At 43.1% G+C, this 144,179-nt stretch overlaps 4 protein-coding genes across 4 annotated transcripts in view; 1 reads left to right on the top strand and 3 right to left on the bottom strand.

The window, feature by feature from the left end:
* Positions 1 to 10,633, top strand: part of CLBA1 (clathrin binding box of aftiphilin containing 1) — an 11,202-nt gene extending 569 nt beyond the window's left edge. The window contains exons 2-6 of the mRNA XM_074820991.1: positions 686 to 1,347; positions 5,245 to 5,393; positions 6,907 to 7,036; positions 8,306 to 8,419; positions 9,853 to 10,633. Coding sequence (XP_074677092.1) covers positions 889 to 1,347; positions 5,245 to 5,393; positions 6,907 to 7,036; positions 8,306 to 8,419; positions 9,853 to 10,020 — 1,020 coding nt within the window. The 5' untranslated portion in view covers positions 686 to 888 and the 3' untranslated portion in view covers positions 10,021 to 10,633. The remainder of the gene's footprint in view (positions 1 to 685; positions 1,348 to 5,244; positions 5,394 to 6,906; positions 7,037 to 8,305; positions 8,420 to 9,852) is intronic.
* Positions 10,634 to 15,460: 4,827 nt separating this feature from the next.
* LOC141922029 (SERTA domain-containing protein 2-like) lies at positions 15,461 to 30,394 on the bottom strand. Its single transcript, XM_074820990.1, has 3 exons — positions 30,262 to 30,394; positions 27,131 to 27,249; positions 15,461 to 19,148 (listed from the first exon to the last, which is right to left on the bottom strand). Exon 3 carries the CDS (start codon positions 19,142 to 19,144, stop codon positions 18,293 to 18,295), a length of 852 nt encoding a protein of 283 aa, XP_074677091.1. The 5' UTR covers positions 19,145 to 19,148; positions 27,131 to 27,249; positions 30,262 to 30,394; the 3' UTR covers positions 15,461 to 18,292.
* Positions 30,395 to 38,139: 7,745 nt separating this feature from the next.
* CDCA4 (cell division cycle associated 4) lies at positions 38,140 to 46,474 on the bottom strand. Its single transcript, XM_074820989.1, is given in 5 exon segments — positions 38,140 to 40,124; positions 40,281 to 40,396; positions 40,399 to 40,558; positions 42,388 to 42,468; positions 46,307 to 46,474. Coding segments are annotated over 4 exon segments (1,071 nt in total). The 5' UTR covers positions 42,427 to 42,468; positions 46,307 to 46,474; the 3' UTR covers positions 38,140 to 39,368.
* Positions 46,475 to 58,588: 12,114 nt separating this feature from the next.
* Positions 58,589 to 143,533, bottom strand: GPR132 (G protein-coupled receptor 132). Its single transcript, XM_074820988.1, has 2 exons — positions 143,330 to 143,533; positions 58,589 to 62,704 (listed from the first exon to the last, which is right to left on the bottom strand). The coding sequence occupies exon 2, from the start codon at positions 62,678 to 62,680 to the stop codon at positions 61,586 to 61,588; it is 1,095 nt and encodes a 364-aa protein (XP_074677089.1). The 5' UTR covers positions 62,681 to 62,704; positions 143,330 to 143,533; the 3' UTR covers positions 58,589 to 61,585.
* Positions 143,534 to 144,179: the final 646 nt, after the last annotated feature.

The following is a 144,179-nucleotide window of genomic DNA, read 5'->3' as shown; positions in this document are numbered from 1 at the left end:
GGGAAGAACCCCCCAGGTTTGTTCTGCCCGTTAAGCACAGAAAATAGCCAGGAGCGGCCAGTCCTACAGGAGCGGGCTTGGTGTAGCTCCTAACCTGCCCCCCAGTCGGAAAAATGCTTGAGGAGATGGGATTAATCTGAAATGATAAATGCAGTGTTTCCTCTATAATTTACAGATGCCAAGCTGAACTTGCTAGATCTGTCTTAATTGCTTAAATAGTTGGAAGCGCTGTATTTGGCACAGGATTAAGCGGCCAGTTCCCATGTTGCTGCAAGTCACGTTTGCCTCTTCAGTCCCTGCTGGGACAGGGAAAGCCCGTGAAAACAAAAAGGGCATGTGTGAGGTGGATGAAATAGTTATAGAAAATAGTTAATAAGTGTTGGATATTGTCTATAACTATTTCGGTTTGTCTCCTGTATACTCAGTCAGTACTTGGTTAACATCCAACAGTGTCTGTTAAGTGTTTTCTGAACATTGTTCACTAATTTAATGGCTGGCTTGTGGTGTGGGCAGATAGTTAAGTGTGAATTTTTAGAATTTTGCCTACAGTGATTTTTCAGTTGTATAATACTGCAATGTGTTTATTTTAACCTGAGCATTCTTTCTCCTACTTTACCAGCTATCTGTCTTTATTCCTACACAGCCCTTATCACAGAGGTATTTATTTATAATTCTTTCTTTGCAGGCTAATATCCTACGCAGAAAGTGAGACTGAATAACATGCACGTGCTGATTACTGGAGGAGAGGCTGAAGGACATCCTGTTTTGATTTAGCAGTGTTGTTTATTCTTTGGGGTGAAATGAAGAATTTAATTCTGTTTTGGACATATTCAGGTTTCTAACACAACTGAACTTCAGTAGCCTTTTTTGCAGTACAGATTTCAGCAAATGAAAAAGATGCAGAACCTGTCACTAGTAGAAAGTCTTACTAATACAGACACACCACACCAGATGTCTCTAAAAGACCTAGCAGTTGAAGTAGGTGGTATGTCTCTAGATGAAAGTGACTGTAATTTGAATGAAAGGACAAATAACAAAATTATTAATCTTGAAGTAATGCAGGAAAGCCTCTCTGTGGTGAATAGCAAAGAGAAAAGTTTTGAGGGGTTTTCTGAGAGCAGTTACAGTACCTCAGAGCCCAGCAGTTCCTGGGGTGATTTTGAAGGCTTTGAGGAGTCCTTAGACAAATCAGAGAGATTCAGTCATAATCTTGAAGTGAAGTCAACAAAAATTTACAGAGTTGGTAAGGACTTAAGCAGCGGACATTGTAGCACTTCTGCTGGTCACTTTTGTTCTGAGCCATCTCTACACAGTGGAATACAGGAGGCTTCCAGCTCTCTAAATGAGGTATGTGGTAATAGTAAACCAAAGACCAGAAATGTTTGTGTTACTGCTTCCTACATCTCAAGATTTGTATCTGAATGTCTTCTCTATAGAGGGTAATGTTGTACAGGGAGAGAAACTGTCAAACTACTTTGCAGCTAGCTCAAGTGGAACAAAAGCAACTTCTTTACAGTGTTTGACAAATACTTAAGTTATCCTGCTGGAGAGCTTTAAAGAACCTAATGCTCTACTTTGCTTCTAGAGACTAGGAATAAGTAAGCAAGTGAAACCATGAACCTTGCCCTGAAGCACACGCAATTTAAAAGCTAGACCAGAATGAGCATAGGAAACAAAAAATGGTGAAGGTGGGTAACAAAACCAGGGTGGACAAAAATTATGAGCAAGCTTATTGAAGTATACCAATATTACATTGAGTTAGAAATTGGCAAAAACAATAACTTTTGTTTTACTAATATACTGCCTGAATAATACAACAGTCTGGTTGGAATTTTAGCCTGATTGTGGGTGGAAGTTAATGACACAAAAAGATTAATGGAAATAATTTAATTCATTTTTTAGCATAGGATGTTACATTCTCTAATACAATGTTATAACTAATAATCTGAATAAATAATGTGTCCTTATCAGCACAAAAAGAGGTTCAGGTTAAAGGGTTATACCTAGTTGCAATTAATGTGTTTCTATGTTTACCAAACATGCATCACCAAAGCGAAGCAAAGTAACAAAAAGAAAATAAGAATGTACAAATAACAAACAAACCACCCTCATCCTTACTACTTTTATCCTAAGTTAAAACGTTTGAAAAAAGAAAGCAATCAGCTAAGACTTCCACGGGGTTAATCAGCGGCAGTAATAGCTTACTGCTTGTAGTCTGTTAGGTAAGTTTTAGTATGCGTAGGGGACTGAGGGTTTTCTGGAGACAGGCTTTCTTGCCCTTGCCTGGGAACTTCACCTGTTGCAGAGGTACTACTAGGGAAGGGACAAAGATGCATGTCGGATAAGCTGTCTAGATAGAGTGGAGATCACAGGATATTTGGTCATTGCATAAACAGAGAATTTAAATTGTTCATAATGCTAGAAATCGGGGACAAGAAGTCTTATGTTCAAAAAAAAAAGTATATAATGACTGAAGCTGAAATAGAATATAGCAGATTGTTTGGTTTCTTTCCAAAAGCGGTAGATCTTAGTCTTACTGAAGCCTTTGCTTTATTTTTGCATTTATTAAAGGCAAAAGGAAGCGTCCAGTATGAGCTAAATAAGTTAACCATGCCTAGAGTTTCAAGTTGTATTTTCTTATCTCAGGGTAGAGAAACAGCTGCAGAGCTGTTGGAGATTTCTCTGGGTGTAGAATATACATGTAGCTTTTCATTCATCCTTGTGCTTTTTATATTGTTTGGTCGAGATCATAAACCCTTCAGGTTGGGGCTCTCTCTTCTGTATGGTCAATAGAAAAAAGTCCAGGTAGGTTGGAAGGGACCTCTAAAGATCATCTGAGGTCAGAGGTCTGACCTTCAATATCTAATGCTTCGGTTAATTAGATGATGTCAGTCTGGAGCAGAATCACATATTTTAAGATTAAAACAATAGTAATTTTCTTGCAGCAGCTGGGTATTTTGCCGACATGATTGAATAACTTTAGGGATTTTTCCTGTGTTCTTTAAATACTGGCCTTTGTGAGAGGAACTAGTGCACTTAAGCACTAGAGTATTCTGATATAACAGGATATAGAGGATTTAGTCAAAAAGCATGGATGTGAAATTTATGCCTTTGTGTTTTTGTAATTAGTACAAAGCCACGAGGTAAATGGAAATATACCCAAATTTTGTTTTAGAAATGCCTGCTGAAGCAGACAGTAATAAAGGTAATTTTAAAAAATCTTGCATTTTCATCTGGGTTGTCTAAACTGTAAGCCAGTGACTTGTATGCATGTTGGAGTAATGTCACAAGGCAATACTGCAAATGAGGCAGACCTGTGTTTCCCTCCATTCACATTTCTGTGCCTGTAATTTCCCCCCCACCCTAAAGCCAAGAGCAGCTGCCTGACTTTTCCTTGGCTCCTTTCCTTGGTCCCATTTAGATTTTGGTACCCACTTGGAAATTATTTTTTTTCCTTGGCTGTGATTCTCCATGTATGCTTCAGCAAGTGTGCTTTCATAGAATTATGCTTCTCAGGCATCTTTCTGCTCCATACAGTATCCCTGTTGTAAGTTAAGTCTACTGAAATAATTTATAAATTGATTTAAAGTATTATGACACTTTGGGCAAGATTCAAAGGATATTACCCAGGAGACTTTGAATATCCCAGCAGTCGCCCTTCAGGATAGGCAGTTTAACAAGGACTTCAGGAGGGAGCAGCGTGGGGCACAAATTCTATTTCTAGAAGCACGCTCAGAAGTACAGAAGCCTTCTACCAGCTCTGTTGATTTTGCCCACTCATCATTAGATTAAATCTGTACTCTCAGTATTCACTGCACTTGTCTGAGTTCAGTATGATGAAACTGTGGAAATATTCTCCATTTATTTCAGCTGTTTGAATTACAATTAAATGAAGCTGTCAAAATACAGAGTATCCATACTTAATGTTTTTCAGATTAAATTGTTGATTGCTAGGCAAAGAAAACAAACTGCCTGGTTTCGTTCTCTAGTTTTCACACAACATTGCTGCTCCTGGATTGCAGTCCTTCTGGAGGGTATTGAAGTCAATTAATTGCTTTGATTTAGAAAATTGCAGTAATTCCTTCTTTGAAGGAATAAAAGGACAAAGCTTCTGGACCAGATGGCATGATAACATCCCTTTAGGATAGCATGTAAATTATGCACTTTTTTCCTTGTATATGTATTTCTTAGTCTTCAGATAACCCTGTTACTTCCAGTAGGCCTGTTTGGGTCACTCCTGTGGCTATGTTCAGTCCTCCAAACCTCCTTCTTGTTACTGCTGGAGGAGGAAGAAGTATGTAAATCTGGCTCAGATTTTTAACATAGGCTGGAAAAAGTTTGGTGCAAATGCAAGGAGATAGAGACATAATCACCCCAGCTTTTATGCAGTGCACACAGTGCAAGTATTTATTGCTAACTATAGCATTTAGTAGCATTTGGCTGAATTAGGTGTGTTCGAATACAAAGTTAGCAAAACAAACTTTTGAGTTGATATATACATCAGTTTTGACCTGAACTGAATTAGCTGAGCAGAAGGAGTTTTGAGTGCTAATAGGCAAACCAGTCTGTAACTTAGTAGCTGGGGAGCTAGAGTTCATCAGAAACTCTTGGACTCTTGCTTCTCCTCCTCTAATTCTAGGTAAATACTCAAAACACTGAACTATGGGCTTAGTCCCTCTGTGCCATAAATATTAATACAAATTTTAAAAACAATAATACAGTCTCTAGAAACACTGTAGTCTTTGGACTAGGGCCTTCATGAACCGTGGGGATGGCCTGTGTAACATGTTGTACGAGCACATGTCATAGGAGGAGCGGCTGAGGGAACTGGGGTTGTTTAGTCTATAGAAGAGGAGGCTGAGGGGAGACCTCATCGCCCTCTACAGCTACCTGAAAGGAGGCTGCAGAGAGCTGGGGATGAGTCTCTTTAACCAAGTAACAAGTGATAGGACAAGAGGTAATGGCCTCAAGTTGCACCAGGGAAGGTTTAGACTGGATATTAGGAAGTATTTCTTTACAGAACAGGTTGTTGGGCGTTGGAATGGGCTGCCCAGGGAGATGGTGGAGTCCCCATCCCTGGAGGTGTTTAAGAGTAAAGTTGACTTAGCGCTTAGAGATATGCTGTAGTTGGGAACTGTTAGTGTTAGGTCAATGGTTGGACTGGATGATCTTCAAGGTCTTTTCCAACCTAGACAATTCTGTGATTCTGTGATTCTATGTGTAATAAAACTCTGTTTTTTCTAGGCAAACCACAGCTATGAGGATATATTTAAGTTGGGCTTTCCAGAAGTCTTTGTATCACAGTCCAGAGAGAGCGTAAGAAGCTTAGATCAAGTACTTGATACAAATAATGAAGATGTTGGGATTCCTGAATTTATGAAGAATCAACTTTGGTAATGAGTTTAGATCAACAGTTTAAAAAAAAAAAATAATTAAAAGTTCCTCAGCAGTTAATTACTCTGTTTATTTCATAATTTAAAAATCAGTGGTACTTGCAGGTAAACTTAAAAATCTTTTTAATCACTATGCTCTTCAGCATATAGATCTTACCAATTTTGTATTGTGTTGTTAAAGGAAATGGACTGTGGTTTAGCCATTGGAAAACAAGGAAGGGAATACATCAAAATTACAAATTCCTGCTCAGGGTTTTTCCTGCTGTTGGTGTGCTTTCTTATGACTAAGCCTCTGGAATGCCAGAACACCCAACAGGCAGCCTGCTCTTCCTGTTCGCTTGTCCTCTCTTCACAACACATCCGACTTATTTCTCCATCATCTGAGGCAGGAGCATTGCTGCTACTGCTTCTACTGACAACCCACCTGCTTATTTTTTTCCTCCCTCCATTTTCCCAGGTGGTAACTACTTCTTATGTCTAACCAGATGTGCTTCAGAATCTGTGGTGCATCTGGCTTCTTTCCTGGGGTTATGTTAATAGCAATTAGTATCACTAACTTAGCTTTCTTCTGACAGCTGGAATGCTTTTAGATTTGTTACATGTTTTTGAAGGATCAGCAGCTTCTGAGCAGTATTGTAGTTACTGAACAGAATTGTAGTTATTTTTGCATATATCTGAGGCTTTGTATCTAGAAAGTTGGGTCAGACCATGCTTTGGAAATGTCATAAGAATCACAGGAAATGTAGTTAAAACATTTAATGCAGGCATCCTTTCATCAGGTTCCTTATAAGTGCATTATATTTTGATCAGCCTCAGACTTGTGGAGAACTGTGATATATATGTAAAAGGGACTGCAATATTATAGCAGAGTACCAACTACAGACAAAAAACCCCTAAGCTGCTGTGGTAAATAACTAAAATCAATGATAATTGCATCCTGTACCAAGCAAAAAGCAACTGGATTTATAAGGATGAATACAATGTAAGAACCCAAAGTGCTATGTAGAGGGAACTCTTTAATTCTCGCTGTTTCAGTAGAGCGTGCCTTTGGCTTGTTATGTAGTACGTACGTGTCCAGAGCAGGTGCAGGTCACCCATCTGAGCAGCAGGCTGCTGCTGCAGTGGAGAAGCATGGCTGATAGGAAGGAGAAAGGTTTGAGAGACAGAAAATGCAAAGCGTGGAATTAATAGGGCTGAACTCTACCCATATTTCACAGAAGCAATTGAATAGTGCAAGCTGTTGGCATATAACAGTCTCTGAAATATGCTTCTAATGCACTTCTTATCTGAGAAGCTCAAACATACAGTTCTGTTGACTTACTGTTTCCATTGTCTTGCAAGCTTATTAGTACATTGGGTTGATAGTTTGAATTAATGTAGAAAGAGTTTTAAGATAAGTTGCTTTTTAGATCAAGGGAGGCTAGTACATGAGTGTATGTAGTGACAATAAGTTATAGATGTTCACTGGAGACTTTGTACACCTTATAACCTCAAATTATGTTTTCTTTCCTAGCATTGATTCTGGAAACATATGGAGAACACTTAGAGACTTTGATAATACCCCCAGTTTAAGACATCCCTGGAGTAAATCTCATTGCCAAGAAAACCTCTTGAGTGTTCTTGGAATAGATGCAAATCAGAAGGTAATTGAACAATGGTTTGCTGGTATGCCAGCATAAACACTTGGTTACCAATCTGATTTTCTGTAAGCTATATGTGTAGATGCATGAGGAACTAGGTCTGGGTGAGTCATAAGTTTTTTTTTTTTTTAGAGACAGCCTTTAAAAATGATAGTCTAGTGTTTTTCCATCGTTATGTGTAAGTAACTGTGAAATTGTGCAGGATTAAATTTTGATTGTCTTTACATTAAAGTCTCCACTATGTAGTGCCCTGTTGTTAGGTGGTTCGTTCAGCTCCCGTATAAATGTGGAATTAGCTTTCAGATGTGTGTGCAGTAAGATGATTTACTTTTTTGCTAAGAGTATGAGAAAATTGTTAGCCTCTAATATCTTTCCATTAAGTGAAAATCAGATTTGAATCACAGGCTGTTAAAGTAATTACTGGATGTTTTTACTGTATAGGAACTGAAAGTGTGTTCCACTTCTCTTTTCCTCAGATTATTCAGTCTGTTTTTGCAAGGCTTGAGGGAGAGTATGTTTTAAATTGAATTGAGACCAAATCAACAGTATTGAAAGATCTCAAACGTCTCTGTTTAATCTCTTGTTTTGAGAAGATAAAGGTATCAGAGGTCGTTTAGTATTCAACCTGGTTATTTAGTTGGGATGAATGACTCACATATGGTTTTCAGAAGTAACTGTTTCAATTGATAATTTGATTGCTTAAGTATGGTGGGGGTGGTACAGTGTTCAATTTTGATTTTATGGACATATTTGACCTTTCACGCAAGTTATATACAAACAGAACAACAGTGTTGAAGGTATAGGACCTGTTCTACACTTGAAAGTCACTTTTATAGAACTGTCACTTAACAGGAGAGAATGGGAGACATTTCTCCAAAATAGCTGAACTCCTCTTCTGTTTCTTTCTTGCCCATAGATATACTGGCATTAAATCAGTGCCCAGGCAGCTTAAAGTTATGTCATTACATCTGTGACTGGAAAACTGTATTGCTTTTAACAATACTGATGAAAATGTATTTCTCAGCTATTTTCTGGTGTAGGTTAAGGCTAATTTTAATTGGAAATGGCTTTTTAAATTAATTTAAGGCACAGTTAGATTCATGTGTGTAGAACTTGTTTTGGCATAAAATTGTTTTAATGCAGGGGGGGCACATGATAAATCAGGAAGTGAGATTTGGTGGTTATTGTTATTTGAGGGAAACGTCTCTTTAGGTTACATACTGTGAGATCAGATAGAAATTCGTAAAGAAAATGTAAATTATGTTTTATTAGGACTTTCTGGAGAGCCAGGATGATATTTTTGAGGAATCAAATGTTAAAGATAATGAGGACTTTGGATTTGATGGATTCAGTATTCATGACTGCAAAGCACTGATCCAGACTAAGGTAAGAATTGTTCTGAAAGTAAGCGCTTCAGAGAACCACAGAGTATATTCTACATGTTCTTCTGTGCTGTAGCCAGCTGTTCCAGCACGTCTCCTAACGTAATTGGATGTGGAGTTGTTTTTTTCTCTTTGAAACCTATCTGATGGCTTTAGAAAAGGTACAATATAATGTACCAAATGCAAAGCAACATAACAGGGGGGACACTGAAATACAAGGTTATTCATTACGTAGGCTGGATTTTAGGCCAAATTACTTAATGGTTGAGAGAGAGCAGCGATATATAAAATGTAGTCAGGATGCTCTGATGACAGAGGAAGATTAGCGTGTCTATAGAAGGATCGGCACATCCATCACTGATGATTGTAACTCACTCCTAAAATATATGGTAAGGGAAAGATTAGAAGCAAAGCTGGTAGAGCAGAAACTGCATTTGAACTTGTATTTCAGATATTTAGAAAGATTCAGATTTGGTTTGTTCACTCAAGGAGAAAATGGGCTACTTAAGGAGGAAGGCAGAATTGATGTTAAAATTACAAGGATTTGAGAACATCACTGTTTTTAGGCTCTGTTACAAAATATACAGATAAATACTTTGTTGTTAGTGTGCTTGTATCTTTGGTCAAACGGGCCTTAATAAGCTCTGTTTGTTTCTTGCTAAAGCAGTGGAAGTTGGAATGAAAATTCCTCATTGCTTTGAAAAAAAATCAGTTGCGTTCTGTTTTTAATAAAGTATTTTGGATGAATATTCTTGACCCAAAGTCCCTTCCTCAGTGAAGAATAAACTTTGAGCAACTGTTGTTGCTGTGGAGATGCGTAGTTTGAGGCATGCTTTCATTGCTCTGGTTTGGTCTATTTACTGCACTGGACAATGAAAATGTATAACCATTCCGGGAACCTTGTGCATAAGATATGTTAGGCTGGAGAATTCAGAAAGAAAACCAGAAGAGACTGTCCAGCTTACTCCTTCATAATTCAGTTCTGCTTTTGTCAATGAGTACATGGGGGTGGGATCACAGTAGCTGACACGTACTTGGAAATGTGTAAAATACAGAGACAGGGTTTAGGCAAAGAAGTGGTTCAAGGTAGACGAAGGAGGAGTAAAAGTAAAAAGAATCATGTTAGATACAAAGGTACAAAGTTAAGGTAAATGGACAGTATTTTTCTGGAGTAGACTCTGAAGGGAAAAAACAAGCTCTGCAGCTTGGTGTCTCAAAGTAAAGCTCATTAGGAAATGTATGTTGGCACTTTTAATTTTAAGTAAGTTAAATTGTATAGTGGGATGTTTTCCATTTATCTTCCCAGTTATGTCCTTTTTTCTTCTTATGATAATTTTATTTTTAAGAAAACTGTATAAAAATTAGATAAAATGTACAAAGTGATTAATTTTTTTTCCATCCTACTGCAAGTTAACTTAGTTTTTCTTTTTCACTCAGCTTTCTGTATCACCGGATTCCGGACATGGTCATCTTTTCACCTGTAACCTCTTTTTGAAAACCACATCACCAAATGGAAACATGCAATACATAACAATCCCAAGGAAGAAGCACATTTTTGCTGCACACAACCTAAAAATGAAAATTTTCAGTAGTGATATATGTTGAATGAAATGCACTTTTTAATCTTTTTTTTTTTTTAACTGACTGCAGTTTACCTTCATTTTGTTACTGGTTTGGTACTATAGACTACATAATGTTCTTTAGGAAAGTGACATATTGCTGTATATGAGGTACCTAAAGCCATGCTTCTAGAAGATATTTATCCTAATTAGTTATGAAGTCAAAGGTGTAATTTTGTCCTGCTAAGTTTTGCTGCAGGGTCATGTCTCTTACAGTAAATCCAGCTGCAGTTGCACCTTAAAGATAGTCTGGTGGACTACTCTCCTGAACTACTGACCTTTCAGGCCTTTAATGCCTCTTTGATCAAAAACCTTCTTTCCCTGCCAAAATCTAAACACACCTCAGGTGTGTTGTAAAGTGTGCCTTGTCACCATCTCTCCTCATATTTGGTCCAGTTTGGATCAGCTGAGATCTGTTACTTTGCCACTGCTGAACGTAATGAGGAGCCTTCTACATCTGGTGGCTTTCACTGCAGTTTAGGAAAATAAAACTGTTTTAACTTCTGACAAAGCCCACTGTGGTGGTAGGGGTAGAGTCAGTGAAATGTTTTGTTCTGGCATTAGTTTCTAACTGAAATAAATCACCTCTCTGAAGCTGATTTTAACAGGACTACTTGGATTCATTCAAGCTACTTGAACACTTATACCGTACATAACTGTGCTTGTTAAGGATTAACAGGGGTGTAGTTCAGGACTTGCACTGCACAATGCTGTAAATAGCTGCCCTCCTAAAATTTTATAGTAACTATTGACTATGTTGCCCTTCTTCCTGCATACTTGAGTGCCAGAGGGGATGCACTTCACTATCATTCATATAATCCATGGTGCTTCCCTGCCAACTGCAACAGCTTCGTTTATTCATTGGTAATAACTTTTATGCAAGTTACTAAACCATTTACTGCTTTAGCCATTCAGAATATGAGAATTTGATATGGCTTTTTATTTTAAAGAGTTTCTAAGCACTGCAACTGATATGTGTTAAAAGCAGGGAAGAAACTTGGATATTCCAAAACTAAATCAGTTAATTATTTAATGATGTGCCTTTTCTGTTCTTACAATTAAGAATATTAAAAAGCACTGTCAGACTCCAACCCTTCATCTAGTAAACTGTTCAGCAGTGAAATTACAGTTATAATAATTTATAACTTCAGCAGTGTTTATGGTACCTCAGTACTATTAGCATAGGATGACTGTGTGTTGGTTAGTCAGTAAATGGGAACAGGCCATTTGGACAAGTGCTCTTTGGAAGTGGCTCAGCAGCTTCCCTGGCCCTGCAGGGGAACGCCACATGGATGCAAGAGCAGGTTAACTTTTTCACTTAACACTGGATTTGAATTAATTTTCAGTTTCCCTTATAAGTCCTTCAGAACATTCAAACATGTATTACATAGATTGAAGTCATACACTCACAAAAAAATGCCAATAAATGATGAAGGGATAGCTGAGGTTGGTAATAAACATTATTGAAATCAATTATAAAACCCCATTTTTATGCTTTTGGACAAGCAGGGCCCTGCAGAGGTGCTCGAGGGGGCAATCTGTAGCATATACAGCACCAGCCCCCAGAGGCCCTCTTCTGGACTTTCCAGTTTGCTTTTGCTAACATCAGATTAATGTATCTAAGAATGTTTTGCACTGTTACCTCAGGAGAAGGGTGAATCCATCATCTTTCCCTCTTAGTAGCAGGTTTTTACAGCCCTGTCCAAGGTACAGATTGGGGAAAAAAAAAAAGGTTTCAGCCCTTTATGATTCAGTGGGGAAAAAACTATTGGGGTTCCAAAGGTGATGGGCTCCACATTTCAGATTGTTCTGAAGGGCCACCTGAGCCCTTACTGCCTCTAACCACAGGCTGCACAACACAACCAAGAGACCTTTCGACTCCTGTCTCCAGTCAGATGAACAAGTTCCATCTCTTCAGAGAGAAAGACTATCAGCTTTAAAACTACAAAGTAATTCAATTCAGCTTCAAGGTTGTGCAGTCCTCCAGCCCTCATCAGAATCTGGAGACAATCTGTGTATTTGGGGGTACTCACAAAGGGAAAGCTGCACTATTAACTGACAAGAGAGCATGCTCAGGCAGACAAACTAAATTTTAGTTGACTGTTTTCAGGCGTATTGCAATAGTAGAAAGTAGCCTTGCCTTCTGTTGTTATCCTGGGAAACGAGGGGTGCCGGAAACCCCTCTGGTGTGTTCTGCACAAATAGTGGCTGTTCATTTCCTTTAGTCATTTCCTGGTTCCTGCCTGCCCCAACAACCGCTGCCTACCCGCTCCGCTGCACTGGGGAGCAGCAGGTGCTCCTTCTGTGAAAAGGGGGCACAGAGGAAATAAAACTTTGTATCTTGGTATGTTTTAAGATACAGATTTAATAACTTCTAATCTTAGGTCTAATCTCAGCTGTGAAATACTGAGTTTTGATGAACTAAACATGTTACTGTACTCTGTGGAAAGCAAATAGACTTCTGACATTTGCTTAGGATTTTGAAAAGGTGAAAACTAAAGCAAGGCAAGAGTTTTAGACAGCAGAGCTAGGCAGAAATGCCTTTCTCTTCCACTGAGATTAGAGGGAAAATATACCCATTTTTAAAAGTTCAAACCAGAAGTGTAATTACTGAAATGTTTCCTTTGTGGAGGGAACACTGTAAATAGTTTTGCAAAAAAAAGAACTACATTGTGAAAGACTGAAAACATTTCAGTGCATATTCTGTTCAAAGCTACAACAGAAGTAAGATTTTAGGGAACTTATTTCAACAATGCTTAAAATTGAACAGAGTAGGAAGGCAAAGTTTTGTGAAGTTTTTTTTTAGAAAAGGCATATTCCTAGGATTTGTAGACTTATATTTAAAAGTCCAAAGAACATGTAGAATTTGATTAACCAAAAAAACCCCAACCAACCAAAAAAAGCATTCTAGACCCTAGCATGACTTCTACGTATACCATAAACCCACCATTGGTTAAACATATGCAGAAGACTTGGAGTAAAATAAAAAAATCTTGTGAAAGCTTAAAAGTTCTTTTCAAAGTGCAGGGTCATTTAAAAGCACTCTGATCTTTTTAATAGTGAAAATCAGTTTTAATAATCCCCCCATTTTTTAATTGGATTTAACTTAAAATCCCATTTTTTTAATGGAAGGACTTTCTGGAGTACTCCTACTCCAGTTAGGTTGGCAGAGGGAATTTGGCTAAAAATGAGCTGCGTTCAAATTAATTGTTAAACCCCCAAACTCCACTGTAGATCTGAGTTTAACTTGCCAGATCCACTCTGGAGGATTCAAAGAAAACAAAACCAACCCATGCAGCCAGCAGATGCAAGAGGCTCCCTTCAGTCGCATCTGGCAGAAGTTCTCCCTTCTACCGAAATAGGGGTGAGAGTCCCCAAAACTGCCATCCCACCACACAGCCTGGGTGCCAGCGCAGAGCCAGCCTGGCCCAGCGCTCTGCTGGGAGAGAGAGGTCCTAATGAGGGAGAAATGTATGGAAGTTGCAACACTTTTCTTTTTCAGTCAAGGCAAGATTCCTGTGAATTCTGGGCAAATACCTATATGCCAAAAATCTTCCAGGCTCCCTGAACCTCTGCTTTAATAATACATACTGTACAGACAGATTTCTGCATCTTAATAGCTTAACTCTTCACTTCTTATATTGGTTTTTAATAGCTCAAAATCAGTTTTGCAACTAATTATAACTCATCTTCCTGACAGAACTAGTGTTCTTTTCTTTTGTACATTTTCTTTTGTATATTTTACTCTTGCCTGAGCTGGGAAGTTACATCTTTTTAAGTCTCAGTTCCAGTATACGGGATGCTGAGCTAGACAGCACTCTGGGTAGTACCTGCACCTCCCCACGTTTTAAGCCAGCACTGCACTGAGCTGTGCTGCTCAGCGTACTTCAAGTTCCGATCTTTCAGTGTGACAAAAATTGATGAAAGTATATGAAAACCTACACCACCTTTAAAAGGTCTCAACATGACCTGAAATTAATACTTCAAAAGTATTTTTTTAAAAGACTAAACTGCAGCATACCTTCACAGGGCAGTATTTTCTCTTGCCAAACTTCAGGACCCATCAGTACAAGAGGAGGCCTGGGTCACAGTATCGGTGCTGTCCCGCTCAGCGGCGCAGTCGCAGGGCTAACGTCACGATGGGAACCACCTCACAGCCAAAACCAGAGTTCTGCAAAAAAGTTATTTCTAGATCTGTGCTTTTTACGCTGTGGTCAGCAGGTTCCAAGACAAAAGGCAGGAGGAATTCCTGGTCTGTAAGTAGCAGCCAGTGCTGTCTCATTAATAAAATGAAGTTCATCGCAGGAGTCAGGATCTCATTTTAGAAGTTCCCAGCAGGAAGAGGACGGAAACCTTTAAACCTGAAGTCGCTGGTGTAGTTTGTATCAGCACAGACTAGCAAACAACCTTCCACTAGCACAGAGTGGCAGTATTTTTGCCCCAGACTGACAAGTATACAAGTCTGACCTGTCAATGGTATGTGCATCAAGGACACTTGTCCCTGACGCTTGCTTCCAAGCATGGCAACCCCTGAAGCAACACTAAGAGCTGCGTGGGCCGGGGAGGCTACATAGGGCAGCTGGGACAAAAACCAGAGGACAGCTCAGTGCTAACACACACATCACCTATTCACAACAGGAATCCCCCACACCACTGGCCGGAAAAAACTGCTCTGTGGGCCATGCCATGTTCTGTGGGGACGGGACGCACAAAGGGGATGCCGTGTTATAGAAAAAGTCAAAACTTAGAGCTAACAGCTTAAACATTAATAATAGCTAGAGCAGACAAAGCTAGCAGCTTAAATATTAATAGCTGAAGTAGACCCAAGCCTACAGATCGTGGTGCGTGAACTGTAACAACCATGTTACAACACAGCTAACTACAGCATCGGCTGAAACCAACCTAGGAGGATGTGATATTGTATAAGACAACGACCACTTAGTGACCGCTTAGTGACAAAACAGCAAACAAATAAAACCAATAAAAAGCAAGACCCCAGACCTTAATACTATTTTTGGTCCAAAGTACCACATGAGGGGTAGGGAACTTAGACTGTAAGGGTGTAATGGCCCAGGGATTTCTTTGCTGGTGGTCTCTCTTTGGAGGCACCCAGCTCAAGCTGTAGCACTATTAATAAAAAGTACTTTCATAAACAAAACCCATCTTTCAGATTATGTGGAAATCTAGAGTTGAACCCTGCTACGGCAGCTGGTGCACGTAATTTCCATAACAGCAAAGCTGTTAAGGCATTTAGTATTTCTGGGGAGAAGGTAAGGGGAAAAGGAAAAGAAAAAAAGAGGGTAAAAAAGCAACCACCTAAGGAAAATGTTACAACTTTGTGAGTAAAAGACTAAATGAAGGGTGGCAAGGTACCATGTTTGTTTGTTTTGCTTTCAAAACAGTCAAATACTGAAGGCTTCAAAATATAAATGGTTAAACTGCAAAACTGTGGCTTTATTTCCAAACATACAATAAATAGGTCCACCACAACTAGCCTCTAACTTCATTTTACATGGAAGGATTTTAAAATTAGTTTGTGCATATTTAAAAATTAAACTTCCCTTTGCACATAATTCCATACATAACTGAACTGCATTACATACCAGCTTACGGTCTTGGCACTGTGATGCAAGCAACCAATTAGAAACAGAGCTTTGTAGCAAGCACTCGAGCAAAAATTGCATTTTTGAATTGTTGATAAAATATCTACCAACAATTTAGTATTTTTCTGAAGTATACAAAAAACTTTAGCATGTAAACGCTGAAAAGCAAGTTGTCTACTCTTACGTTCCTGTAGGGGCTGCAAGGTAAGTGGATTTATTAAGTGTTCACTATTTGCTACATGATACAATTTTCATACCAAAATATCTTTACTGCATAGTAACATTCCATATTTTCAAATGCAAAAAGAAATCAGATGCAGGCTTTTTATTTTATCCCTCATCACTGAATTTAAAGACATTTTTAACCACAACTCTGCTTCATCACAGTGCAGAAGGCCCTTAATATTTCAATGATTTATTCAGTCATATCTTTAATACAAAAGTAGAGGCTGAGGAAAAGCCAGAGTAGTCTATACACAATGCACAATCTGTGTACATTCTGAAGCTGTACCTCTTCAAGAACTATTTATACACTCTTCAAACAAATCCCTTTATCCAGCAATTCAAAATACTTTAGATCAGAAGTTTTATATTAGAATCAATACATTATATGCATATAAATACATTTATACCCTTCGGTTGCTAAACAACCCAGATGGCTGCGAGGATGTGACCTGAACTGGTTCTCCATTGGTTTGGGATACCAAATTGTATCGGCAGCTAACTGTTAACCAAAATAGTCACAGTAAAAAAAAAAAAAAAAAGAAAAAAAAAAAGAGATCTTTGCACAAGGTAGGTGTGCCACAGCATCAGTTAAGACTAGAAATATTAGGTGACACCCTGGCCCCTGCAATAGGGCCAAGATTTCAACATTTGTGAGATGCAACACACAGGCAATGTTTTTTTCCTCTGCCGATGTCCCGTTCATGAAAAGTCTCAGCAGAACAAAAAAAAAAAAAAACCCAAAAAAACAACAAACCAAAGCAAAGCTTTTACAACTGCAAATTTTCTTACAAGACAGGTGCTGCAGCTTTCAAGAACAAAGTAAAAGTTTTATAATTAAAAAGTAAAAAACACAACCCAAAAACTAATGTGCAAGTGTGTAGTTCAGAAGACAATAGCAAGGATCAATACAGACCTCAGTTCAAGCTGAAACACAGTATCCAAACTGTCTCACGGAAAAATAGCTCTCACTGCAAATCTCATCTTCAGTTAACGAGTGCGCTTATATATACTTATATACACACCTGCCATACGCACGCACCCCTCCTTCCCCAGCACAATCTGCGGCAGCAGCAGCGACCACCACGAAGCTTCCAAAGCCCCCGCAGGCCCCAGCTCAGGTGCTGCAGCTGAGCGGTCAGACAGACCCCGAGCCCTCGGGGCAGAGCTGCACCATGGCGCTCCGTCAGCAGCACTGAGGCACCACAGAGCAGTGAGTATTTCAGGAGTATTCAAAGCAGTAAGCACTGGTGTAGTAAGAAGTGTTCTCAACTTTGTTTCTTAAAGGATACAGAAATGTTGACTCTCTTGAGTATCCTCCAAAGGTTCTAGAAGTTTTAAGTTTGAAGCGTTTCTTTCCACAATGCCAGGTATACAAATGTGTATCTTTTTAAATAATATTGCACATAAAAATCATCTTAAACTTTGTAGTGAAAGCAGGGTTGAGGGACAGTGTTTTCCAAAACAGATTAAAAAGCTACCTGTACATAGTAAGTTTTAATTTAAAGAACGCCAAGATTACTCAAAATCTAAGCACGTAATACTGACAGAAAAATGTTAAATTGCACAATCTACATATAAATTACATTTGTAAATACTTAAAAGTTTTTAAACATTGAATACCCTTGATTTCACAAATCAGCTAGGTCACTGTCAAAGGATCAGCTTAATGAGTTAGAAGTACTTTCCCCCAGAAAAAAATAGAAACAAAAAGATCTGCAGTCTTAGACGAAGCACTGGAAAGAGTTAAAGCATTTCAGCTCAGAGGTAGTGCTAAACACATCCAACTAGAAGTCCATTATATTTGAACTATGATGAAGTAACGTAGTAAAATGTAGAAAGACTATAAAATTTACAAAAATAAATAGTTCTGAATGCTTTAGAAAATGCAAGAGACTTCGTTGATAAGTGTCTTAATCTGCTTTTCTGATCAAAAGAAAGCAAAGTGTGTCTCATTTTTAAAATATACCCATCTCTAGTAATGTGTCTGCAATCCACGCAATCCAACTACGCAACTTGACGTATGCCAACCTGGCATAGACTCTGATATTAAAAATAAAGTGGAGGCTTTGTAAAAGATCATCTTATATGAAATTTGTTTTGCATGTAAATTCTTCTGACAAATTAAAAATTGCACATAAAAAAGTTTATTGAAAGAGGCATGAGGGGTGATAAGGGTATGTGCCTATTGTTCCACATACACCCTGGAAGGAAAAAGATGATTGCACAGTTCTGATAAATAAATATTTCTTTTTTTAAAAAAAATCTGCCACTTTTTTGGTTTATAGGTTTTGGAATTATTTAGAAAATCCCACTACTGACAAATTATTTTTAGTTTGTGTTTTAAAGAATTCTTTACAACTTTTCCAGTGGCTTTTATCCTGAAACCAAATGGAAGTGGCAGTTAAAAAGTATCTTTGGGTAAAACAAGTATCAGGATCCAACGAGAATTTCCATGATGTGGTCCAACTCACTCAGATCTGTTCTACATATCTGAATGTTGCTCGCTGAAGAAGAATTACAAGATGGAAAGGTCTTCAACGGTTCTTCTGTAGCAAGAGATGGTGGTCTGGGCGGCATTAGCGGAGGGCAACAAAAGTCCGAATCGTACATTGACGTGTCGATATCTTCAAAAATGTCATCTATTGCCAAATCCTTCAAGTAACTAGTTGAATTTGAAATCTCAAAGGAACCGAACACACATTCAGCTCCCTTCAAATCCTGTCTATCATCTTCTAGTTTTAGACCGGTATTTTCTGGAAACTTTGGCTGGTCATCTCCAGTTGGAACCAGACAAGTAGGTGGGCTTATATCTTCTACAAAGTCTAAATCCTTCAGAATAGATGAAATAGCAGATGACATATCATCATCTGAAACTATCAGCAGGCTATTTTCAATTGGGTCTTCTACAGACCGCAAGTCGCAACAGTTAGACTCTTGCTGACTAATACCTGAAGGCAACTGAAGAGAAATCCCAGATGACTCCATCCCTGTGTAGCTGTGAGAACTAGGAGTAATGCCAGGGCAGACATTAATTGGCTGCTGATTACTCTCTTGTCTCATTTCCTCTTGGATTTGCCGAACTGTGTTGGCTATGAGGACAGAGCGGTGCAAGTTCGGTTCCACCAGCATTTTGTATGTCTGTAACTTGGTGAGGCACATATTGAGCACCAACTGCCTCTTAAGCGGATATGGCAGATTTCGACTGGAATCAAAGGCACTCGAGAGACCAGCCATGTTCTCCTCATAGTCACTCAGCTTGCGTTTTAGACCTCTCCCCAACATGAACCTGAAAGAGAGAAATGATGAATTAACCTCGGGCAAGGCTATCACTTCTGCTGCAAGATCTCAACAGACACTTTTGAAAAGCCTGTAGCATGCAGGCTTTGGTCAACTTAAACTCTAGTGCCATAGAACACTGAAAGATAGAATAAAATCCTACACAGGATACTACTTTTCATTGAGAGGATGCACTTTCCAGCTCTATTGTTTCACAACATTTTTAAACAGAAAACATTAAATAAATGTAGTAACTGTTTTTTTAAAATGCCTATATACTTCTAAGTTTTGAAGGTTTGCTTTCAACTCTTAGAATATTAATTTAATTATTTTAAATCTTTAATAGGTGAGCTTTTTAGCCTCTTATCCATTTAAATTATATAGCATACAATAATTTATTGAGAAATATGAATGTCCACAAGAAATAGATGCTTATACTAAGGATTATAATAGCTATACAGGATATTCCAACATTTTCATTTTAACATTTATTCCTAGGTACAGTAGGTAATATTTTAAAGCTAGTTTCAACACCCATTTTTATTTCATTAAGGTATTCTTAATGCCTTGCCCAGTCTCTCTGAGAACTCTCTACAGAACTAGTATCTCTCCCTCTTTTTTGGTGACTTACAAGTTGGTTTACTACAGTTGAACCACCCAGCAAGACCAACAACAGGGCCTCCCATGGGACCCTTAAATCCATGCCATAGCTTAGTAGTTTAGCTAAATGGTGGGAGGAAATTTGGCCAGGTCACAGAGCTCACAAAATGATGATCGGTATTCATGGCTGCTGGTCCACAACCTGCTACAGACTTAACACTAAGGACATCCAGCAGGAGGCTATCAAATGGCATTTTAAGAGTGACCAGTTTCAGTAAATAGCTGAAAGAAAAGAAACAGAATTTAGTTGCTTTCAGTCTGCTTTGTGTGCTTCTCCATTGAAATATGGTAGGTCTAGAACACTGTGGTACAAAGAACAGTATGCACGCACACCTAAACTACACATGATCCAAACAAATAGATGCTTGGATACTTTGCAATTACCATTCAAAATATAAAGTGTTTTATTAGGGACAACAAGCACTATGTAATCACTTGTATAAGCACAGAAAAGAATATACCATGCACAGGAAACACTGGTAAAATCTTGATTACACACATCTTGATGTGTCCATGGAATACAGACACCTCACTCCCAAACAATTAAAAAAAAAAAAAGTAAGCAATCATAAATTAGACACCCAGTGGCAGATAAAGGGCAGATCCTTCACACACAATGATCCAGGCCCTGCATGCTGCAGAGGGCCTCCCAACTTCCTTTTCATGTGAGCACTAGATACTGCCAGCAATAGCTCAGCTGATTGCCGCAGCTGCCAGCTGCTAGCCTGTTGCTAGACTTTTGGGGACAAGGAGAAGGCAGCAGGATAAAGCCTCTTTTACTTTTGGGATTTCTCCAGATTTGCAGGAAGCACTGCAGGGCTCCATGACTACATTCATCTGCCTAGACAAGACTGTCGGAGAATTCAGCTCCTCTGGAGGAACAGAAAGTAAGCAAGCAGTGCATACTTCTCAGTAAGACACATGAGAAAAAACAGACAGTTGCTATAGAGTTCAGGTTTAAGGCTTCTTGATCATACCCACTTTTTTTTTTTTAGGGACATACCTGGATGAAATTAAGTTTGTCATAAGAATGCATTTTTACGTAACAGGTAGTAGTTTGGCCTATAGTTCAGTTTACTAACACGTTCACTGTTAAGACAACAACAAAAAACTTTAATTACTTGTAATTTTACCAGTGCTGCTATTTTTTAAACTTTGGAAGTCTCTTTTACTCCAAAGTTTTCTGCTAAACTGCCACAGCACCAGCTGAATCTCTGTAAGACATAAGGTGTCTGGATGTGGTGTGCCTGTTCACCTAGGTGATCATCCCACACTTACCAGGTATCACTCCCCTGTTCCAGCATCCCATTTAGAGCAAATAGAACCAGATAATACTGAGCACTCAATTACAAACAAAGTCAGAAGAAATCTGGATACAAAGTTCAGGTACCAAATGTAATAATAGAAACTATTTTGGGGGGCTGTGTGTGTGTGAGGCATCCTCAGTCAAACTATCAACAACACTGCCAGCAACTGGTAATTTTAAACACAATCTATGGAAAATCAATGGTTATACAGGACTTTACAGTAAAACTATTGCTAAATATACCAACTCATAACATACCATAAAGACAATTACTGTCTACAAACCATAGGAAACTCACAATAAAATTATTAACTCTCCATTTTAAGTAGCATTTAAGTAGCATTTAAACCTAAGGCATTAACCCGTACCATTACTATAAAGAACAAAAATATACATCAAAATAGTTATTATTCACTAAGGACCACCCTTCCCATACACTGCACACTAGTTTGGGTTTTTTTTCTTTTTCTTCTCTCTGCTAATTAAAGCAGACCAAAACACAGTCAAAAAGGAACAAAATTAAGACTGTAGACGGAACAGTAATTCTACCATTTTATACATTCAGAATGCTTGGTTTTGACAATTTGCTGGTTTTAATGTATTTTAAAATATATGTTTAGACTTTGTTAGACACAGGAAATACTAGACTTATCTATTTGAATTATATAAATAATTTAAATTTCTGACACCTCAAAAACATGCTAGTATTTAAATTCTGTAAGCAAGCTTAAAGAGCAAACTATCATATGTGAGGATATATAATTTCACAAGATCTTAAAACGAAGCATTTAACTTTTAAATTCATATAGTCTAAGCAGACTAAATATTTCATGCTCATATATGCAGACACCCTCCTTTTCATTCTCAAATTTCCTTCATAAAATTTGTCCCAGAGCATTCTCAAAACACGTAACAAAGCTTGAGCATGACAGCACTCCGAACCATAAAAATGAAGTGCAAGAAACATTATTTGCTCCAACTTCAAATGTTTCTACTTCACAGACTCTCTAGATGTCAAAGATTTTTCTTTTTAAAAACACACAAACATAGTCCTAACTTATGTTTTAGAAATTTTGCCTGTTTAGTGTGATTTTTGCCTAATTGCAAGGATCCCTAAGTCTCCCTCCAGGAGCTAAATGACTTCAGAGGTTACATAAAAATTTGAAAAGGATAATGAAAACCAGAGTACCACTGGTACAGTGGATTTAAAAATGACTAGTGTCATGGTTGCTACAGGAGACATTAAATTTCAGTTCTTGTCAAACACACTCAGCTGCTGACCTACAAAAGATACAAAGCCCCTTTGTTACTAGCTAATCTACATTTTATCAGGCCTTTTGCTTTACTTGCTAGCACAAGAATTTCTGACAGGGTCATATCCTTAACAAACTACTCCATAGTTTCTAAGTAACTCGTCCTTTTGTAGCACTGCGTATTAATGCAGACATCCCAGAACTAAAATTCACACCAGTCCAATGCTCTCTTTTGACAGTATTACTTTGCGATATAAGATGTTGATCCCATTGTTTAATTATGCAGTGCTCCCCCCACTTCAATTTTTGGTACTAAGGAAAACAAACAATAGTCCACAAACAAAAGTCCACAAACTAAATCACGCCCAGACACTCCCGTATTACGGAGTGACCGCCACACAGTTGTCAGCCCTTTCCATCAGCTGAGAGCACGGCACAGCCCGTTCGAAGAAGCACAAGTTGGGCATATTAAAACACAGAGAGTGTCTAGAGACTGCACTCCCCTTACTCCAGCCTAGTTCCAGGAACCTACTCAGATCTCAAAAAAATGGATCAAGTAACAGGATTTTGGAATGTGCCAATCTGATAACTCTGTAATTTGTAAGTAAATAAACTGAACAAAAATTAAAGTTCATGCCAACTTCAATTGAGGCCTGTACATAGTTGTTCAATAAGAGAAAAGCTGTAAGTCACCCTTCTCTTGAACTAAGAAAAAGTTCAACAACCAAATTTTTTTGAGTTCAGATGCTCTATTTTAGAATCTTTTGTCATGAAAAAAACCAAGAACAATGAGCAACACCACGTCTCAATAATTTTTTTCTGGCATTTTCTCATCATCTCTCATTATAGTCATGCAAACTGAGACACAAGCTATTTATGGCAGAATGTTTTTTTTAATTAGAATTATTCTGCAGATAAAGGGAAGCAAAGTGAACTCAATGTTTTGCCGTGCCAAACTCTCCATTCATGTCACTGAACTACAAAGGAGTCTGTACGTAGAAATTCTGTCCCTGACTGCTTGTTCCTCAGTTTCTTCCAGCTCCATGGAGGACATTTCATAGAAACTCCTCCCTGCTAACATGGGAAGAAGCATCCATGAACTGTAATCCTACACCATACCAGGGTTTGAAAAAACTTGGAGGGAAGAGGCACGTCCCTGGTTGGCAAATCCACACAGAATACTAAACAAACAGGCCTGGTCAGAGAGTGCAGCTACTCAGAAGAAACATTCCAGGCTACCAAGAAAAATTCACATTGCGATGTGTTGTGGACAATACAGGACTCGTGCCACCATTTCAGAAGAAAAACACAGCTCCATCTGTCACAGGGTCTGATAGTGCAGTGCAGCTGCCACTGACACATGGTTAGGATGTACAGCTGGAAACAGTCACAAAGAAAAATGCAGCATGTGAAAACCCTCAATTACTTCTATCTGGGCAAAGTACTTCTTAATTTCCTCTTCCTCACCTTCCAAAAAAGGTTTCAAGAGCAAGTTAAACAGTGTTTAGAACTCAGAACTGCACAGAGCTTTAATTTTCAGCAGAGAAAAACTTCAAAAAACACGAGTATATAAAACACGACTGCCACAGTTAGTATTGTCTGAACAAGAACTTCTCATGCACAAAACAAGCACTATAGTCAACTACAGAAGAGTTATTTACCATTAAAGAATATGTTTAAATAGCAAGACCACCAATAAAGTACTTGGCCTGCACTATGCAGATCAAAATAATTTCATTGACAGTGGTCCCTTCTGGCTTTTCTTTTTAAATTCATACTTGCTTTATCCTTTTCCTACAGGCATAGTGTTGCATTTTTCAGCCTAAGACTGTCCCAAAGTGAAAAGTTACTTTTTCTCATAGGGCAGAAATATCAGATTTGAATAGGTATAAGCACCTCATGAGTGAAAGCTGCCTGTCTAGTTTTCAGTAATGCAACTTAAGTATTAAAATAAAAATTAGGGACTCCTTGCTATTGTAATTTGGGTAATTCCCTTTCAAAGTCTCCTTTGGCTCATAACTGTAGGAAGCACGTAACAGTAAAAACAGACAGCAGTCTCTTTGGACCGTAAACTTGTGTTAGTGATGGACTGAAGCCGATTGATAACCTGATTTCCTCTCTCCTCTCTTCCATGGACACACATCTCACAAGCACACATCTATCTGCAGAAAGTGTGAAGGAAGACAAACACTCTTACAGTTATGGTTATTTCCCAGAATTATTTGATGTATGCCTCATACTATTTTTAATGATAATTCTTCCCCTATCTGACATATGTTTTAGTTTAGACCACACAACTTCATTAGTAGTTTTAATTAAGTGGTGGACTGGCTCTTGACTAGTATTCCATGTATAAGAAGCTGCACAAGAAAAAGGTAAGGCTGAAGGTACAGTTAACAGACATGGTGCAAATCCTTTCTCCCATCTGGACTTAACACTGATCACTTAAACATGATTTACGTAACACAGTAAGCTGTCAGACTACACAGAACAGCGTATCTGATCTGGTGTCCTCAGCAAGTGTTGGAGATCCCCATAACATCACATCTTGGCTGTTAGCAAAAATTAAGAGGAAGCGAGGGAAGGAGGATTAAACACCTTAGAAAACACCAAAGTAAAAAGTAATTTGGACCTGAAGACACTTTAAAATAAACAAAAATGTATTTAAGTCCATTGCCTCCCCACCCCCGTCCCAGTTTAGCCAAGATGAGTAACTGCTGGGGAAGGCACAAGTGGCTAAAAGTGTGCATACAGGGAGGAGCACAGTCCTACCAGCTTACTCCCATACCTAAACTCCTATGTAACAACTTCTTTACAGGAGTTAGAAATGACCAAAAAATAGCTGCTCAAAGAAGGCGGAATTAATGTCAACATTTTGGTTACCAAATCCTGACCTATAATACACCTAAGTCTGTTACTACTAAAGCAATTGGAACACAGAACCAAGATATGCTACTGTTCAGACTGGGGAAAAAAAAAAAAAAAAAAAATATCAAACACCACCCACCCCCACAAACCAAACCCCAAAACCACACAGAAAAAAACCCCTCACCTATGGATGTACCTAACATCCTTTCCTGCATTTTGAAAATAAGAGTAGGCTGAATAGTATTCATTAAGTACAGGAAAGGAATGAGAGGAAGACTTAGTCTAGCACAGAATTAGTCTGGAATTCATAACGTTCCCACTGTCACTTCACTATTTCTGGAAGTAGAGAATAAATATGTATCATACACTAGTATTTTAGGAGCTGAAATGGTGTTTACAAAGCACTTGGAAGTTTCACCTTGATTTAAAAGTTAGTTCTAACTCCCCACACAAAACCTGTTTATGTTATGTCTAACGGGATCTGAAAAAATTCCTGCTCTTAAAAGGACATTTTCCTAAGATCCTTACTCCCATTTTACTTCATAAAGCACTGGTAAGAGCTTTGCTTTACAAACTACCACAGCTAAGAGCATTTTACTCTGGAGAAGAAACATCTCTGTTAGGATGTGTACCTTACACAAGCTAAAACAAGTGGATCTGGGCTGTTTACAACAGTAAATGAACCATATTCTCAGCACCTGACATCTATCACCAGAGGCTAATACAGAAAGCTGCTGAGGCAGTACCAGTCTTAGACAGAGAAAAACTTCCATCCTTAAAAGAAAACAAACTAAACCACTATCACTCTTCTCCTTCCTCTCCCCCTCTACACTTGTGTATTTCGTTCCACATATATAAATAAAGCTCACAGGTGTGTATTTTTAATGAGAGTGTGTTTATCAGATTTTATTTTTTTTTTTTAGCAGAAGGGCCCAGAATCATTTAAACTAAGGATCAATAGTAGTTAGCAAAAGCTAACACATGGTCAAGAGTTACTAAATCTAGAAACTCCCATAGTAAAACTAAACTGTAATTAAATGAGAACATAAAGGAATCCAAACAAGAACCAAACCACCACTGTTCCACCAAAGTAACTCACTGGAGAAACAAATGATCATTAGAACTGCAGACGTGATGACATACCTCTTCACAGCTTGTTCTTATCAACTGAACAGTTCTCAATCCGTTTTCTTTACAGTATCTATTTACTTCAAATACAGAGATACTGGATGTATTCACCTACATAACACTGACATGTACTTTAGGGTTACAGTGATCTAAATAAAGATCCATTAACAACAAAAGTCATAGCTTATTAACTATATCAAATCAGCATGCCCATACTTCAACAGAAAAAACAGACCATTAACAGTAAAAGCAGCCAAGAAAAAGTTGTCTTTTCCTAATAGAGGATCATGCCTTTACTCTAGCTCTCTGCATGGGATATTTAGGTAAGTAATTTTCAATTACAAAGTCAGAAATCACTTTAAATCTTCTCTAGCAAAGTAGCACACAATAACTTTTCTTCAGTATCTGAAGTGCCTTCTCCTCACAAGACAAGACTGTAACACAATTTCAGCAGCTGAACAGTGCACCTCACTTATAAGATCGAGGCCTTAGTTAACAAATTTCCAAGAAATGTGAGTTATGGCAATATTAAATTCTTTGTTACATTATAACACTTCCTCATTATAAAGGAAAAAATCAAAAAGTAATGACAATTCAGAATATTCAGAGATCTTATACTATTCAGTAAGCCTAAATCACTTCACTTTATATAGCCCATTTTTAAAAATAATTTTTCAGTTTACCATTCTAACCCACAAAAGTAACACCTACAGCTGATTATCAGAACATGCGCTATGCGCATAAGATATGATTTCATAAAAACATACAAGTAGTTACCCTTAGAAAACAGAAAGGAGTCCAGGCAGGAAGATTCCAGATTTTGCATAAAGTGTGGTCATCCAAGAGTCTTGAGCTATTCAAGAGGCCAAGCCATCCACCGAGGTAGGATGATGTGACTTAAGGAGAAAAACAAAACAAACAACAGAGGATTTCATTACTATGTGGGGTTTTCTTTAAACAGAAGCATTAAGCACACAATTCAATGTAACGTCAAGTGATTTGCACTAAATCCTACTAAAACAGTTAAACTGAGTAAGAAAAACTGAAGTTCGGAGTACACTGAAGTAAGAGGACCTACTAGTTTCACCTATGAATGCATAAACCATGGAAGTGATCTTTCATAAATGAATACTACAGAATAGAACGTTGATCCTCTAAGTGTTAGGCTTTAGGATAAGAACTTGCATTGATACTTCTCCAGGTTACTGAACACTGATTTACAGTTGTAATCATCTCCCAAATCACATACCAGGAGAAACAATACCATGAACTGTAAAGAAGTACATTTCAGAATCATCCCCTGCAAAAGGAGTTAGATTTTTATTAAATTCCCCAGCTTTCCTCATTTTCAGCATACACAAAACCAGTATGAAGAGATAGCTGGCAGGATGTCCTGTGACTGCATATAATATTCAGTGTGGCACCATTTTTATCAAAACCCTGATAAAGCAACATCTGCAATTTGGCAAGAGACCACATGGATTAAATTGTGGATTAGATCAAGGCACAGGAAACTCTGGGAAATATGGAAAGGCTGAAGTGACAGTAAACTATGGACTAGGCTAGGAGACGTGGAGGGAACTGCATGATCTCAACTCCACCTGAAGAATCAAAGTTTTTTAATTCCAAGAGTTAAAGCTCTTATACAGGCTAACAGCCTACCATCTGGATTGTATTTAACATGTTTGTGTACAATATACATACACACAGAGACACCTGCCTGACTACTACACCAAACCAACTACTTCACAAATTTAGCGCAAGAGCAAGGATCAGTACTTATCCAGATAAATACAGTCCTTCACGATCAAGGATCAAGAGTTCATGTACTATTTTACAAATCTTAAAATATTACATAGTGAAAGGCAGTCTTACATGTAGACAGACGGACAAGTAAATGAATAGAGTTCATCTTACATAGCAACTCATAGCCTGATGCTAGCAAAGGGCTCCTCCTTTTACAGAATCTTGGAACTGTAAAGATGCAGTAAAACAGCAGTAAAAGGCCTGTCACCTAAGAACGACAAATCTAACCCACAGCAATAAACACATTAGTATCTCCCTCCTCCTCTAGAAGCTGACTTCTTTCCAATCATAAGGAGATCCATGCTACTTGTGAATAAATAAAAAGCAAGCAAACAGACAAATGAAGATTCATAACCTATTTGCTTTGAAACACCAGGACTTCAGAAAATCACTGTTGAGGTTTATTATAGTGTACATGTTAGGTCACAGGGGGAGGTGTACATTAATTGCATTTTCTATACAATGAATATAAAAGAATATTTTAGAATGTGACATCTTTTTAGCGTTAAAGAATCCTAAAAAAGCTAACAAGTGTACTGAAACGTTAAGAAGTTTGACTTGAGCATCTTAGCTAAAAAAAAAAAATCTACAAGGCATTCGATAAAAAATTAATACTGTTAATCGTGTTTCAGAAGTCCAACCTTTTGCTGTAAGAAGCTGAAGTCCAAGAAGTTATCAAATTTAATTCCTGTGTTATGTACTTTAAAGGATTCCTGCAAAATTAACTGTTGAGGTTATGATTTTTCCCCTATATGATTTCATACTGGGACGAATGTCAGTAAGAAGTACAGAGGTAAGGTTACTAGGTTTAGTTTTTACAGTCTGTGAAAAAAAAAAAAAACTACAGAAGACACAGTAGCTGTAAATCACTATGAATTACATGTCCAGATTATTTTTTCTTTAATTTTCTTTCACTGTCTTCCCTCGCAGTTTCCTAGTACCTGTTTACAGGCCACTTTAGAAATTTTAAATTAGAGCATTCATTTCGGTGTTAATGGTATTTTCCATACTGCAGTTAACTGCCTGAACTAAAGAATCTTATCTGAAGCAAAAACGAAGTAGAGAACTACTGTACAGGGCTCCTACCTACGTTTTTGGAAATGAACTGTTCCAACATAGTTTGAAAGATTCCAGGCCTATCTAGGGCAGAAATTATTAACTGCATCGATTAGATGAATTTACAATACGCACAGAAGAGACCAGGCTCATGCTTCTCCAGCCTTACCCACCTACTTGTGGTTCAGACTAACACACACGTTTATTGAGGAAAACAAAACCTGCTATTAAAAATGTAACTGCAGCAAATACCCAAGCCGTAACTCTCAAGAGGCTGCGATCACGAGTGGCAGAATTAAAAAGCTGCGATTCAGTGAAAGCCTCTTTCCTGCCACCCTCCCTGCAGCCACTCCTGCGAGCGCACAAGTACTAATAAAGCCCAAGGGAGCCTGCCACCATTTGGCCTTTGTGGAAGGAGACTAGTTGGTACTTCCTGCAGGCGGCCGCCCGCGCCTCCCCCCGCAGCAGTGGGCAGCAGTAACCAGAGACAACCTTGGGCTTCCCGAGCTGCGAAAAGTTACACTCCTCCCCCTTCCTCCTCCCCAGCTTACCAGAGACCCCGGCCAAGCTAATTATAACTGCGCTAACAACTTCCACCGCAGTCCCCGTTCCTGACGCCCTGCTCGCCGGCCTCCCCAGCCCCGGCCGCGCTCCCCGCCCCTCCCCGCACCCCCGGACCCAGCCGTAACTCCTCAGGGCCCGCCGTGCCCCCACTCCCCGCTACCGCCACCCCCCCCACCTGTCTCCACCACCCCGCCGGGCCCCGGCCCTCCCCTCGCCCGGCCGCCGTGCCCTGCCCCCACCCCCCCCGGCGGGGCCCCCGGCCCCCTCACGGGGCTTCCGACCGCCCCCGCCCCTGCCGGCCGCCCCTGCCTAACCGTCTCCCCGCGGCCGCCGCTGCCCTCCCTCTCCCCGTGCCGTGTCATCTCCCTGCCCCCAGGCTCGCCAGCCCCACGCCCGCGGAAGGTGGGGGCTGCCCTCCCACCCCCCGCGTCCCCCCGCCACAGCCGCCACCCGGCCCGACCCGACCCTGCCCGTCGCCCCACCTGGGAGCGGAGGGGTCCCCCCGTTCCTTCGCAGCCTGCCGTGCCCTCCCTAGCCAGCCGGCCGGGCTCCCTTCGGCGGGGCTGGGACTCCGACCGGGAGGAGGCGGAGGCGAGCGCCACCCCCGCCGGGCCCCGGCAGCCTCCGCTCCGCCCTTCCCTCCGCCCGCAGCGCCCACAGCAGCGGCGGGAGGGGGGGGGGGAGGGGGAGGGCGCTGCGTGCACCGCACCCGCCAGCTGGCCGCGTCCCCATTGGCCAGACGCCCTTTCAACCTGCCCAGCAACCATTTTCTCACTGGCCGGCGAGCCTGAGGGGGGGGCTTGGTCTCCGCCTTGCCCCGCGGCACTGCCCAATGAGAAAGCCAGGAGAGCTACGGTGGGCGGTGCCTCGCGCCGGCTTCGCCCAATCGGCAGACGGGCGCCGCCGAGTCCCCCCGGCGCGGCGTTCCGGGAGGCGGCCCCGCCCGCACGGCGCGGGTGCCGCTGACGACGGCGTCGGAGGGGGGGGGGGTGGGTGGGGGGGGCGGGAGCGCGCGGGCAGGCAGGCACGGGGCGGCACGCGGCACGGCCGCACGCGCCGCCGCCCGCGGGCCCGGCGGGGAACGGCTCGGCCCCGCCCCAGGCCCCGGGACCGGCGCGGGGGGGGGCCCGCGGCGGCGTTCCCCGGCCCGAGCAGGCGCTGCTGCCGCGTGTTGGGGCTTGAAACCGCCCGCGGAGGCACCCGGCAGCCCTGACCCCAGCCCGGCCCCCTCCTTTTTTTTTTTTTTTTGGTTTAAACTCGCCATCAGTTTCTGACCGAAATTGCCAAATTTAAGTACGAGGAATCGCAAGGGCCGCCATAAAGCGTTCCTACAACTCCCGTTTCCAGGGCAGTTCGGAAACAAGGCGCACACGTCTCTGAACCAGTGATAAAGCTACATCAAACATTGCACAATTCTTCCATAAATATTCACTTGATCTTTTTTTTTTTTTTTCCTTCAAAGATGAGGTGGTTTTAGCCATGCTCAAACCTCTTATATTTGCTTTCCACGGGCATTTGCGTAATCGAGTTCTATTGGCACAAGTGTTTGTGCAAACCAGATTTCAAAATCGTGACATTCAAGTATTTGTAAAGATTGATTTTGAGCCTTTGTCAGACCCTACCCGCCGTGGGTTACCTGATGAATCCCTAAAAAGCTGCTCAGCTCCCTCAGAGATGGGTTTAGATTAATCCGTAGCACTGTAAATGCAAATAAAAATCAAGCACGTTTGTACAGGCAGGTTCTTCCTGCGTCGAATGTGAGCACAGACCAAATTCACACACGGATTCTGTTGGTCTAATAAATACTACAGACACACTTGCGGTTGCCCGGTGGGGATAAGCTACAACGTTGATGAAAGATCAGTTGCTTTTTGTGATTATTCAGCTGAAGAAAACTGATGTTTTTCTGAAGCCCCTCGGGTCCAACAGATTTTAACCCTTGTGTCTCCCGACAGGCATCTGTGACCCAAGGGAAGGGCTGGAGGGCAGAAAGCCGTGGCTGACCCCCCAGGATCCATCGCTGGAGGCGAGGGGACCGGCTCCCCGGCTGCCTTTCTCCCGCAGCGTGCCGCCACCACCGATTTCTGGGCCACAGCTGTGCTCTGACCTCGCTGCCGGGGGTCGGGAGCACAGAAGGGGAGCGAGTGCTGCTGCGAGAAGCATTAATGAATCCTTTTTGACACGCTGCCGGGGCTGTGCTGGAGAGGAAGATGCCGCCCCGAATGGCTGAGGGGTGACACCCTGACCCCCATGGTCCATCTGCTGCACTGAGTCTAAGCAGGGGACCGATGGCAGCGCTAAGGGGGAGGAGTGAAACAAATATCCCCCCTGTATTCCTTCCCTTCCCACCACGCACTGTGGTTTAAGTGGAAGAGTAACTTAAAATGTTCAGGATTCTTCTGTCTGCTCAAGTCAACCAGGGACAACCCTGAGTATCGCACCAGGACCGACCCCTGCCATATGCTAGGGATTATCTCCAAGGAATAGATAGAGGATAGCCGTACAAAAGTAGCCGGTGTAGAAGGAACAGATCTGAAATTATTATGTCTAAGGCAGCATATAAAGGGGCAATTTAACCAGCAGCACCACCAAAGTGTTTTAGTAACTTGAGCAAAAATTAGGCTTTCTAGACTTGACCCCCGCTGGTCAAAACTACATATTCTCCGGGCAATCCTATAGCACTGGTACAGTGGACAATTCATTCCTCTCTACAGCTACAGCGAGTTAATGCAATTCCTGAGCCACCCTACCATTCTCCTCCCGTTCAGAAGACCTCTCAGAAAGACACCAGCCCTGGTTGCCCTGCTTTCCCCACGCTTTCTTAAGTTATTAACCTAATGTGGTCAGCTGTTTTGTAACCAGTTTTTGTTTTGTTTAACAGAAAAGGGTGCGCGTGCCTTCTACAGCAGGCGTTTCTAGAAAGGTCAGTTCTGTTGCATACATGCTCTGACAAGATCTACAGAAAAAAAATTAACATGTAGTTGTTTAAATACACACATCAGAACTTTGGAGTTATAGCCTAACATTTGGAGAAATTAATAGAAATCGCACAAAATACACTGATTATTTGCAAAGGTTTTTGTCACTTTTTCGCTTGTGTCAACAGTGGGATTCATGTAAGAGAGCTGGAACCTAGTTCAGCTTAGCAATGTTTCTGTCCTGTGGAACTCACAGCTTAAGCTAGAGGAGCCACGCTTCTCCCACAGGCTTAAGAATTCAGAGGTCTGATCTCACATATAAGGCCTTTCTTGACAGAAACTTTCTTTAAAAAGAAAGGCCCTCACCTTCTCAAATGAGGTCACGTTCTAGGAGTCTTTAATGTTCTCCCATTTTGCCTTAAACTACCCTTGAGGCAAACAGAGGACTTCCAACATGATTATTTTATGATTTAAACATGGTCTTTCAGTATGACTATACTCACCGCAGCAGGCCAGGATACCATTCTCACAAACAGCATTTTTGCTTTTGCAGCAAATTTCACACAAACCAGAAAAAACCCCAACCCCAAAACCAATCAGGGTCTCTATATAACTCATCTGAAAGGATTACTGGAGGTCTGCTACTTCTACTTACCTTTGTACTAGGCATCTATTCAAAAACACAGTTCCAGGAACACAGGAACTAATGAAGACTGCTTTCCTATAGATTTATGCCTGTGATTAATTGCCTCTAAGGTACAAGCTCTAATTGAAGCTGGTCTCATGCCTGGAAACTTATAAATGTCTCTCCCTTATCTGGATTACTGGATATCGGTACAGAACATAGTTTTCTTCTGATCTTTCACCTCCATGCTTAAAAAAAAAAAAAATTCTAAAAATGTAGTGACTGTGAGGTCTGCCAGATTTGGTTAAAATGAATTAGCTATTCTGAAGCCGAATGACAGAAGAATCATGTATGCCACACTTTCATAGGGAAGTAAGAAAGGGTAGTGCCTACTGCACTAAAGCCTGGTTAGTTTTATCACCTCTTTTTGGTGGTAAAGCCTCTGTGAAATACTAACTAATCCTACACTTACTCAAGTTTAAAAAAAAAAAAGCTATGACTCAAGATGGCAATTTTTTTTTACCCCCCCCCCCACATTATTGAATATTTGTCAGAGTACTAAATAAGCTATTATTCTATCTTGTCAACAGGATCACAATTTACAAGAAAAAGCTCTTTCTCCCTATACCTTTCAAACAAAGGAGACACAGAAAAGCAAACCACATTACTGGGCTTCAATTAAAATAAATAACCATTCAACAGTTTTATCTTAAACTTCAGTCAGATCACTGGACAAAAAAAATCCCAACACCCAGCACTTTCCATATCTAGCTTTTCTCTCAGTAATGATCTCAATCACAGAAAAGTGAATGTGCTACAAGTACTGTTTTTCTCCTCCGAGTATTAAACTTTTGGTTTTTAGCAACATACCTGCTCTTCCCTTTAGAAGTCCTGTTTTGGAAGCTTGCACAACCCGAGGTTGAAGTTACATTACATTTTCTTGATCTCCAAAACTTGTCTGTAATTGGCACGTACAAAATATGACATACTATTCCTTTGTTGTAGCATTTTACTATTGCAGTACATACTTGCCACTTCCCACATGCTCCTAGGGGACTTCCAAATACAGCAGACATGTGGATACAATTTCATTTTAATTCTGTTTTTGCAAGAAGTCATGTAATCACCTGTATCTTCAATTATTCTTCCCTAAAAAGATGACAGTTGAAATTACTGAATGTTTTCCCTGCAATGGAAAGTTGCCTCTAGCTTTGTATTTTCCTGTTGACATGTTGGTTGTGCATCAACATTTACCACAGTAATTCTTTAGGTCATAAACCATTCATTTTGGTGGAATCTTGGTTAAACAAAGGAGTTATTATTTTTTAAAAAAAGCTACCATACAAACTTAAGAAAATCATGTCAGATAATAAAATTTCAGTATTTTTCACTGGCTTTAAGGAAAAAAAAAATCAAAGTCACTATAGACATCTGAAGTAAGTCTTTCCTGACAACTTGAATTATTCAGCAGGATTTCATATCTTCGTGGAACTCCCTTGATAAAATAGGAAAATATATCTTAACTGTCAACTTTGCAAGAGACACCAAAAGGGGTTTAGACAATCCTTGTGAAAGCTTATAGTTGAATGAGCCAAATTGACAAAAGTACATATTTTCCTAAGATGTATATTTCTTTTCTTTGGAACTTGGTGTTCTTGTACTTTTAGTATTAGTCAGTGTGTGAAATCACACTCATTTAAGAATTGATGAGCAATCAGAATTTGTCATGATCAGTCATGTTTTTTTTGCATAAGGGACGATACATCCTAGGCCTGAGTCGTAAACATACTTTCACTTTGAACAAAGCCACTTTTGAAAGCATTTTTATTTGTCTTATCCTAGATGTCAGCAAATAAATGGATATTTTTTATCTAACTTTTGACAGTTTGTTTAGTTATATGGGAATATGGAGTAAGCTGCAGAACTGTAAAGCAGCCATACACTCAAATCAATATTCTGAGGCATGGGACATCCATAATGGTCTGATAATTACAATATAAAACTATACTATCGGTCAATTTACAATAATGCTTTTCAAAATGCCTACTAAAGCAGTCCAGACATACCTGAGAGTTCAAACAGTGTAAGGACAGCTCTGAAAACAGGTAATTCCTGGTGAGTGTGAAGACTTGCACGTGAATCCTTAACCTGCTCAAGGCTGAAACCCCTCACTGCTGTGCCTCTGAGGCAGTCTGGAAAGGTGCTTTTCATCCAAAGAAAACGATTCCCTCTTCATTTACCAAATTTGTCCTTTAGGCAAGTACGGCTACATTCACGGAGACAGGCAACATCTTTTGCTAGATAAACTCACAGAACTGTGACAGAGAGAGGGGATTAAAAAAAACCCCAACAAACACCAAACAAACAGGGAAGCAATAAGCAGACAAGTGCACAAGCCACTGTTAATGCAACTTGGATCCTCATACTTCCTGCCTTTGCTGAATGCCTGAGCTCCAGAAGCTCCATGTGTTCTGGATTTTCAGGCAAGGGAGGAGAAATAAAACCACAGGCAAAGAGGCAGAAGGGGACAGATATTCAAGGTTACCTGAGAAGGAAGCAGATTTGATGTTAGCTATTTGCTTGAAAGTACTTCTTTCGTGCAAGTCTACAGCTGAGTTATGTCCTTCAGACCAACAGCCTAGTTCGACTGCTGTGCAAGTTTCAGGACTCTTTTCCCTAGGAGTACATAAAAAAAAAAAAAAAGGCTGCTAGCAGTGGTGGCAGAATCTGACAGAAGCCTAATTTAACAGAAGTTAAATTATTTTCCATTTATATGTAGAAATTAAGAAAATCACCATCAGCAAGTATCATCTCTTGCCATTTGTAATAACAGTTCACAAGTAATTTAAAATTCACCGTCTTACAAGCACCCTATCATTTCTGATGTCTCTCACTAAGAGGAATACACAGAGGGGAAATGTACTGTATTAACCTTTAAGTGATGCATATTTAACTATGCTTTGGAGTAGCAAGGAAATGACAATGTGAGATAGAAGATAAAGCGCTTTTGGTTTTTTTTAAACAAAAGTGACATTACACAGCAAGAGCAGCTGAAGTAGACTGAGACACCCCCAAAAAGCAGTAGGGAGACGAGCTGATTTTACACTGACTGGTCCTTGCAAAGTCAGACCAGTTCTAGGCACACATCAGTTCTGTACAGTGACTGTGCAAGTTTCAGCCACACAAATTCTTGTATCTGCTGAAGACCTAAGCCAAGATATCAGGCATGTAAAAGCACAGAAGATTTGGCATGTTTTAAGAACAGAATTGATACAGGGAAATCTGTACAGGGTATCTGAACAGGATATATATTTCTGTTTAAATGCTTAACTACATACATGCATACTAACTGAATACCTTTCCCGTTAAGCCAAGTAGTCTCTACAAATTGCTCTCAGGAGGCATAGCTTCCTCAGTAAAGGAACTCACCCAGCTAGACGCTTTGAACAGTGAGATACACAGTTACCACACACGTGCATCTGACACACAGTTTAAGAGTTATGAACAAATTATATTAATTCCTACCGGTAACACAGAGACTGATGCATACTAAGGAGGCGGGGGAGAGCATCTTTTAAAATATCTTAACATGCACTTGCCCATTTAACAAAAATGGAGGGTGAGGGGGGGCAGAGGGGAACACCTACAGTTGTTCAAACCTGTGGGTTTTCAACCACAGTTCAGAGCAGTTTTGGGGAACTTTCCCAGAGGGACAGAAGATACTTAGTTATTCAACCCAACGCTAACGTTCCCTTTATAACACTTTGAAACTGTCTGGCTTTCTGCTTTACCCTAAGGCATCTGCTGTGCAATTCAGTGGACCAATTCACACAGAGGAAAGCATGAAGAAAAATTTCCCGTGGATTTATAATTTTGAAGCAATCTCTGATACTACAACAAACACTGCCAAATAAACCAGACTTATTTCACTGCGAGATATGGCAGTTCACATCAATATTTGTATCCTCCTGAAGCGGGATGTACTACTGCAACACCTTTCAGTTACAAGTGATCTCTCTATTGACTAAGACGTGTAGTATTGGCTTGTTTCTTTGGTCCAGCTATATCATACGGACTGAACTTGCAAGTGTCTATATGATACTTCATCCTTTAACATGAAGTTATTAATCAAGCTTTAACTGAGGAAGCAGTGTTTAACTACTACAGCAACTACGGATTATCTCCTGCAAAGTTTAATACAAGAAACATTTTCAAATTCACTAAAGACTCACACCAACTGCATGGTTTCATGTGACTGCGCTAATGTGCATTCAGCTGTTGAGTTTGAAAAATTTAGCATTTTTCCCCAAACTACATGCTTCTAAAGCACTTGTTGAAATCATAAGCTCCGTGGTCTCCTTTTGTGGAGGTGACACTGGAATGTCTGTAACACTCCCCCCCCCATCCTCCCGTTTTTGGGGGTTTGAGAATCTGAAAAAGACAGCGTGCAGTAGGTAAGGTCACTTGTGGGAAGGCAGAGTCTGTCAGACACAGACATGTACTCTCATCATGTTTAGCAACTTGCTTGGTTCAGGTCTACAGAAAACAACTGAGTTACTGGCAGATGTCTTCCCCTGGCACAACTCATGCTAAGACATTCCAGAAACCAATCAATCTTTTCCCTCTTCTCTACCTCCCTGCTAGTTCAGCGCTCTTTGCCAGTACCAGCTTGTGAAGGTAAACATTTGTCATTTTATAACAAAATCCCACACTGTACTTGATCTATCCCTTTCCCCTGAAAAAATCTCATAGGAATAAGCTTAATTATATACACTCTAAAACGAATGTGAGTACTTGAAGAAAAGAACACCATCCCATGTTGTATTATCTTTTGTTATTAAAAAAAGCCAAGAAGAAACCCTTGGTAAGAGTGGAGCATATTAATTATGACAAGACATCATGACATACCAGTTGATATTTAAAGGCCGCTAATAACACTTTTTGTAGTAATTAGTGCAAGAGAGTTAACCCATATAAACAAATATTTGATGGTAGACTTCAGTGATAAACAATTCACTTGATGACATTTACATATAAATACACATAAATAAAAACCTACGTAATTTAGGTTTGTAGTTAACAAAAAGTATGGTCTGAAATGAATTAAATGTAATTGTATCTAGCTGGATCAAAGCTCTTCCTCTAATGATACTCAAGTATACGGGGTATGAAAAGTATAATTGTACAATTCTCAATTTAGTAAAGTACTACTCTATAAAACAGAATCATGAAAACAGCTCTTACATTTTAATGTAAAGTATAAAATCGTATATTTACATTTACATACACTTTACTGAACTACATTGAGTAGCTCACGGTAAAAAAAACATCCCTTTTTGAAAATCTTTCAAAAAATACATCAACTGCAGATATGATCAAAAGTTACTAAGTTAGCAGCTGACATAACATCTGTAGTAAAAATATATTTTAGGAAAATACCTGGAAAAATCTAAACACCAATAAACACTTTAAAACTATTTTTGAAGTAAAAATTGTAGGCAAAAAAAAAAAAAGAACAAGCTAGCTAGGATAACAGGAACTATTGCATACTGCTCTTTAAGAGCCATGTAGCGACTTAGAATAGAAGCAGCAGATACGGTGAGTTTTGTGGTGTAACAAAGTGGAAACCGGAGGAAAATAGGAAACCAGTTATCCAACTTCTCTCTATGTTTATTACCATTTTTACTGGGAGAAGTATAAGAAAAAGATGAGAGAATCCCTCTCACTGAGCATATCCTCCATCAAAGGCTAAACCGAATTGGTAAAAGGAACCCAATTTCAAGAGCCTTGGACCTCAAACTTAAAAACAATTACCGTATGTACTTACAGTTCAATGGACAATAAATCAGATTATTACACTACAAGTTGCAGGTTAACTTTAAGAGTTAACGCTATTTTGCAATATGAAGTGCTTTTTAATATATATCTATATAATATATAGATATTTGTAAAATACACGTGCAGATTTGATAGAACAAACTGTGGAAATAACCTTCTAGAGTCTTTTCTTCCCATTAACAGACCTTTATCTCCTACACAAGGAGTTTCAGGATTCAACAAGGATTTCCACAATATGATCAAGCTCATTAAGATCAGATTTACAATTAGAGTTAGAAGCTGTAGTTGTTGGAGAAGAAAACGTTTCAAGCCCGTCACAGTGTCCCATTTTTGTGTTGCTCATCATGCCTGTTAACATAGTATCAAGATCATAGTAAGAATTGTCAACTTCTGAAAACAGATCTTCAACAGAATTAGGACTTTTATTCTCCAGTGTCTCAAATATTTGATCTAATGATTTTTGAAAGTTTCCTTTATTTTCTTGTGGATTCTCCATTTCCCACACATTGCTCTGCAGGTTTCTCGGAGCTTGCACTGAAGAGGCTGTTGACATAGTTTCTGAACTATCTTGTGCCTGGTCACCCTCAAAGTCTTTATTGAAAGTACTATAGCCTGGAACATGCTTTCCCTCAGCTTGTTCCCTAGATGAACGACAGAGGATATCTGTTGAAACGAGACGATCCAGGGATGCCTGCCCTGTACTCTGTGTATTTATCATCTGCCAAGTCCCATCTTGAGTCATTTCCTCTTGGATCTGCCGTACTGTGTTGGCTATAAGTACCGAACGACAAAGGTTAGGTTCAACCAGCATGTGACACAGCTGAAGTTTAACCAAGGACATATCTAAAAGTGACTGTCGCTGAATATTGTATGAAGGAATAGCCTTAATACCAGCCAGAGTTCCTTCAATATCTTCTTCGCCATCAAAACATTTTCTCTTTAATCCTCGCACGAACATTGTGTCCTGTTTAAAAAAAAAAAAAAAAAAAAAAAAATCTTGTACAATGTAAACAGCTCAAGAGGGAGGTAAAAAAAAAAAAAAAAGACTAAAAAACAAAACAGAAAACTTTAATCTTAAGTAGCAAATTCTTTTAAGATAGAAACATCAGAATTGTCATACCAGGTTATAGAATGGCCATTGTGGTACAACAGGGGTCAGGAACATATGGACTGGGTCCCAAAGACGGCACTCGGGAACCAGGGGTGAGCAGGTCCACAAGTCATGGCATCGAAGAGAGGCAGGGGCTCCCAGCTCCTGGCTCCCATTAAGCTCCACACTTGATGGAAGTCAGGAGCCGCTGCTTCGCACAGAAGCAAACATCTCAACGGCTGTATTTCACCTATTGGAGAGGCAGTTTCTCCTCGCTCCTCCCGAGTTTCTACTGGCATGCTTAACCTCTAATTTTGGAAATAAAAATACAACCTGGCACACCATCTTTAAAAGGTTTGACCCCTCCAGAACATCAACATGGCTAACAGAGTAACATGAAAAATCACCATGGGCAGCATACTTGAAAAGGTTAGCTTATGTTGGTTACGGGGAGAGTAAGATCTAGATTTGTTCCATATAACTTGAGACATTCATCTGAGGTGCATATCCAGTTCCCTTACTCATGTGAGTAAATGAACTGTGTAATTCCGACGTGAATTGTGCAATTCCAATAAAGATAGGCAGAGTCATCCTCTGTATGGGTTTCTGTACTTCTTTCCCATATTCCTAGTTTAGGTTCACCAGCTAAAAATAAATGATGTGCATCCAGGCTTCTCATTATTTACATCTAAAAATCACTTGCTGAATTTTCCAAGGTTTGACTTTCAACCACTAGCCTCCAGATCTTCTTCTGAATTGCACTAATTTTGACAACAGTGCCCCACGCAGATATTGCAGCTGATCTCTTGAAATACAAAGTAACTTTTCTTTTCTAAATGTAGTAGATGTCACTTCTTTTAGTCTTACAAAAATTAGGCTGCAAATGAAAGCTAGTATCTGACCTTTACATTTATGCACATTGGTTATGTCCCTTCCAAGTCTTCTGTCCTTAGAATTCCTGTTTGCCCAATATTTGGGTATTTTTTTAACATAGTGACCCAAACAAAACAGTTTTTCAACTAAAAGTTGATAAAACCAAAATACTATTGCAGTGTCTTTATCATTTTCCGTTTCTCCTGGTAAGCCCTAACCTCTGCCTTGCTTTTCTGGTTGCTATGGTATGTTCCACATATTTTCAGAGAGCTCTCTCTCAGCTTTTTCAGAGTCACTAAAAATCCACTGAAGTGCAACAATGTTGTTCCTTTCAAAATACATTACATAGTTATCTACTCTGAAAACCTGGGGATAGCACAATAGCTAGATAAACATTTGGTCTGACTGTACAACATTTCTTACATTGCTGTACATATCCATAAATTAACCTTTTTTTGGGATTTGCCAACTCTTACAAGATTTCTTTCCACTGAAAGTAAAAAACTCTTTAGAAATCATAATATACAGAGACTACAACGTAGAATATATGAACTTGGTCTTATGGTCATTCTTCATAGACTTCTTAAAAGCTATCCATGGATTACCAATATATTAAATGCTTTAGAAGTTTCTTTTAAAATCTTCTCCTGTAACCTAACATATTTGTATTATTCCCATTAAATACAACCCAAGCTTTTGCTTGATAGTGCCTTTCCCAGATTTTTTAGATATTCCTCAAACTTCCTGTTGGAGGATATCCCATTTAATTTTTCCTACAAAGTTCTATGTACAGTAATTTCTAAACACACACATCCCACGTGCAATTTGACCTTTAGAGACATCTTTTGGGACTACTGATCAACTGTGTATGATTATGTCATCAAACATTAAGCCCTTTGTGCAGAGTTTGTAACTTCTTTTATTTCAACTTATGTTCTTGTGAGGAATAATTAAAACTTCAATTGAATGTTAACCTGGTTTTCATACATCTACTATTCTAAGACACACTAACAGAACAGAAGCAGCAGAAAACATGAAAACCACAATATATCACACACACTTTAGGCGTGTAGAAGCAGAGGAAAAAACGTTTCTAATAGAGTCTTAAAGGTAAACCATTTACAGCATTCATTGGATTTTTTTTTTCCTATAATTTACTTAAAATTAGTAGCTTACATCTAAGAGCAGTTCTTTGTCACCTGGTTCCTGAAACTGCACAAAATACTAGAGTACGGTTTCATTTAAGAAGCAAAAAATTGCATACCAGTAATTGTGTTTGGTGTAGTCCTTCCTCTTCTCCCATGCTACTGAGCAAGAGTCCATACAGTAAAAGTTAGAGCACCACCTACCAAGTACGGGGAAGCAAGATGTCAGCCACGTACGGGAGATGCAGAACAAAACAGTTTCCCATTTCAGACACACACCTCAATATTTTGTCAATTGCTTCAGTATCTCTATCCTTGCAACACTCCTACAAACTTCAATAGTACTATTAAACCCAATTTACAGCTAGAGCACAAAGGTGATTTGTCCGACAATACACCCAAAATCTGCAGCAGGAGAAGGAAACTGCCAATTGAAGTCCAAGTCTCAGGCTATTGCCCTGACCTTTGGACCAGCCTCTCCCTTATCCCTACACCTTTGCCATTTAAAGAGCAAACAAAACCTTCAGTGATCATCTGTAAAATTTAAATGCGCACAAAAGCATGCTGAAAGCAAGTCTTCATTACTTTTATCACAAAATTATACAGTTTTCACCTTTGTTGTACAAAATCATGTATCTCTCTAGCAGCTAGAGAAAGAGAGCAAGCACCCACAAATACAAAACCGAAACACAGCAAAACCGGGAAGAATTTTCCTTTACCATCACAGAAAGTTTATGACTAAGATGTACTTTGCAAGATGACAATAACGAAAGTAATGACAGTAATTAAATTGTTTTAACTATAAAGGCTGAGTTTTTAAAACACATTTAAGGCAAAACAAGATTTGATATACCAAATACAACTACCAAACACATGCAACAATGCCTTTAATTACTGAAACCTAAAAGAATGCTCCGTTTCAACAAGCTACAAAAACTTTTATGATAAAATATGAAAACAATTCAGATACTTTTCTAGACATGTCTGTACAATGCAAGACAGTTCAGTGTCTGCAACTGAAGTACATACCTAGAAAAGAAACAAGAGGATGCATATGGACATCTATTTTTGTTTTCTATTGTGACTGGCAATAAAAAATTTTTGAAGAGTGCTTGCTCTCAAAATTGGGGGGAAAGGAGATGGTTGACAAATGACTTGGGGAGTGGGAGACAGAAAACATGTTTGTCTCAAGAAGCTGCATACTTGTTAAAATACAACAAAGAAACCCACCTAAAACACTCTCAAGCCAAAATCTTTTAACTTGATCCCAAAATATTCAGACTAAAATGCTGTTATGTCATGGAAACTGTATTTCAACCAACTCATAGTCTCATTCTCTTTTACAGACTGAGCTCACAGAAACATTCAATACAGGGTCATGAGGCAACTACAGCTCCAGTGAAACACCGTAACATCAAGTCAATAAAGTATTTCTTATTTCTGTCAAACACCTTATGGTCCTATAAAAGTTCAGAAGTTTTTCCTCCCAGGTATACTTCCAAAACACTCTATAAATGAAGGGCAATCTGTTTGAGAGCCTGTATATGGTAACTATTTGAATCCCCAAACTCCTACTAGATATGCTTTTAGTTTAGGGTAGGTGACAAGGGCATAAACTTTGTTTAAAAAGAACACAAACCAAACAAAAATGTACAAAAAAACCCGCAACTACAGATAAAGATGATGCAGTCACGAGAAGAACAAATGAAAATATTTTCTGGTGCTATTTTGGATATCTGACAATTTTAGAGAAAGAGGCTTTGGCCGTTTGCCTCCCAAAATAGCAGACAGGAGGGGACTGTTGATGGGAAGGCAGGAGTTCTTGGTAAAAGAGCCGTTGCCACCTCCAGTTATCACCTCCACGGATGAAAAGACATAGGGGACCTCAGCAGACCATTCCAGTCTATAATCTATTAGCATACTAAAGAAGGAAACTGTTTTCTGATGCAATATAAAATGCATAAGACCTGCTGCATGTGATTCCAGGTTCTTCCCTAGAACAATAAACAAACCATGTGGACCTCTGTTACCATAAACTTAAAAGAATATGCCCATCAGAGCAATTATTTCTTCAGATTCTATTAACTGGCATGTGAGAGTGCCTCAGAACCTAAATTCTCAGTAAAAAACAAAAAAATAACTTCATAGGTATTATCAGATGTAATTAAAACCTTGCAAATAAACAACCTTCCCTGGACTTCCCTGCACTATCTCCAACAAGCACTCATCTCAAGAGAATACTGAATTCAAAACCTAATTAATTAAAATGTAAGTATGTTCCTCTATTGATTTGCATATTAACATAGTCAAAAAGGTATTAGCTATTGCGTAAAACCTCTTGGTACATGACAGCAAGACGGCTGCTGCTTTAGTCAAGGTGTTCAAAATTCCGTGATAATTTCAAGCAGCATCTGTCTCTGTCCTAGAGCCAATATCTAGACTAGCTATATCATCTCCCTTCCACTACTCTCCGAGTGTCAAGAGCCCAAATTTAGTGTGTTAAACTTAACCACCGTTCAAAATAGCTGTACAAAAAAAAGCTGTCAAGGAGACATGAGCTATCTGCAGCATAATATAGTAGGGAAAAAAAAAGAGTTTTTGTGGGTTCTGGTGTTGTTTTCTTTTTTTAATAGTAGCACAGGGAGCACAGCATGTAAGTCATTAAAAGTTTTGCTTTTGGGATTGACAAATTCCCAGTCTGCTTTATAAATAAGGTGCTTGATATCTGATCTAATTCTTACTAGAGCATCAACTCAAAACAATTCAGATTCATGTAGTAATATGCTGCCAAAGATTTAATTACTTAAAGGAAAAAGTCACTTCCTAAGAGTTGGGGTAACACAGAAGATAGGGAATTTTAGCACTGTTCATCTTTACAAAAAAGCAGACAAGAACTACCCAGGCCAGTGCTGGAGGTTCACATAAGCAGGGTGTTTTTCTTTTTGTACAGAGGTAAGTACAATGATGATGGTTAGCTTGGGAGGGTAAGAAGATACTGTATCTCCCCTCTACCACTCTAATCGCCCCCACTCCAAAATTGTCCTTTATAACAACTGTGGGAAGAAATCAAAGCTATGTGTGATGTGAAAAGAAGATGGAAAGCCAGGTACTGCTCTTTAGGCATCCATATGTGTGCGTATGGTGGTGCTGAGTTATAAGGTGGGCTGCAGACACAGCAAAGGGCTGATAGGGCCAGAAACATCCCTATTCGGACTGGGACAAAGGCACCTATAAAGCACTGGGGTTTGGTCCACCTCCCGGGCGTCGAGGGCGGGCAGGCACCTCTCCAGGACACGAGGGCTTCGGGAAGGGGCTCTAGCTCCGAGGAGGGGCAGGCTGGGAAGCTGGGGCAGCCACACGCCCAGGGCAGACGGTCCGAGGAGCAGAAATCTCGTGGAAACGCAGACGACGGAGACTGGGGGCGGAGCGGGGGGGCTGAGCGGGCAGGGGGGCGGACCGCCAGAGCCGGAGGGGGAGAGAGGCGTGACCGGCGGGCGCGGCCGGGGCGGGGAGGGGGCCCCGGCGTACGCAGGCTGGGGAGGGAGCGCGGCGGGGGCCGAGGCGGGGTTGAGCCGCGATGCGTGCGCTGGGGTAGCCGGGGGAGGTCCCCCGGCACGGCACGGCACGGCACGGCGGCGGGCAGCGGCGCCACGGCGTGCGGCGGCGCCGGATGGGTGCCCGGGGGTGGCGGGGCGGGCGATGGGGGAAGGCGCCGAGCGGAGGAGAGGAGAGGAGCGCCCGGCGCCGACGGGGAAAGGGGCTCCCTTGGCCTCCCCCCTCCACCACTCCAGGAGCGCGCTCGTGGCCGCGAACGGCGCCGGGCGGCGGTCACTCATCGTCCCGCGCTCCCGGCAAACGGCCCGCCGCCATTTTGAATCAGCTCCCTCCTCCGCGGGCTCCACCGGCACCGGCTCCCCGCCCGCGCCGTCCCCACGCGGAGCCCCGGGGGAGGCGGGCGGGCCCCAGGCCCCGCGCCGCGCCGCGCCCGGCCCGGCCCAGCCCAGCCCAGCCCAGCCCAGCCCAGCCTACCATACTCACCACCTCGCCGCGGCTGCTGTCGCCACCGCCTGCCAGCGCAGGAGCCCCCGCTCCCGCCTCACCGACCGCTCCGCGCTTGGAGGACGGGGCGGGGCCGCTCTCTACGGTTGGCCCCGCCCCTCCCCGCCCGCCATCTTATTGTCAAAGCCCACAAAGGAACTCGCTGCCTCCCCCCGCCCCCGCCTTCCCGCTGGGGGCGGGCCTTTCCCGGTAGCCACGCCTACAAGGGAACGGCGGCTGCTATTGGCTGTCGCCGAACCGCGCAGGCGCCGCTCGCCACTGCGATTGGTGGCGCCGTTGCTGTGGCGCCCGGCCTCTCCCGCCCCCAGGCACCGCCCACGGGAGGCTGCGCGGTTGCCATGGCGACCGAGCCCTTCCCCTCGGCCCTGAGAGGCTGGCGGGAGGCGGAGGCGGAGGGGCGAGGCGGAGCCCCGATTTCAAACGGCAGCCAAGGGCCCGCGGCGCGGCTGGGCTCCCGGCCACGGGCTCCGGCGGGAACAGGTTCAGACCTGGCCCCGCTGCAAGCCCGCAGGGCGCACGGGGAGCCGCGAGTGGCGGGGGGCGATAGCCGCCGCCACCCCCGCTGGGCCCGGCTGCTAGCTGCCGTCGGGTGCCGCTTCCCTCAGGGCCGGGGAGTCACCGGCGCCAACGGCTGCCGGCCCGCCCTCGCCGCCGCTTCCCCCCCTGCCCCCGGTGCTCGCCCCGCGGGGGGTGCCAGGCCTCATGACTCCATTAGCAAAGCTTGTGGCATTTCCTGTTTGGGCCTGGCCTCCCAGCCCCAGGGCTCCGAGTCAGAGGACGGGGAAGCCGCTTCCTTGGGGCGAAGGGAGGGGGGTGAAGCCTCGCACCCCTCAGGAAGCCGCAGTCCCAAAAGCTCCAACCGCTCTGCTGGGCGGAAAAAAAAACCCACAAACGAGAGCTTTGAACGCGGCTGTGACTTCCAGCTCGATGCTGCTGCACATCTGCAAGTACTTAGGCCGGCCGAGCGTTTCTCGGTCGCTTTCCCGGTCTTGCAGCTACGTGCCGGCTGTCGCCAAAGCAGCCAGAAGGAGGGCGGGGGGAGCCGGGCTTGGCCGGGCTGCGGCTGCCGGGAGGGAGCCACAGAGGCACGGCAGCTGCTGCCTCCGGCCTGCGGCTCGGGCGGGGGGAGGATCTGCTGCCCCCGGAGCCGCCGTGGGGCGGGGAGCGAGGAGAGGCAGAAAATGAAGAGAGGGTGGGCTCGACAGCAGGAGCGGGGAGGGGGGGAATCAGCTGGGCTTGGAGCTGAGGTGCGGTAGAAAAGGCTGTAAAACAAGAGCGCAGTAGAGAAAGCAGGAGGAAATAACATTTCCATAGCAAAGCAAGATCTGCTTTGGGGACGAGACAGGTTACAAAGTACAGTATTTCCCCTCGGTTTTTTTTACAGTTTCTTGCACCGCGCTTACGGCATCATGGTGCAAAAATACGAGTCAAAACTTTGAAATAACAATACCGCAAAGATATTTTCATGATCTGTTCAGCTTGACCTTGGCTTCTAGTTTCGCTGCAAAGAATTCAAATAGGTAATCCCACAACAAATACTGCAAGAACCTTTGAGCCTGTCTGGACTTTCCTTTAGAGGCAGTGTGGCTGCTGTTCCCTGGAGGATCACTGCTAGAAGAGTTCATTGGTATTGTTCTTTCTAGTGATAGCGTCATCTGTGTCTGAAGGTTCATAGTCCCCTCTTCTTATCTTTTTTTCCCTTTTAGATACAATAAGAGGGTCTTGACATTTTTTTGTGTGCTTTTTTTTCCCCTCAATAAATGCTCCAGTGAAATGAGAAGATGTCTGATGGCTTAAAAACTACATCATCTACGTTTCTGATAAAGCCACTGAAAGAAAACTTGTGAAAGGTTCTCAGCATTCTGTCTTCTCTGAAAAGCTGAGAAACTATCTATGTCTCATCGAAGTATGACAAGATTTGATTATTCTCAGGAGAAAACAACTCTCACGTCTCACATGTGGGAAACAAAACTTGCAAAGTCAAAATGGAAAAATCTGGACAGACCTGTGCAAAACAATACAGCTCAAAGTATTTACTAGAAAGCAAACAATCTCTGATAGGACTAAAATAGTGATATAAGGAATTTAATTGAATTGTAACCACGATGTGATAAAGAGAATGATAAAATTTTAGCTACGCACTGAAGTTTTGCATCCTCCTACTGGTTTCAGTAAATGAAATTTTAACACCAGAGTTAAAAATAATGGGTGAAAACCTGGTAATTTCCTTAACAAATAATTTATATATTGAGAAAGCTACCTCAGCCCATGAAACTTTCTCAGCTGAGATAATCTGCAAGCAAAAGCAGAACTGATGCCTAAGTTGAAGTTCTAGAGACAAAGCATGGAGCAGAACTGGAAAGAAACATCTGCAAAGCAACCTGATAGGGGAAACTGAAATGAAGACAATAACTGCAGACAAAAAAAAAAAAAAAAGGGGGCGAAAAATTACTGGTTAGAAATGGCAGGAGACTTTTAAATCGAAAGGTGATTCAGAACATGTACTCAAAGCTTCTAGACAATTGAGAGGCATTGCACCTGGTGAGATGCTGCAGAGCAACCTGCTTGCTGATGAAATGACTAACACGGGTGACGAGAGAAAATGATGCAAACCAGCTCAGCAGATCTCTCCTAGGAAGGTGGGTCACCACTGGCACCCATCAAAGTCTTCAGAGCAAGTGGCAGTCCGGAGGGGATTTGAAAGCACTGGCAGCCTTTATAAAAGTGTGATCGCCGAAGAAGGGTGAATGGGATACGCTTTCTGTGTGAAAACTGGAGGTACAGGGCTGGTTTAACAGGAGCAGGCATCGCCTCGACCTCTCCAAGCAGGTCCAAGGTGCAGATCCATCCTTAGAACGTGATGGGGCTTACTTGAGCTGGAGCCCCTGCCCCAGAGGATGAGGGCTGAGCCCAGTGGAGCTGCTACCCTGAGCCCCTTCCCTTGGCTGGGCCGTGGTTAGCTTGTGCTCGGCGTGGATGAAGGATGGGCCCGGCTTCAACCTGCGAGAGTGCATACGCACATGGGCTCCAGCCGTGCCGCTGCCCCCGCGGCAGAGCAGCAGCGGCTGCGGGAGCTGTGCTGGCAGCCAGCTCCGGCTCTCTCCATCCCACAGCCTGCCTGCTCTCCCGGGAGCCTCGGCCTGCCTCTTCCTCCGGCGGTGGCTGGTACCGGGTGGTGTGACCTGCGTTACCATGCTCGCTGGAAAGCAGCCACTGCTCCCTCCCTCCCAGCCCCCTTCCTTCCCTTCTGGAGCAAGCCTGTGCTGGGCTGTGCTTGATGCCTCGGGAGCTTTGCTGCTCCTTTCTCAGAGCTGTTCAGCCCCTGCTGAGCTGGCCAGACTTTCACACATCGGCGGTGACGGGAAGGCTGCTTTAGACTTGGACAGTGTTTATAAAACCGCAGAAATTAATAGGAACTCAATGGCGGGGAGCAGGGCTGAAACTGCACTTTTAAAAGACAAAAAAAAAAAAAAAGACAGAATTTCCAGTTTCTTTGTGCAGTTTCAAGCTGCACAAAGGATCCCCCGTCTATGGCATTTCCAGATTACAAATGATTATAATAGTAGTGGGTTTTAATAGTTTTAAAGGGCTAATGCAGATAATCATTCTGTAAGTGAATAAGAAACAAATACGTGGAGAGTGAAGTTCCACACTTTCCACTGGATCCCTGTACTGATATTATTTCTAGCTTGTGGAAAGGTCTCTCTGAGGGAGTGTTTCTTGGGCTGTGACAGGCACTGTCTCTTAGTCAGTGTTTGTACGAGGCTTAGTACAGAGTTTCACAACTGGTGGCTTGCAAGCCCTCAGATAAAGAGGGTAGGAAAATTAGTCAGGAGATTGCTTAAGCTTTGAAACAGTTTCAGCAAGGTAGGATGGAGTCTTGTCTAAATACCAATATCAAGCTGACAGTGAAGTGTTTTCCACTCTGCACTCCTCTGTGGCTGCAGTGTTTTCTGTCTCTGGTCTAGGGGCCCTGGGGTTTACGTAGCTGGGCGAATAGTTCAGAGTACGGCTGTGCAGTCAGAGGCAGGAAAACGTGTGCTTGCACTGCCGGCGCTTGGAGCCAACCAGACATGACTCAGCCCTGAACTGGAAGCCGTGAGCTGTCGTCAGTGCAGTGCTGGGCTCTGGCTAGCGAGGCTTATTGAGAGACAAGGTGTGTTAGCTCAAACTCTGTGCTGTACTGGCACGACTGCGGGAGGTTTGGAAGAGTTTTGGCTGTGATCCCGCCAGTTCAGAACGGGGACAGAGCTTGCTTGCCTCTGCCTGCTAAAGACAACGTGGACTTGCTCAGAGTCTGTATTGTTTCTCTCATAATTACCGTTTGATTAAAGCATTTAAGATATATTTGTCTTTTTAATTTGGCTCCAGAGTAGGGCAGGAGGCCCACTTGTAATGTACCGTTTCCTTTAAGCCCAACCTGGCAAATTCTGATTACCTCTGAGATAGGCAGCATTATGAAACAGTCCTGAGTGCTTCTGCAGACAAGCACATTCCTGCAGCAGAGCTAGCCTAAAAAATCCAGGAGCAGATGGAAGAAAGGCTGAGGAAGGTAATTAAATGTGGCTGTTCCCTAAGAAGTAAGCCTGTTGTAGCAGCTCAGCTGGGTCCTGTAAGCCAGGTACAGGATACAGCTTCATTGCGTGTGGTCTGCAGTCACAGCACACTGAATTTAAGAGAAAGTGTTTTCATATCATTACACCGTGTTAATGTGTGGACCACCAAAGGCAGCTGAAAGTTCTGCTCAGCTGTCAGCGAGGGTAAGCTTCTGCTTTGCTGCTCTGAGCCAAGAAAGACTGTCACTCTACCTGTAGGAGGGGGTTGGACAAAGAAGCGGGCATCTGATGCCTGTAAAACAAACCAAAGCGTCCATAGTAAGTGAGTGAGCATTTGTGAGCTAACTGTAGCTTGATGTTTGACGATAATGATGCTGGCATCAAATGTTAGTGGCTTACAAAATGAGAATAGCATAGTCAGAGCACTCATCGCACCAATTAATCCACGCACCAGCTAATACATGTCTGAATATGGCAACAGTTGGCTGCCTGTATTAGCTCAGCTGGGTGTTTGTGCTGGAGAAAACTGAAGAGTGGTGGTAGACAGGTGATGGGAGGGCGGGTGTATGCCTGTCGGTGCAACAGTGGCAAAGCAAATCCCTTTTTAGGCAGAAATCTGTCTGCCTCAGGCCACCAGCCTCAGGCCTTAGGTTTTATGGCTGTGGGTATCTGATCTACCTCCTAGGAGGCCAGGGGGATTAGGGGTGAGGTGAGCTAAGAAACAAGTGCTTTTTAAGAACTTGTACAGACTAAGAAACTGTGAGCTAAAACCAGTACCACTGTGTTTATCCAAGTCAGCTACTAACTTTATGGAACTGATAATAAATTGCTAAGAAGAGGTATTAATATGTTTTGACTGTAGGAAATGCAGTGGAAACAGGACACAGAAAAGCTGTTAGGCTTGTACTAGTCTGCAAACTCTTTTAGCCTGCCTGGCTAAAGTGGTTGTGTTGGAGTTAAGGAGCCTTCACAGGCAGCTGTAGAAGTTACTGACCATGAGTTTCTTCTTATGGTGAAAAGGACCTGAAAGAAAAAGTGCCCTCATGTTACAATATTTTTTTATGCTCCTCAACCACCAGGATGTGACAAAATAAAAATGAAATAAATGTTTTCAGCAAGATTTACAGTTGCCAGCCAATTCAGAGAAAGTCTTCTCCATGGTGGGTGATAGGCAAAACTATAAAAGCCAAAGGGATTACAAAGCAGGCTTAAAAAATTGCCGCCATGAAACCACAAATAATGTGTATGCACGCTGGCAGGCAGGGCCCAACAGCCAGTATGTGGCTTTGTGTTGGTAGTGGACATCTGTGGCAGGAAGGAAGCCCAGATGATACAAAGTAAAGACTTTCAAAGTGGTACCTAGTGAGATACTAAAACTACAATAGAAACCTCTAGTGGCAAAGCACCATGCGCTGTACCAAACAGCAGAAATCTCCAGATTATGCAGTAGCAGTCAGCAAAGATGGATTTTAAAGTGCTGAATGTTGTTTGCAGTTTATTTTAAGGCTTCTAAGCCCTCTTCTGGATCATCATGATAGTTTTGTGTTTGTGAGGGACAGGATTGTTTTGTTGTTGCAAAAGTGTTGCATTATAAACGTTTTCTAATAACTAGAGGAACACACCTACTTCTTTCATAACAGGGATTTTCTTTTAAACATACGTTTTGGACGCTTGAATGCCATGTTGTCTGGTGCTGCTTAAAATATGTGTTCCATATCTAAGCATAAATACCATAGGATATGACAGTTGCTATAGCAACTAAGCATCTACTATTAAATAGCACCCACAAGCTCAGAAAACATGTGCAGCCTGTCACTACACAAGGTATTCCTTTCTTCGCAGCAAGCTAAGTACCATATTTTCATCTCGGGAGTTAGTCTGTTTCTGATGAATGTGTTTGTGCTGTGCATGTGAAGATCTTTTTCCCCCCACCAGCTCTACCTTCCTTTGAAAACTGCAGATACTGTAAGAACAAAATAGCCTGAAGCGGTTGCAAGCTGAAGAAGTTAATGAATAATTCCTTTTTCATATATCCTTGAACATATATTAGAGTGTGGCTTTCAGATCTTTTAGGCCAGATTTGAGGCTTACACCTTTGCTGTTCTGCATCTTTTGATATTACAGTGTTTTGCTCTTGAAACCAGCCTTTTGGAAGGCACTGTGCTGTTTCTAGAAGCCGTGTCCCCAAAAATTACAATACCAGTGGGAAACTGATTTCTGCAGTAGTGGCAGACTGGAGCATCATAATTCAAAATCACAGTTCAAGCTAACAAAACTTTTAAGAATATGTAGGTCAGTTATTTACTTTTAAGCTTGCCTTAAAGTTATTAAACATTTGGACCGTGAAAGCTAGGGGAAAAAAGTAGAAAAATAAGAGCATTGAGTTTCTTATGCAGTAACTTAATTCTGGTGGTTGAGACTTTAGCCATTGACAGCATTAGTTGTTTTACATTTTCTGAAAGAGAAATTTGATTTTCCTTAGATCTGTCATAAATAACGAGAAGAATAAGATTATGCATCAGTAAGAGAGATATGCTGGTTATAGAAGTTGACAGTTTATCTGCAAGTTAAAATGACCCTCTGTGCTCATTGGAAGAGTAGACGAAGACTGTGATGACTTGTTGGAGTGTTTGGACTGTTTCCAAATTTTGTTTTAGAGTCTGGTGAATTGATATGTTAAACTGGAAAACGTACTGTATCCACAAATTATTGCTTATGTTGATTTGATGGTGACTTATCTGAATTACACAGTCTATAAGAAAAATCATACGTTATAGTAGGAACATAACAATTTAATGAGGGTATCAAAAAAGCAGCATAAGAAGTAAACTAAGGTGTGAAAAGGCATATTAAAAATGTGGTATTTTTACCATATTTTTTCCCGAGAGAATGATTGCTAATGCCTATCTGCCTTATCTGGTTAAAGGGTTAACCCAGTTAGAAGCATGAGTGTGAATGCAGGTAACAGGCTGGTCTCTGCTCTGGTCCTGTTCCTTGATGGGAATGACAGCTGTGACTTTTGTAGCAATAAAGGAATGTTAACTCATGTCTCCTGGTGCTCTGTCAGTAGCCAGTGGTTTCCCGGCAATCATTTCAACATGTCTAATGTTAACGGAATAATAAATCTTTAATTGGCCTTACTTAATCTGACTAACAAATCGTGCCACATGCCAATAGACTTGGGATAAAGTCACCGGAGCTGCACTGAGCAGTGGTGCAGGATGATGTGGAGAGTGGTTTGCCATGGCAGGGAGGTGAAGCGGGGCTCCTGAAAGAGGTGTTTAGAATTTGCTGGGTGTTTAGATACCACAGGGGCTGAACACCCTAGATGGTATGTTTGCCTCCTGCCACTTAGATCCTCTCCAGGGAATCGTGGACAGATCCTGGCAAGTTCCATCATCCTCCATTTTTTATTGTGTGATGCAAAGGTATTGTCTCTCTCTTTTTTCTCCCCATGATTTTTCTTGCTTGTTTTCAGTTCTGTTTTTTTTTTGCTTCTTGTTTTTCTGCCTGTTTGTAGACACCATTTGAAAAAGGTTGTGTGTTTTTTCCCTATAGCTGGATAAACACTGTGACCCAACCTTGTGTCTGCCTCAACAGCTGTCTGTGCGGTAAGCATCAGTGCACATACACACACACACATCTCGTCGGACTGCTTTACCTAGCAGCATTAAATCTTACAAATTTATGATTACAGGCTGCGAATTTAAAAGATATAAGCGATACTACTTTATTTTCTTCCACTGTGAAGTCCACCATGGCCAGCAGGAGAAATAGGCTAGAGTCTGGTGCCCTCTTGTGACTACATTAAACTCCTCCGAAAAGCATCATCCCGTGGCTTAAAAGCCATCACGGCTTGAATTACACTGGAAAACACAAATTTAACCAAAACAAAAGCTGGAAGCATAGAAAAGGGGAATTAACGTCTCAGTGTCATTTCTGAAATGAAACTTCTGCTGCGCGGTTCAGAATAGAGGCAGTAGACTCACGACCCATAGTTGACTGATGTGTTGAATAATTCAATTATATCTTGTTGCTTTCATAAAAGCTTTTCTTCATGTTAGTCAATTAGACATGATACTGAAGCGCAGACAAGTCAGGATTATACACTAATATTGCTTTACATCATGGAAGAATGTGTCCAAGCTACATAAAAAAAAAAAAATTTTTTTCTCCAGATTCTGGAGGTTTGAAGTCATTATGATCTGAAACTATGGGCCAGCAAAAAAAGTTCAGATTCATACTTGATTTTGCACAGTCTTCAGGGGAGGAGGGCTGGTTTCACAGCTTTGGTTTAACTTCATGTTGATTGCTTTGTATTTTCAGTATATTGTATTTGTATTGATTTCAGTATCCCCAGAGAAAAAAAAAAAGAGTATTTTCTGGGATTTTTCCATGTAAAGTGTTATTTCCCATCTTGGTATTTGTCTAAGAAATGGTTCTAGTATCTGAAACTGAATGCTAAGAAAACAAAAAGACAAATACTTAATATAATTTCCAGCTTCTTCCCTCTCATGAGAGGGGAACATTTCTGGTCAGAAGAGGGAGTGACTGGTCCTTGAATAAAGCAAGCAGGGTCCACTCAGCCTCTCATTAAGGAAAGCCCCTTGCTGAGTTATAAAGTCACACACGCCTTTGAATTCTGCTTTCGTGGAGTACTGACGTTACCTGCTGACATTTCGTTTCCCATCGAATCTTTTCTATTATTATGTTACAGTCTGTCTGTATCCACTTCACACCTCTGTGTACAAAGGAAGTTCCCCATTTGCCCCCTTTCTCTTGTTTCTGATAGAAACTTCAGATTTGTACTTGGCCTGGCTAGAAGCTCCTGCCTTTTGTTGATGGGCTATTCCCACAGTGATGGCCAAGAAAGCAAGAAGTCAGTCATACTCTTGAGTTCCCTTGTTATTTAATGTACATTTTTTCCCCCCCTTTGCATATTACTGCATGCAGTCCTGAGTTTAGTTTGGGGCTTGTGCATTTGTTATCTTCGGGACACAGCTGTTACTGCAAGCAGTGCGGCTAAGTGTGCCATTCCATTGAGAGCTATGGACTGTTCATTTTCGTAAGCCTCATTCTGAACAAAGATTTGAACAAAAGGATTAGAGGTAGACAGGAACCGTACATGCAGCTAAATAGAAAATTACAGGATTTTTTTTTAATACCTTATCAAATGTCCTTTATCCAACATATTGTGAAGTCACCTATAAATGACAAACATAGCATAATAAAAACTACCTGTAGTGGGTAGTGTGAGCCTGGTCTTCTCAACTATATTTAAGAAAGGCAAAAAACCCCCCTAAATTAATCAAACAGGTGAGCAATAGTGCTGCTGCCTCAAGCATATCAGGCTCACACTGTCAGAGACCCATTCCAGAAATCTGGTGCTAAGAAAGTGGTTCCCAACCCACAACAATAGTGCCAGGAAGGGAAGAGCTTGAGAGGCAGTGTCCACATGGGTAGATCTGAAAGCACTGAGGATTTTAGAGATTGTTACTGGTGGATTAATGTATACAGAAGTTGCAACAGCAAATGCTATTAGTGTTACTGATTTTTTTCAGTCCTGTACCCAGAGAGGTACTACCAGCCTTGCGAGGGCCTGGCCCTGAGTATTTCCAGTCTGGAAGTCAACTCTGGATGGATATTACTCTTACCTTTTGGAAGCAAGAAAACACCTCCAAACACCAAAATATCCCAGTGAGAAAAGGTCCCAGTGAAGTCCCCAAGGGTCTAGTGCCCATGGTACCAGAAGGAGACCCAAAGTTAAAATGAAAGTCTGCATATTTTTTTTTTTTCTGATGCCCCAGCATAAATAGAAGCAAATAAAGTGCTTTGAATCTGACCCTGAAAGTGCTGACTCATTAGAATTTGTGCTTTAGTACCTCATATTTGCCTCCATGCCATTCACTGCCCCGTTGCAGTAAGCTCTGAATATGCAGACGACACACCTGCTCACTCTTTCTAGTATCTCCTGCAAGGGCTTGTATTTTAAACCGAGAAGACAGACAATGCTCAAGGGAAGAAGTGTCCCATTTTACAGATGGGGAACTGTGATACAGGCTGATGCATTTCTAAGTAGCTTTCTGAACACTCAGGTATTTGCATACTTGTTGAGAACATCTGTGACTTTAGGTTTGCAAGGCTTTTCAGGACTTTGTACATTGTACAACACCTTTTCCCACAGTATCTCTCTTCTCTTTGATTCTTAACCTACCTCAAGAAAATATTTCACAACAGACCTTTGAACATACAGGGGATGCTCTGTGATCATGGGCTGAAATGTATGGGCTCTGTCACAGGGGGGTTCTGAGAAGGCTTCTTTTGAGGTTGCTCGTGTAGGTGATACTCATGTGATGTTTTGTGAAATTCTTACCACATACCTTATCATGTCTCCTCAGCAGACTTTCCATCTGTCTGCAAGGCTGGTTTTTGCTTCGTTATCTCTGAGCATTTCTTACAGGATGGAGTTAGAGAGTAAAACCCTAGAAGCTGTCAGTGATCTGAATTACAGTGATGAGATATAATGAGTTTAGGGTCCTACTCTTTCTTACAAGTAGCTCATGGTGGCACCAACTAACATGTATTACCAGGATATTAGTATTAGTCTAATTTGAGATAACAGATTTCTCTTTTTATGGTTCACATTCCTTTCACTGGAAGATTGCATCATGAGGCCATGCTGCATCCCTGGTGCAAATATCCAATATCATATATTCTATTCAATAGAAATTTGACATTGGGTTGTACAGGATAGCAGGGACTAAATCAGACCAACTACAGAGTCACCAACTCCAGATGAAACTTTGTCAGGCATAGAGAGTCTAAAGTCATTCATATCTGGATTTGGCTGTTCTGGTTTTGTCTGGGATAGACCTAATTTTTTTTCCCCTTAGTAGCTAGAACAGTGCTGTGTTTTGGATTCAGTATGGGATTTGATAGGAGAAGAATGTTGATAATGTACTGGTGTTTTTTGTTGTTGCTGAGAAATCAAGGACTTTTCAACTTCTCATGTCCTGCTAGTGCAGACACAAGAAGCTGTGTGGGAGCACAACCAAAACAACAGACCAAAACTGGCCAATGGAATATTCCATATCATCTAACACCATGCTCAGTATATAGATAAGGGTTGATAGGGAAGCTCTCTCTGGCTTTTGGAATTGTGGGTTTAGGATTCTCTCTTCTCTGGGATCATTAGCTGGGAACAGGCTGGGCATTGGTCAGCAGGTGGTGAGCAATCACATTGTGCATTACTCATTTGTACTTGTATTATCACTATTACTATTTTTATTTTATTTTATTTTATTTTATTTTATTTTATTTTATTTTATTTTATTTTATTTTATTTTAATTATTAAATTATTTCTATCTCAGCCTATGAGTCTTCTTACCCTTACCCCTCCAACTCCTCCATTCCCTGGGGGTGGGGGAGGATGAACGAGCAGCTGGGTGGTGTTTGGCTGCCGGCCAAGTTTAAACCAGGACACCTGTTTTATATAACTATCCTCTTGAAGGAAAACTTAATACTGAACATGAAAGCATTTCTTAGACAGGAATAGAGTTTTATAAGTGAGTTACCCCAAACAATTACTTAAAACATGCAGTCTTTAGAAATAACTTAAAATTTATGAATAAACAAGCAAATCAGATATGTTGTCTGCCAAAACTAGTTTGGCCAGCTGTAGTTCATAGCCAGAAATTATTCACTTCATGCTTCACAGTCATACTTAAAATAATCAGCAATCTACTTATCTCCCAGGTGCATTATGAATGTCTGAGACACATGTAAAAATAAAATCATGTTTTATTTATTCAGTAGCCCACTCCTCTTCAAATCAAATTATGGACGTTACACCTGAGTAAATGCTGAATACAAAAGACAGTGAAATATATGAATCTTACCCCTGTTACACTGCTGAGCAGCTCACCTGCTCTGAGCCATACATGTGGGGACCTAGCTGTCTAAATATCGAATTGAGAAGCACAGTCTAGGTTTGGTTCTGTACTCTCTCCCAAGTCATCTTATAGCTTAAGCTGAGTTGAGGAAGTCGGGGGACAGATCCAAATAGCTGGGCTGAGAACTGCAGATCTGATGTAGTAGGTGAACCCCTCTTCACAGCACGAAGCAGTCCCTGCAGGCTCACTGGTAATGTCCCTGCAGGAGGAAAGGATGGAAAGATCCACACAATCAATTCGTCCTTCAGATCTGCTCTGACCTCAGTAGTGTCCTTTGCTGTGTCCCTAGCAAGAGTCCCAGTGCCGAGACCCTTCCTTTGCCTGTATGGCACAGTCAGATACTGTGTGACAAAACAGATTGCATGCTTCAATTTATCACATGAGGAACAGTTGGCTTATGGGATAGTTTAACAATGTGGAAATAGCATTTCTTGATGTCCTCACTCAGATGTAAAGCTGCTTTTCCATTTATCCAAAGAAGTCAGGATTTGCAGTTTTCCCCTGTGGATACATTGCTTCGTACCCTGGCCCTTAATCTCTCTTATGGAATATTTTAGTTTGGAAAGCACCTCTGGAGATCATCTAAGTCACCTTCAAAGTTGGATCAGGATGTACAGGGCCTTGTTGCCCCTAAGATTTTTATTTCAGAGTGCATCCGAACAAAGAAGCCCCAAGGATTTTCATTAAGAGAAGATGCATAATAATATAGTAATTCAGAATGGCGTGTAAATTAGGCAAGGCAAAAGAATGACATATGTTGCATCAGACCCTGCTAATCCCTGTCCCCTGCACCTATGGCACTGGGCTCCAGTATTGGTTGCTCTAAAGAGACTCACTTTTTATCAGAGAAAAAACATCAGATTTCTAAGTTCATTGAGATACCTAATTTGCATCCATTTCAATCAGTTTAGAAGTCTGTATCTTTGGTTTCTTCTAAATTCACTGTTGTTATTCATCAGAGTTTTACATTTAGACTATGAAAATCCTGAGGTTGGGGCAGTTTGCATACGTGTTCAGAGATTAATCACCAATCCTCTGGCTGACTGGGCTGTTGCGAGCAACGCCTGCTGCTGGTTTTTTTAGTAATGGAAAGTTTGATTTTCAGCAGAGTTACAGATATTCAGCACTTTGCAGATCTCTCCTTGGTACCTTAGAGAGTTTGGTCTCTGGGATGCATGTGAAAATACAAACCCACAGTTTGTTAATTAGCATCACGACAGAATTTCACATTTTTCCAAGAAACAATCTGCTATTCAGTTCAGTATTTTGTGAACTACTTTTGAGGACACAAACATTTCATTGGTAGATGCCAGAGGAGTCATTAAATAATACAAAAATTAAATATGTCATAAATACAATAAATTGAGGAAATGCCATTTTGGCACAATTCTGCTTTGCAAAAGTGTATAAGAATAAAGCATAATATACAGAAATACTTATGACAATTTTAAAACATTAACAACTATTGTATTTACATTAACACTGGCTAATGTGAGTTCAATTCAGAAATGTGAACATTAATAACAATTTAAAAATATTACAGAAATACAACATTGCAGATGAAACAGAATGACGCTGTGAAGCGCTTTACAAACTTGTACTCAAATAAACATTCAACTGATTCATGATCTTTGTCTGTTTTACTTTGATCACATAAAAATATGAAGAAGCTGTTTAGATAAATATTGCCAGATTTGTATCATTCTTTTTTTACAAATTCTAGTTTCAAGGCACAGGAAGCTACTATCAATAATTTATTCATAGCGAAAGTGGCAGCAGCAACAATGAAATCTGCCCCAGCATAGTCTCCTGTACGCACCACCAGCATGTCCGAGAGAGCCTCTCCTTGTCAGTAAGGCACTTAACTCTTGTACAGACTCCCACACACTAAAACTTGGATCAATACCAAAAGGGAAGTGTTAGCTTAGTCAGAAATGAAACACAAGTTCAACAAATGTTCAGAGACAGCATAAAACCAGTCCATGACACCACTCAGAAATGTATACATTTTCTATATACTTCAGTGCATTCCAGATTCAACTGCAAAATAAGTAAAATCAACTAGTTGGGAAACATCAAGCATCAGACTTGTACGTTTTAAGAATTTCAGGACAGTGCAGGATCTTGACTAATACAGTAGAAGTACTGTTGATATGTGTTATCAGGCCGCTGTTTTGTCCTTTAACCCTCCCCAGAATGTGCAAGGTAGATAAAGTTGCATACTGAAGTATTAGGAACATTTTCAAGGCTCTTGCTGAAAGACTTCCTCATTTTTAATATTTTCCACTGGTTAACCACAAACGTTAACAACAGAGTACGTGTATGAGAATCTGAACATGTACCTCCTCAAGGGCTAAAAATTTCAACTATAGGAATGGGCCCTACATTGTTCTCCTCAGCAGGGATCTTTTTTGTCCATCTCTGAAGATAAAACTGGTTCTGAATTATATGAGGAAAAGAACCAGTCCAAAAAATAAGCTTTTAAGATTTCAATTTGAGTCAAATTACTTAGTTTATCCCACACATCCTTCACAAAGCAATACTGTCACCAATGAAACCGGTGGAAAAACCTTATTGTAGGAGACAAACAGAAATACGAAGTATTGCTCCATCAGTGTCCTCAAGGAGTTGCTGGCCCATGCACTATGACGAAACTTCATACGGATGTCAGCATGTAAATACTCGTGTGCTGCAGTCTGCAGCCCGCAGCTGGTATTAGGAACTTCTTATTTGTGTCAGCAGCTAACTGCTAGCTACCACCTTCTTTGTCTTTGCCACTATTACAGATCTTTTGAACGTCAGATGAATCTGGTATTTCTTTGTTTTCTTCTCTTAGTCCTCCTTCCTGTGATTCTTTTGACATTTTCAATTTTATGCTGTCAGTCTTTTGATTAATAGATGAATTTAGCCTGGATGAGTTCAATCTCCATCTTCTCAGACTCCTATAAAAATCTTTTCTGACATTTTCACTAACCAGCACATAGATGATTGGATCAGCAATGCTGTTTGCAGTGGCTAAACACAGAAACACTGTAAAAATTGAATATATATCCTTTTCAAATGGACATGAGCAATTTTGATGAAACATGAAGTATATGGATCTTATTATGAGTACCACATGGTAGGGAGCAAAGCAGATCAGGAAAATGACAATAATGGCTATAGCCAGATACTTCACTTTGGCTTTTTGGTGACAAGTCAAGCTGCTGCTTGTTTTTGTACTTTGGAAAATTTTGTAGTTTGTGAAAATGAGGATTGTGAAAGGTATGGCAAATCCAAATAGGAATCTGGCAAAGCTGAAAGAAGCCAGTTTTATGTCAAGAGGCAAAGTCTCAAAGCAGGTCTTATTTTCTGGATGATCTTCCATGTAAAATACTGGAGTGTGGATTATTGCAACCACAGCAAAGAGAAAGCACACTATTATGATTGCCTTTTTCTGTCCTCTTCTCCCCCTTGACTCCAGAGCATACACCAGTGCCACGTAACGATCCATAGAAATGCAACACAAAAGCAGAATGCTGATGTATATGTTGCAGAAAAAGATGAATCCTGTTATTCTGCAAGGCTTTGCACCCATAGTCCACTGATGCTCATTTTGCACGTAGATAATCCAGAGAGGCAAAGTACTTAAATACATCAACTCACACAATGATAAACTGAAAATGTAGATGGCAATTACTTTATTCCTTTGGATTTGTACAAATGTAAGCAGGGAAGTTAAGCAATTTGCCGGAAGGCCTATGGCAAAAACGATGCTGTAAACAGCAACCAGAAGTGTCTTGCTGTCTTTGTAGGGAATTCCTGTGCAGGTGGAGCTATTATTTGTGTCTGTGCAATTTTCCATTATTCTTTTTCCAGCTGGTGTTTCCTGAGAATCAGAAGACAAGGTGGAAAGTTAGCATTTGCATCACTTAAAAATGTGTCAGTAAATGTTATGGTCCCATAGGTGCCAACAGGACATGTCAGGAAAACAAGTTGGATGCTTGTCTTGGGAACGCATCTAAAACAAGTTTTCCAAGACCTGCTGGTCTTCTGTAGTGTTTCCTGGGAGTCAGGTGTGATTTACTTCCAGGAAAAAGTACCTTTCTTCACAAGGAATTTCTTGACTTCAGCATGCCAGTTCACTAAGACAGGGTAATGGGGACTGTCCCTACACCAGGCTGCCTCATAAATAAGACAGAGCTGCTGATCATTTACTGAAGTCACTTCCCAGAGGAAATTAAGGGCATTGGTCTTCAATTCATTTTTTTCAAACCGAATAACAAAAAATGCCACCAGTAGAGATTTCAGAGGCAGACTTCCAAAAGAAGCTATCATTTATGGTCAGTCAGATGGGGGAACCATCTGAAGTGGGTGGTGGTAGTTGTTCAGAGACCACCCAGCATTCAGGAACCAGAATCTGGCCACTGGCATGTACCTTCACACTGTTTACAACACAGTGGTTCAGATCTAGCTAATTCATACTTCTGTCCTCCCTCCTGTTAATGAATAACTGCAGCTGAAGAACATAAGCTCGTAGTGGATATTATACCCACCATATAATACCCAGCCAGTGAAACTGCCTACCACATCTGTTTGATGCCTCTGGGAAACAACAGGGAATAAAGGCAGTTGGAGGAAGTAAACAAGACCAAAGAGAAGAATATCCACATATTTAAGAAATGGAGGCAAAGAAATTTAATGCTCTTTGAACAGGAGTGGTTATGAAAAACTCCACCTTTCTGTGATGACCATGCACAAAAGCAGACCTGGCATTTGGTTAGTGTTAAGGAGTGCTAGGAGAAGCATTTCTTGCAAAGTCACATGATGACTTCCATGCAGAAGTCTTCGCCAAGTGAACAGAGGAATATGGAGGTGAGTGCACCGTAATGGTGTTGTGTGCCCTTAAGAATTGTACTTTGCTGTATTTGTGAGTTGAAGATGTCCATTGTATAACATCCTCGTTACAAAGAGGTCTTGCCTGGCTTAATCTTTTGGGCATTCTCTTATGGGGTGGACACCTGCTCCAGGGAACAGCCAGCTAACTCCACAAGAAGGAGATGTCTTGACAGAGACTGAGTCCCTTCAGACAGAGGAGGGGCATGAGCTTTCCCAGTCCACACCATGCATGAGCAATTTCTCTAGCCCTGAGTTCATTCAGTGGAGAAGGTAGCTTTTAGCAGCCTCAGAACATTTATTTTTTGCTTGTTTGGGTCCATCTCAAGCAAACCAAGGAGAAATAGTCTGCTTCTAGTGCAGTGGGAGCATCTCCTGCATCCCTGAGAGGGTGGTAAAGCTGGTGGGGCCATTCTTTCCCCTCCATGTGGGCAAGAGAAGTCCCGGGGATGGCACAAGCAGCTCTACCCTGAATGCCTAACAGAGCACCTGTCATGCAAGATCCCTAGAGCTTGAAGAGCAGTCAGGTCCCCTGACTTAGTTTAGTTATCAGATAATGAGAACGGTGTAAGAAAATGGACACAGGTTGCCCTGGGCTGTGAGACTCTCACAGCTGCACAGTGCTAGCCACAGCCATAAACACCAAGAGAGGATCTCCTGACTAATGTTCAGAGGTGTTCACTTCCACCAGCTACCTCAAAGCAGTCAGAGCCCACTCAATGACAGCAGCTTCTGAGTGAAGATGTCCTGGCAAGTGAGCAGATGGGACAGAGGCAAGTGTACCTGCTGTCCCCAGCACCAGCAGCAGAGCAAGCTGTTCCTTGAGGGGAGGATGTTTGAAAGGGGCTTCCACAGACAGAGGAACTGAGAAAGTGCTCTGTGCATGGAAGAAGTACACAGAGGGTGCAGCCATGCTCTGCAACTACCTTCCACTTCCCCTCTGTGGCAAACCATGTTCCACTCGTGCTGACATGTTGATGAGGGTTAGTGGGCAGCCGGTCGCTGCGCTAGTTGGTCCAAAGTGTCTTGCCAGAGGGTCACATCCCTCCACATCTGAGAATCAGACCAGAGTCCGGTGGGTATGTTGAAGCCCTCTCAAGGGGGATCTGAAGTTTCCTTTAGTTTCAAAGGCCCCATCTTAAGCACAGCTGGAGAAGAGGATCCTCACTGCTGTGAGAGGAAGACAGCATTGTACTCAGCAGGGCTGCGGCAAGGTTTCTGCGTGAGAGGGTGTAAAGTTACTTCCCTTCTTTCCTAGCAGTGAAAGTGTACTGATAGCTGGTGTCAACTCAGAAAAACGATGGTTGCGATAAGGGCTGGTGGTGACTTGTGTTTTTTGCTGCCTCTGGGCATCTGCCACCCTTGGTGAATGAGGTGGGGTCTTCTCTGGGCCACCAACCGAACCGCTGTGTAGAGGGGATAAAAAGGTTGCTTGATTTCAGGGTCAGCAGCGGTTCTTTGCCCAGACCTCACCTGGGACGTGGCATATGAGAGCTTGTCCTCAACTCAGACGTGTCTGACCACCGTGAGAGCTGCAGTACACCTACACACCACAGAGTTGTCTTGGAGACCTCCCATTCTAAGGTAAAGCACAGCAGGTAAATACAACTCGTACGTGAGGCAGATGGTGACAGCCAGGGTGGGGCGCAGCACAGTCGCACGCCATCTCGGTTACTCGATGGCTGTCTACCCCAGGCATGCCTTAACAAAAAACCTTTCAAGAGTGGTTGAAGGTGTGCTCTCCTCCCCTCCCCCTGGGGTTTGAATGCTTCTCTTGACCCTGTGTTTGTCTGAATATTCTCCTTTCTGCACTGGCTACACCTGGTGTTCGCTGCTCATTGTGCGAAGGCATGCTTACCCCGGAGGTATTTGCCTCGCCAGCGAGCAGCCAGCGATGGTGCGGGGCAGGAAGGAAGTGGTAGAAGAGTTATTCTGTAGACACATGGTTCCAATTGTTTCTTTCTCTTGACTCCTTCCTTCACCTCCTCCCTTCCTGCCCTGCTCCAAGTCTCCTTCCCATGCTTAGCACCCATGAGTGAGCCTCAGGAAGGAGATGCCTGTGACTTTTTAAGCCGCCTGCATGGACCATGCCTTTTTTTCTTGGCTTTTGGCATATGGCCTAAGCCACAGGGCTGAGGCTGAGCTGAAGAAACCTCCACCCTTAAATGACTGTCAGCTGCCAGGCGCAAAGCCTCAACTGACAAAGTGCAGTCACAGGCGTGACTTTACACTTGTAGAGAAAAAGCATGTGCTGAATGCCTCCCCTGACGGTCTGGCCTGTCAGCTCAGGAGCCTGGATCCTTCCCAGCAGTAATGCTCTCTGTCCCAGCCTCATATCAGGAAGGAAGAGAGGAAGGCATCCATTTGCTCTCCTTCCTCACCTTCTCCTGGCTCTCTTCTGGCCCTGGCCAGAGTCTTCTGGCCCTGGCCACCTGGGCATCCAGCCCCAGTTCTGAGCTTCACTTGTCTCTGCTCAGCTCTCCATGCTTACAGGGGTGTTTCCTCCCCAAACTGAAGATCAGAAAGGAGCACTCAGCAGACTATGAAATTTTTCTCTGTGACATTGCCCCTCTTCGAATGAATGTACTTTTTTATTGTCTCAGGCCTTTAGAGTTTGCTGGTTTGATACTTGGCTCAGCCCAGAAAATTCCCGGTTTTGTCTTCTGTGGAGGCTGGGCTGTGATGGATGTATCCCCACATCTCTCAAATATAGCATTCGTAACTGTACTGCTTTATCTAAAGAGCAGCTGGCTACCTGTGAGCACTTTGTTGTTGTCCCGCACTGATGTAGGTCTGGAGCAGGCTAACTTGCATATCAGATATTCATTCAAATAAAAAAAAAATAATTACACAGCTGAAAAAAACGTACACCATTTCAGTGTTCATTTTCTGCTAATATTTGTGATGAGCAATTTTAGTGATAGAAACATTGATAGAACAGCAGAACTTAAGAGATTTATCACATCCAGCATTATAAGGGGTCAAACATAGCTGTGATGCCAAGGATGGATGATATCCAAGAATGCGTTTGTGAGAGACAAGCTGTTTCAGTGCATTAGGTTTCTTGGCTGCCCTGTAGCTTTCTGTTGAGCAAAGCCTTCCAAAGTAGCTATTCTCACCTTTCTGTGATCTATTGTGTTCTGCTAGGGCTCACCACCAATTACTAGGTGTTAGATCAGGTCCTGGCTGTGATTTACCTCAACAGTTCAATGTATACTTAACAACACTCTGAGGCTTCTTGCTCTGTGAGGCTCACTGCACAGAAAAACCCTCAGTCAGCACCTGCATGTTTCTCACCTTCGAGACATACAAAACATCTCATCTTCCAGGACAGAGACACCACCTCTGGCTCAGGAAACACCTGACAAATCTCTGGAAGATGGGGTACTCCACTAAGGAAGATTTGCTGTGTGCCTGCTCTGTATTTACACTCTTCCCTGGACATCTGCTCTTGGCCTAGGTTACAGCCACAATATTGGGGTAGATAGGCCTCGCATTTCTAATGTTGTTGTGTCATGTTCACACTGTTAGATGAATAGTTAATTACATTTCTTACTCCTAAAATGGAGTGCCTACATGCTCTAACATATTGATATCTTATGGAGAGAAAACCCTGGAAAAGGGCAGGGCACCTGGAGATGCCAAAGTAGAAAGGGTTGTAGATGGAAGAGGCATGATGGATGTGAAATCCCATTTTCTTGAGGTGTGGTGAGAAAGCAGCAGAAGTGTCTTGCTGCAGACCCACCAAGCAGGGCTGTGAAACCAGATCGAGATTGACTGCCTTTTCCTCACCTTCTCTTTGACCCAGTGCACTTCGCAGTCCTTGGGGCAGATGGCCCAGATTTACCAGGAGGAATGGAAAGGTGCTCTTTCTCAGGCTTTCCTAGAAAGTGACAGAATTCAAATACCAAACTGGTGTCTGGTCTAGAAATCAGATCTTCCATCTTGTGGACAGGGACCAAAGCACTGGTTTGTCATGCAGGAGAGCCTGTGCGATGGTTATCTGTTGTCTCCCCTACCCAGCATCAGGAGCACTGAACTATCCTACAGAGGTGCCCTACTCAGCTCATGGGAGATGAAATCATGAACCTGGGATGCTGTGGGGATGTGGTTTCACACCACACCCATGACAGAATAACATCCTGGCTGTCACCATTTTTTCTCTCTGCCTTCTCTCTGCCAGAAAGTTGACCTTTCTGAAGTGGTTCACCAGGGTCAAAGCAGCACCAGGGCTGGCACAAGGGAATCAGTGGCAAGTAGCGCCTGGCCAGAAGTGGAGCCGCCAGAGGCAGGTGGAGGGAGGGTTGTACTGAGAGCAGCTTGGCCATAGTGTGAGCTGCACCCTCTGTCAGTCTCCAGAGGCACTGCCATCTCTGCTGATGATTTAGGGGTCTTTGCAACCGAGTTACCCAACCGGGCACCTTCTCTGTGGATGCTGCAAGTCCTGAGCGGAGCGCTTTGGGTAAGCAGCGCATCTGGCCGTGGGGTCACATGGAGATGGACCGCAGCTCTAACCACATCACTCTCCTCAATTCTTTTGCCTTGAAAATGCCACTGCTAAGCCCTGAAAAGTGTGTGGACTTTTGTGAGCCTGCCAGCTTAGAGCTTATCACTTCAGAGTGAATGTAAAGATCTTCGCTGGAGTCTGGTCTCTGAATGAAGCAGAAAAGGCTCATGGACAGTGCAGGGATTTGACTGGTGGCTCCTGCTGCTTATGTGGGCCAGTTGCATTAATATCTGATCTTCCATCAAGAGACTGAAGTGTTTTTGCTAACACAAGGTGTAAAGAGGGAAGTGAAAGCAAGGGGGAAAGCAAAAGGCTTTATTTTCCTTTTATTTTTTTGCTTTATTTGTCTATGAGCTACTCATGTAAAACTGTTTCAGTTTCCAACACAGAAGTTGGAGTGATAAAAATAACCCCTGTTAAGAAAGGTGAAAAAGGAAATTGCAGATACAGTTACAGGGAAGAGAGGGAGAAGTCAAAAAACCCAATAGTTGAACAGAGCAGCATTAATCTTTGGATTAATTAGCCTGAGATACAGAGGGACAGAGGAGAAAAAAGACACAGTGAAATCCGTAACATGAGTACAATTAGATCAGCAGAGCACATTAATTAATGTATTTTTTAATTTTCTAATAATTTTCTGATCATCATTCTATGCCAAGGATTATTGTTAGAGCTGAAAATTTTGAGGCATTTATGTGGATATTAAGAATAATTTTTAAAAGCGCCATGCTTATAACGGTTAAGATAAAAACAAACTATTGCTTCACACCTTCCTTCCTGCCCCCAATATTTGGAAAGGATAACAACCTGCACGTTTTAAAGCATAAATCAACCTTCAATGAAACAGGACCTGGGTTTCTCCCGAGGGGTTTTGTGTGCTTCCCTTAGTAGCATGTGGTACTGTAACTATTTGACACGAGAGTACTAACATGATGTCACTCTGACCACTCAGATCTATCATCATAAAACATCAATTCCCAGATATGACAGATATGCCACCAACAATATCACTCTTATTCTGAACCCGGGCTTCTCTTTCTCATGCAGAACCTCCATGACCTGCCTGTAAACTTTTATGACCTATTAAACTTTCCAGCCACTAGACTTTGTGTCTGTTAACTTTAATAGGAAGTAAGAAATTGCCGTGGGTTATTTGCTCTGCTGTTCTTGAAAGTAGGAAAAATGTTTGTGGTATCTTTGTGGATAAAAATAAATTATGACCCATTAGCCCAGCAAGTCAGTGAACTGGTTTATTTTTTATTTTTTTTTTCCCAATTAGTAATAAGTAAATTAGTAGATGAAGTCACTCCTACAAGCAAGTCTCAGCAGACAAAAGAAAAGCAGCAATGGCTCCACTTAATCACCCAGCAGACCAATCCTTTTTACTGACAGAAACAAGATAGTGGGATTTGAAACTATACAGTTTCAAATTTGAATAGAATAGAATATATGAATATATAATTTTGAAATTATATAATTTCAAAACTCTGTAGAGAAAAAAGGGAGTTTTAAAGCTACAGGACTATACTGGGAATCCCACCGGAGCACAACTCCATCTTAAAATATCTACCTCCATCCTAGCTTGATCAGAAGGAAACCACCCATGGGATTTGAATGCAGAGACAAATAAACACTGTGCAAAGCAGATTTAATGCCTAGACAGGGAAAAAACTCTCCATGTAATTCCTGAAAGGTGAAAGTGGCAAGTTTCTTGTATTTGCTAGATTTCGGTTTGAGTTTTACCCTCTTTTGAATGCTCCCTGGCTGCTGCAGCTCTGGAGAAGACTCTCAAGAAACAAGAAAGACCTCTAAGCAGCCTTCTGCTGAAGCAAGGCATGGCATATGCTTTCTTTTGGTCACCAAGTGTAGCCACCTGAAGTTCAGGTAGGTTTTTTGCTAGAAGCAACCACCTCTGCGTCAGTGGTTACACTAATCTCCAACTGCAAGACACTGGACAGAGAGTACTGTGATGAAGCAAGTAATCCCTCTCTTGACTAGTGCTGGTTAAAACAAGCTATGGAGCATTTGTAGGCTGGAAATAGCTGCTGTAAGGAGGCAGCAAGACCTTGGGATTAGTTATACAGCCTTAATATTTAACTCTACACTGCAGATATAAGCAATCTTATTAAAAAAGGAAGATTTTTGTCAGAAGAGAGAAGACATTAATCATTTGCCATTCAGGAGGGGAACTCAGCAATAATTTCTGATGAGAGGAAGGTGTTTGATTTCTCTTGTGATACACTGTTCATAGATGTGAACTCTCAGCAACTAGAGAGTTTAAATACCTGTCTGTGGGCGTTTACATAGCTCCACACATCCACGTTCCCCGTCCCACAGCCTGCAACTATTTTGCTCAAATAAGCAGCTGTGAATGAACTGTCACATAATTCAGGGTTGACAAAGGACATCGCTTAAAATTGTGATCCTTCCATAAACTGGGTTTCTTAGTGCCATGTTACACTACCTTGTGAGGAACTACAGAGGAGAGAAGAATGCCAGGCAGGTAACCCCTCAGGAGAAATGTGTAAACGAAAGCTCCTGCTACAGGGTTTAAAACCATCTTATTCAACACATCTAAACGTAGGTAAAACTACATGCATGTCATATGTAGTAGATAGGAGAAGTTCACAGATGAAAACCAGATCCCAAAATCCCCCTGTACCAGTGGACTTTTTTTCCCCAGTCTCATGATTTGGAGACCATGACTCATGATTTTGGGACTTTTGGACATGGCAAAGTTTCTCAGTCTTTTCTGAGAGCATCAGAGAACGGCTGTTGCAGGGCAGATTTACTCCCTGGTACCTAACAGCTTGTCTAGAAAAGGTCCCACAGCAAGAGTAATGGCTTCATGGCCAGGAGAGCCATCAGGAACCCCAGAATTGCTGTCATAAATTTGAGGCTAAACTATAAAGCCTGTCGGGTCAAAAGGCTGAGAAAAGCATAGGTTTTGGAGCAGAGCCAGTGTAAGTGAACAGCTGAGAGCTGCCCCAAGACTGGTGAGTTTTGTGCTGCTGATTCACACGCTGTTCTTCACACACCTTCTTCACACACAAAACCAACAAGCACTTGGGCTCAATGCCTCCCTAAAGCTATCACAGCTTAATTGATAGCCTTGGCAGTGGGGACTATTTAAATAAGGTTTCTGTTACTTGAGTGGCTCATTTGGAAACCTAACTGGCCAGACTTTCTTGCTGGCTTATGTTGGAACTACAAAATCTTGGAAGAAGGAGATGAGAGGGGGGTTTCCCATGCACAGCTTCTCAGACCCACCCCAGGGTGCTCCTGGATGTCAATGCACAGCCAAGTGCCGGCAGATTTGACACTAAGGGCTTATATGTGGATGAATATTACTCTGGACTCCTGAAAGAGCAGGCTGGGGTATGAGGGAACAGCTGTTTTAACAAGGCAAGGAGGTCTGGCCATGTCGGCACACTGCTAAGAGCTGCATGTGTCTAACTGACAGGTTTAAGGAAAATCCAACTCTGGGTGGCTGACCAAAGAAGTGGTAAGACCTATGTTCAAACCCCAAGGTGTGCTCCTAACAGAGATGTTCTGTCACCTTCTAGACTTTAGGATCTCCCCAGCAGATACTTATGGACACCTTCCACCTTCTTCCGGGCCTCAGTCATCCAGGCCTTCAAACAGGAGACTCCTGCCAAACCTCTGGCACCTCCAGTTAGCATCATCATTGCTGGGGAAAACCAGAGCAAAAAAGATGCACAAAATAATTTTGTGACCTGCCAGACTTGGGCTCATTGACATATTGCTTGTAATTGAGAAGTCTAGCTAGGGTCCCCTCAAAATGGCTGGAGAGCTGCCAGTCAGAGAGGGACCTGGGGGTGTTGATTGATAGCCGGCTGAACATGAGCCAGCAGTGTGCCCAGGTGGCCAAGAAGGCCAATGGTATCCTGGCTTGCATCAGAAATAGCGTGGCCAGCAGGGACAGGGAAGTGATCTTACCCCTGTACTCAGCACTGGTGAGGCCGCACCTCGATGACTGTGTTCAGTTTTGGGCCCCTCACTACAAAAAGGACATTGAATTACTTGAGCATGTCCAGAGAAGGGCAATGAAGCTGGTGAAGGGTCTGGAGCACAGGTCTGATGGGGAGCGGCTGAGGGAACTGGGGGGGTTTAGTCTGGAGAAGAGGAGGCTGAGGGGAGACCTCATGGCCCTCTAGAGCTACCTGAAAGGAGGTTGCAGAGAGCTGGGGATGAGTCTCTTTAACCAAGTAACAAGTGATAGGACAAGAGGTAATGGCCTCAAGTTGCGCCAGGGAAGGTTTAGACTAGATATTAGGAAGCGTTTCTTTACAGAACGGGTGGTTAGACGTTGGAATGGGCTGCCCAGGGAGTTGGTGGAGTCCCCATCCCTGGAGGTGTTTAAGAGTAAAGTTGACTTAGCGCTGAGGGATATGGTGTAGTTGGGAACTGTCAGTGTTAGGTTAATGGTTGGACTGGATGATCTTCAAGGTCTTTTCCAACCTAGACGATTCTGTGTGATTCTGTGTGAAAATTATTTTGTTTTTGTCTAAAGTGAATGTGTATCAGCAGATGGGATCTGCAAAACCTGTGAAAACCACAGTGCCTTGTATACTTGAAACAATCCTATTTTTAACAAGCAGTTAAAGACAGTATTTACAAGTGCTCTGAACTCAGACATCAATATTTCCTCCTTTTCCATTTACCATGAAACTCAATTTCTTTGTTCTTGTCCTATGATTCACTCTCAACTAATTGGAGAACTACCGTTTTCCTTTTTTGCCATCTGCTTCACCCCCTATAGCTAGCTAGCTCACGTATCAGCAGCAGGGTTTTCCCCTTTAGACCTTAGTTATACCATCAAAAACTGTGACGCTCAAAGATTCCTCTTTACACCTACACGTGTCTCTGATGTCTCTCTAAGACCACTCACGCCTGCTAAGTCTCCCGTAGTATCTTATCGAGATCCTCAGCTGCGATCTCTTCCGTCTGTTTGTACATCTACCCCAATGAGCATCTCATTCTTCACTGGGACTCAGGGTCTACCCTGAAAGATATTAATGTAAAAATCCCAGCTACCAGATATTCCCCAGAGTGTCCATCTTTAAGGATATCAATATCATACATTGTTTCTGATAGACCCTGTTCTGAATTTCCCACTTCTCTTGGACCTTTCCACTCCAGTTAGGCCCTGCTCACCTGTGCACTGATACAACCCACTTCACTTTCCACTTAATTTTCAATACTGAACCTTTGGTGTTCAGGGACTTCAGGTCGGCAGCAGGATATTTGGTTCTTGGAGAATGTTTTTGTTACATGCTCCGCTCCATCACCAGCAGCAGCTAGGTCCAAATTTTAGATATGTTTGGTAGTATCTATCTGTACTAAATACCCTGCTTTAAAAATAACATTCATTCATGAAGGCAGATAAAAATCAAAGCAGTGGTAGTATAAGAGACAGATTCTGTCAAGCCTGACATGCTCTACAGAAAGCAGCTGTAAAGATGATGGAATTTCTGCTAGTATGGTGGGATCCTTGACTTCCTCCTCCTCCACTGCTCCATTATAGCCCCAGCATAGGAGGCAGGGCTAAGTGAAAATAGTGTTCCCCCATATACACTAGCCCTCAAAGGGTTCAGTTTAAACCACTGATTTTCACACAGTGAGGCACACCCTGCTCAGGAGGCAATAACGTGTGGCAGAAGGACATGAGGAGGTGTCCTATCTGCTAAATCCTGCCAGGCCTCTCCATGCATGAAACATGCACAGCAACCCTGGAGCCAGTAGCAGTGGGGACATATCCAGATGCTTTTGGACAGGCAGCTGAGTCTGTTCAGGGAGGGAAAAGGAGTCAAAGGAGATAAAACCAACCTCAGGTGGAACTGCACTGAACTGCTCATTGCTAATTATACCCCACGGCACACTGAAAACACAATAGGTTTGCACTGAGTATCAAGAAAAGGCAAGCAAAACCTGAGCTTGTGCTGAGCTCAGGCCAGATGTACAGGCACTAAGCCATGGAGAGCAGCCACAGAAACCTGTCCTCATGTCATCTGGCACAGCAGATCCTGCAGCTGCCACTCCAGCCACGTTGCTGTTGCATTGGGACCCCGACTGCTAATGTGAGCAGTGGCATGACCCTCTTTATAACTGCAGCAATACTTCTCCGTGCTTCCCCTCTCCTGGCTCTTTCTGGTGTGGGAACCACTGACTTACAGGCATTTTTGTAGCCTCTTGTATACAAAAATAAAGGAACCTGGCTGGCAGGGCAAAATCATTCTCCACAAAGCTGTGAAATTTCCATTTCAGCTCCAAGTGGGACTGAGTTTTGTCAGGGCAGCTGAGTTAGTTGAAATCTTTCCCTCAGGCACTTCTACTGTGACAACAATGCTATTTGTGTGATCATGATGAGGCTATAAGATCGATGTCTCTGTGAGAGGTATGGGAAATTCTGAACCTGAAAGAGTCATCTGCAGTTTCAGGCAGAAATCTGTACAGAGGGGGTGCTCAAATCAAACTGTGAGTATTTGTTTTCATATAGTGTCCTGTGAACAGATCTATGGAAGAGTTCTCAGAAGAAAATCAGCCTTGACCACTGAGTGCTAAAGAGCCGAATAAGAGGGTTTTTTCCCCTTCTTCTTCCCCCCTCTGTGAGGTTAATGGAAGTTAAGCAACTGTTGGTTTAGAGGCAGCATATGATCTAAATGGGATTGTGGGAAGGGCAGGTTAAAACTAAGCTCAGATGCTCCTTGGGTCTTTGTCAGAGTAGCAAATTTTATGATAAAATTCCAAGAGAATCCAGTAGCTATAGTCTGTAGTGCTTCCTATTGCAATATAAACACAAACAAATGGGGGAGGTAATAGGGAGAAGAAAAGCAATCACAAAAATCCTATGAGAAACTAAATTCAGGAAACAATTCAGTTTTATCAAGTCAACAGGTCAGCCCGGCTCTGGTAGGATGTTTACTCTTTGCTAAATGTTATTCGGCATAGGAAAGATCCTCTCTGAACTTAGAATATCTCAAAGCAAAAGTAGCATCCTTTAAAGTCAAAGGAGGGAACCCAAACTGATTAATTCTGCCCACCTACCAGTGTGGCACGATTGCTGTTACCAACCTGTGACTTTATCACAAGACTTGTGGTCTCCTTAAAGCTGTAGCTACTACGCAAAATAACGGCTGTGCTAAATGCAAAGGAATATCAGCTTTCATTTAAAAACAAGGTCTCTGTCTTGCTGAGGAGAGCATTAAGCATGGTCCTAGAATTTTTGAAGTCTCAGAGAAACAAGTAAACTCCCAAAATATTCGACAAAAAAAAAAAAATAAAAAATCTGAACTCAGTCTCCACATTTCTGAGTGCCAGAGATCAGCAGTACTGTGTGAATAAAAGATAGAGAAAAAGAAGAAATGTAGTGTATCCAATTAGTCACTATAGACCAGCAGGTAAACATCACAATAAAATGCCTGTCTTGCCTTTCCAGTAGAGTAAGGATGAGGGGAAAGGCTGGATGTGAATTCTCCTTTTGGTCTACCAAAGGAAACCCAGCATTCGTGTTTCTAATACAATTCTGTATTCATGCCTCATGCTCTGCAGTAATAGTTAAATCTAACCTCATAGAAACCTGTATCCTGCCAAAATCCTTCAATCCTAATTATCATATATCCCTGACTGGAGCTAAAGTAGTTTTTCAAGAGAGAAATATGGAAAGGGAATTAATAAAGAAGACAGGTAGCAAGGACTCCATCAACTGTAACAAACTCTCATTAATACAGACCCAACAACACTTTATGTCTGTTGTATCAATCACAAGGAGATTTAGACTTTGGTGAAACATCAACAGAGTGCATTTCTGAGCACAAACACACAGCATGGAGAAGCAGTAATCAAAGCAGAACAAAGCAAAATACTGCTAAGTAGAAGTAATGCCTTGCCTCAGGGACAGAAATCACTTACTTTTTTTTTTTCTCTGGCTTTTGCAGAAGAGACGATGAAGTGCTCCAACTCGTGTTGTGCTCACAGGCTGCTCTGTAAAAACTGCAGGAAGTTGCTAATGATACCGCGTACAGTCATAAGTGGCGTGAGCTAAAAGAAAGTAGATTGCTCATGACTTCATCAGGCTCCCAAAGTGTGTCACTTGTAGTTAGGCACACACTTATAGATAGGAGGGCGACTGGAATACCCCATCCTTGAAAATCTTAGTCCTGTCATCATCTGAGCAGGTCATTGTGAAAAGACATCTATGGCAAGAAATATCTTTGGGGAAGATCCGCTCCTGAAAAGATACTAAAAGAGTGAGAAGAGGCAGAAGAAACTATTTGCTAGTTACTGTAAGTAGAGTATAATAGAAAGGTGAAAAAAGAAGTGGTCAGGACAGGAAAATGTGGAGTTAGCAGGAAGATAGAAGGAATAAAGAGCATTGTGCTGGTGGGTCTCTGTATAAGTGCAGCCCAGGGACTGAGGGCTATAATCTTTCTATCAAGCAGAGCATGCAGGATATCAGAGTTTCTGCAACATTACTGCAAAGTCAAAGGTTTCAAAAAGTCTTCTGAAACAGCCTGTTCTCATTGCTGTCCCCTGTATTGCTTTCAGATATGAAATAGTACCCACGCTCTTGCAGAGTGGACTTGAGATTGGCCATGCACGGCTGCTGCCTTTCATGAGTCAGTGGCTCAGGAACCACGGCTCTGTTTTAGGAGGGGGCCTGTGAGAAAGGCCATGCTTCCTGCCCCCTCTGCCAAACCAGACAGCACAGTGCAGGTTGGGGGGGTTTGGGCTGCTGCTGATTGACTTCAGCCTTTAATCTGTCCTTCTTGCTGTGCCAGCAGAGCTGCAAGACACGCACAGGTACACTTGGGCACGATGAGCTGCTGCGGCTGGCTGATGGAGGAAGCAGAGATTGACCAGTGCAGTCCGAAGAGCAGCTAAGAGAAAAGAAAGCCTTAACAAGGCAAGTGGTTTCCTCCAAATTCTGTCACTTGTACAGGTGTGAGAAGATGTAGGTTCAGCTCTTGTAACTGCCAGAATCCATTTGTGACCAGAAGTTTCATATCTTGGACTTCTGCTATGGGTGTGCATCTTAATCACTGTGCTGATATGTCCTGGAGGGACAAGAGACCAATGAACTTCCCCAAACCCTACTGGCTTGGGCTGCCAGGCCCTGGCAGAGGAACAAGATGCCTGCAGTAGTTGCGTGTTCCTTATTTGTACAGTGGAGGCAACACCTACCCTGGGTGCTACACATATATTCCCTTGTGTATGTATGAAACGGTTAGGTATTTAAATGGATTAGGAGCAGTATTAGAGCCAAACAGAAGGGAATGGTGATATGAGGGAAAGATCATTCTGGTTGCAATGGTGCTACAAAAGACTGAGAATGCTAAAGAAGATGAGTTGGTGGTTTGAGCAGCTTTTAGAAGAAGAGTAGATTTGCTTGAGTTTCTTAATGGCAAAGAGCATTAATACAAAGGAGCATGTGAGCTTTACCAAGTGTCCTAGCTCAGGCTTTAAGTAACAGAGGAACAAGAGCCCAGTTTTACATTGCCAGCCTAAACCTTGTTTGTGAGGCCTGTTCCATGTGTCTTTCCATGTGTTACCCTGAGAAAGTCAGTTATGACCAGATTTATTAAGTTTTCAGTCAACTTCCCGATCAACTTCCACCAATCCAGCTTGGTGAGCTGCTTGCAGCACCCCATGAGGGTCTGTCAGTGCTTGCAGACTGCTGGGAGCGAAGGTAGGACAAGGAGGAACTGGGTTACAACCTAAGGCAAGCAGATAACTGAATTTACTTTTGATAGCTGTATCAGAAGTGAAACATTTCTTCTGTAAGATAAAATAAATGCTTGGCATGTACTTTCATTCTGGGTTGAAAAAGTTACTTCGGTTCAGTTCTGCTAGAGAGGGTTTCTGGGGAAGGATATTTCTGTGAAGAGCACTTCATTCTCAGGAACCAGAAGGAATTGGGGAAGAAGAGGCTGAAGACAGTTTGGTAGCTTCCATATGTGGAGGTGAAGGGGTGAAATTTGTGTCTGCACCAGCTCAGCCTGACTGGACATAGTGCTGACCCAGTCTGTGCACTGCTCCAAACCCATGATTTCATCCTTGTCCTCCTCTGTGTGGATATCAGACCCAGAGGAAACCATGAAGAGGGATGCAAATAATGTTTCTGAGATGGCTAGAACTGATTTATCTGTGTAGATGACCATTCTTCATTCAGAGATGTGGGACAGAAAAGGAAAGATTGCTCTCTTTCCTGAAGAACAGGAGTTTTTGTGGAGGCTGCTGTGGTATTTGTGATGTAGCAGATCACAGTTCCCATTTAGGTGCAGTCAACCGTGCAGTCAAATACCTGCCTGATTATGCTCTCTGTGATAGTGTGCTTACTTGCACACACTGATATAGGGTTTAGGATATTCAGAGACACATATACATTTACCAACTAGATTTTATGGTGAAACATTGAAAGTTGCATGGTTCTCCATAGAGAAATGGAATACAACGTGTCTCTGTGCCCTTGAATCTTCCAGACGGACCTGAAAAACATTGCTTATAGTCACTGCTGCTTCATGCTTCTCTCAGTAATATGGCCCCAGTCAACATCACCCACAATCATTGCCCTAGCAAGCTGAAGACTGATGCCAAGATTTCACATTGGAAGATGCTTTCAAAAACTTTTGACAAGATCTTTTGTGACTGGAGATGAAAACAGACCCAGCGCTTCTGTGGGTGGCAAAAACAAACAAAACATTTCAAGTAAGTTTAGTCTGTATTCAGTAGAGATAATACAAGCAGTACAGCAATATAAATTTTGGCCTGAGTTGTATTGCACTGATGTCATATCCAGGCAGAAAAAGAATCAGATAAAGAACCATTTATAGCAGAAGGCAGAAACCTTCTGGCCTCTGTCTGCATCCAATTGAAATAAATGGAAATGTTTCTTTGAGCCTCAGTGAGTTTAGATTGGACATTTTGGGCATATTTCTTTCTACCTTTTAATTGCTGGGTGCTATTTAGATAGTTGCCTTTAAGATAGCATGTTTAACCAAGTTAAGCTGCAATCGAGATGCTTTCTCTGCACTCTTCATCATTTTCCTAGTGGGGTACAGTGACTATCCAAAGAATAAAGGATAAAAGAGTCCAGCTTTGTTTTAGCTCACTGCTGCATAACACAGACCTTTTTTTGGGACTTTTACAGCACTGTGATAGAGAAAATGCTTGTGCACCATTGACCAGTAAACAGAAATAACTGTGGAAGACTGATGGAGTACAATGTCTTTGAAAGACTTTCAGACTGAATTTTTCCCTCCCCTTTTTAATTTAGAAACTATCAAGGGAAAAGCTGTTGGGATATTTGGCATTTCCCTGTTCCACTGCACATGAAAATGTTCAGTATTAGTGTTGTCTTCCCCTGGTTGTGACCAACATGAACCTATGAATGGAGGAAACCTCAGATCATCTGCCTCTCCTACCTCCACATACAAATGAGCACAGAGACATACTTGCATAACAGGTCTGCAAAAGATTACCCAAGAAGACAATTTTTGTACAGTTGTACATCTTTTTTGTAAGCCACTGAGGCTCATTTTTCTTGGAAAATGATGGAATATGGCTTTAAATTTTGCAGCGTGGAAAATGAGGAAATGAAAACAGCTCCTTGAAGTATGGCTCTTGATATGAAAAAGCCAAATGTCTGGCCCTTCTCTCATTCCCAGACAGCACACTGAAGGGGGCCTGAGCTGCAGACCTGTCTGGGGAACGCTGTAGGTACAGGATGGCAAAAAGGACTTTCTTAATGATAGGAGCAAGGCAGAAAAGTGCTCAAGACTAGGACAGCAATGGCCAGGGGCTAAGAAGCATTGAGGGCTGAAGTCTGCTCAGGTCTGTGCTCCTCTGGCCAAGCACTGTATAAGTCCCCTTGCACTGGTATGATACACAAGAGTGCCTAACAAAGAGTCTCAGTAGCTTGGGGTTCAAAGTTGCTTTATCTGTGACAGTGGCTGTGATGCTGTTGATCTGGGACAAAGACAAAAACCAGCTGTTGTGTTTTTAGCAGTTGTTATGAGGATCAACCACAGGCTGGCTCCCTCAAGTTAGTGTGGGATGAGCTCTGTGCTAAAACCAAAGCTCAGCTTCCTCCCAGCAACCACGTACCTGCAGAATCTTCCCCTTACACATGCAGCGTAGCTCTGCTCTACCCTGACAGTCAAGCCAGAAGAGTGGCAAAACCATTCTGAGCTGACCTAAGCCCAGCACAGATCTGGCTTCCCATGCATGTCCAGTCCATAGCATGCAGTCTGCAGGAAATGCAGGAACCTTCCTGTTCTGCTGCTGGAAATTAAATGCAGAAGTATCAGCTGCTGAGATTTTTGATGTACTGGCTTTTTTACGTGTGGTGCATGCTGTGCTATCGTAAGGCGGGGGACACAGTCATATTCCTTCTGGTTTGTCAGGCTGTATAAATACCTGCATCTCACCTCTGCGCTTGAAAATCTTTCTGCTTTTGGTTTGCCCATTTTTGTGAATGGCATGTAGAAATTTGGTCATCCTCAGTTTTTGCTGATGCAGTGATGTACTGTGTGCCTCAGGAGTGCAAATCCGTTAAGTCATATATATGACTGATGATGCCCTTATCAAGGAAAGCTCTCTCACTCCAAAGAGAAAAGCCCTATCATGTTTGACATTCCTATCCCTTCATGCACTGAAATGGATATGTACCCCAGGAAGAGCTCCCTGGCATGGCACAGCTGGCTGTCGCATGGCACATCTTAGAGGCCTTTGACTCTACTGACTTCTCTGGGGCAACAACAGATGTATCTTCTGCATGGTAAGCGTACAGAGGTGCCAGTCTGTGCGTAGGGGTCCTTGGGATGAGGTGGGGTACACAGCTGTGTTATATCTAACAGCCTCTTTGGGAGAGCCTGCTGCCAGCGACACACCCGCAGCCGCAGCTGAGACCAGCGAGTGCTGCAGCAGCAATGAATTTAGCTCCACGCTTCGAACTTGATCCCTGAACGTGCACATCCCTGGACATCCCAGCCCGTCCACATTGTTCTTTTGTTCAGCCCGAACTGTCAGAATAAAAGGCAACCAAAAACTATAGACTCAGATAGCAGACTGCCGCGCTGCACCACCATGTCGGCTCTGCTGCTCGCGCTGCACTTGCAGCCCAGGTCGCAGCCTTTTGACGGATATGTTTGGCTTTTTTTTAATAAAACCCCCTCCTTATACTAGGAAACTTTAACACCCACAGAGTTAAAAAGGTTACAGTCGTTAGTGTATGGGGGAGGAAAAGGGTGCGGTTCAAAGAATATGTGTTTCTGATTTTTTTTTTTAAACTCAGAGTAGCAGCAGTGATGGGCCAACACCTGAAGTCAGTCTAACCTTAGCAAACTTGGAGGGAAGAACCAATTGCACCTCTGTAGCATGGTCTAAACTCTTGAGCAACCACTTTATCTTGTGGTGCAAATATACAGAAATTCAAGCTGGTTTTGCACCTTTTCTGCACAGTGCTGTAATTTCAAGCCTCACGTTATTTTTAACTTGGAAGGCTTCTGTGAAAGAGCCAAAAGCTGATGAAATTGCAGTATTTCAGTACGCGTTAATGGGATGATTTACTGAGGAGGTATGAGTTTTTAATGTGGCTACCCAGAGCTCTGTGCTACTGCACGGTTCCTTTGATTTTGGTTATTATATCTCAGGTTACTACAAAAACTGTGTCAACAATGGAAACAAAATCATAAAATTTGCCCTCTCCAGTGGAGTGAATGGCTGAAGGAGGAGGAATCTGCATACGCAGAGTAAGTGCCTTGGGCAAACCTGGGGTTTGGATCACCTGAATCCCACTCAAACACCTCTGCCATATATCCAAATGTTTTTTTTAACCCCTGTTGTTTTCCCCCTAGCCTCCAACAGTTTCCTCTGCAGCCAGGATTGATCAATCTGATGCAGCAGATTTGAAGGGCTCTGGTGTTTACGTTGCACCAGCTCCTCCTAGTATGGTCAGGCAGCCCTGCTGCCAGCTCTCCACGGCAAAGACGATGTTAGTCCACCTTGGAGACCTGCAGCAAGCCCTCGGAGGGTGAGTGGCTTTAGAAAGCTTGTACCCTGCTAGAGGAAAATGCCTCTGAGCTGGCAGGAGCCTGTGGGTTAGCCCCAGCACGTCTGCACTGGGACCTCATTGCTGAGGAGCACCTTAGAGAAATACCACAGACAGGAAAGCAGGAAACATTTTGCAGAGCAGAGATAACATTGACAATAATGCTCTGTAAATTGTTTGATTTACTGATTCACATATACAGGAGCTGCCATGTAAGCATCACAGGAAAAGGAAATGGGACCGAGAAGGAGTGGGAGGAAAAAGGCAACAGGACAACAAAACAGGTTGGCAGATTTCATTGGGGGCAAGACATAATGTCCTGGGTTTTCTCCTGAGCATGATGTGTTGTGGAGGTCTGCGATCACACATGGACACTGAGGATGAGTCCTTTGATGCAAAAGGAAAAGTCTGTATTTATTAAACAAAATGGTCAACTTGCATCATCTCGGAATTCTCCTGCACCAGGAATTCCCTCTTATACAGCTGGAATCACCCTGGGCATGCTAGCCCTTATCTAGAGCAAAGAGGTCCCTGAGAATTTGAACTTCAACACCTCTGTGTGGTGGAGAAGTGGTTGCAGAGCAGGCACGTGATGGTAAGAGTTGTCACCCCTGTGCTCCATTCCTCAAATTTTCTCAAAAGCCTCTTTTGCAAGAAGACCTCAGAAGTCTGTGTGACTTCTTGTGCGGCGAATCTTCCACATGACATGAGCAAGCAATGGGAGACACACCTTCTGCTGGCAGCATGTATCTCTGTAAGAGCATCAGGGAGGACCTTCTGCACAACTAATGTTTTTGAGCTTTTGCATGACTTTTTGTGATCTACCTGTCTGCACCTCAATGAGGGATCTCACAGAGCTGCACAGGCTCTACTGTACAATTGTTTCTTCATTTTGCTCCACTTTCTTTGTGTCACTGACCTCCACTGGGGAAACTGAGGCTCATATGTGTGTGATGATCTGGGTGATGATTCTGCTCTGCAGTGGTCAGGCCACGGAATCGCCTCCTGTGGAGTTAGACAGTTACCTCTGAAGCCTTTCTTGAGGCATCTTCTCTGATCCTTGAGGGATGCTTGCAGGTGTGAAAGGCTCCTTGCAGTCTCTGCTGCTGTATTGTCACAAGCAGCTTAATGTTTTGGAGAAAGTGCCTGACATTCAGCCTTCAATTAAAGTGAAAGCTTTAGTGGGGCACATATCCTGAGATATTTGTGTCACCTTTTCTCAAATAAATTCCTCGATACAGTCTGAAAAATAAGTATGGTCTTCCTTAAGATTACTAGGTATGTATACACACCAAGGGGAAAAAATCCAAGCTTTTTCCCCTCCTTTCCCACAAGTTTTTCAGATCTTCTTACTCCATCATAAAGACGGAACAGACAACAGAAAAATAGAAATCACCCTTGAAAACGCTGACTTTTGAGCTCTGGCACAATTTTCTCAGTATAGATTGGTCTTTCTATAGACACGTGGGATTTTGGCTTGTGTTCAGCAGTTTCCATTTGCTTGAACAATGAATTTACAGCCTTATTTTCCAAATACTATTTTCATGCCCTACTTGATGCCAGCAATGTATTTTTTGAAGATGGGTTTGTGAAGCAACCATATTAATTGGAAAGATTCTTTAACATTAAAAGACATTTATTACACCGTCTTTTCTCCTGACACTAACAGCTTCAATCATTTTGTAAATAGAGCTAACCATGGAAAGATAGATGGTGTAGCTTCACCTGGTGCTGGTGTGGTACAGACATATTTTGACACATGAGACTGGTGATGGGAAGTCTGTCTACCCTGCAGTCTGTGGTGCGTGAGAGTGATACCTGAGTTAGCTTTTCTAGAGTGAGTTTGCAGAGTGGAAGCAGGTGGACCTTGACACCACAAAGCTCTGTGTACTCCAGGTTACCCAGATGTGGGATGGTTTTGCATGAAACTTTGGTGTAGGCAAACCTGCAGGCTTCAACATATTAAGAAATGCAAATATCTGATAATTCTCCACCAGCTTTGGTCGGGTATGTGGCCAAATAATGGGAAGGAAACAGATGCAAGTCAGTTCTGGACTGATCTTGTGGGATATTTTCATTAATGTCATCTCTGTCTGAGTCTTTGGTTTCTCTGTTTAAAAAGACAGCTGTCATGTCTACTTCCTTTGAAGATGTTTCGAGATGAAGTCACAAAATATACTGTATGAGACCCAGGTATTATTACAAATTAAAAAAAATACTGGTATCTACATGTAATGAACATGCATTAAGTTCACAGAATTCTACAGAACTAAATGCCAAGACTCCTGCTGACCTGACTGGGCAAAAGCATAATGGTGTGCTGTGCCAACACCACCACTCAGATCCCAGGCCAAGGGAGCCTCTGGCAGGAGAAAGGCAGGTTGTAGTCCAGCTGCATCCCAGAGCTGCAGCTTATGGAATACGTACAGCAGATAGATGGGTGAAAATAAAGCATGTCTTGTTAGGCTCCTAAGTAGCAGATACCCAAGAAAACACTGATAAAAGCACACCCATAAAATCTGACCTCCATTTCTCTGCAAATGCCCTTTCTTGTCCTATCACCGCAGGTGACATCCAGGCACTTTCGGGAGCAGGAGGAAAGTGCTATGAGGATAAAAAAAGAGAGAAGATGGTCCAGAAAGGATGCAGTGTCTTTGCTCTGCATCCTTTCAAGGTGCTTGAGATGACTAGATGTTGGTGAGGGCTCTGGGCAGTGATAAACAAGTTAATTCCTTCTGCAGACAGATGAACATGAGTATCTGTGGGTAGCTGTAGGAGCAGCCATTGATATCCTACGTGTGTATTTGGGTGCCCTGGAGAAACCTGACGTATTACTACAGCCAGGCAATCCATTTGCTCAGGACTTCTTTAAAGACCAGGAAAGCGGCAGCCACAGCAGAAATGTTGGTCATCAGCCTCCTGTTGCCCACCTCAGGTAATTCATGTCTCATTTGTTTTGCTTTGTATAAAAACAGCTACTTGTGCTCTCAGCCCGCTCCCCAGCAGACCTCCCGAAACAGCCACCTTAGTCCTGCAGTTTCTATTGAGTCCAGTTTGCAATATTTTTTATTTATACTGTACAGCTGACACCTTGTTGTGTGGACCAGACTGCCCTTTCTTATAGGCACTGTGCAAAAGCAGCATGAAGGGAAACCAGAATGCTGCAAGCTGCAATTTAATGTAGCATCAAAATAGCTGTTTCAGGGCACAGGTCCAGAAGGCAGGGTAAGCCAGCATCACAGTCAGCTTCTATCCAAAGGAGAAGGTCCAGCTCCCTTTGAAAAATAAACAATAGGATAGTTTTCTGCCATTTTAGTGAGAAGAACTGGCCCAACCAAGGCTCTGACAAATGCCAGAGATGGTACAAAGGTGTTTGGCAGCAAAATGTTACGTTGGCTCAGCTGGCTGTGGAACTACGGCTTATATCAGTCTGAAGCATGTGCTTAAGATGCTTTATGAATTGAGGTCTTATTACTGGACCAGAGCTATGGAGTTAGATCTGGGCTGCTTTAGTAAGTGGATCTCTATTAGAACAGCGTCAGGCTCCCAGGGGCTGTTCCTATTAGCACATGGCAGCACAATTTAAAAAATGCTTTGCTTCTCCTGGCTGCCTGGTGGAATGACAGCTAGCCATATGTCAGCTAGTTTTGTTGCTTTGAAATTTTATTTGAAAAAATAATTAATAAAATGGACACAGGCCTGTTTCCCTAGAAAGCTTCTTAGCAATCCAAAGGCATAAAAACAGGAGGAGAGAGTGAAGGCTGGTGTATTATTTATAAAAATCCCATCTTCTGGTGTTCTGTGGTTCCCCCATAGTGGTTTTTTGTAACAGATTATGACTCTGTCATAGTAATCTAAAATTTGTGCACCTATTCCTAGCAACAATGTTTTCTGTTAGGACACCATCTTTTATCTCCCTGTTAGAGGGGGTATTACTAGAAGCATCAGCGGTAGGATAACAAAACAATAAATAATCTGACGAAACCCTTTTGAAGAATACTAGCAGCATGGTGGTATTTACTCTTCAAAGTCTAATCCATTATTTGGGAATAAAGAGAAGCAACCTCTTGTAGTTAAAAACTGTGTCAAGCTCAATCACAAAATCAAATTAAAAGCTGTATTCAAATACAACATACTTTATAAGGTGAATTATTACTTAATTGAATAAGAAATTCAAAATAGTCTAAAATGAGCAGATTCTATCTGCTCTCGGTCTTTTTTTTGGTACCATCGGATCACAAATAGTCCTTCCTTCCATGTCTGCTACCGAATTTCAGTTCACTTTATTTTAGCATATTTGAGGGGAGTTTGTTTATGGTATAATTAAGGGGAATTTCCAGATGGAAAGGAGGAGTTAGTGCACACGAAGCTGGACTCTCAGCTTTTCTTGTAAGCTTTGTTTTTTTTCTGGGAAGGAAAAACCAAAACAACAACAATTCCCCTTTACTGGTGCTTTTTCATCTCACTGTGTAGGTGGCCTGTTGAAATAATAGTTTGATGGAGATTAAAGGAAGTGTGACTACTATGTAACTTCTATCAGAAGGGGGAATCCCAACTCTTTAAAGAGCATGCGCAACTAGGCATGAGTAGTGTTATTATAGGGTTCAAAAGAAAAACCAGCCCAAACAATCCCCTTCTCCCAAAACCTCCCCTGGATTTCCAGTATGTGTAAAAGTGGGCCGGGTCCTTGACTGGGGAGGTTTCTGCCAGCATTGGTGTACGGTCGCTGAGTCTGGGTAGGGTCGACATAGCGCTGAGGGATCTGGTGTAGTTGGGAACTGTCAGTGTGAGGTTCATGGTTGGACTAGATGATCTTCAAGGTCTTTTCCAACCTAGATGATTCTGTGATTCTGTCTCACCCTCATTTCACCCTGTTGCTCTGCGTTGACTCTGGAGAGGTCCCACTGGGTTAAAGCATCTCCTGCAACGATGTGCAACCTTGCTCTGGAGATGCAAAGAACGGAGTACCCCACTGTGTTTGGTCACTTTCCATGGTATTTTGTCCCAGTTATCAAAGAGCACTGCTGAAAACTGTCTCATTTCTTCTAGGCTCAGTACGCCTGGACTCAGCAGAAGGCAGTGCCTCATTTAAATACAGGGAGTACACCTGTTTAACACACAAGGAACACACCTATTTCAACCTTCTCACCTAAAGTAAAGCAGTCTTTAGTTCCTGGCATTTTCTTCCATGTAAATTCAAGGTACAAAAAAAGGCATAACTCCCGGAAGTCATTCTTAGTAGAACAACAGACACTTAACATGAACCCCCCTTTCTGTGCAGCCCACATCTAACCCACAATCTGTTTCCTCTCCTTAGATCTGTGGTCCCTAGGTACTTGCAGCTAAATCTTTCCATGTGCCCAGTGCTGAGCAGCAAAGCACCTAATCCTGGTGTGGATTCAAAAACGTGCTGAAATCATGGTCCTTCTCCCCAAGAGTCTCAGTACAGCAGATCTGCAGTGGGGATAACCGCATCAACAGCTCCTTCCAGAAAATGCTGCTGCACCCAGGATTTACTTTTTAAATCCTGTTGTAACTTTTTTCTGTAGTATATGGCAATCCAGCAGCTGTAGTTCTTGACTCCCCAGCTGGTGGTGGGTACAGCCCGTGCCTGTTGGTTCCTATGGGGATCTTAGTTGCTCTGGAGAAAAGATCTGATGAAGAGAGGAGGGGTAGAAGAAGGTGAGGTCTGTACCTCTCACACCGAAAGCAGGCCAAGTATATGGAAAATACATTTACATTTCAGAAAGAAAGTGATTGGGGAACTGGCCTGCTGACTAGGGAACTTGTCTCTCAGAAGGAAGTCCCAGTCCCTGGTGCCAAGGCTATTTTTGTCTTTTAACAGACAGCTGTAATGGATCAAATGGAGAAACAGTCCTGACAGCTGGGCCCAAAACACAACTGTTGCCCATGCACATCGCCAAGGTCATGTACAAGGCCAGATCTGCACTGGCAAGGCTAAAAAGCTGTGGTGATAACTAGGAATTCAAGACACAAGTAGTTTTTATGCAAATATTTGTGCAATTAACATGCACACGGTCACAGGAGACTGAGAAGTGATTTAATGTGATGAATAAGGTCTAAAGCCAATAAAAGACCAAAGAGCAGAGCGAGTCCTGAACCTCATACAGGATGGTGTTTGCTCTGGTCTTTGCAGATTGCAGTTGTAGGTAATTCATGGTTTCCTTTTTTCAGATTGCTTTGAAGAATACACCCATGGGAAGTGTGCGGACAGCATAAGACAGTAAGAGTGACTTTACTGGGGGACCAAAGGTCTGTCTAGTTCAAGATCCAGTCTCCAGCAGTGGCTAAAAGCAGTCCCTGGGGAGAAGCATTGTAGCAGAGGCAGCACACATTATCCTCTCCCCAAAGCCTCTCCCTGACTCCATGAGTCTGCAGGTCATGGAATACTTTAGCCTTGATCTTTCTACTACTATGCATGAATACACAAAAGTAATTTCCCTTCATCTCTGCCTACATGTAACAACAAATACCTACTCACAGTTGTGTCATTTCCTTGTGTTAGAGGACTGTAGTAGGAGCCTGTGCTGCAGTCATTCATTTGTATTTGAAATCTCTCCCCTTCTCCAGCTCTCACATCAGTTATGGGATAACTTTTAGTGTTTTACAGGACACAGTTTTGTTTCCTGGTACAGCATCCAATGCCTTGGAAAACTAAATCTATCATGTCTGGGCCAGACTCATAAAGGCTGGAACTCAGTTTGACAAATAAATCTTGTTGTTCTTTTGAAAGATTCTTATTAGCATCTGCAACACTCCCACCCTTAGCTCACAGTTGTTTGCATCTCTCACTTCTATTTGACTGTACTTATCCAGTTCATCCTCTTTTCCCTTTTGGAGTATCGATGCACTGTGAGCACTTCCTCAAATGGAAGCAGGAGAGATGATGTCATCTCTTTCAGGAATGCTAACTAGTCAGACGGCTAATTTTAAATATTTTTCCCTAGTAGACCTTGTTTATCATCCTCTCGATATTACTGAGCAAAAATGTCCATCATCAGTCCCATGTTATACACGTACATGATCTGGCTGCTTTGTGAATACAGACAAGTATATTTTAAGTACTCCTTCTTTTACATTGCTATTAATTTTACTACCTCTCCCTAGTGATATTCCTGTACTATCGTTAAACTACTTTTGTTCTTAGTAGATGTTAAAACAATTTCTTTGCTCTGTCTGTTCTGAGGTGTTTCCAGATGGTTTTAATTTCACTTACTCATTTCTTACACTTAGTTACTTCCATCTTATATTAATTGGCAGCCATTTCCCCCTTTCACATCTGTGATAGATTGCTTTTCTATTTCACATTGATTCCTTCATTTTGTCACTGAACCAGGAAGAGGCTTTTTTAACGTGATCTGTTTTTATTCTTGACTTGGAAATCCCAACTTTTTGACCATTTGATAAACTCTTCATCAAAGGACTCAACTTTCATTCAGATTTTTCTACCCACATTTTTTCTACCAGTGAAACTTTCCTTGAGGTAGAGAACTTAACTTTTTAATGCTGAGTGTTTAGGACAGTCAATGCCACAAATAATCAGGTCACAATCATGTTGGCTGGTCTTCAGAGAGCAACAAATTTTCTACCCAGCAGTTAGTTCACCATGGTATGTCGTAATGAGTGATCTCACCTTGGGTGCAGTACCTGCTGGTTTAGAGAATTCACCTGTACCACCTAAGTGCTATTTTTCTATTGGCTGCATGCATCTCTGGCATACATCTCCCATTCTGAAGTCCTCCATGGATACAGAACTTTCCACAAATTGGGTGAGAGTTTAATGAATAATGGGTTTAAGGAACAACTCATCCTGCTTTTTGACTTTCTGACTTTGTTTGATGGTCTGTGGCAGTTCATTCTGTAGATACTCTGCCTCTTCTGCTCAGCATCTTGTAAATCTGACTTAGCAACTCACATGCTGATAGTGATGATATAAAGAACTGTGCCAGTCTGCCCTTCCTAATCAACAGTTTTATTACAGTAATCAGGAAAGTCATCTCACCACACTTCCGTGGCATTAGTTATGTCAAATTCCTTCACAAGTAACATAACTTCCTGTTCCTTTCATTTGTTATTGACTTTTCTAGCACCAGTATAAATGACTACAAGTTCTCATTTTTTCTCATTCAGTTTGCTGAGTTCTCTGTGTGTGGAGTTGAAAGACACTGGCTTTCTCAGCACTGTCTTTAGTGTTGCTGGTCTAATCAGCCATGGTATGTCCCCCTGTAAAAATATGTGGAACCTACATGTGACGGTCATTCTTTTTCTGTTCCTGCTGTTACTCATCTTCCTCAAGAATAGGAGACAAGCAAAAGCACACCTGGTTGCCTCATACCCGTTGTGCTGTTCACCTACAGCATATTCCCAAAGTTCTTCTGTTTTGCATTGATATGTCAGAATATCAGTCAAATACGAATCTTCCTTTTTGTGTTCAGGCTATTATTTTGTATCAGCTCTATCTGGATGTAAACAAGAAAGACCCGAATTCTCATGAGAAAATGTTTAGTTTTAGGAGATTTCAAGATAACTTTTGCTGATCTGTTGTATTCACATGAACATAGACAAGCGAGATTGACTCTAAACCACTGTTACAGTAATGAAAAATGAAACATCATCTATAATATCTGGGTCAAGGGAAGGTGCTTGTGAGAAAAGCTGTTGTGGTGGGAGTGTCTTCCAAGAAGGAGGAAGGGAAGAAAGTGTGAGAAAGTAACAGCAAGTGAGTGTGTATTTGAGAAAGTGAGAAGCATGGTGAGCCAGACAGCCTCCTTGGGGAGCTGCTGCAGTATGTGGCAGGGCAACACAGTGCCCAGCATCACAGTCCCAGCTCCTGGCTCCCAGGTCCCAGCTCCCACACTATAGCCAAGTTTACCCAGGACTTTCCCAGGTGGAGGGGGTGGCCTAGCTACTGGTTGCAGAGCCTAGAATGGGCTTGAGGAACTTAATGGAAATCTTGAGCCAGAGGAAGGCAAATTCTGCATAAAGGCAGAGGGCTACTGAAGCAGATAGATGCTCCGATCCCAGGACCCACAGCATGGATGCTGCATCAGGTAGTGTGAAGAGGTTTGGATGGAGCCTCCTGAGAGCAGTCAGGAGCATAAGGATGGAAAAGAGTCATCATTGTGTCAGATCTAGGAAGTCAGGATGAGACAAAGATATTACAGTCAGAGGAGGCATAAAAAGAAAAGACAGGAAGAGTGGGCTGGTGCAGGGAGGGCAAGGGGGTTTCTATAGCTGTGGCATTTTGGATAGGAAGTCAGGCAAGAGGAATTTTTGCCACTGAAGGTGGGGGATGGTGAAGAAGGTGTGGACAGGAGATTTATACTGTGAGCGAGATGAGAACAGCCCCAGAGTTTGGTGATGTCATAAGCAAAGGCGTAAGTTATCAAATCTGACTTCAGGGAGAGAATAAGAAGACATGAGAAGAAAAACAGAGTGAATTTGTCATGAAGGTGGAGGAGAGAGTTAGCAGGAATGGGAATGGGTCTAAAAGGAAGGTTTATTGCAGTCTTTGAGCTGGTGGTGGGACATGTAAGAGTTCACAGCTACAGAGAGGTCAGACTAACAGTACAGATGAAAATATCCTTCTCAGCAAAATGATTATTGTGATAAGGAATAGGGACGAGTTTGTCAGGGGATGGACTGACAAATGGTGATGACACATCCAGTGGCAAGGCCTGCAGAGATGACTTGTGGGACAGACACCAAGGGAGCAGACAGAGCTGAAGGTTCACCAGGGAGGATCTGGATGGAGTCATTGTACCCACCACCAGGTTTGTTAGTTCCTCCTCAGAGAGGAAAGCAGTGAGGAGGAGCTCAGGAGTAGAGACTGGGCAGATGAGCAGGCAGTATCAGTTGTCCTGAGAGGTGAAGCACGAAGCCACCAGTTTTCTGAAATGAGACGTGGCTACAGGAGAACTGAGAACAACTGCCCAAAATGGGGAAAGGGACCGGAGAACTACTCCAGGGATTTACCGGAGAAGCCAGGGGCTCCCCCAAGAGCGACCGAGGCCATCTAGTGATGGCCAGGAACATTGCGGGGTTTTCCCTCCGTCCCTCGGGCTGGTGGCATGGTGGTGCCTTCCCTCTGACTCAGAAAATTTCCCAAGGACCTGCTGAAAGTGCTCTCTGCGTGCATCAAAACTGTCTTGTGGTTGTTTTTTCGGGAGATTCAAAATGCAAACGAAGGTTTCTAGCTCCTCTCTGTCTGACTGGGAAATAGAGTAAGTCACTGGGAAAGCACGTGTCAGAGGGGAAATGGGTTGCCTGTATGTGTGTCTGCTTATCTGTCCCCAGGCAGGACCTCCTGGATACTTGGACAGCTGGCTAGAGGTGCAGAATCGTAACTGCCACAGCCAGTGGCAGTGTCACCACCTGGCCACCTCGCCAGGGTCACAGCTCCAGGTCTGAAAGGCTACATGAGAAATGGTCTGAATGAGCCCTGTTTTCGACAGGAAAGATAACTTCTAATTCTTAAAAGTAAAAATTTTACTTTACTTCATTACTGCTTTGCTACTTTACCGCTTGTGGATAACCTCTGCAGCCTCCCTCAGATGTAGGTGCCTTCTTTCCTCATGCTTCCATGTGTCTGAAGGACAGAGCCTGGACCTGCACCGGCAGAGGAGCATGACCCTGCCCAAGAAGCCACTGGGGAGGAAGCCTCAGGCTGGACCAGGAGCCACTCAACAGAGCTACCTGCTGCTTATAGCAAGCTGCTTTTAATTTTCCACTTGGCTATTTATTAAAGAGACCCTGCAGCAGTGGTGAGGAGCCCGTGCACACTCTCGGTGTGTGAGTACTTAATGGTGCTCATTTACATTTTGCCCGTGTTGTGTTAGGCTGGCTGCTTTGATAAATATCCTCAAATTCCTGCTGTCCATGCAGAGATCTTCTTGTTCTTGTGTGACTTTCATGCAGAGGAGTCAGAAATGGCACGGAAAAGCCATCACAATTTAGTGATCTGAAGGGAACCTTTCAAAGCTTATGCAGTCAGGGATAGCTTCTTTTTTTTTTCCTGGGTCACTCATTGTAAAACTATTTGAGTTACTCAGGGATAGAGAAAATTATCAAAGAGTTTAGAAGAGGCAAATTCAGACATGCCTCAGCTGTGCAGGCTGCACATCCAACCTATTTGCTTGTAGAAGGAATGTAGCTGTTTCTATGTTGAAAAAATAACATGACTAAGATGTGTGTTTGAATAATAAAGCAACCCAGTCTGGGGCCCGCTGAGTATTAAAGCAAGACTCAGCTTGTAACATGTGGCTTCGAAGTATCTTGTACCTCTAACTGACAGATGATTTTTTTGTCTGAACCTCTCGAACCAAAGGAATTCAGAAATGGCCCAGTCTGACTCTACAAATACTGGTTCTGCAGAATAGATGTGATCCTCAGGGCACGGGGCACGACTCCCTGTTCCTGCTGAGCTGTCAGTCTGTCCCCCTGCTCCGCTCCCCACAGCTGTAGCTCCTCTTGGCTTCACCTGGCTGGATGACCCTGGTCTTGGAAACTGCTCAGTCCTGGCAGGGAAAATACCTGAGACACTGTGGGTACAATGGGCAAAGCCAGGGAGGCCCCGGTGAGCATTAGACTGCAAAAGTGGGATACAGAGAAAGGTCTCCTGTGCCTCTGTGGCTGTCACTTGCGCCAATGATGAGAAAGAAGTTGGGAAGAATGGTTCTAGCATTTAGACTTTGAGGGCATTTGTTGATCTGCTCAGGTGCTTTGAAGATGATGGATAACAGCCAGACTCACTGCTTGGGCCATTCACTTTTTCATTAGTGTTTTGGAGAATACCAAAACATACCAAAAAACCCACGGAGCTGCGAATGACTCTAGGAGGCCCCTTTCAGCTGCCATTGAAAGGGTTTTAGACACATGTTCAGCATCCCTGGAGAACAGTAGCTTCATCTGAGTGATTGGCACTGATCATATTAAAAATGTGGACTGGTGGGGACTCCATCTCCAAGACTTAAGACTGTTCCCCTGGCCCAGGGACAAGCTTAAAATAACAACTGTGCATCATCTTCCCGTGGTTTGTCCTAGGTTTTTCTACACAGAGCTGGTAGGTGGTCTCATCCCACCCAAGATTTTACAGAGACTTTGTTTTCCTCACGTCAGTCAATATATTTTTCCTAAACCACCAGCACTACCACCACCACAAATGAATAAATAAATAAATAATCCTGCATCCCAAAAGGAAATCAATTATTCAGGTTGCTTTCTGGGTATAAAATCTCTGGAGCAGTGACATTTAGGAGACTGTGGATCAGCTCCTTTGCAGTGTCATGAAAATTTCATGCTCACTTGGCAAGGAAGTTGATGAGTCAGGCAAATGAGCTCTTATGCCATCTCCCTGACCTGGATACAAACATACAGAGTTTCAGATTACCACTGTGGGTGTACAGCTCAGAGAGGAAGAGACCCAAGTGCATTTAGGCCTTCGACATCCAAGGGAACTGAATTTCTGATGTGCAACACCCTTAGGGATTTTTTTAAAATTTCAGCCCTGGCATCCCTAAAATATAGCAACCTTACAGATGGATTCTTGGTTTCTAAATGCAAAGGTTCAAGTCAAGCACAGGGCATCCACCTGAGAGTAACTTTATTGCTCTACTAGGACTCACTCCTCCTGCTCCTGGCCATTCCTGCCACAGCCAGCAGAACTGTCCCATGACCACATATTTCACCTGGTCTGCCAAAGTATGGCTGGAGGTGGCAGACAAGCGGAAAGAGAAAATGTGTCAACTATTTGCTAAAGTTTTGAAGTTTAAAAAAGGCCAAGAGTGGGGAAAATGAGGGAAAAGAAAGAAGGAAACAAATCGCAGTAGACCCAGTAGACAGGTTTAGCCACAGCAAAACCAAATAAAACAAAGTGAGAATCTGGACTTTTGAGTTGCTTACGGTTTTGATGCAGCAAGTTTGCTATACTGTGCTGCTTTATTTGCTCCTGACTGTCTCACTCCCACGCTCTCCTGAAAGGCATCAGGACCAGTTCATTCACCTCGCAAATCTTTTCTGCTTCTCTGATGGGGCTCCTGTGAGCCCAGGGATGCTCCAGCCTTGAGCTGAAGGACTCGTACCGGCTTTCACCAGACGATGTCACGCTAATCCCGCAGATGCTCTGCAGCCCGGAGTTTATCTCACAGCCACAAACACTGCAGTGGAGGATGGCTTTCGTCCTGCTGCATTAATGCTTTATCAAGCTCTCCTTTTTGTACCAATCATGCAGTACAGAAGGTACCATTAAGGCTTTAAAATTTAATGAGCTCTAATAAAATCTCCCCCTGTGATATACAACCTAACCAAAGGCTATGCTGCAGGAAGGTCACATTTGTGTATGCCTTTATATCTTTCCCTCTGCTCTGTTTTAACTGTATATTCCCAATCACTTAAATAGCATTTCTGCAGCTTTATGTTGTGGAGTTATTGCAGATTAACTCCATAAAGGTACGTAGGTATCTAATTGCCACTTTGAGCCTAACTCTAACACAGGGACATCTGCCCCTCCCAGATGTAGTGTTTACATTTCTGACATGCTGATATATGCAAACCTGCCTAAATCTTGGCTTGGCTGAAACGATCATGCCTAAATCCTTCTTGATGACTTCCCAGCCCATGGAAACAAACAGGAAGTCCATCCTTTCTCCTGATTTGACTAAGAGTTCATCCTCTAAATTTATAGGACACAAGAAGCTCTATCAATGGCTGTATCCCATGAGCTTTCTCAGCGCACCAGTAATCTGCACTGAAAACAGATGCCACAGGTCTAAGCCCTCTCCCAGGCTGTTGGAAACCCAGACTGATCCTCTATTTTCTATGGTTTATGCAGAGCCTCCCACAACCTGAAAAAGTGCTGTGAGCATCCAACTGATTCTCTGGGGTTTGGTCTCAGAGTCTCCTGCTGAAGCTATTCCATGTTGTATAAATAATTAAACATTCACTGGACCAGAGAGAAGAAGTGGAAGATGGACTCTCCATCCCCATAGTAAGGACACTCATGTGTGTGATGTGGAAAAGTCAAGTTATACGTTCCTGCTCCAGTGAACAACTAACTAGCAAGCACAAAGTGGAACAGCTCCAACAGGAAAAGCTGAAATCCCCTTTTCCCAAGACCATCCAGGGCCTGCTCCTTTGGGCATTTCCCTGAAACAGAGGAAAAAGGAAATCAAGAGCAACCTGAAAAATCCGCAAGCATCTTAGCTGCTGATATAAGAGCTGAGATGTCTCTGTGGGAAGAACCTGAGCTACCTCACATAAAGCCTGAAGCTTGAGCTGGGTCAGAAGGGTCCATCCAGCTCCGTGTCTGTCTCCAGCCTTGGCTGAAGGCAGGTGTTGGTGAAAGAGCAAAACCACAGGGTAAGTCTTTAATGATACCTCCCCAGGATACACAGTGGCCCACCAGAAGTGATGACTTTCACAAGTGGCTATAAACACCTGGTCACCTCTCCTGGGTTCCCCATGGGTTATTCTTGTGTCTTAACCAGTTAGCTCATTTCTTAAACCCCTCATTTTTCTTATACCCTGTGGCAGAGGGCTGGACATACAAATCTGAGCTGAGAGATTCCTGGGGTGTCTGTGTGCCTCAGAAGTGAGCACTGTAACTTGTCTGCAGGTTTACTGTTGTGCAGCACCAAGCATTGTGCATGTCTGAAGCCCACAGGCACCACCATAGCACAGACCTGAGTGCTAGTTCTGTTTTGCCACAAGTGACACCAGCCTCTATTTTTTTTCGCCTGATGCATTTCTTTAATGACCTAGTTGTGCAAGAGCATCTGGGATGATTTTATTTAGTCTCAGATTGGGTTTGCTTATTTTGCAAAAGGACAGGGGAAAAGAAAAAGTGCTTCTTTTTGAAAACCCCCCTGAATATTTAATAGTTAACTTCCATGCACTGTCAAAGGATGTCTCAATTCCCCAGTTTGTTGCACCAATTTTAAAGTGGAGGCAAGGTGTGGCAAGAGAGTCAGTGTCTTTTATAAGTCCCTCTGGTATATTTGGACAGAAAGGCAAGTGTCCAGGTCTTGACTGGCCTGAAACAGAAAACTCCAGGCTAAGTTTAGGAGCTTCTGTTTCAGACCTGAAAACAGTGGGAGTATCTGAATTTGTCCAGATCAGTAGTTGAGTTAATGAAAAATATTCCTCTGCAGACCTTTCCCAAAGGATATCTTCAGCTGGCAGTGAGATTCAGCTGAAGTGAGTGAGCTGAATCTGCAATAGTACACAGAAGATCAAGGCTCTCCTGTAGGCTCCTTGTTAGGAAGGTTTTTAAGCACCTTTAATGTGTTTGCAGTTCCCCTGACTTCAAGTCAAGCTCTGTACTTAACACTTTAAAAAGTGGAATGACTTAGCTTTGGAAGCCCTGGAGACTTCAGCAAGAAGTCTTTTGACCTCCTTGTGCCTTAATCCATCTAGAACATGAGAGTGAAAAATAAACAGCACCTCATTAAAAAAGAAATAGATAGTGTGACTGACCTGAGCTTGCCTTGGTAAATAAATTACAAAGCCATAAAACTGCTTGAGGAGCTGCCTTGTCCCTTTGAAACAACACCCACTTTAGACTCTCTCTAAACACATCATGCTGGGGGTGACGCAGAGTAATTGCCAAGGAGATGTTATCATTATCTACCTGTCAAGCCCCCATACATTCTCCCTGGGCTCCTGTCTGAGCTAAGGAGAAAGTACAAACCAGTGATGAGAGGTCCCAATAAACACCAAGAGAACAATTAACCCATGAGCTTTCCCAGCTGTTCGTGCCGCACAAAAGTGTCGCAAGCCCAGATATATACCTGTGTCTTTCTCCATACTCAAAGGACTCACCTTTGATAGTTCAGCTACCCTGGGCATTTAGATGCTGGTGCTCTCAATGCTGTTTGCTGAGATGCCCCATATTTCCCTGGTAAATAGTGGGGTTTGTGAGGCTGGCATGAATAAGGAGTAAAACGGTCAAGGATTGCTGGGAGAAGTGTTGGAGGAGTGATCGGAGATCTTGAAGATTAAAATAAACAGCAAACCAGGCAAAGTTTGGTGCTGATATGAGTTGATTTAAGCACTGAGATGACAGAGTTGGTCTGAAAGTCAGTGTCTCTATTTCAGCACCAGATCTGAATGCAGAGTGGAAAAGTCCCATGGCTGCAAATGGAAAATGTGTCTCTATAAATGCATTTGTAGGGAGTTCACCACAGATGGTGATTGATACTATTATAACAGGATTCAAAGTGGGGAAAGGCTCCAGATATCACATGACCAGATGAAGAATGGTCCCCTACCACCAGACTGCTTCAAAAGCAAGCCTGAAGCAAAACACAGCATCCTGTCAAACATTGCAAACCTTCAGCCCCTTCCCCAGTGCTGCATGGATTACCTGCCCCTGACCTGAAACTCTCATCCTGCCCATTCCCTCACCTCTTCATAGCCTCTCGTTTTGGGAATGCAACCTGCCATGGGTCACATGAAGAGACTATTTTGGCCTAGACATTTAAGCTACATCAACAACTGCCCCTGTACTGTGTCCCATAGACAGGTAGGATGGCAACAGGATGTTTCCTCCTGTGTGTAAACAGAAACGTTCCCAGCAGATCATGGTCCTGTCAAAGAGAATGTGCAGACTTGCTCTTCAGTAGTTGCAGAACTTAGTTAAGCAGTGCTTAACTAACATGGAACTGGCGAGGAAAGATACAGTTTCTTGGCATGGCCTTTCTACACTACATTTAAATTCTTGTGTAATTAAAAAGAAGCAAGGAAAAGAAAATCCAAACCACAACAAGCACCACTTCTTACTGCTCCCCCTGTGCTTAATGAAGTCCTGAAGACTAGAGAACTGTACAGACAAGACTCCTGAGCATGGCAGACCAGAGCTTATGGGCTGTATCCAGTCTGCTGCTGGCACTGCACACAGCCAACTACTATAGCATATGTCTGCAAGAAATCTGTAAGTGATTCAGGTCACTTATTATCCAGGACTGCAAAGCTTTGCTACAGTGAGTGGAGAAAAACAACTGTGGCACTTACATTAGGTACCCAAATGCCCTTTGACTCGAGCAGGAGGTGTGATTTTGTGTGTTGTGTCAGCTCCTCTCCCTTCTGCTTAGCTGTGTGAAAAGCTCCATTGCCACCAGACAGACGTTTTAAGATGAGGATGGAGTTTTGTCTTCATTTTTGAATAGCTAAGCAGTGACTCTGAATGAGTTTGAGATACATTTGAAAAGCAGCTAAGTGATAATCTCTGCTAGACAGGATCATTTGAGTGGAATCATATTTATTATTTAATTTTACTATTTAGCACTGCATGACGTTGTTCATCTTGAGGCAGACATTTGTTGAGAGAAGTGCAACAAAAGCACAGCATTCCATATGGAGACGGTCAGTTATATTTACATGATATAAATATTCTATTACATACAATGCAGCAAAAGGAGCTGTTTGCTCAGGGTGAGCTAAAACATTTTGCTGGCCTCCTGTCATGGCAACTTATCTTGGGCCAGACCCTGTGGGCTCTTGCTCAGCAGGGTTTCTTGATGCTATCAGTAGTGACGACATACCTGCAAAGGTCTTACAGGTATAAACCTCCTTGGCTAAGCCACCCCAGGAGTCCTTGGAGTTACTCTAACACACACTGTTTTCCAGCTAGGGCTTTCTGAGCAATGTGGATGACTTTACGGGCAGAGTTCCTCGGGCTAATACATGCTGAGCTGTATTTAACTAATGGGACATCTTGGAGAGTAAGAGGCTGTGCAGTGTAAATAGGAGCTCAGGCCTGGTCATGACTGGGAAATATTGCTTACAGTTAAGATCTGCACGCTCCAGTGAGATAGTTAATGCAGTTAGTGTGGTTAAAATCAATGGGCTGTGATAATTTACCTCAGCTGAAGTCCTTGGTGTCTGCATTTCACATGGCTTTTCAGTGCTTCCTTTAAACTCTATTAATTTAATTCTAACATTTAATTGCAAACAAACTGACTAATGGATCAGTTAAAGAAAAATCAACTGTAAAGGGTCAAGGATTTAACCTGTCCTATCTCTATTACTCCCACGCAGATATTTCAGACCAGTTATTTGCATATTTAAAATCTAATTTGAGTTGTTCATCACATCGAACTAGGTAAGCTTTCTTTTTTTTTTTTTTTTTTTTTTTTTAATGAGAGATGTAACTTCAGGGCACTATTAAATTCTAATTAAAAATCAGTCAAAAGCACCCTTCTCTTAGTGTTTGTGCCTGCAGCAACACTTCCACTGTGGTATCAAAAGCTCAGTTCATTACTTCTTAATTATTTTTGCCTTGAGATGCTTTAAGTTCTCAGAGGACCTGTTGGATTTTCAGAGCGTTGTCTACATAGCGTTGGCTTGTATGAAGCAGCCGCAGCCAAATGACATTCAGATCAGGAATTCTTACCCATGTAATCCAATTTGATACAATGTCTGCAGCCTGCCAGCTTTCGGGAATCTGAAAGACCCTTGAAGCTCACAACACAGAGGATATCCTGCCTGGAGCTACTGATCTTGTAGGGATTTTCCTATCTCCCTATTCCCAGTGTGCATATTTTACAGTTGAAAAGGTTGGTATATAGGTTGTTTGGGTTGGGTTTTTTCTGGTGAAGAAGATCATGATGAATAAGAAACTCGACTTGTGCCTGCCCCCCAGGAAATCTTGTTTGGAAGTCCTTGAGTTGGCCAAGATTTTTTTGCTCCACCAGGCTCCTGAAGATGTGCACGTTCATTTTCAAGATAAGAATCCTGCAATCATGATCTCCCACTGCAAATGATTCATTTCCCCTCTTGGCCCGGCTGTGTGCGCACGTGTCTGAGGGTGGTGAGCTGGGGGCTGACCAGTGCCCTGGAACAAAGAAAGGAAAAGAAGGGAAAGGGGTGGAGGAGAATAATCTACCCAGTCTCCTGGGGAACATTTTTTACTGGTTTAGGGCGTTTTCAGCTGAACAGTTTTTGTGATGAACAGAGCATAAAGGGGCCCATGGTGGCTTGAACATCTGAGCAGTCCCCAAACTCTACAAGACAGGTTTGACAGGAGGTGTGAACCAAACTTACAAATGTCCCTCCAAGATGGGCTGAGCATCTGTAGTTGCTGTCTAAGCCAGGGGAGACCTGGATGGTATAAGCTTTCACTAGAAACCTTTGTATTAAACCTAGTTTGCACAAGCAGACCCTGTAACTATCAAAGGCAATAGTTCAAATCTACCTTCATGTGTATCCAAGTCTTCTTGCTGCAAGGCACAGAGCTAGATGGGTGTGACTGAGGGAGCTGTGGATGAAAAAAAGTAGAAATGGGGAATGGGGAAGGCTTAAAATGAGGTTTTGAGGCAATGTCAGCTTTCAGATTCTGAGGTTTTGAGTCAGTGTCAGCCTTCAGATTTCCTCTTGGAGAAAGTGCACAGAGAAAGGGTAAAAAATTAAAAATAGAAGGAAAAGAAACCTCAGCAAGTGGATGGGGGCAAGGCATTTTGGACCCTGGGGAAAGCCCCCTCCTTTCCGCAGGGTATCCTGTCCTTATCTCCAGTAACATTTTAGATAAAGCTTGCCTCTCCTTTTCTCAGATATGGATTTGTGGGCAGAACAGAGGCTGGATATTTTGCTCCTCCTCCTCTCTGCTGGGGATGGTGAGGAAGCTGATCAAGAAAACTGATGGCACATCTTAAGGGGGACCAGATATGAATTATCTTCTCAGAGTATGTCCACACTCGAGCCAGCAGAAGCAGATCTCAGGGCTGAGGTCCTGAGACACATGCCTCCCCCTTCCTTGTTCCCAGAGCCACACTTAACAGGAGGCTTTAGTAATGGATGGATGGATGGATGGATGGATAGATATCTCCACAAGGCTCAGGTGGTGTCATTTACATGTTATGGAGGCCAGGAGAGATTGAAAATCAGTCCTAGGTTTAGTTCATATGCTCTAGGATTTGATGCTCCTGCTATGTCATACAGCATCAACACTAAATACCAAGTAGCTACCAGTTGATATAAGCATACAGTTGAGCTGAGAAAGCTGCAGCCCAGCCTGGGTCAGGGACAGCCAGTCACATTTCTTGCTGTCCTCAACAAAGAGTCAAAACCTCAACCTTCTTGATGCTGCAGTTGTGGATGTGCTAAGTCAGTGTGTACCCTTCAGTTGTGGTCAGTGTTATGTTGTACAAATGTAGTCATGTCAGTCCTAGAGAGAAGCCGCCGAAAGTCTCCTCAGTTTTGATTTTGAAGTTCATTCAATTTTGCCAACACTTGGTCAGTGAAAAGCAGCAGACCTGACTCTAATGTGCCCCAGAGATGTCTTCATTCAAATGTCAAGGACCACAGGGGCTCTGGAGCTTAGATAGGAGAAGACAATGGGGAAGGAGGGTTGAGTTCTTACCTATATCAGGTAGGAACAAATCTGTCCTGGCTTTCCATGGAGGAAAAAATCACAGCACAAGACTGTGCCAAGGCCACAGTGGTACAGAGATGGCAAATTTTGGGGGGACAACAGGGGGCCCTTGCCAACTTCATGCAGCAAGATAGAACCCTTTTTCCTGTTACGCTCTGGGATCTCACAGCTACATAATAAGCTCATAAGGGGGTACACAGAAGGGACTGGGCAGAGTGTGAAGAGGCCATGGGCTGTGTAGCAAATGAACCTGAGCAGGCATATTAGGAGGGGTATCTGCCTTACACTTGGTATGCACGAATAGGCTGACTTACTGTGCCTTCCCAGACCCACTGTTTCCCCTCTGCGCTGAGTGCTCATGAAAGAGGAAATAGTCTATGGTCAGGGAGCCTTGGAAGATGTTAGCCAAAATTCTGGGTGGGGAGGTGAGTAAGGCTGCAGGCTGGTTTTAGCAGGAATCCCCTACATATTTGAACCTACCTCCTTTTCTTTTTCTGTCGAGAACACCTGACCACAGGGCTCTTGCTGCAGTGTGTGCAAAATGTCCTGGCAGGGAAAGCAAGTCACTTGTGAAAGACTTCCTAAGGGAAATGCTTACATCCACTGAGGTTTAGCATACTGGAAAATGTACAAAAAGGAAAAATTCTTGTGTAGGACAGAGGATGGCCTGGATAAGATAAGTAATCTTGTCAGTCTCTCAGAGCCTATCTGTTTATTTACACCACGTTGCGTTGAGCGAGTGTATATTGGCATTCTTCCAGCCTGTACCTCTTCACTTGCATCTGGGCAGAAACCCATGAAAGAGACTGAGCCCAGCTGGAGAGCTGAGCATGCAAGTGGATCTTCTCCCTCACCCCCTGATCCTCTCCCAGTCCCTCTCCTTCTCTGCCCTCCCTGCCACCCCTTCCACCACCTGGCACCAGGCAGAGCATGACCCTTGGAGTACGTGCCTCTGACCACCCTGCCTCCAAGCCATTTCAATGCCGAGCGCTCGCTGCTCCAGGATTACTGGGAGTAAGTTTCCAAGGAATTCATTTGTCATTACTTGCTAAATAAATGGAGTCTGATAAGAATCTGCATTCTGCTTCCATAAAAATCTATAGATGGTGTATCTTGTGTCTAAGTAGTTTCTCACAAGAACGCACAAGTCACTCATTCTTCTCCATAAAAGCCGGAAAAGTCTGCCTGGATCAGCTGTTGTGGTTAATGCTTGGGAGGGAGGCCTCTGCTCTTTCATTATCAGCAGTCACCATGAAGTGTTGGACAGGGAGGGCTCAGCAGCACAGCAGGAAAAGGGTTTCATATCTGGAAATAATCTTGCAGAAGTCTCTCCTAGGGCTGAAATTCTTGGCAGGAGCCTTTCATCTGAATCCCCTGAGACAGCAAGGCAATGGGCTCTCGTCCTTTGGTAAAGTCTGGCAAGTTTTACATATTTTTAAAAAGCAATTATTATTTTTTTTAACTCCATATGACAGGAACCATAAAAAGAATACATCTAATCCCTTTTTATGATGGACATAAACCAGCATATTCCACAAGCAGCATCCTTGGCATTCTTCTTAGGGAGTGGGACTGGCTCAGATCTCCAGAGCACCTGAAGACCAGATCTTTAGATGCTTAATTGCTGCTGAAATCAGTGTGATTTAGTTTCCTACTTAAATACCTTTTCAAATCAAGCCTGTGCTGCCTTACATGTGTTGATGCATGTATCCTCATAAAATCTCTATGAAGCAGGACTGTATTTCAAGGTTTTGGGGTACAGGGACAGAGTAACAGATGGTCATGTTTTCTGAAGAGCCTGGAGTAAACCACAGCAGTTTGAAAACACCACCCCTGCAATTTGTCCAAAGTCTGGGAGAGAGTCTGGGGGTAACACTCGCATCTCCAGCCTCCAAACCTGGATTTCACAGGACCAAGCAGGCATCAGCTAGAGCTCATTAGCTCCGGTAGTCTTTTAATTTTTCTATTATTGCATATACTTTTTCCATTATAGAAACATCAGGCATTGGGGAGGGTGGGGAAGACTTTTGTGCTTCAAATAGGTCTTCACAAAAGGGCTAAAAAAAATCTCGCAGAACACCCAAGATAACATTGTCATCTGTAATATTAGTAATGCACTCAAAATGGAAAACAGTCTTGTGAAACTCTCAGGTTGCTGTTTTGTTTGCTCCTTATTAAGAGTTAATAAACAAAACTGTTTGGGTTAATTTTGTCATGTGTACTGCGAGTTGCTAAGTAACATGGCTCCACTCTGCCTGAAGTCTGTGTAGTGAGACAACTGAGAGAGGCATTAAAGTGCTATAAAATAAATGGGATGGATCACATTATATTGTACCAGACTCTGGCTTGGCATTTGGAGCATGGATTTTTTTTCCCCTTTCTTTGTTTTTGGTCTAGAAAAACCAAAGATATGGAGACCACCTGATGTACGAAGAGCAAAGAGCAGGTTATGCTTTTGGCCGGCGGGATGTTGAGCAGCTCTTGCTGGGAGATGATGCCTGCAGATCCCTGCTTGCTGCTGCAATCATTGCTGGGCTGGGGGCGATGTGCAGCAGGAGGGCAGACACCCAAGGACCAAGGAGGACAGTGAGGAAATTGTCTTGGTTGTCACAAGATCTGAGAAGTTTATGAACAAGAGTTTTGATCAGCAACAGGTGGAGGTCTTGATGTCTCTGGAAGGTCCTACATGGTGGCCCATCACCACAGGGAAGGCACACTACATGCTGTGTATGTCTGTGGTGCTACAGGGACTAGAGTCCTGCTAGATTTCCCTGCTGCTTTCCAAAGAAAAGCCTCTCTGGAATGGCTTTTATTTCCTAGCAGGGCCAGGCAGGACAGGCTGGACACAGTTTCAGGAGCAGGGCTGGGAGAATGGAAGGGCTGGATTAAATGGTGACCATGCGAGATGTTCAGAGCAGAAACATGTCTGTCTTTGAGGGATGGGAGAAAGGCAATGATTTTGCTGCAGCTTTCAGACAAATGGACTTCTCTTTAAAATGGTGACTGTCATATGAATGTAAATTGAGAATTATTTTCTGCAAACAAGTACAAAAAGAGGTACTTGTGTGTAAGGTCTAATTTCATACTAAAAGCAACTAGCAGAGAACAAGACACTATTTTAATAGCAATAGAGAAGAAGCATGTTGCTGGGCTGGGAATTATGAAGGAACACTTAAATGTTTTGTCAGATCTCTTTTGTTTTGCAGGCATTGTTCAGTTTTTGAAGAAATCTTAATTTGGATATGAGAATTTCAATCTTTCAAAGGGGTGTTAGCAGCAGCGTAGTTTGTCTCTGTCTTGGTCTCCTCCTAGGACAGGTTACTCTTAAGAAAGAGGTGTTTATGTTTGGGCTGAGGATCCTAAAGGAAGAATCACATACATGTTTCTTAGGATCATTTCTGTTCCAGGAGTGAAGATGTAGTCTGAATAAAGCAAATCATTCTGGAAAAGTCTTACATTGGCCCATTTGTACGGTGAGCCACAAACTTTCAGCATATGTTATTTTAGAGCAAAGACTAGTGTTTTCATGATACAGTTTTACAAATGTGAAATTTCCCCTTGAATTCAGTGACTTTAAATAATATTAATTATGCTGCAAATCAAGCAGGGGTTAGGGGAGAGAAACAAAACCCAGGAATACCAGTCAAGGCAGATGCTGGAGGAATGTGAGCAGTGCAAGTTTCAAACTTTACAGATTTCTCAGGGCTAAACTAATACTTGTCAGGATGATAAATACCCACCCCAAAATTTTCTGGTTTTTGATGAAGTGTGGGTGGTAACTTCTGGGTTTAGGAATCAAACGGCCTCTTCTAGAACATACCTAAAGCTGTTTCCTGCCAATAGCCAGCTAGAGATCCTTCAAGTGCCTGCAGACAAGACAAGAGAGAGGTCCTAGCACCATCTGGGGTTATAGTTAAAAGCCCAGATTGGCACTTCCCAAGATCCTACCAAGAATGCTTTAAAGGATACTTGGAGTTCATTTATGGCTTCTGCAAGCAGAAGTTGGGCAGGATGCATTTCACACAGCTTACGTGTAAAATTCATATAGATTATGCATATGCAGTCTATTTTATTTTGCCTGCAGTGCCTGACATAGTACTGTCTGACAATGAATCATACAGATCCAAACAGTTCAGTGTGCCCCAGATTTAAACATGTAAGTGCCATTTCCTATTGTCCCCAGTCCAAGGGGTTGGTAGAACGTCATGTTAAAATAATAGGGCTGCTATTAATAAAGCCAGCAGACTCTGTATTCAGCACTGCTACACGACAAAACACATCCGTGAGGCAGAGGTTCTCACCTGCTGGCACAGACAGCTAAACCCAGCCGTGCTGGAGCTGCTAACACGCTTCTCAGTCTCACTGGAGACCCTGTAGAAATACTGAGATGATTAAGACAAGACAGAACAATACAACTAATGCAACCCAGGAACTGACACTGCTTCTTAAAAATGCTGTTTTGTGTATTTCTGCTGGTGGAAGGCGGGCTAAATCACTGGCACTATGTCAACTGGTTGCCTTATTTGTATGAAGTTCGTTATGCCAAATAGCTGCCTGCTCCGGGGACTACATAGACACCTTCAGATCTCAGGAGGAGGGGAGATGGGGACACCTATGTTGAACAGGAGTGTCTTGGGAAAGTAGCAACAACAGCAGGTTGAGACAGTGGGCTGTCAGGGCATGGTCAACAGGCCTGCCATCTCCCGACAGCAGGAGGAAGTGTGAGTGACAAAATGCAGTGCAGCCAAAGGATTATTTGAACACTCTTAGTCAGTCAAAGGTGTCAGGTGGATTATAGATACTTCTGATTGCACATCGTATATTCTAAAATTAATTATATTCCAACCTGGAAGGGGACTTCCCCAGACAGACCATAGCTATGTGAGTGATGATCACTTGCTGGACCAGCCAGCAAGAACTAGAAAAAAACCTCGATCAGAACCTGAGGCCCAGATTCATTTTCCCTGTCTGTAAGGATCTAACTGAAGTGCCTAATCACCATGGCTTCTTCCAAAGAGAGGTATTGGGAGACACCTAAACCCCACCTCAGTTGTGCTTTGGAGAGGTCTGGCTCTTTCTGAGTTGCCTTTTGGTGCTTGGTATTGTGGGGAATGAATCCAGGACTGAGCAGCACCTGAGCCCACACCAGGAAGGTTCCTCTCCTCCCCCTCTGGGAATGCAGTCTCTTCTCTGGTTGTTGTCTTCTGCCACTTTTGTACCCATCTTTAGTTTCACTGCATCCTAACCTTATTCTTTGCTGGAACTCCTTGATACCCAATCTCCCTCCCAAAACGCTGACTCAGGAATGCTAACACCAAGCCTTTGAAATCCTGATATTTCAAAATTATTTTTTCCCTTCCCATCCATCACAGCAAAAGCCATATCCCTCTAATTATTTGCTTCCTGAGAAAGATAAGCAATCTGCTGATCTGCTTGTCCATCCTATCCTCATCTTTGCTTCCCACTGCAGATGGTCCCATTGGTCTGGTGCAGATAGGTCACACAGGCACAAGCCCATTTAAATTAGGGCTCGAATGATATTTTAAGTGACACATAGGCCTCTCAAGGGTCCTTCTGAGACCAACTGAATTTCAATTCATTGAGAAAGAAGTTTCTTTCTGAGCAAAAAAGAGAGAATTGAATGGGGCTGTGCTTTGCTACACGGTGCTGAGGTTGATATGGCAACAAATGTTCTAAAAATGGTGAAAGGCAAATGATATTCTCCTACTATATAAATAGCTGCATCAAGTTGTTATGGAAACTGTCAAGTAAACTGGGTTAAGAAGGGCTACTCTTTCTGCCCTCTTTTGCCAAGGCTTTCTGAAATGGTTTGTACCAGCACAGTACAAGAACGAGGACCCACAAAAACTGGGTGATGCATTAGAGAATCTCTACAAATGAGGTGGGATGGTATTAGAGCATCTGTCCTCTTTAGAGGCTGGGTCTTCTAATGAAATGCTGTACTTGCTCTGTTCTGATGATATACTGGTGGAAGTCATGATGTGGTCTCACCAGAATCCCCTCCTGGAGACCTGGGGCATGATTCCCTGTGGAGACACAGTTGTGTGGGTAGATTTTTTTTCCCTGAAGGCCCAGAGCAAACGCTCAGGTGGTGAACGCCAGGTGGAACTGCAGTCACAGCTGTGCATACAGTAAAACACTTTTGGGGCAGGCAGGTAGAAGAAGCTTCCATCAAGATTAAAAGTGTAATTCAGTGGGTTTTGAAACCAATATACCAGCTGTGAATTGGAGGGGGCATCATGTATCCTTTGATGGGAATATAAAAAAGGTGTAAATCAAAGCAAAAATGTTGAATTACACCTTGGGCACCAATCTTTTGTCTTAAAGATATTCCAAGAGTAGATAGACCCAAAACATTTGAATCGTCTCTGAAGGATCCTTCTATTCTTCAGCCGAGAGATTGCTTTGACATCTTGTTTTCAACCCCAGTCCCTTTTGTGAGCTGCACAAAGGCATCACTTAAATTAACCTCTCCTTGTGAGATGCCCACTGTGTTGTATTGTCAGATGGGTGATTCTGACATAATGCACTTGTTCTTGATTCATTTTACGTCCTTAGGAATTTTCCAGTAATGAAATGCAACTTGATCTCTTTGAAAGATACCAGGCAGGTAAATTAGTCACTCACCCTATTAATGCTGTCCTGTTATTGTCACTGTATCTGTCCAAGAACATAATTCAAGCAATATAACTGTTTATGGTATGCACAGCCTTCTTATCTTTGTTTCCACTGATACAGTTATCTGGCACCTATCCCTCTCAACACAATCAAGATTAGAGTCAGAGGGAATGAGGTTGTTGAAAGGTTTTCCTTTCATATTTCCAAAGACATGATAGCAATGAGAATTTTAAAAGGGTATTACTGTGTTGATGTACAGTGGGTATTCAATCCCTATAAAAAGCTCTCTGTCATACATTTGATTCACCTTTCTAGAGCTTAGCAGTCAGCATGCAGAGTTATGCCACAAGGGGTTAGTGGAATGTACTTTGTTCCTGTGTATAAATAGCTAGCTTTTAATAACGAGCATTCAAAAGTATGCAGAAGTGAACAGGATGTTAAGACTGAGGAATCCTTTTCCTCTGGAGCTGTGCAAAAAATAATAAAAAAGATAATAAAATTTCACACATACAGAGAAAAGAAAGTAGAACACAGCAAGTTGGCTTGGTGCCAGCATTACAAAGAGGGGCAAAAGAAGGACGAGAAAAGTTCCCCTTTCTCTCTGGGAGTAAATTTTTGCCTTTATCCCTTCAGTGAAGAAAAATTGCCATTTGTTTGGCAAAAGAGTAGTATGGATTGACAATGGGGAAAGGCTGCGACTCAGGGGTCAAACGGTAAAAACTGTGCCCTGCAAACCACTTTTGAAAACTGAGTAAGTTGCACCATGCTCATGCTGGGATGAAGCTCCCGTGGAGAAGGACCTGACCCAGCTCCAGGCCAGGAGGACAGTACTGCAGGGTGGGTCGGGGCAGGAGAGGACTCCTCTAGCTTCTTGGTGCTTGCTTGTGAAGCAAGAGATATTGTTCATGTCACACTTCACTACAATGTGGCAGGCAGGGGAAACCACAGTCAGGGCAAGGATGATACTCGTGTGGTCCAGATGAAGGGTGCAAGCATGGTGGTCTGTCCTTCTGCACCCCAGGTGTCCATCTGTCTTGGCCATTTCAATTATAAACTCCTCAGATGATGGACCTTTCTCCCTGTGGGCCTGGCACAACTGGGGCATGTTTCTGGTTGTGATCTCTGAGTCCTATATTGTATAAAAATATGAATAAGTAATGAAAAGTAATAAGGAAGAGGATCATATGCTGTGGACACGGGCAGCAGTAAAAAGACCTGAGATAGGTTAGTAATGCAAGTATTTCTACTGAGTGGTAAACCTTTCAGAAGGAAGGAGGAGAGGATAAAACAGAACAAATCAAGCACACAACCGAGAGAAAGAAGGAAAGGTTTCTGGTAAATGGCTCCCTGCCAAGATGTTCAGGCAGAGAAAAGAAGAGAGCAATGTCCAGTCACCAGGGCAGCAGTGCAAGGTGTTTCGACGTGCATTTTATATGACAGAATTGAGGATCTAAAAAAATCCATAGAGAGAGTATCAGCCTCTTAATTTGATGGAAAATGCAATGTCTGTCCACCTCAGATGGCTACAGCCCTGGCAGGGAGCAGGGGAATTAACTCTTCTACCTGCACCATGTCTGAGAGGTTCATGGTCACCTCAGCAGGGATTTCAGAGGCTGGTGGCTGTCCCTATCTCCTGGAGCAGGGTACCTTTGCCCCTCTGCTGGCTTGTGCACAACAGGTTTGTGGGACAGGAGCAGAGCCACGGCAAATGGCCCACATGAAATAGCGTACCGATTTTTCTTGGCTTTCTGCTGATTTGGTAAAGGGGCTAAGACAATACTGGATCCAAACCTTTCCTGAAGGCATGAATATGTCTAAGCTACTCCATGACTTCATATTCATCACTTTTCTAGCTGAGCTCCATGTGGGATTGTGGGTGCAGGTGATACATGGCATGAGAAACGCTGTTTTTTTAGCATTTGTAGTATGATTTTAGCATGGGAACTGGCAGAAGGGAGCTGGATGGTCTTATGGTCCTGAGACCTGATGAACAAGACTGACTCTACAGTGCTTTATACTAGGGATCTGCTTTCAGAGGTCAGTCATGCAGATTATAGGAAGTACCTGCAGGATTATATCTGAAAGATGGGCACTTAGAAACTCTGTATACCAAGGTTACAAGTTTCTGTTTTGAAAGAGTCTCACAGCCTGAGATTTATTCCTGACTATAAAAATGGAGAGTTAGAATTGATGACATACCTCCAAATGAGGACAAATAAGTGCAAAGCAGAAGCAGAACTACGGAATTGAATTGAACATTCACATTTCCTGTGTTTTTTCAGGTCGTTTTAAGGGAGACCTCAGTGGAAGAGCAAGCTGTTGACAATTCCTCAGAAGTCATATAGCTCTTAAGCAGCTCCTGGGGAAAAGAAACAAATAAAACACCCCCTGCATCTCAGAGCACTGGGCAGTGATTTTCCAGTCCTTTCCAATTGCTTCACATTGCGTGGGCTGAGCAGTGATTGGGAGCTATTGCATTTTAATGCCAATTTTCAGAAAGATCTTTCTCGATGTCTACTCCACCTTTGTTTCCTCTTTTCTTTGTGGTTTGGGTCCACCCAGACTCAGAAGCCAAAGAAAAGTGGATGGGCTGATTCACTAGACTTTGCACTTGAACGGCTTCAGACATTTTTCATTCATTCCAATCCTCCTTGGAGGCATTCATAACATTTTTGTTATTTTTTTCCACAGCCGTACATGTATATACATTGCACTATCAGATAGGGTAATAATAAGCATTAAAGAAGGAGTGTGCTTGTTCGTGTCTTCTAGGTGATGTAAGACAGAAATGTAGCCCTCAGCTCAGCTCTCTGTAGCTCTGCAGCCGCTCAGAGACTGCCCATGGCAACATCTCTCCTGCTCGCCAAGCTCTATCCATTTCTTAATTTCATGTTCTTCCTTGGTACCATTGTTTCTCCCTGAGATCAGGATGCACGTCCCAGTTTCCTGCTGCTTTTATTCCCACTCAGCCTGTCTCATTTTAGCATTTTATTTCTGAACTGAAGCTGTTATCAGCTATGTTGTCAAGCAAGCTTTGTGGTCATCCCTGGAAATGTGGTCTACTACCCCATAAACCTAAGGAAAGTTGGCACTAGAGGGCAGACACATGATCCTTGCTGTTTTCTTGCCTGGTGGGAGCTAAAAATTCCATGTCAAGTCCTCCCAGGAGTTACAGTACCTTTCAGAAATCTCCTCCCCTCTTTTCTTTTCCCAACAGTGGAAATGCTTTACATACTTTGCAGATGTGTAAGGCTGTTACGTAAAGCATCACATGAAGACAAGGACTCTTGCAAATAATAAAACTGCAGGCTAGTTGAAACTGGCCCCCTTATTTCATTTTCCTTAACAAAATGTAAATCTACACCCACACAAACTATGTGTGCTCGGAGCAAAACAGTATTCCACATTCTGTGGCAGGGAGGGAGCCAGTCTCGTCGAGGGGCAGCTACCTGGTCACACTCCTTCTCTGCTGAGCTCGTGCTTCGTTTCCACACCAGATTTGATCAGCCTGGGCAGCAGCACGGGTGCTGACAGAGGCACTGAGGTGAGGAAGTGGCTTGCCCGTCTATAACTCATCGGGCAGCCTTCCTTGAGGACCTGCCCACCCCTGTGGGCTTTGCAGATGTGGGTTGGAAAGTGCTCAGTCTGTTTTCCTTCAAGCTCTTTTTCACATGTCCAGGCAAACTTCCCACTGGATGCACTAGTACTGACATGGGCACGAGCGCAAGGAACAGGAGAGGGGCTCTGTCCAGCTGACGTCCAACCTGGACCTTCTCCATTTCAGCAGCTGGGGTTTTGTGCCCTCTTCCCTCCTAGTTCTTGCTGGAGCTGTCCCACTTTCACACTAGCTTTCTTTTCCACTGTCCCCGCATCTAGTTTAAATATAGACTAATGATAATAACCCTACCTCCCACCACCCCCTTCAGAAGAAAGAAAAGTCCTAGCAATCTAGGAACAACACTTCAGTGGGCACCTCAAAAGCACTGCTAAAGAAGTAACTAAGTCACAGGGCAACCTGCAGGACAAGACATTTCTCAATCCTAGGAAACTGTTTAACATGACTAGCTTGAATCAAATTAATTGTCTATTATTCAATTAAAAATAAGGAAGTAATAATACAAAACCTTATTTAATTTCTTTCTGTCATCAGCCTATGTAATCTGCAGTTTAATGAACCTGATGGGCTGTCTTCACATGAATAAAGAATTTTACCTCAGGCCACCTACTCCAGTCATCACTGGGGGATGGGGAAATCTCAGCTCCATTAACAAAGGAGAAGTCCAAAGGTGCTGCTCTGCAGATGGGACAGGACAATTCCCCATTGCTATTAAAGTGCCTTAACTGGAAAGGGCGCATTTGGGCTTGCAGAGGGACAACATACCCCATTTTCTAAGAGCAATGACTCCCTTTTCTCACATATCTTTCGTGACAATTCATTTCCCCTCCTCTTCCCAGAGGTGACCTGTTTTATATGCAGCTGTTTCATAATTCCCTGTCAGGTCCCAGGAACTGCAGTGTGGACAAAGACACATGTTTGTGAAGAAATCCTTCCACTGAACACCAATGCACTGGCTCTAACCCAGTCTCCAGGAAAATTGTACAGAAACCCTTAGCTTCGTGCTCTGCGGAGAGCCTGGAAGAGGAGTGCAGGCTGCCTGCAAGCTGCTTCTTTGCTTCTCCCACCTCTGGACACCAACTCAAGGCCAGGCTTAGTTTCCCTGAAATTATACTCCTTGAGGCAACATTAGAAAGCTTCATCTGCATGGTTTTGCCCCACATAATCACCATCAGGTCCCTTTCTCCAGCAGAGTTAAAGAACATAATCTGAACTGCTTCTCCATGTTTTCTGCACCTACACACAATGTTCCTGGTGCAGTTGGATAAGATGAAGTTCAACAAATGGTCAGTTAAATTAGACTTGGAAAGTACAGACAGTGGGAATAGGAAAGATAGGGAAAGGCTTTAGTGGAGATGGTACACTGCTTAACCCTGGGTATTTCAGATGCTGATGGAACTGGTGGTGGCTGTTGCAGTATTTCTACCCTACTGAAGCGCAGAAATTGGTGGCCAAGAGTCACCAGTTTCAAGAGTCTCTCCTCCATTTTGGTCTCACTTCTGAGTTTAACCTCCATTTTTTCATGCTCAATGAACGTGCACACGCACGTTTAGTTATATACTCGGTGTGCGTGCCATTTCTCCACGCTTGTAACCCCTGTCAGTCATGTGAACAATCCTGCAGCAGACACTCTAGTTTGTGGAGGCTGTTGGGCCAAATAAGCGATCCTAAATCCTTCATGATGCCAAAGTGAAGCTGCTGCATTAACAAACTCCCTGGCGTGACAGCCCCAGCCTTCATGGCGATCCATGCTCTCTTCTACCTTCGTTAGCCTTATATAATGTTACTGCTCAGCTGCAGCTAGTGTGACACTGGCTCCTTTGTGTGACTGTAAGGCTTTTGTGCATCAGCCAAAATGCAATGCTAAACCAATCAGGATAATAAACAGCCAACTCTTAACATGCCATTTCCGAACAGGGGGTTGTCTACTATTGCATAAGTTATTGGAATTGTCTGTTTGTGTCTGGGGTAAATCTTGAGGCAAGGTGGGCTCATCCTGGGGGCAGGTGTCCTGGTCTGCTGTCCGTACAGCACCAGATACTGTGCTTTGTGAGCAGTCGATGGAGAAGCCCCACCTGGCAGCCAGGAGCATTATACTGGTGGATGGTGGGAGCTGATCACTGCAATACTGGTGCCTCTGACACCTTTGCCATCCCCTGCTCTGACTCCGCCTGGTGCAAGCCATGAGAACCAACATTTTTGGTAGGATATTGTGGAAAGGGGAAGCAGGAGCTGTGGTGACTCAGAGCTCCCTTTTCCCAGGCACGATGTTCTGGTGGGATTCAAAAGCTCCCTTCCCTTGGCAGAAGTCTCCTCCACCACTGCGGCTCCCAGAAGGGTGGGTCCTGGGCCCTGGGAAGTGCTTCCGCTCGGACCTTCAGGATGAGCCTGGCCTGACGCTGTTACAGCTGTAGGAGGGGCCAGGCTTTTCTTGTCCTTCACCCCAAAATAAAACAGAGGCACGGAGGGATTGCTTGTGAGTCCAGGCCCCGAGTCTGAGGAGAGAGGTCAGAGGATTCCCCGTGAAGCAATCAGAAATCAAGGGAGCAGATGATAAAGAGGCCAATGTTCCTTTAAGTCAGCACGCAGCTTTCCCCAGCTGCCCGGCCAGCTCTCTGGCATTTGAAGCACTGTGCAAATAAAGATAACGTGACATGACATCCTGTTAGGAAGCTCATTAACTGGTCGAGGAGCAATCAGGATGAAGCACTGTGAGTGGATTTTGGCGTTGGAAACGCCATCAGCAAAGGCAGCCGGCGCTAAGGGTAGGGGTCACCTCCCCGCACCCAGGGTGCAGGGTTTGTAACGGCTGCTGGTGGGGTGGACGAGCCCCGACTCGCACCTTGACCTTCCTGGGTGTTTGATGTGTGCCCAAGGGGAGACTCAGCCATGCCACTGGGCTCGGGGTCACTGCAGGAGGTGAAGGGAAATGTTTGGGTGCGGAACAGTCCCAGTTTCAGAGATTCCTGCTGTCCAGGGACAAAACCTCTTCCCTGCAGCCTGTTGTTATGGATGGTGGTGGCAGTGGCTGGGTCTGCAGGCTCCTCTGCACGTCCGCCACCATGCACAGCATCTCTTTTCTAAAGCAGCAGGGTTCTCATTCAGAAACTAGGCTATTTTAAATGGAAATAGTTGTTTAGTCACAAGCTCAGTTCTCTTGATCTTCTCTGGCAGCTACTCTGAGATGTAACTGGTGGGTTGCCCTGTGCAGTGGTCAACAGAAATTCTGGTTTGAAGTAAGTCATACATCTGAGAAAACATTACACCAGCCTTTAATCAAAAGGGAAGGCTGTTAAAGCTGTCCATCAAGAATTGCAGCTTCAAATGCCTTGTGCCCTGGGCTACGCCAGTTATCATGCCCAACTCCAACATCAGCCCACGGCCAAGCCTAACCACTGCATTGTGGCACCCCAAGCAGCAGAGCAGAGCAAGATTTAGGCTGCACAATGCCCGATCATTTCTGCTTCTTTCCAGTTTGATGTCCTTGTGACTGAGTCCTCCAGCAATCACCTGACTACTGTAATTTTGGTCCAAAGCATGTGACTTCAGTTATCATCCCTGAGTTAAAACATGTATTGCAAAATTTAACATATTTCTGTACAGTCTAGAAAAACATATTCTTGACTGGGTATGACTTGACACCTTTCTGGATAGCATGACTACTTGTCTCTTAGTTTGCCCAATGGGAAATGTATATTACCAGTAAGCCAGCATGACATATCAAATTCTGCTCCCTGAGTAAAGCATATTAAAATGCCATTTTTACATCCCAAATTATGTTTCATTATGCAGTCAGTTACAATTTTGACAGCAGCAGTGCACAGAATGCATTTCATATGCTAACTAAACCAGACTTTTTTTGCTAATTTGCTGAAAAAATATTATGGTATATCTATGTTTCTGGAGTGAAAAGAAGAGCAGCATCAGGGATGTAGTCTGTGATCTTTGTTTTGGGTGCTGATTGTAATCGTACACTCCACTCAAGATGAAGTGACAGACATTTCACCCAGTATTACTAAAGAACCATCCCATTTTATGAATTTTTGTCTCATTTTAAGAATTTATACACAGCTCTGTAAAAATACTTGTTTATATATCTAACATGCTGTTGAACTAGATGATCATTGTAGGCCACTTCCAACTGAACTATTCTATTCTACAAAAAAAATTTGCTATTTCAATAGGTTATTGTCATATAAGATGACACATTTTTCCAGATGGCTTTTAAAATTCCTAAGTATTTCTTTTAAGAAAGAGAAGAAAAGGTGAAACTAGGGTTACAGTTTACTCTAAACCATATTGAAAATCTTTTTGTCTGTAGAGGTGGATGTGCGGTTTAGAACAGGGCAGAGCAGAGACCGTTTCTCTTAACGCATGTTGGCAAATATGAGTGATTGCATTAACTTTATTTTCTTGAGCTGGTCTCATGGCTTATGTTGTTTACTCACTCAGGGAGGGAGGGGTATAAAGTGCCATCACGCCTCTTGGGATGGGCAGTGGTAGGACAAGCTGTGGCAGCAGGGAAGTGACATCTAATTGCCACCTACTTTATGACGTTGCTTTCTATGTGACAATCAGCTCAGCTGGAATTGGGTATAACCTGCATCCATATCCAGCAAACGCTACTTCCTACCATCACTGGGGACAAAATCAGGAGCCAGGCTGTGCTTGAGGTGCTGCCAGTCTTTTGCCTTTAGTATTGCTGTCTAGACCCTGCTGTTATTCAGGGCTGCCTACAGCCCTCCCTGAAATGGCTTCCCTATGTCATCTGTCCCTATGCATTTGTCCATAGTTTGGCCTGAAGGCACCCCAATGAGAGCTCATGTACCTGTTTTGGGTGTTCATCAAGCAGTTCATTCTTTGTGCTGTTACTTCTCCCAGCTACCTCCTGCTCCTGACTTTTAAGCAGCATTTAGATACCGATCAGCACAGCAGAATAGATCAAAGATCTGTTTAAAAAGTAGTGTTACATTAATATATGACCGATGGGGATGGTGTGTAGTGTGCAGGGGATATCCGGCATATGGCAAGGCTCTGAGGACCCTGAAAGCCCAGACCCTGCCTGCCCACGCTCTGCAGAGCAGCCCAGAGGCTCCCTCTCCCCGGGCACCAGCACAGCACCTATTGGCAGTGCTGCATTCATTTTGGCTCGTGCCAGGCCAGCAAAGCATGATAAGAGATAATTAGAGATTAAATAGCAACCTTTTATCTTGGTAAACGACAGTTACTTCCTTGTAGGCTACCTACGTTGACAATGAGTGTTCAGGACAAGCTGAACAAATCTGTTTACTTTGATCCTGAATAAAAAACCTGGGAGAAGCTTCCCAGTCCTTAGGCAAGGCAGGATGGCAGACTCCAGTGGCTTCGGCTGGGAGCCTCCAGTGAGAAGTTTTGCTGGAAATGGATGCGCACCCCAAGTATCTGCCTGGGTCGGGCCGTGCAGCAGCAGAGGGCAGTAGCTCAACGTAATGCTTCCTCCACTGCAGGCAACTCCTTCTTGTCTCACAGCATCTTTTCCTACAGGTTTTTACAGCCTCCAGGTCGACATGCATGCTATTAACGTCAGTCATGCCTTTTAAAATAAATCTGAATGTCCTCTGCAGGAAAGGAGGAGTGCTTGCCTGTACTCCCAGCCTCTTGCAAGGCACCCACAGGCAGCACTGAGTGCCTGCAGCTGACTCACTGCCACAGGTGACTTGGTGCCTCTCCATCAGCCTTGGAGGTGGAGGTGGCACAGGGGAATGAAGGCACCGTGTGGGATGTGTAGGGTGGAGCAAGCCTCCCGGGAACTGAGACTGAAGAGTCAGAGTGGCTGTTGTTGCTCGTTAGGCTCTTCTTTGCAATGGATTTGGATCCCACACAAGAGGCCAGGAGTCTGTCTATACAGTGCAATTAAGGCTTTCAGCAAAAGTGGCCATAAGTCCTTGGCCAGTGCTGTCTTCTGCAGAGTCCTGGATGTCAGTCTTTGAGAATAAAACCAATTCCTATCCTATTCAAGGGTAGTTTCCAGTGTAGCACCGAGCACCCAGACCTTGCCTCAGCAGCATAAAAAACCCCCTATTCGCAGTCCTCTGCCTTGTGGATACAACAGAGTGACCCTGAAGGCAAAAACACTTAGGACACAGCCTCATCTAGAAAAACAGGCAGAGGCACAAAAATATGATTCCCTCTAACAGTCTCAAAAGCCTCTTCAGAGACTTCAGAAACCCCAGCAAAGAGAAGGGAAATAAATCATGGAAACCTGTGATGAACCCCACCCTGAAAATACTGGTGTATACACTGTTGGGGCAGAGAGTAATAAAACCAATGCACATGCAGCAACATGGCAGGTGGGTGCTCACAGCCACATTTTACACAATCCAGTGCAGGTATGTGAGTTATTGCCTAGTGCCCTCCTTCCTCTCTGAGACACAGTCAAAGAGCTGCACAAACACGTTGAGGGAGCTGCAGGTTATATCTTTACCTGCTTTGGCAAGCTCAGCTCAGCCATTAGCTGGGTGAAAGCTCTGCCCCACAGCAGGTCCCGGGAACTACAGCTGGCCCAGGTAGTACCTGGTCTGTGTATGCCGGCGCGTAGGCTTGTTTCCCAACGCAGGTCTGTGAGCTGTAGCTCACCCCTAGCCCTCCTTGGTTCCTGCAAGCGCACGGCACGGGGCAGCTGCTGGCTGACGCTTTGTGCAGGAGAAAGAGTCATGAAGGGGGACAGGACCCTCCAGCACAGAGCAAATCGGCAGGAGCAGCATGTTCCCCTTGCCTCTGTGGTGTGTGGCTGGTCTCCAGACCCACACAGACCCCCAGGAGGGCTGGCACTTGCTAACCCCTCCGTTTCCCGTGGGGCTGGAGAAATCATGGGCCGTGCTTGCTGCAGCCTCGCAAGAGTCTGGCTTTTCCATGTCTGCAACCATCTTTACTGTGTGCCCTGCTGCTGGTCTGCACGCTGAACCTATAACCTTGCACCAGACCTTGGTCTTTCCTGCCTGCTGCCATCCCAGGGAGCAAACACAACAGGAAGGAGAAGGCCATCATGCTGGAGCGCTTCCTTCTCGCTGCTGCAGGGGAACACCCGGCATCAGCCCCATCCCAGTGACAAACTTCCTTGCGCTGCAATCCCCTCTGCAGGCAGGACCGTACACTTTGCATCCAGACTTTCCGACTGCAGTCACTTGCACCACATACAGAAATGCAGCATTTATTTTTAACCTAAAGAGCGTCACCCAGGTTAGGGTTTCATACAGAGACCCTCGGAGCATTCAGGCTGGATCAGATTTTTAAAGATGTTAACACATTATAAAGCAATACATTCCCTGTCTGCTTTCTTCACTTCTGTTAGAAGAGAAGGTCCATCCAGCACCTTGATGTTCCAGACACAGTTTAGGTACCACCAGGACTTGCTAAAGGACGTTTTTGAAATGTCTAAAACACCAGAATTAAATGGGATCCTGTCAGTCTGATTGTCTCAAGGGGTTTCTTGTCCACTTCTTGGGCCCTGCAGGTTCATCGTTGTGTAGCTGTGCACAGGAGAACACTCAGTCTGGCATAAGCAATACTTAGCTCTAGACACCTAACCCTGAAACTAGTGAAATCAATAGAAAGAGTAAGTATCACCCCAGACAATCTTTTCCTCCTTTACAGGAGAACATCACAGCTCTGCCCTGTCTCAGAGGGCCACTGGGGTGAAGTGATGTGACTGAGGGCATGAAGTAGCTTGGTGGCAGAGTCTCCAGGTCCCTTGTGCCACACTCGGAACACTGGTGTGCAGAAAAATGTCCCCAAACAGGTCACCACTGATGGCACAAGAGTATTTCAGAGCCTCACGTGGCTGAAAGAAAAACAGAAGTCTTGTGCAGATGAGGATGAAGAATCAAAGCATGAAGTGAGAATGAGGGAAGAAGAGGTCACTTCTGGATGGCCTAGAAACTCCTAGAGCTGAGACCTGGCTCTTGATCTCTGGTCAGAGGGTCGGAGACTTGAATCTCACTGATACTGAAGCAGCCCATGACACAGACCTTCAACAAAACCATCTGGATTGCTGATCTTATGGTGATGACATAAAGGACAATCTTGGGAGAGAAAACCAGCAGTCCCAGCTGTCACCAGTGCTTATCAGAGCTGGAGGAGGTATTGATCATAAAGATTTAAAGAGGAGAATTTGGAATTATCTGGCTGTTAATAATCCCCAGGCACTACCTGTTGCTTGCTCTGTAGATGGCAGCACAAGGAAACCAACCAACTTTGTGAACTCCGTGCAAGGCAAATACACAGGTCTATCATTAACAGGGTCAGTGGAGGGAGTTATTTCACCTGAGACTTGAACCACTTTCAATTTTTAACAGCAATGAGTTAGGAAAACGAGAAAGAAACCACAGCTGCAAACAAGTAGTAAAAGTAATTTGCAAAGAAAGAGAGGTCCTATGTCATGTAGAGATAGTCTTCAGCTCATAAAAACCCCAATGGCTACCACATAACCATAGATCAAGAGAAGAAAGCTATCTGAATAGATTTATTAAGTGTCTGTGTTCTTTTGGGCACAAACCTGACCTTTAGTCTGTGTTTAAATAGCAAAGAGGGACTCATCTTGATCCCCAAATGTTTTTGCAAAAGGGGTTGGTATGGCAAAATTTATCAAAACACAACATGTTCTAAAGCGCTTGGAATTTCCACTTGAAAAATGTGGGTAGCTAATAGTTCCTGATCACCTCCTCTGTGTATGTGCCCTGAAATTGTTTGGTTGCATTGTGATAAAGCTTGGCTTTGCAATTCCCGTAGAAATACGGAGCTTTTGTTTTCCCTTCCACAGAGCGCATTTGAGAGGGAGCCTGGAGGGACCTTCATCTTGTGAACTCCCAGGGCTGCTATTTCTGAGCACTGATTTCCTACTTGGGATGTAGATCTTGACCTCCATGCCCCACGCTGACTGGTTTGCATAAACAAAAGAGCATCGCAAAGAAGTCAAAGCCGGATGTACCTACAGCAAATAAATCTCTTCCTCTCTGACAAACAGAGAATGAATTGACCTCTTGCACGTCATGTCTGGTTGTCTGACCAAAACTGTCAGTCACAACTTTCCCTCTGGAAGCCTTGGATGAGACAAGGGATAAAAGGGACATAAAAGTGACATCAGTAAGACTAAAACAATGAATGACAGGATTTCCTCTACCATCTCCATTACTTGATTCCTACAAGTTTTCCGATCACGGCTGGTCAAATCCCAGACAATGTCTGTGTGTGCATTTGATTCACCCATGGCGAACTAATAAACCATCTCCTGTCACTCCCTCCCTGTGTCCCAGCCCCATTTTTGCATTCATTTTCTGGAAACAACCCAGCAAACAAGTTCACCAGTGTGAACCTTTGGGCTGAAGTGAATTAAAAAGCAAACATCTGGGATCTCTGCAAACAGGAAATCCACCACATTTCTGGGCTGGAAACATGCGTAGCTGAGAACCGGGTGCTTTCTATGCTCAGGCCGTGAGATCCCTGGGAGACGCCCTGTAATCCACACATCCAATCAAGCCCTCGCAGTTCTCCTCAAATTTCAGATGGTGAATCCTAGAAGCACAATGCTAGGAGTCATGCCACGAATTATGGCACGAATTATTATATCGTGAGTCAAGGGAAATTAATCTGTGACTACTGAACATTGCTCCTGGATAATTTGGCCATGCCCAGACTATGGGGGATGTGAACTCCAAGGCAGAGATTGTCTCCTCTCCAACCTTGTGGAGGGGGTCCTTTCCTGGTGAACTGGGGAGATGGGAGGGGGAATCATGCATGGCCAGCCCTTGTCCCAGCACAGATTTGGGGCTCAGGAGAAGAGTGCTCATTGGTTGCATGATGACTTTGTGAGTAACCATGTGGCTGCATCTGTTGACTGGATGATTTAGAGTGAGATATTTGCTCAGCTTTACTAACAATGTGACATGTGACAAAATGTCACAGTCAATTTCCTCCCAGTAAGATTTTCAGCCTCAGTCACACAGAGCTATATTTTCTGGCATACACCAGCTGGCCCTGTTGGACCTGCACATATTTATGCCAGCTAAGGCTCTGGCCCAGTAATCTCAGTAAGAGATAGACATATAGATACATACATGAATATCAGTCACAAAGCTGCTAGGAAGATCTCCAGTTTGCCGGGACAATATGCAGGGCAGCCCATAATGAGAAGCACCCTTGTGTGGGCCATGAAACGGTGGTGTGAGATGTCAGAGTACAAGTGCTGCCCCTTGGATACTAGCGGAGGCTTTAGGATCCTCCCTCAGCCTTCCAGTTACCTGTGAGATATGGAAAAACCTCCTCCCTATGGACACACCACAGGACTAACCAGCCCCTGCCAAAGCCTCCTTCCAGACTGCCCTGGGAATGGCAAAACTGAGGCAGCAGCTGCTGCAGAGAAGACCTTGACAATGGGGTCTGCCCAGGACCCTTCCCCATCCCTTTCATACTAAATTGGTCCAAGAGATGCAGAGACATCAGGGCAGTGGGGGCCAGGCTCCTGGGTGTATGCTGAGCTCCATTCTCACATCTGGGCCGACCTACTGCACTGGTGTAAATCCAGGCTAATTTGGGCCCCATTGGTTCATGTGGGAATGATGCCTGGAATGCGCATCTGTATAATTTTCATCCTTTTTAAAGCCCTGTCAGATTCCAGGCTTGTGAAAAAACAGCATGTTGGGCAGGGAAGCTCTGCACCATTGACCAAAGTAAAGAGAGGATTGGCATGCTGCTGGGAGATGCTAAATTGTCTCAATTTTTCAGTGCAGCCTGGAAACAGCGTCTATTTTTTCATACCCTAGAGGTTAAACTGGGAACCCCACCTGAAGCTCTGAAGCTCAGTTCTGAAAACCTCTGCATCTACCTCTGCAAAGGACGTGCCTTTCTGTGGGGAAAAAAAAAAAAAAAAAAAAGGATCGGGATTCAAAATAGAAGGCAATCAGGCAAGTGAATTCTTGGTGGCCTCAGCTGCTTTATATCTAAGAGGAATGTAGCTCATGGATTTATTTCCACCTTTCCCATTCTTGCTGTGCTTCAAGGAATATCATCTTTCCTTTGGAAGCATCATGTGTAAAGCAAAGCAATGCTATAGTCCCTGCAGTGCCCAGCGTGTTTCTGCAGGAAATCTGGAAAGGACAAGGGCTCAGGTTGCTGTTGAGCTGGTCACAGACCATTCCTTCATTTTGGGTCTGGCTCTATGAGGCTGAGCCCTTCATGGGGGCTAACCGGGACCAGACGTGGCTGTTGAGTACAGATGACCCACAGGCTGCAATCAGTTCCCTGGAAAGGCTCCAGGTTCATCCTTTGGATTTTGCATGTGCTTCCCCACATGCAACCTGGTCCTACTCCTGCCCTCCAGCCCCTGCTTGGACTCACTGGAAGGCAGGAGGGGAGAGGAGGAGAAGTAAGGGAAAAATATAAAGGAATGACAAAGGCTCCACCCTAATTCCAGTTTAGCTACATCAGCAGCCTTCTGTTTTTATGGATCTTGAACTTAAGAATTCCTCCCACCATCACAGGGGTTTCTGGTGCAACACAGCAACCCACAGTCTGGAGGAAAGAGTCTCCTTGTGCCACCATTCGATTGGTTCAGTGCTCCATGAAGATTTTCTGTGTCAGCCGTGAGCACTGGGTAAGGATTAGGAAGGCTTCAGATGGTAGGGAAGTGTCTCACTCATTTGTTCGTTGGTTTGAATGTTGTTTTAAGAGCAGTACGGTCTCTTGTTCTGCTGCCCCAGTGGCCAACTCCCAGCGCTCGCCTCAGGTTTACTCTGTCAGAAAGGCTTGGAGTATACACCCTCAGGCACCACCTATTTATCTACACAACACGGCTGTGGGAAGGGAAGTGCTGTTAGCCCTTAAAAAAATAAATTAACATAGAGCGACTGACAGGCAGATGAAGGCTCAGAACCTCAAAAGGACTGAGATAAAAATCAAAGCGAGGTGAGGAACAAGGCTATGTGACTTTCCCAGGGGTGGCACAGGTAGGACACAATTGCCAACAGTCTGGTGGTCCCTGGGGGATGTGCCACTCCTCAGGGCATCTGGTGGCCATGGCATGAAGCACTCGGAAAAGACTCCTGAGAGGAGCAGAGGCTGGCACACAGGAGAGGCCAGCCATTCTCCTGTGTATCTTAGGATGCAGCTCAGCTAGTATCATATCACGCTGGGCTAGAAATCACATTTGCTTGCTGAGTTCCCAAGATAAAGCAGCATATAATATCTTGGTAATTTTCCATCCATCCATTCAGTCTCATACACTCAGCATTTGCTATCATCAACTTTATTGTCTCTTCCAATGCAAACAGCCCCACAGCTCAGCCTTTATCTTTTCCTTCTTATCTCCAGGCTTCCAGGCTGGGGTAGCTCTCTGGAAAAAGTGAGGTTTTTCTTGAAGAGAAACACAACTGCAGGCAGTTCACTTCAGATAGACTCTACTACTCACTCTTGCAGTGGGGAGGCAACCCTGTTAGGAGCCCATTTATTTTAAGTGGAATACTTCAAAAACTGGGAAAAAAACCCATCCTGCTGCTGAAAGTGTGGGACTTTCATGACTCTAGCCAGCAGAAACCAGGGGAGCCCAGTGGTCTGACAAAACTGACCCTTCTCTGCGTTGCTTGGTGTTTATTCTGAGCAGGGCTTTCTGATAGGAGTTTTCCTTGATCAGATGCTCCCTTCCTGATGGCTCTGCATACACCAGCAACCAGAACACAAGAGGACACCTCACATTTTTTCCAGATAAAAGTAGACTCCAGGGCACATGGGGACAGGAAATGTTTCTAGAAGATGCAGGGAAATGGAGCAGAAGCTTCTCCAGACCATCACTGGTGGCAATGAGGGTTCAGGGAAGGATGGCAGGCATTGCCATGCAGTCCATGCTCAGAGCAAGGCTTGCTGGGCATGATGCTCATGGCATGGAGTTTGAACTGCTCTACGTGCTGGAAATTGTATCAAGCACTCTACCTACTTAGTTCGGTTTCTTTAAAAAGTCATTTAAAAGTATTTGGAGAAGCTGAAAGAAGCCTTGACTTGAAAGAGGAAGTGTGGATTGAAATCCTAAATGCTTTCAATACACTAAGTCCACATGTGAAGCATGATTTAAACTGAGATATGTGTTGCCTAACTCAAATGCTTGTAGTGACAGTTACATTAACCTCTCTGGCACCAGAGAGAAGATCACATCCCACTAATACCAGCTCTAAACAACAAAATACATGCCAGTTGAAAAGTTAACACGCAACTGGCATTATCTCTGTTTTCTATCCAGGCTGTGCCAAGATACTATTTTCTTATGAAGACTTGATCCAGTTCAATTTAGGGAAAAAAAATTTAAAAAAATCCATTCTCCGAGTCTGAATCCTAGCACTTGGCAAACTGCGCCCTGGCGAGTACACTTCTCTAAGCAGGATACATCTTGTCTGCTGGAAAAGCTCAAAAACCAACACCTCAGGGTGCATTATTGCAGGAACTTTTCATCATGAGGGAGCAGTTTCCTGAAATCACACGGTGAAAAGGGTGCGGGAAGGTATGGAGTTTTTCTTCGATTCTACCCTAGTGAAAATACCTTCTGCAGAGACAAGATTACTTGTTTGCAGGCTAGACTTACGTTGCACCCTCTTGTTCTGAGGGCATGTATCATCACGAAGCACAGCTGAAATTTGGCCTGTCTCAAGGTCAAGGGAAGTGAGCCACCTGGTACGCTGTTGGAGGGGACGCTTTGACCAGCTCCTATATTTGGAAAGGCCATAACTAAGCAGAGCTTGAAGACTGAGCACATCCTCAAGGTCTAGAGTGTGGCAGGACCTCTAGGATCAGATCCCATGGAAGCAGAATTGCCATAATACGATGCCGAGAGGTGCTATATAAATATGTCGTTCCCAGTGATTCACTCTTCCCACAGATTCTTGTCTGTGCCGTGTTTCTATTAGTGTTATAAGCAATTTGTGGGTGAGACGGTGTTTTACCAAGGACAATATCTGTGATTCAACACTTTCTCTCATCTTGCTAGTTTGAGAGCATGTGAAAGAGACGTATGGATACAAGACACATTTTGTAGTTCCTCTGCATACTGGAGGGTGTGATTGCTGAATTCTCACTTCCCTGACCCAAACCTTTTTGCTTATCTCTACTGTGACTCTGCCTAGAAGCTCCAGCTGAAACTCAGGTGGTGGTTGTGCTGGGTGCCGTACACAAACGTGCCCCAGATGACACCCTGGCATGAGCAGGGGCCAGGCTAATGCATATTTGCAAACTCTTCTTCTCTCTCTATCACACACCCCCCCACACCACATTTTTTGGAGAAAACATCCCTGTTGCTTGTTCCCCACGCTCCCAAATGAGAACTATCGAAATTGCCTGACTGTGTGGCTCCAGATGAAGCTGTTGCTCTGAGCAAGTACAGACAGACAGAGCAATTGCTATAGCAACAGAAGTTATGTGTGAAATCCTTGGGAACCGGTCCTCCTCCTCCTCCCCCATCCATTCAGGTTCCTTTTCAGTTTTCTCTTTTTTTTTTTTTTTTTTTTTCCCAAGGTGCCAGTATCAATTCATTCCTTGAGCTGAGCACCTAGGGAGATGCTTTGAAAACAACCCATCGGGTTACGATAGCATGCCACCAATTACCACAGTGGCGGGACAACTTTGTGGAGCATCTTATTGGCAAAATGCATCCTGCTGGGTCTTGGGAAAATCTTAATAAGGCAAATTGAAAGAGAGCAGATAGTGGGAGGTTTGCTGCCTGCATTTAGGACCTCAAGGGCATATACCATATTTGTTCCTGATCAAATCTGCACTGAACTATTTACTTTTTGAGGCGCTAAGTCAACAGATGTGCATCAAAACAAATTAAAACTATTTAATATCAAGCTGCTAATGGTTAGAACCACACAAAATAATGCAGGTTATTAACCCCATAATAAGGAGCCCATTAAAATGTGAATTACCAATTAGGTTACTTAAGAGTTCCATTAGGAGAAACACGAGCAACAGAAAAACCACTGAATATTTGCCAGTTGCTGGGTGCAACACACTGCAAAGACTGATGGCCAGGGAGATGTGTCCAGCTGGCATAGACTGGCAGAATTGCCGAGGGCTGCAACACAACCAAACTGTCTTAAATCAGAACAGGATCAAGTTCAAACATCTCAGGGACTTGACTCGGACCTTGAGGAGGAGCATTTTATGCAGTGAGTGCTGGAAGTTTCACCAGTGTTCAGGATTATGGACACCAATGCTACCACTCACATTTGAGTTTGGATTGACATTTAGCTTCCTGTGGCAAGCAATGCTTCCTTTAGGTCAGAAGGGGCGTATTTAAACACCCTATGGACATGACAATCAGCCCAAAACTTAGCAAAAGCTTTTTATGTTGTAGGATCTGACAAGAGGGACATTTAATGGGACAGCTAAAAGCAGCATGACCTTGCACATGGACATCCTCAAACTGCTTTGGAGAAGAGTTTTACTTCCCAAGTCTGTGCCCTGCATTTTACTGTTTTACACAGCTCTGGGGTTTTAACTTATTCTTTCCAGGTACTAGCATTTTTATGTCATCTGGAAGGAGCTGGCAGCCTCCCACAGCTTGCTTTGCTTTATATGTGTAAAAATATATTTTCCCCAACATACTGAAAATGGCATGCACAGAGGAGACCTTTGAGCTTTAGTTTGTTGCTGCATAAAAGCAGCATAGTATCGTGCTCATGTTGAAATCACCAGTTCCCAAATGGCATCCTTCTTGCTTTCCCACTCACACTTCAGCGGATTTCACATATCACCAGAGAATCTAAGAAGCAGCACGTGCACTGCCTGGCAGACAAGCTGAAGGTATAGAAAGATAGAGACAGAAATACATATCAGCTCTTTTTCACTCATACACTTAACTCTCACAGACCCCAGACTTGAGCTGAATAGTCCAAAACAGGCTTTTAAAGATATCAAGACTGGGACAGAGATTTAAAGGTTTCTGACTTAAGAAAAATGGTTTTTTTTTTAAAAAATCCAAATTTTCCCTTCTGAAGGCAGGGAAAGCCACAAAGTGGCAGGCACTTCTCCAGATGGAAGAAGGAAGAAACATGCTCCAGGAAAGGCTGGGGTGATGTCTGGGTGCATAAGGCAAGGTCTGTGACAGACACAGTTTCCTGAAGCTCTCTGAAAGCACCCAAAAGGGGCACTTTTTCCCCAGAAAAGGAGCCAGCATTGACCCTGGGAGGACAACAGCTGTGATAAACCCCTTCTGTTGCACAGTTGAAGCTCTATACCTCATGGACCACAGCACCCGGGGACATCCATTACAGTCAACCTAAATGACAGTCTCCCTACGACTGAACTTTCAGGAGGAGGTACATTTAGTCAAGTAAATCATCCTCCACTTTGACAACACCCATCTTTATCCATGCCTCAGCTTCATCACCCAACATTTGCTTTATGTTCTTGTTCAATCCTTCTGGTTTTACTGAGGTAGCTGGTTACTATCCATGTTTCCTGTTAATAAATGCATTAAGGAACAGCTCAGCTGAGCATATTCCCTGTAGTACAGGCTGTGGCTGGCTGTGGGGCCAAAGCACAGCAATGGATATTTGTAGGCTCCCAGAGCACATGGGAACAGCTCCCGTACAGCCGAGCTGGGTTCTCCCCTCAAAGCAGTGGGAAATCTCTGCAGTGCCAAGCTCAGTGGCATGCCAGGTTGTGCCCCACTGTGAGGTTAGACTGCACTGCCTAGTGCTGGGGTGAGCTCAGCTGGGAAAGTGGCTTTCGCTGTACTGGAATGTCACTCCTGCAGCTGGCACACATTTGGGAAAGCTCTGTTTCAGCCTCTGTTTAGGCCAGCTTGCAGTCCCCATTGAAAGCTCTGCTCATGACGCTTGGTTTCACTCATGGAACCAGCAGCTATCCCAAAGACATACAGGCAAAATGAACCTAGGGTGGGGAAGAACACATAGGAGTTAGCTGCTCCATCCCAAAACATCATTGGTCCCTGACGGGCCCCCCCACAACATCCCATGGGGAACATCAAGGTGTGGAGATGAAAGACCACACAAGGGATCACCAGCACGTGGTGACTCCAGGCACGTACAAAGCCCTGCCAAAGCAGTACTTTCATGGGGCCATGAGAGCAGTGTGTGTGTACTTCTTTTTGATATAACTAGACTGGCACTTCAAGGGGAGGAATTATGTGAGCGTATCAGTAATATCTTTATGCATCCCAAGGTGAACATTTGAAAGTTATTTAATAGGCAAAACTGTGCTTTGAACAGGCAGCAAATCAAGGTCATCTCATTCAGCAAAATCACAAAGAACAGCAAAAGTGTTAAATCAGTTTGGTCATATATTTACAGTGAATAATTTAAGCAGCACCAGAGTTGAAGCCAAAAAGATTTGCTTCAATGCTGTTTCCAGAACCACTTAAAATGGTAAATTATGTTCTTCTATCCCACTGGTCTTATGGAAACTCAGTCACTCCCATCATGACTTTGTAAAGGATATTTGCCTTAAAGATGGAGTGGGGACAGGTCCTGTTCTCTTTCGCCTTCCCCAAGATGTTAACTTTTACCCATATGCTTTTCTGCGGACAGAAACTGAGATAAAACAGGTGACTTTACTAACATTGTTCCAGAAAGTGTTAAAGATGTTAAGTAGATTTTAAACTAGAACTATGCTGTAATCTCAGCTGGTATAGACTGACATATTTCCAATGGTGTAATGGACCTATGCCAATTTACATCAGCTGGCCACAGCATAAGATGTTGAAAGCAATTGGAAAAACTCATCCGATATTTAAAAGCAACATATGGGAGCAGCAGAGACTCCAGGAAGACACTCCATTTAGGATATTTGAAAACAAAATATATCCTACAGCAATGTGGAAGGAGGTGTATCCTAGGACAATCTATGTCCTGTGGACAGTAATTATAATTTAAATGTTATTAATATCACTTCACATCTTACTTTACACTCATTGTCATGGCCTTTTAGGGCAAATGAGTAGAAAGTGAATGTTGTATTGCCATATGCGTGTTTAAGGAAAATAAATTTTAAATGCACCAACAGAAATGCTCACCCTGGCAGGACTTGATTTTGCAACTCAAATGCTGCTGCTCATAAAGAATATGTACAAAATGTAGAGATTCAGATAGTACCAAATCTGAAGAAATTGGTATTCAGTGGCCACAGAGGCTATACTTGACAAATAGACTGGTCACTGTGAATTGTCCCATCTACCTCTGGGACTGAAGTTTTAAATGTGTTCATCACACCCACATTCATCAAAGTAACCTCGAGAGAACATCAGTGTAACCTGGAGAACTTTACTCAGCTGGGGTCTGTCTCACCTTTGGTTTACATGAAAGTTCAATCTGCAAGCTTGTCGATGCTCAAATGCACAAACGGCGCTGTTTGTAGAACAGACACTATGAGAGGATGACACAGACAAACATGGGAAAAGCGTCTGTTTTCTCACTCTTCCTTGGCAGGAGGTTTAAGAGAACAGTGCATATTTTATAGTGATTCAGCATTTGAATACCTAAAAAAAATCAATATTTCCAACTCTGTTTCCCTTATGTCCTTTTACTTCTTTAAAGAAGCTGCAGTGATAAAAGCCTTATTGTAAAGATTAGTCTCATCTATAAATGCAAAATAAACCTGTGATTTTTATTAAAAAATATGAGCCTGCTATTGCTACAGGGTTTATGAAGGAGGTTTAAGTTAGTCCCAGTGAAAAATTCAGATGGGGCACAATGTTAAAAGGTATTTTGTCAATAGAAGTAATGTTGAGGCAATTCAAATTTTGGCATGGCTTCCCCAGCTTGGCTGAAAATCTCGTTTTTTATCAATGTACTCATCATTTCTACACATTGAGCCCTTCACAGACCTGCTCTGAAACCCAGATTTCAGTGTGCTCTGTGTCAGGTCACTTACGACTGTTAAGAACAGAAACAGAAAGCAACATGTATCAAACATAAATTGAAAGTGGCACATCAACACAGCAAAGAACTCCTGGTTTGCAAACACTGACACCTCCCCTTTCATCCTGTTTATTAAAACAAACTCATGCAGGTATGGGTAAGGAACACTGAAAGTGAAATTTTAAACTTTCCTTCCCTATTAGCTACAACTCCATCCCTGCAGAAGGCTGAATACAAGGGCAAAGCAGTACCTAACCAGGTACTTTAGGCTTCTGTTTATGGACTTGTACATGACCTTGTGGGGATGATTTAGGTGGAAGGACTCAGATCCCTATCAGATTGTTTCATTGTAACTCTATAAATTCTAGGGCAGTTGATCACCCTGAACCCAATGAGTTCAGGGGCAGTTATGTGTGAACTCCTTTGCACCCTGTTAGAGCTTTTTTTCTTACCAGATTGTCACTGTGATAAGTTCTCCAACGAGAAGGGTTAATTACCCTGCCCCATTGGCAAAACCAGTGATTCTTCATGCTCTTACAATGACTACAGAAGAGCCACATGAAGAATTGCTCTGCAGAGTTGTTTCTCCAATGACTATGGTGCCTAACGTAGTTTATGCTCTTGACTTTCAAGCATCTGAGATTGCATGAGATGACTTCAGGCCTGGATGTGGCTCTGAGTGTCCTCAGACACTTTGGAGAACAAGCCAAACAAACCCAACCAGGCAGCAGAACCCGCTCACCACCATCTCAGCACTGACTTAGCCCCACAGCATACAAATGCTTTGCTCTTAGCCTTACACGGGTAAAAAACATTAAAGTTAAAAGGAAAATCATATGCATTATGTACAACAAAATGACTGGTTTATACCATTATGTTTTGATTTCCTCAGGAAAACTAGGACAATTAAAGGCAGGAAGGAAGATCATAAATTTGAAAGAAGACTAGGGGATAACCGCTCACCTGAATAGGAAATTTTAAATAGTCTATCATTGATTCTCAAAACAGTATACCTTACACTTTTACTCTTGCTTGCAAAACATAGAGTAGATATTATACTATGAAATAAAGTAGACTTGCATGGTAATCTGTACACAGACTGATCAAATACCTACATTAGTTTTAATTACACATGTTACCCTCTCGTGGTGTAGACATATAGTGAAAATGTAGACATATAGTGAAAATGAGTTCTGGGAGCCATTCCATGAAAATGAAGAGTTAGTCTTCAGCCTTTCAGTCACAATAAACTCTCTATCACAAGACTTGGCCCCTTTGTAAACCACTCAGTCTCTAATACATTGCCCACACCTAGACAGATATATATGCCTCTTTAAACCACAGAGACAGACTCATGTAATAGTTAGCTGTGCTCTGTAACAGTTGTTTTTTGTAATAGTCTACCTTTGTATGAGACAATATGGTGGGACAGCTGAAATTAATGTAAATAACAATAATGTATATGTCCACAATCAAGATGAGGCGTTCCACTGTGCAGGAGGTTGTGCATCTTTATATTAAATCTTCTCTCCATCTCCCCCCATTATTTAATGGATAAAATAGAAGAAGTGTGAAGAAAGGTAGTACTATCCTTATCTCCTGATAGGGAACTGTTGGACATGAGGGTAGGAGAATTAAGTAGCTTTGGTTCAGGAAGTCATGGGCTAGAACTAGGAACTGTCCCTGTACTACTCATCCCACCATCTTAACCACAAGCCTCCACTTCCTCTCATTTAGTAACACCAAAGTAGTATGCAATTTGAAGATTAGACAATGTAATATTTCCTTTGAAAATATAATAGCAATTTTGGGTCTTTGTTTACTAGTCCCAAATCTAACAATTGTTCACATATCTGCATATTCCCTTTGTGATTCTCTGAAACAATACTTAAGGAAACACTACATTGTCCAGTCAGAATAGCAGCCCTGAAGCCTTGGAATGCCCCTTAAATCTATTTTCAACAGCTCATAGTTACCGTACACACATGGCCTTTCTCTGATAATCATGCTCAAAATGCAGCTAACTCAGCCAGCATTTGAGCAAGATGGTGCCTTACTATGGCTTCTGTGCAGCCAAAACACGCTTCTGAAACAGGCACGGTAACCAGAGATGAGCAGATCCCAAATATTTTGATAGGCAGAGCCCCATAAAGCATCAAGTTAGAAACTCAGCAGCCCACAAACACCCATGACTTCAGTGGCTGCTTCAACCTGTATCTAAGCAGCAACCCACATGAGTCAAGTGGTGGGAGTGAATTTCTCATTCCCTTCCTTCAGAGCTTCCGTTAGTGTTGCTACAGTCGCTGTTACGGGCACTCGAGTGATGCTGTATGATTATAATGTGCTGTCACCCTCCCAAACATGTAGGCGGATTTCATATCGCTTACATATAGCAAAAGCCTTTCCACCGGGAAGAATTGCCAGGAATTCCTTAGCCTACTGTGAGCAACACTGACTGAGCAGAGAGGTGAAGAGCTGCCACTTCTGGTGAAGATCAGATAAGAATGAGGAGTGTCTCTACTGGGTGCAAATTTAAGAGCAGAGGCCCTGCTGTGGACACATCCTGTCGCAGGTTAATAAAGGCTTGGAGATGACGTGTGTGAGAATAAAGAAGAACTGGCCAGCTGGTTATGCACATTTTGAGGTTTCTGGATCAAAAATTACATTGTGAATCCCAGCCAGAAGTCAGTAGGCAGCCAACACAGAGAAATGGGGGCACTGGTGGAATGAGTGGTCCAGCAGCTTTGTAAGGTAACCACTGAGATTTCCACTAAGTCCTCTCATGTTTCCCCAGATTCTGTGGTGTTGTCCACAGAAGAAGCAGAGACACTCAGAGATTATGGACAAAAGTAGGATTCTAGTGTAGTGTTAATCTCCTCTACGGTGAAAGTCTAGTTGATGTTATGAGCTAACAGGAATGAAGCCCTTGAGGTATGACATCGTAGCACAGCTTTCTCCCAGTTCTCATATTGGAGAACTGTGGTACTACCACAGGGATATCAAGAAGGAGGTGAGATTTATCTCTTCTCTGGCCCACATTGATTAGTTTCCAAGAAAGGGTAATAAATAGCACCACTGCAAAGGACATCTGCAATTCTTGTGCTGGGATTGGACTTCTCCACGCGATAACTCGTGTCCTTTCTTTACCTACCATACGTTTGCCTTGACCATCCCTGGCTGTACACACATGAAGTGATCTAACTCCATGCAGCTGGGATTTTTCACCTCTTCCACAGCAACTTTCCTTCCACTCCCCATAACACTTTGCCCCCGGTGTTCAAGCTCTGTTGATTTTGCTTCCATTTTCACAGCTTCTGGCCCAAGGAACATTGCTGAAAACTTGTCTGTAAGCATGCTGTGAACTCTAAGGCAGCCAACTGGTGGCTCTGTGTAGGTGAAGAACCTAACACAGGGCCAGAGTGTAGGGTGGTTTTGAACCCTATTCTTCTGGATGATAGAGACCTTTCCAAGCCAGTCCTGCTGGAGATCTTGTCAAGTCATCAGATCATTACCCCCTTTCCCAGCTTGAGTGTGGCCCTGTGTGTGTAGCCCCACCATTGCTAACTGATGAGCCCTGGTTTTCCCTCCCACTCAGCAGCATTCTTTCATGGTAAGGTTTGTCTCTATATCAGACTATACCTTGCTGCCTCCTTTTTTTCCAGGCTATGTATGCATTTATTTCCTTTGATCTTCCTAGTAAATAGGTCATTCCTTCCACCCTCTTGTCTATACCAGTTAATCTATAACATTACCTGTTTGCCTGCACTCTTTTCAGTAGGCCCTGCCCCAAGTGGTATTCCTATTAGCACTTCAAAAGTGGATTGATCTGGATTTTTTTACAAATTATCAGTTTTTAAATGAATTATCAGTTGTAGTTTTCTATCAACACTTGCATCTAAGGGTCTTTTCTGGATTATTGCCCTCCACAGTCTCTAGCTTACTGTTTTGACCTCTCTTCAGTGAGCACTGTTACCATGTGGAAGTTTCTTCACAGATTTGTTCAATTTCTCGCTATTCCCACTGTGTCCCACTATTCATTTATTGAAATCCCTTCAGGATGGTGTTTCTAATACATGATTTGCAATTCACACTCCAGCTGGGTGTTTTCTTTGAATTTGGTTGATGTATTTTTCTTCTTCTTCCTCAATGCTACTGCAGATGAATATAATGTCCAACACAGCAGGAGTCCCTGAGGAGCCCAACATGGTAATATTTACAAGCATACTCTACTTTCTGTTGTAGGAGTTGATTTTAATCTCTTTCATTGTAATTCTCTGTGTCCACCCTACATCTTTCTCGTTCTGCTTTGGGCCCAGTTCAACCACTGTTAAAGCCAACTGTGTCTGCACGGAATCCTTTAGGGATAGATCAGGATCTATGGGAATATTATATCTGAAGAAACTGAATAAAATTACTTAATGAAATCAAGGAGCTCTCTCCAGGAGAGCTCTCTGTACAAGAGTTGTCTTGTCAATGAGTGAAACCCTTAAAGGCAAATTTCCTGAGTGACTCAAGGGACTGTATGCCCCTCCTCCTCCCACCAGCATGGCCCACTATGGTGTATATTCCATCTCACATGATGGATAAGCAGCTGATTATTCTTCAGTCTCCCCACCCAACACACACACCCTCTGTGGTTTTCCTCCTCCCATCAACATTGTTAGTATAATCTGGCTGTAAGGTCTATCACTTGGATGCAACTGCTTCTCTTAATGTCATCTGTCTTTGTGTAACACATTTCTGTTTCATTCTTCATGCAGAACAGCTACTAGCAGTTTCTGATTATTAGAGACCAAGTTTCACCTGGAAAGGATGTTAAGTTAATTGATCTGTAATTCCCCTTTTGGAAAAGAAGTGTGATGTTTTCCCTCTGCCAGTCATCAGGGCTTCCTCAGTTCTTCAGGAGCACTTGAATATAATGGATAATGGGCCTAAGAGTTTTCCAGCTAATTCCTTTAATACCCTTGGGTATGTACCATCTGGCCCTCTGTGCCGATTTGAATGCATTGTGCTCTTAATATTACTTTGCTGTTTCTTTAATGATTTTGCTAACTTTTAGCTCTCAGCTTCTTAGCTTTCCTTTGATTGCTCATTGCACATTATGTTTTTAAAGGAAATCTAGAAAACTGAAATAGTTGATGATCTTTTCCACTCACTACGTATGTGGCAGAACCAAACTCACTTTTAAAATTCACCTTTCATCAAGAAGCATTAAGTCTTAAAAGTCTGAGCTGCAACTATTTTCTTTTACCCTATTCAAGCAAGGCTGCATCTACAGAACTTTTTCTGCTATTTGAAAGGTCCTATGCAAGAGAATTTTCTCTTAGTCTAAGACCCTATATCCAAGTCTTGTCTACTTGATACTGGTAGGGAATTTTCCCTTCTTCCTATCACATCCTATTTTCTCTCTCTCCAAGTACATTTATGTGACCCTGCCTACATCCTTCAGATACTTGTAGACTCATGTCTGCTATTTTCTTATCTCTTCACAGCTTATATCTAAGCATCGCTTAATCTTCATAAATCAAACCCACACCAAATGACCTGATCATGTCTCTGCTCTTCTTTGAGGCCTCTGATTTTACAGTGTTTGGCACTGGGATGCCAAGAAATCAACAGCAACCTTCCAGCTGTATCTAAGCCAGGCCAGTTAGTGTGATGCCCACTGAGAATGGCATGGGTCTTTTGCAATGCAAGCTGGCTGCCAGAAATTACATGTAGATTGTCCTCCTATATCACCTCAGCCTTTCCTTACGTGGCTGCTTCTGAGTGTCCTTCAGGGTTATTTTTTTGTGAGTGCTGGTAACCTATATCATTCCAGTTTCATTGTGTTAATTCCCAGCCACACTGCTAATCTCTGTAGGTGCCACAGTGTAATTTCTCTGTTCAATAGCATTCAAAACTCTTCCTATTTTAGCATCAACACCATCTTGCTGTACTCTGCATTTCCTCTGCTTACTTATACGTGACTTGCTTTCATTTTTCTCCAACCTTTTTTTCCTATTGTCCCATATTTTTCCAGAATATTTTTACTTTAAAATGACTTCTATAGGATTTTCTTTTCTTTTCCTTTTTTTTTTTTTAAAAAAAAAGTATTCTCCTTTCTACATACGCATGTTAGACACGACAGGTTTATACTATATATATATAAAATATAGAGTCTTCTTGAAATAGCTACAGACAATGATAGGTCTACCCACATCTTGGAAGATGTAGTAAAAGGTAAGTAAAATTCATTAGATGAAAAAGCAAGTAGGCAGCACATCTACCAGGGCATGCTCCCAGGATGGTTTCAGTTTGGATGTGAATCATTCCGTGTACAATCCACCAAGGATAGAGGGGGACAGTCTCCTTGCTTCTCACTTTTAGGTGGCACTAGATGAGAAAGCTCCTATCTTATCTCAGGTCAGACTTGCCAAAAGGACTACGCCGGACCTGCTCTGCACTTCTGACTTTCCTCAGCTCCTGCATGGGTGGGGAGGCAGGAACAGAGCAGTTCAGCCTCCTAAACCCTGTCACCTTTGATGACATTGATACTGTTGGCTAAGGGTATTTCCAAGGCTGCTCTCAGGACCAGGCTTGCCTCCCTCCTGCGTTGCATATGCCCTGAGCATAGCCATAGAGTGCCATGGAGGAACACACAAGCCCTGCATATCTCTTCAGTCCCAACACTCAGGGTCCTAGCAAAGACATGGGGAGCCCCCAGGCCCTGTGCACGACATTAGCGAGGAGACCCTTGGACAGCACACAGCTTGGATGGCCTTCAGGCCTCTCCAGAAGCTGCTCTCAGTGCCACGTGGACATTGACTTCAAGCCTGGTAGTTGTGGTTGCCTTCCCTTCACCCTGACTTTGGAAAATTGTCATGCCATGGTCTCCAGCACTCCATTCCTTTGGCATGTCCAGCAAGGTGGTGTCTGGATATGGACTAGTCCGTGCCTGTCAAAATGCTGGATGGGAGGCAGACCAGGATAGGGTACTGGGTAAGTTCCTTGAGCCTTCAGGCTCCAGAGGAGAAATGACCCCTTTTTTCTCCTGAAAAATGAAAGAATTGCAGAGACAATAAACAAAGGGCTGCATTAAAACCTGTGTTTGCAGGAGATTGTGAAGATTTTAGTGATACTGTATTCCCCTGCAGGAGGAGGGATTAAGAGTGTTACAAGACAGATTTACAAACCCTGGAGAGAGTAAGTATCCAACAGAAATCTTTGGCAATATCCTTCCCTTCCTCTTCTGGGTCTCACCCTGGCTTCTGGTAACACTTAGAGAAAACCACCAGCTCTTGCTTATTTTAATATGTTCTCTATTTTGCCCTGAACCCAAATGAAATATCAAAGGTCTGGCTCAAGCACTTGCAAGTAAAAATAGGTCTAAAGCCAATATATTTAAGGCCCTTGAATGATATCTCTGAAATAATTAATCCTAAACCCATGAGAGGGGAATGGTGTTGTTTGTTAAAGGAATGTGTGTTGTGCTGATAGTGGACAGTACTGACATGTACAGAGCAACGAGTGATACTGCAAAATGAGAGGAAGGTGAGAAAAGGGGCATGAAGACTGCATTGCACTGTATTGTGGAAGAGGAACAAAAGATATTTAAGATAAAAGCCAGTTTCAAGCTGCCTTTATTTTCTCTTCTAATCTGATCCTTCTCTTCCCTTCTTAGAAATTTAGATTTGAACATATCTTTCTTGGTACACGAGAGTACGGTAAAGCTTGGTACATCCGTGGTACACGGAAGCATGACCCTCTTTCTCCTATATAATACTGCAATTTGTTTACTACCACCCAGGACTCATTTATTCTCTGTGAGTTGCCCATGTTTGAAGTAAAATAAATGAAGGCTATGAAAGCATCAGACACATCCCGTGTAGTTCCTTTATATCAGCCTTCTGTCTTTATTGCTCTGTATTTGAACAAAACACTATGCTTTCTACTTTCTGTCACTACAAACTTTTGTTTTAAATTCCTTTGATTCACGCATAAACAATGTTTTCTTTGTCTGTCTTCTAGTAACAAGGTAAATGCACCTTTGCATTTTTCCTTGCTGTCTTTACATCTGCACTTTCTCACTGAAACTTGGGCAAGGATAGCTTCAGCCATTGCAATACCATTACCAGGTGAGATTTTCTGAAAGAGATCAGTATAAGTAACTGTCTTTCTCTGTTCTTATGTTTTCCATCACCATTTTTCAGCAAATGGTTCCCAAATGCAACATTTCTAATTAGTATTTCTCAGATATGATGGAGGGGTGCCACAGGGTATTCCACAGACTCCTGCCTGTCTTGACAGACAGTTTATGAAATCTCTGGAGTTGTGAAGGAGACTGTCTTTAATAGGACAGTATTCAAAAGAAGTTGGAAAGTATACTTGATTTTAAGCACAGATACACATCCTTCAAAGGCTGCTACATAAGGAAATGCATTGAAGTGAGTATATCCTTATGGCTCACCAGTGAGGGACATGAACATGGCCATATGGAGCAGATGCAGGTTTCAAACCACTGTCTGTGAGCAGTGCAGTCCAGAGTCCTGTTAGCTGAGCCAGAGAAGAGGAGAATAATGGGTCAAAAATGGACAAATACAAAGGGGCAAGTGCTGGAGGGTGTGAAAAAAAACAGACCTGTGACTTGCAGCCCTCAAGGCTGCTCTATTAATATGAGGGCTTGCTGCATTTATTTAAGCAGGATGAACAGGATGAAAAGATCTTGTTGGCGTTGGATGCTGAGGCAGAGTTTAAGACATCCCTGACTCACAGCTCACAAGCTGGGACTCGTTTTGCAAGTTCAATCCCTGTTCAGATAGAATCAGGGAATGTCTCTGGGCTGGATTGCGAAGGAAGCAGTCTTGCCAAATATGCTCTGCCCACAGCACCGTCCAGACCCGTCAGATGATATTTCTTCTAATTTTACTAATGTATGCTTGGCCCCGATTCCACGCTACCTGAGGCTACAGCCGTAATAAAAACACGGCACACATGCTGTGGGTGGGTGCATGCAGCTGGTGGGAGTTGAGGCACGTGAAAACAAAAAATACAACCCTTTCTTAATTGCAGCATAGAAATCAAGAAGTGATATTCTTCTCATTCCCTGCCTTCTCCTTCTGTCTGTGGCACACCCTCACCCATAGCCCTGTCAGTTGCCAGAGAAGATGACAAAAGGTTTCCTCTGTACGTAGATTGCTCCATACCCTGAGCAATGCTTAGATTTTCGGGCAGAAGTGGGCTTGTACGCCACACACAGCTTGTATTCAGGTGTGGCTCCTATGCTAGGACCATCCCACGTACCCACCTTGTGGGTTACACTGGTGGATGGAATGTTGGTGGTCTAATCCTTACCTGAGGATGAAACTGTCAGGCATGGTCCTGCCACGGTCATGCAGGACATCCACTTCTAGGATGGAGTGAAAGAGCCTTGGTCACACATTTGTCTCCTACCCGTGAGCTGCTTCTCTTGGGCAAGCAGGTTGTCTTGCAGCTCTGGGCTATGTGAAAATCTCACTAAGCAGCTCATGGATTTAGAAAATTTGGACTTCTTTGGGCCATGAGTCCTGAATATGCAGCTTATAACAACATCACCACTGTCTGTGTAGAAAAGAAATTAAAACTGAGGCCCAAGAGAAGGCACAGGCTTCATGGGGAAAGCAAAGCTAGTACTAGCATCCATGGGACTTGTTAGTGAGGGGACATGGGGAGCCTATTGACTTTAACCAAGATACAGTGTTGAGCCTGGGACTGGACCTCCGTTGTTTCTGGGCCAGGTGTGCTGGCTTGGTGAGGTGGTTTGCCCTGGGGGAACATACCTCCAGCACATACCAGTACTGACCCTCACCCTGAAAGGGAAGGGGCAGAGAGGAACTCCTTGAAGCAACCCTTGTTTCTGCTCTCAGAATGTAAACACAGGCATTAGAGGGATACTCCATCAAAGTACCAGAACATGCTGAGGTACAAGTATCATGCTCACCACTGAAACCAGCCAGCCATTGCAGCTCTTTATCTCCCTGTCACATCACCCCACTAACATGTTCTCCTGATATCACTTGTTAGGGGTCACCTTGTTCTCTGACGGCTTTTCCCACTGGAATCTCTTGCAGGGAGAATCAGTATGGGTTAGAGAAACCCATGGGTAGTGCTGAGAAGGCAGTTTATGTGCTGGGAAATTTGGGATTTTTATGGACCTGTAGAAGTTTCAAGCTTCTGACTTTAGACTGGATCCTTGTTTCTGAGCTTATAGTAAGCATTGCAGACACCAGGAGTATTTTCAGTCTAAAAATTTACATTCATCACACATAGCACAGTCTATTCGTGTTGATTTTCAGCAACAGCATTTTATTTACTGGCAGCATTTTTTGCTAGCTGATGTTTAGCCACTCAACCAGCTGATGCTCAACCTTGCAGGACGATATGCAAGTAAAGATGATGCAAGAAATAAAAAACGGTTACTTCCTTCTTCCACTTCTTCATATTGAGTTCACACAGTTAATGACTGCTTTTTCACTGGTCTGTGCTGTCATTTGTCTCAGATGCCTTAAAAACACTGGCCCAAGCAATCTACTGTCATATCAACAGGAGTTTCTTTTCCTCACTCTCTCCAAGGGAACCTCCACCCCTCTCTAGGCAAAATACATGAGATGTTAAGGCTTAAAATTTATGGAGCTGGATTTAAAAGCCAGGACGTCTCCTGGTCTCAAGGGAAGGGAAATGACCCTTGGCTTGTTTTGCAGTCACTCCTTTTCAGAGAAGGAAGTGCTAATAAGCGTTCACTTGAGGCACAACAGTTTAGGACAAATGAAGGCCAAAAAGCAGTCGCATAATTGCTGTGACTAGGAATAAAGAGAAGCCAAGGAGAACATGTGAGAAGTTTCCCTTGTGAGCAGTGCTCTACAAGCAATACACATCAGCAGTCATGCCAATGTCTGAGGTGGGAGCTACCAAACATCCAGAGCTGTCCCTGGGGGCTGCTTCCCCTCCCAAAGCAGCTCAGCTGGAGCCTGTTGTGGGAGCTGGGTGGTGGGGACGAGTCCATGGTTGCAGCAGGGTAGAGGAGAGAGAAGGGAGAGGCAGCACTGGGAAGAGGAAATGCATAAAAAATGCCGTAGACGTTGGTAGGAGTTAGACATAGAGAGAGTACATCGCACACCCTGCAGATACGTGAGTGCTTGAGCAGTTTGAGAAATAGCTCTGAAACCTGGTCACGGTCACCCAGGGGAAACCTCAGGTGAGATTTCAGAGCACAACACCCTCAGTATCTTGGGATCCCTCCTGGAGGTGTGTCAGAGCACTGGCTCCAGCTGCAGCCAGCACCTTTCCCCTCGTGATGAGGCTTCCCACAGCATCCCTGGTGGGGACCTGTTGTCTTGTCTGTGCCACCTCTGAGTGGCCCACGCCTGGGTCCCCCCCTACACACCCCAAAAGTGACCATGCTTTAGGCCCCAGGGAACACCAACACACAGCAACATGGACCAACTCATAATGCAGCTGGAAGTCAGAAGGGGCCATTAGTTTTTCTTACCTCGCTTGGCAATCACAGACCATCAGATTTCACCCAAGTACTGGGTCCAATGACTTGGTTAGGCAAAATATCTTGGTCTTCTCAAGACTATAGGGTCTCAGTCAAAAGTCTGGAAATGGGATAGACCAATCCTGCTGTTGTCTGATGACTCATCAGTGACAGAGAAGGGCTTGGATGAACTGTGCCTCCATGATACCAGCAGGCAACCAGCAACCCACTACTGCAGAGGAAGGCAAAAAGAATGCAGGTCCTTGTTGTCTGATCTGAGGAAAAAACAGTTTTGAACCCCAAACACAGTTATCACTTTGACACTCAGCAAGTTAGAGTCAAAAGGGGATGTGGCAACACTGCCATGTACAACTGTTGCACCACTTTTCTTGTTGCACTTCCACTTATTGCTCAAGCACTGTCCACGACCCTTCTGTCCAGGATTTGCCAGTGTTATACTGAATAAGAGTTCAGAGTGCTAGTGTATAACATCCTCATTAGTAACTGTTAATAGTTCCCAAACAATGTATAAAATGAACGTAAGTATTTTCTTAATGAAAGACCTGATTCACACAAAAACTTGTGCATGTCACTTGAATATTACAAATAGCTGATAAGAAAATCAATTATCAAAGAGTAAATCTAGGAATCCTTGACAATAAATTCTTTTGTGTTCCTCATTTATATGGCCTTCTCTTGCTGTTACATACTATGAAGTCTCAGAAGGGGATTTGCTGTCATATATGTATGTAAACACACATTCCCACCAGATCTTTCAGAGATGATACCCTTCTGCATTGTCCTCATCTTGCAAGAGTGAGGGATTGACAGCACCTTAGCCTCTCCCCAACAAGCAATTCAT

This window comes from Strix aluco, chromosome 4 (assembly GCF_031877795.1).
Source record: "Strix aluco isolate bStrAlu1 chromosome 4, bStrAlu1.hap1, whole genome shotgun sequence".
Lineage (NCBI taxonomy): Eukaryota > Metazoa > Chordata > Aves > Strigiformes > Strigidae > Strix > Strix aluco.
This window is presented reverse-complemented; position numbering and strand designations above follow the sequence as displayed.

Bases quoted from the DNA above. Each gene is read 5' to 3' on its own strand.
- LOC141922029 (XM_074820990.1), bottom strand. From the start codon at position 19,144: ATGTTGGGGAGAGGTCTAAAACGCAAGCTGAGTGACTATGAGGAGAAC.
- GPR132 (XM_074820988.1), bottom strand. From the start codon at position 62,680: ATGGAAAATTGCACAGACACAAATAATAGCTCCACCTGCACAGGAATT.